Source organism: Rhea pennata, chromosome 2 (genome assembly GCF_028389875.1).
Source record: "Rhea pennata isolate bPtePen1 chromosome 2, bPtePen1.pri, whole genome shotgun sequence".
Taxonomy (NCBI): Eukaryota; Metazoa; Chordata; class Aves; order Rheiformes; family Rheidae; genus Rhea; species Rhea pennata.
Window position 1 is genome coordinate 23,590,400 of NC_084664.1, and position 144,179 is coordinate 23,734,578.

At 38.8% G+C, this 144,179-nt stretch overlaps 1 protein-coding gene across 1 annotated transcript; it reads left to right on the forward strand.

The window, feature by feature from the left end:
• The first annotated feature begins 4,070 nt into the window (after positions 1-4,070).
• On the forward strand, positions 4,071-112,733 carry ITGA8 (integrin subunit alpha 8). The gene is made up of 30 exons (XM_062567608.1): positions 4,071-4,267; positions 4,391-4,515; positions 16,320-16,420; positions 18,988-19,111; positions 21,418-21,479; positions 22,538-22,583; positions 23,552-23,677; positions 24,834-24,878; positions 27,325-27,368; positions 28,089-28,145; positions 28,321-28,373; positions 34,146-34,351; positions 36,018-36,209; positions 48,673-48,718; positions 50,703-50,810; positions 55,776-55,831; positions 56,363-56,517; positions 57,242-57,379; positions 57,811-57,878; positions 58,848-58,995; positions 65,033-65,125; positions 70,105-70,184; positions 73,318-73,398; positions 78,105-78,210; positions 80,088-80,246; positions 86,915-87,040; positions 90,128-90,241; positions 102,202-102,303; positions 110,165-110,287; positions 111,512-112,733. The coding sequence occupies exons 1-30, from the start codon at positions 4,071-4,073 to the stop codon at positions 111,596-111,598; spliced, it is 3,168 nt and encodes a 1,055-aa protein (XP_062423592.1). The 3' UTR covers positions 111,599-112,733.
• Positions 112,734-144,179: the final 31,446 nt, after the last annotated feature.

Here is a 144,179-nt window from a genome sequence, read left to right on the forward strand (position 1 = left end):
ACCATTTGCTGTCTCATGCACTAAGCAGCCAGTCTGTGTTTTCATAAAGATGGGAGATTGGCTCGTTAGGTTTTGTTTTACTTTGATTTTATGTGATTAAACTAGTTAATATTTTTAAACCAAGAAAAATAGAATTTGCATGAGATTTCCTCTTGAAAGGAAACATTTTTCTAGAGGCTATAAACTTAGGTTGCTAGATGACTTGGTCTGTCCCTTCTGAAATTAGCTTTAATACTTTTCATACATGGATTACTTCTGATAATATTTTTAACTTGGACAATGTTCACAGAGGTAAGACTCAAAACTGAATGCTGAATATAGTTTGTCAGCATGTCAGCTTGAATTTATATCCCAATAACTAGAGTCTGGGGGAAGAAAAAAGGTCTCGTAGTAAAATTACTAGACTAAAGGGAATCCAGCAAAGTTTGAGGTACAACTTAATGATTTTGTTCTTAACTGAACTGGCCAGAAGCAAAAATTTTCAGGCTTTTAATTCCCAGACAGAAGAGAGCCAGCAGGGGTGAAACATATGTAAATGAGCCCCCTAATTAACTTAGGCCACACTCAAATTCCTCATTGCTCTTTAACTTGTATACTGGCTAAAATTCATCCTTTTCAATTAGAAGGTACTAGCAGGGGCTCAGATTCAGAAGCTGGCAATACCATAGCTGGTAAGAAATTCGTGCTCCTGTTAGAGCATGGTCACATTGTCCTTTATCCCTCTTGCTTCACGGTCTTGTCCAGCTATTCAATACAAAATATTGTCTGTGCAATGGCTCCAATTACAATTCAAGAAAAGGCCTCCTTACCACAGAAACTTAACTAGGAAATAATTAAAGCAAATAGGTGAGCTTTCCTATGTGGATTGGACACCTGGGCTTCATTACTGGAGTGTTTTGAAAGGATTTATGGCCAGTAATTTTAACAAGATTTATGATGTAAAAATCCTATGTGATGCTTTGAAATATTTATTCTCTCTCTGTTAGCAGACAGATTACTTGATAATGGCATTAATAAGATTAAAGCTTCTGTAAATAGAGCCTTCTATGAGATATTAATCTTTATCTTTGGCAAAAATTTCGGTATAGGCTTTGATTCATTGATTTTTAAGGTTGAAAAGACCACGCTGATCTACTGCATATAATATAGGATGTATACATTCACAACAAGAATCTTGCATTTTGTCTATATAAATTATTTAGTTCTATATCTGACCTTCCAGTTATTCTGTAGAATAAATAGGTGTACAGTAACTTTTGGACTGCATGGCTAAATGTGCTTCTCTATGTTCTCTGTCTTGGCTCCATGTCAGTTTCCAGAGCTTATTATGACTTCTTGGTTCAATATTCAAAGCCAGTATTCAAAGTATCAGGAACAATGCCAATCACAAAGGCTGCTCCAAAGAGTTTTAAACTATGGGGAAACCAAGATGCTCCCACAGATCAGAACCGTCCAGGATATTTATGAAAACACTGTAAAACTTTCTCCAGAGTATCTTTTACCGTCAGAACAATGTCGACAACACTAGCATCCCTCTCTGGAAAAAAAAAAAAAAAAAAAAAAAATCAAGACTCTGCAGCCCAGAACACCTGGGGAAGGATCTAGTGAGCCAGCACCAAAGCATGATTTTTTGGGTTAGACTGTGGAAGAACTGCCAAGCTTGTGCTGAGATCTAATGGGGCTGGATGCTGGGAGAAAAAAAGGAAACACTATTATTGCTAGAATGAGACAAAACAGAAAGTAAGACAGAAACGTCATCATACTTCATTAAAAACGTTTTCTTCCTTGAAGAAAATAAAGGAAAAGGCAAAAGAACTGTAGTATGTTAATACATTGGGGGCAAGAGAAGCTTGAAAAGAATTCCTTCTTTTCATTCCTTCCTGCACATTATATAGGTTTTAGCACTGATAGCAATCTGCAGTAGTTCTTTCTTTTTTATGTTTAGTTCAGACAAACCAGGTTCAGTGATACTTACTCCAAACTGAAGATACAGTCAAGAAGAGCTTATTAGAACTGCCTGGGATACTGCCTCTTCTATCTTTCTATGCATGTGAACACTTACTAATCTGCAACTATGCTAATTACTGAATTTCTAACTCCGTTATGGATAGATCTGTGTGAGATGGATACAGCACCAGCATATGTTGCCTTTTATTTCCCTGTGTATCACAGGTCTGGTGTGTTATCTGAGCAGTTCTTTGAGCCTCAGTGACTGTACTTGTGAAATAGAGTATTGAATATGACTTCTATTGTGCTAAACCAGAGTCATTATTATTATGTAGCATAACTCAGTATTTACTATAGCTGAATTTCTATTCATACAGTGGAATGGTATACAACTTTCAAAAGCCTTCAGTTGCCTTGAAACTGCATCCCTTTTAAAAGCAGGAGTTAAGCTCAGAAGTCATTAAAGCACTTCTGAATTTATTATTGGCATTTATCTCTAAATGATACTTGTTCAATGTAAAATAACTAAAAAATGCCAGTGGCTATGTTTCATTCTAACAGGAAGCGTAAAGTGGATACTGTTATAAGGCTAGCAGAATTAAGGAGTATTGCAAGCCTGTGAGGACAGCTACAAGTCATACAGTTAATACAGTTAACTCTTCTGTTTTAGAGAACAGCAATGTCAGTCTTATGATAGTAAATCTTGCTGTGAATCACTTAAATTAAAACAAACACAAAAGTAAAGAAACCAGAACCTCACAACAAAAAATACTCTCAGCTGATTTTGCTGTTGTGCTCTACTATATTTATAATGGGCTGCATTCAAAATGTTCTCTAGTCTTCTGATTTTTTGCTGACGTTTTTTGGACATATCTGTATTGTAAATGCTGAAAAACAAATCTTTTTTTTCCTTTCCTAATTGAGTTGATTCAATAGAAATTAAATGTTTTTTTTCCCTTTTCTTCCTATCTTTGAGTTGGTCAGAAAAAACAACACTGTTCCCTCAAGATGTAGGTTTGCTGTCCCATTTAGGGAAGGGAGCATTTCAGGCAGATGCATTTTTAACATATTCATTAACAAAAACAACTACTACACTACTGTGGGGCTAGCAGTGGGGGTAGAACAACTGAAGAAAGGAGTCACACAGCTCTCTCTTCATTAATTTACAAAGAAATTGTAAGATGAGGTTTGTAAAGGCTCCATTCAATGTGTCCTGACGGAGCACAGCTCAGTTCTGTGGGAAAGGAGGCATGACACCTGCTCTTGCATAAGGACTTGCGGTAATGGCAGACAGCAGCGTTTTCCCCTGTGAGCGTGTAAGGTATTCCCCCAGCATAGCTGAAGTTTATGTAGTCAGGCAAGCACTGAGAGACGTTTACAGAGGAATGCATTTCCTAATGTGCTCTGAGCTGTGTGGTTCCAGTTACATCTTTCCTGTGGTTAAAGAGTTTCGTGGGGTTTTTTAATAAGCAAAGATCTTTTTGCATTTCTGCTGCCTCTGAATAATGGACATGCTGGCAGTCATATAACAATCTGATCGATGTCTAGTTTTCACAATTTTCTTTCCTAGGTACTATGCCTCCGGGCACCCTCCTGTGAAGAGGGCTCTGCAGACAGGGCTCTCAGGTAACTCCACCGGGCCATGTCACATCACGGGGTTTCCTAGCTCGCATGTGTTTCTCCTGGCTTGTTTGGTGGGTTTTCTTAGCAAGACCAGATACAGATTGTTCAGTGCACGCCCCGGGCCGTCCACGCCGCCACAGCCCGCACCCCGGGGCCCGCAGCGCCGCCGCAGCCCCGCGCCGCTCCTGTGGCACCGTCTCCGCCCGGGCAAAGCCCGCAGCCGTCGTGCGGGGCTCGGCCACGGCGCCGGCCGCTTCCCCCGCCCGCAGGGCCGCCGCCGAGCGCGACGCGCCGCCTCAGGCTCGCCGCCGGCCGCGGGGCGGCCTGCGCGGGACGCCAGGGGGCGCCCGAGCGCGCGGCTCGCCCGCGGCGGCGGCGGCGGCGGCGGTCGCGCGGGGCCGAGCCTCCCCGCCAGCCGCCCGCCCCGCCGCCAGGGCGCCGCGGCTCGGCACGGCGCCGCGGCAGCCGCGCCGCTCGCCTCCCTCCGCGCCGCGGCGAGGATGCTGCGCCTGTGTGGCGGGCGCGGGGCCGGCGGGCGGCGGCAGCGGCCGTGCGCGCTGCTCCTGCTGCCAGCGCTGCTCTGGCCGCCGGCGCTGGTGGCCTTCAACCTGGACGAGGAGAAGCTGACGGTGTACAGCGGGCCGCCGGGCAGCTACTTCGGCTACTCGGTGGATTTCTACGTCCCGGACCGCGGCACGTGAGTTTGGTGGCGGCCGCCGGGCGGGCGGCGCGGGCGCGGCGGCTGCGCCGGGCCGGGCCGGGCCGGGCCGGGCCGCGCCGAGCCGTGCCGTGCCGGGTGACTGCCCGCGGTGCGTTGCAGGGTGAGTGTCCTGGTGGGAGCCCCCAAAGCCAACACCACGCAGCCGGACATCGTGGAGGGAGGAGCGGTGTACCACTGCGCCTGGCCCGCCGCGCACTGCCGGCAGATCCCCTTCGACAGCACCAGTAAGTCGGGCGCCGCGCTGCGCGGAGCGGTGCGGAGCGGCGGGGCGCGGAGCGGGGCGGTGCGGAGCCGTGCGGAGCGGTGCGGGGCCGCTCCCGCCTCCGCGCTGCGAGCGGCTTCCACGCGCGCCGCCTGGATCACTGCTCTTGTTCTAACGCTTTAATGAAAATTAAGCAAGATTCCTCATTTTGAAAATACTTTCCGTCTTTTAATGTCCCGAAGGCAAAGCCCCAGACCCGCGCCTTCCTTGCCGCCCCCCGCAGCCCGCGGACTGTCAGTCCTGGGTGTGAACAAGGTAGATGTGGGCTCGTTACACACCGTGCGGACAGATTATATCCACTGACAAAATCCCAAGACAGATGTTTCTTATTTAATTAGAGAGAACGCACATTTTAAACAATACAGGCTGCTTATGTTTTTTCTTTCTTTATAGGTCTTAAAAATAATTTAAACTTAGTGTTTTGCAGGGACATTAGAACAGATTGGTTTAATTTGGGCAGATTTTGACATTTTAGTCATTGAACAAAATTATGATTCTAGGTTATATTTAATCTTAGTATTTATGGTTTATTTAAATGTGAACATAATACAATTCAGTCTTTTTCTAAGCACACAAGTTGAATTAGAAGAGCTTACTTAAATACAGCACGGAAGCAGTGCAGATCTTCACCCCCTCTAGCTCAAGGCACACACACATCCCATTACTATGCTGGCATCCAGCACCTCCACTCCGGATGACTCTCCCAGTATGCAGGGTCTTCTTAAAACAGTGTAAGAGACAGCTCCTGTTCTGAGCGCTTCTAATGCAGTATTGCCTGTGTGTCTGGCTACCTGGGCATGTCATACAGGGTATGGTTATATGTAAATGTAGATGTACAGGCATACACGGTAGTCAGACAATATTGTTATGTGTACGATATGTATATCTTTAAAACAGAGCTAACATTCATGCATTTCCATCTTAGAACCAAATAATTCATGTTGCAGGATTGGAACGTATTGTTTGTACAAATTAACTTCAAGTTTAAATAGTAAACTTTCAGACTAAATGAAAATTCCATTTTAAAGGGGAATTTTGAAAAGTAAATGAAAACCTGGTGATGAAACTCAGGCCAACATCTATCTTCCTGTGGCAAACTCCAGAAAAGGCCACTGAAGAGGCTCGGGACAGCTCCACACTCTTTTGGTAGAGATTTCCAATTACAAATAGTATGTTTGGTATACAGGCACACCAGCAGGCTGATGCCTACATCAGCAAGGCTTTAGACTGTATCACACCACTCTCTTGTTAGGATGGAGAGCTTGGCACCTCCAAAGTGTGGTTCGTTCTATCTACCTGAGACAGTTGTTTGTATCTTCTGGGAGTATTTATCCTTCAGTGGCTTTTGAGGGAGCCTAAGGACAGGTTTAGGACTGAAATTTAGATGCCTGACCTGTAGATGAGACGCAGCATTTGGAGTTGACTCTACTGCAGCTAAATTAAGAAGGAGAGAGCCCATTGCATAGGCATAGGTGTAAACACATGGTACTTGGAGGTGTGATTGCAGCACAGGCAAGTTTAGCAGTGTTACCATTAGTTGTCTAATTCAGGTACCAACAGTGGTGAAGGTGTCGTTTCACACAGTTCAGCACTGGCCAGCTGCCCCTGTATGCAGGAGCCCCAGGAAGGTTTGCATAGCTTGTACCAGAGCCCATACAGTTGTGTTCTTACGGCCAGCACGTGAAGGCCAACTCCCATAGACGTGCTTTAATCAAACTCTTTCTTTGATTAAAGTGTGCATATACATTTCATGTTAGCTCCTTTAGCTCCAAAATTGTTTACTAGCAGGAGCAAGGTTTCTGTTCCTTTCCACTACTCCCCCAAAGAGAGCAGTACACGTGGTAACTAGACTGGGTGATAATATTTAAAGTAGTTTGTTACACGCAATTCCTTTTGAAGCCTTTGGCTATTGTAGTGGGACAAAGCTAATCCTTAATCAATATTAGGGGTATTTTCAGATTGTGGTTCTTTCCTGTACTCACTGTTCCTTCTCCGTACAATATCCATGAGAAATGCTGTTATTCCTGTTTTATATTTATATTCACATTTTTGTATTTATTCTGAGAAACAAAAAAAAAAAAATCATTCTGGCTTGACCAGGATCATACAGGAAGTTGGTGATGACACTGGGGACTGACTCTGGATCTTTTTATCCTCCTCCAGTGCCTTAATCACAAGATGATCCTTTCTCCCAAAACAAAAACACTCAGTAATTATTACGAGACTGGATATTCAACTCTTAAAGCTTTAATTTTAAAGGGTAATGCTTCATGTCTCATAGGAGATTTGTAGAAATCTTGGAAAGGTTTTCTAAAACAGAACGGAAAGAATACATAGACTGCTTCAGGGCTGGAATATTTCATTTTGATGCGTTTTTGTACAAAGCTTGCTTTTTAAGTACTTTTGTCTAGAATCTAACCAAACATTATCAGTTCTTTCGGTTAGATTCAGAAAGCACAACAAAAGAAACAAAACTGGTGAATAGTTAACAACATTTTAGTTAAGATTGTAAGTTAAAATTGAATGGAATTAGACAGCAAGGGGGAATATTACGTAACACTTAAATGGCAGTGTGATCCAACAAATATGCATAGAATTTATTAAATCAGTGTTTTTCAGCGATGAGGGACCAATGGGGGGAATTCTAAAGGATTTGCAAGGGAAAGGTAGGTTCACACATACTATATCCCAAGCTATGAATGTGAAGTATCTGTACATCACAGAAACTGAAATTCCCCCTATAACATAAATACTGGAGAGCCAACATATCCAAGTGGGTGAAAGCTACTGGCTTAAATTAATGCATGAGTATGAGAGCCTTTGACATGTTTTCAGTTTCTGGGATCTGGGTACACAAAAATAACTCAGGTATCTGGTATTCGATGCAAGTTATGTTCTCCCATTGAGAAGGCAATATGTAGTGCACTTGGATGTTCTTCGAGCTTTTACCGTCAACAACAGGCAACAGACTTCAGAGGCAGAGAAATTTTGTTCAGTGAATGAGAACACTTTTACCAGAAGGTCATAACAGTCCTTTTGATTTCCACACGACTGGAATGACCTCACAGGCAGTGAGTCTGCACAGGTAGCGTAGTGTGTGGTTGCAAATGCGTGATTGCAAATCATTGCATAATCTCATAGTGCGTCTGTTTTGCTTTTGGAAAGAAGTGTGTAAGTGGGCACCTAATTGAACAAGTGAGGCTTATATGTACAGACTATTTCACTTTTTCCTTAGGGAAAATAGATATAATTTCAAGAAAGCTTGCTTCATCTGTAAGTGCTTTGATGCTATTTGTATTAACAGTATTACTGTCTTCAGTCCTACTGAATGAAAAAAATGTGAGCGGTCTGACAAGTATGCTGTGGTGGCTTCAGTTAAAAACCTGGAAGTTTTCTGATATTGTGGTGTGACAGATGTGGCATTGCTCTGTAGTGGTTTACAGTTACTCCGTGTTTTAGGGATAATTGGGATGTGAATGATACTGAATGATATGGGTAGATATGCCTTATTATAGGGCTATAAAGTTAAACAAAAAAGGAAAAAACCTATCTCCACAAGCATTTAAGCCTTTTTAAGAGGCAAAGATGAGCAACATACATGAGTCAGAGAAGAAAAAAAATGATAAAAACAAATGCGGTGAGTTTGCAAAGTATATATTGCCTCAGATGGGGGGGGGGACTTTTTCAGGAAGTGATCTGAAGGAATCAAATGAGTGATAGACACATTACAGAGCAACTCAGGCTATTTGGTTAAAATTTGGTGGTAAGCAATGAGATAATATAGTCTCGTGAATGGGCTGTTTTGTTGAAGAGTTCCTTTCTCTGTAAACAATATTCTTCTATTTTTAAAATAACTGAAGTTTTAGTTTTAAAAAAACTATTCTATATCTTATGTCATAGACTTCTGAAGGGAGAATACAGGTGCTGAGCCTGCCTGGACATGTTATCCTGAACCTGGTGCAAGAAAACTGTGGATATCTGCCCCAGCAGGTCAGAGATCTGACACCTCAGAGTAAAAAAACAAAGTGCAACTTACCTTCCTGCCACCACGCTGTGGCACTGAGGACTAAACTCTGCCCTTTGTCTCATGTAAGCTTTAAATGACAAAAGGCAAATCCATATCTATAGTGAAACTATCTTGCTCCTTTTCTCTTGGAAAATGAAATCATACAAGGAAGTGGACATTATGTTGGTTACTGATATAAGAACAACAAGAACACTCAGTATTCACCCAGTTCTCAGGGAAAGATATGAAGCCACCTTTAAAAATACATCATTACTTCTGAGTGCTACTGGAACAGGTTGGCCAGAGAGGTTGTGGAGTCTCCTTCTCTGGAGATCTTCAAGGCCCGCCTGGATGCAACCCTGTCTACCATGCTCTAGGTGACCCTGCTGAGCAGGGGGATTGGACTAGATGATCTCCAGAGGTCCCTTCCAACCTTACTGATTCTATGATTCTATTCTATGATTCTGTGTTCTAACTATCAAACACAGACTGGGTTCCTTACTGCAAATACTGACAGTCAAAATGAAGACTACATCTGAAATCCTGGGGTTTTCTCTCCGGCATAATGCAGCACTATGTTAGGATGCCCAAGGTGGTCTGAGTGCTACAAGCAACTGCATAACTTGTGTTAATGTGGAATCATGTGTGGGCTAACCTCCCCTGCTGAGAAGATCTTTTAGTTAGTTAGAACAAATGCAAGAATACCTGCAGCACATTCCTGAAATCAGTACCACTTAACTGAAATTGTTTTACAGAGAATTCTTCCAAGATGTCACTAATTTCTCAGATCACCTATCCTTGTTCTTCAGAGCAATCAGTCCATGATTTCCAGAGCACTGACGTGACTTAATTGCAAAATAACATCAGTAATTAGTCTTCTTGATGAAATAGACTGTTTCTGACAAGGAACAGGAGGCAGAGAAGGAAAGGGGGACAAAGTTTTGACATGCATAGGTGAGATAAGCCCCTTCAGCCACACGCAGGTCGTGTAACAGGGTATTCCCATATGGGCTGGCCAATGACATGACCTTCAGCCAAGAAGGGGCTTTAGCAGGAGCTCTCCCTGTTTCCTGCTCCCTTGATACAGCATGGGCTCTCTTTGTAGTCCCATTTGCAGTTCTCTAAAGCTCCCTAGATCTGGGAGATGGAGCAAAGACTCTAGGAAGAAGCTGAGAGCACTGTCCCTAAAGGCACAACTGGTTCTTTAACCCACTTCATTGCAGCAGAGAACTGGGATAAAGGATAGTGGAAGGCCTTTTAGTATCCCCTTACCTCAAGAGATATGGACTAAAGGGCAGAGGTTCTTCTCACTTGTCTCCCTTCTTTTCCTGCCCCATAATCCTGTCCTGCTGCATTGCGGCATAGGGCTGTAATACTTTGAAACTTAATAAGAGGACAGGGGAACAAGGATTGGCATTGTATCAGAGAGCTTTGATCCAGCTTTCTTGTCTTACCTACACAAAGCCAGATTCTTCATTTCAGTTTCTCCATTATGAAATGAAGCTTACAATGACTATCTCTGCTTTAGCAGAGGTAAAATTACGTAGCTGTTGTGTTTAGACTGGGTGCTCTTCTTTTCCGCTGCCAGAAGAGGTAGCAGGAGAGCAGCTTTTTCCCTTGCTTGGCTGACTGGGCAAGTTCAGAAGTGCTCAAACTATCTTGCAGCCAGGAGCAAACTTAAATGCCCCCTGAAGTAAACTGTTGCATTTGAGATCTGTTAAAAAGCCAATAGTTCATATTTCGGAAACTCATTTTACACTTTAAATTGTCATGCATAACACACTGCATCACATTCTTACCTTTTAAATTAAATTACCTGCCTCAAATGGGCAGAATTCTTAGATACTCTTTTGCTAAGCTTCCAGGATTCACTGGGGTGTTGTCTTTGCTCTCAGTGGATTTTAGTCGGTTTTTGGTCAAATAGATTATGTTTTCTAAACTAAATGGAGAAAATCTGAACAGCCTCTGAAGAGGAACAGGCAAATGGAATATAGGTCAGCTCTGACCAAGTGTGCAGCTGATAAAAAACATGAGCTAGTCTGGCTAGAAGTTGAGCTGATTGTAACAGAACCCAGGTACTGTATAAGGAAAGGATGTATTGTGGGACTCTAGAGATTTAGTTACATGAAAAAATCATTAACTGTAAAGATGGTAAGATTCAGGGAAATTCTGTAATAAAACAGAATTTGCGTCTCAAGAGAAGGCGCTGAGGGAGAAGTTCATCGTACTTTTGCACACTGACACATTTCAGTTAGCTATGCCAGTATGACCTTATCTGGAACCTCATAGTTCATATGTAGCATTCTGATTTGTAACAGACCTTCGTGGATCTCTTTGATAAGTCTCAATCTTATCTAAAGAAGGGAAAAAATACTCATAGCTGTGTTAGTTCAAACTCTGAGATCTTAATTAATTTTTGTTCAGATTGTACTTAGGCAAAAAACCCTGTTGGGTTTGATAATTCCTTTTTCCTGACTCATGGAATGAAAGTCCAAATAAGGATCCCTAGATTATGATCTATCACATTAAAAGAACTCCTATGAGTAGAATCTAGGCACAATTAAGAAGCATAAATTAATGTTTGCAGAAGCAGATCAGTTTAAAAATAGAAGCAACTCCTCTCATCATCCAAGGGATTTGGATGTCTTTACTGTCTCAAAACACTAGAAGCCACATTTTCTTCCCCAGTGTTAACACTGAAGGCAATTGCTTGGCTTGGTTCCCTAGACTGTATTTTGTGTCTCTGTGGAAGGGCTAAAATCAGTGATCCTGCAGCTGTTACTGACTTATCTTTGGTTAACAAAGTGTGGTACTATTTGAAACTTTTATGATACTAATACCAACAAATGGCACCCTGCCATGGTGATCTCTTTCTTCAATTCTAGAATATGGATCATGTATCTCAGTACAAACCTCTCCTACTCTTACTTCCCTCCTGTGAGCCATGACCCATCAGCAGGACTGATTTCAGAGTTAAATTAGGTTACTCAGAGCCTTGTTTAGTCTACTATCCAAGGATGGAGATGCCACAACCCCTGTGGTAATCAGTCCCAATGCTTAATCACCTTCACTGTGAGTGATTTTTCTTTTTTTGTACATATAATCAGAATTTATCCCTTGCTGCAAGTTATGTTTGTTATCTCGTGTCCTTTGGCTACATATCTCAAAGAAGAGTCTGTCTCTGTTTTCTCTCTACCTGTTCGGTATAGATGAAGTGCTATTAGGTCCTCCATACTTTCTCTTCTCAAGGTTAAACAGCTCCAACTCTTACCTGATGTCCCAAAACTGTATGTGGTGTTCTAGATGTCATCTCTCATGTACTAAGTACAGGGAGATAATCACTTTCCTTGAGATAGATATATGCCTATATCTAATTATATATGTATAATATATATATATTATATATATAAAAAAAATATATATTACATCTTGTATTCTATTTTTATATATATTTTTATATATGTACAGATACATGTATACATATGTACACATGCGTATGTCAAGAAGTGTGTTTGAAGGCATTTGCCATTTTGGATGTAGTCTAGGTAGGTACAGATTGCTGGGCTGGTTATAAGTGAGCCTACTGCAGGCGCCCAATTTATGGTCATCTAAGCTTATCTGTTCCAATATATACACACAAACACACATACACACAGAGCATATAAAGATAATGCTTTTTAAAATTTCTGAAGAGTGAGAATTGACTAGAAAGAATTGCAGATTATCATGTTGCTGGATTTGTTCTTTTGACTAGGAGTATTGTTTTCCTGTGTTAATTTTGAGAAAAAAATTCTGATTTGCTTTTGTTTATGTAAGTGTTTTCAAAATATAATAATGTTGCATTTTTAATTTTAGTTTTCAGGAACTGAATGAATCACAATGAACCATTATTAGTATTTATATATACACCTGTTTAGTATGCAGAACCTGATTAATACTCACAGAGAAATGCTTGTAAGGGCAATGTTTGTTTGGTGCTTGTTTAACAGTTCATAATATGCTCACTCAGTGTGTGAGATGAGACCAGTCTCCTTAGAAAGGGCCAAATTTGGTCTAATGTGTCTAAGTGATGAATTTCCACTTGTACTCACTCCAGTCTCAGACTTTACTTCCTAAAAATGAATCCATGCATTGTTGTTCTCATATGGGTTTGCATTTTATTACCTGGATTCAGATTTTTCTATTTGTCAAGCTGCTGCTTTGCCAGCTTGAGGGACCACTTTCCTCACTTAAACAAATCTTCCAGTGAAGAAAATGGACAGTCGTCATGTCATGCAAGTACCACAGGAATAGACATCAGGTGGAGTGTGGTCCACTGCAGCTTGGACTGTGTTTGTGAGTGGTAATAAAGCAGCAGAGACTTGACTGATCGTAGGATACATCTCTTTCTGAAACTGTCTTCCATGACTTCCAAAGTACTACTCTGAGCTAGTATGCATCTACACCTACCTATGCAAAATAGTATGTGCCCTTAGGTAGCTCGGGGCTAGGCAAGTGGACCTCACTGTCAAGATGGGTGAAGAAACACTGATTTTAAGAATCATGTTTCACTATCTCCAGAGCTTCTTCAAGGCTGGATTGTGGGATAGCACCACTGTATAGGAGACTTCAGGCTTTGGGAGAGTTTGGGCCACCAAAATGTGGTTTAAGGCTGTCTTTGCACCTAAATGGTCAACTTAGTATTTCTGTGCTCCTTAAATACTCTTGATTAGCTTGGCTTTAGCCTACTATACAGTTTTAGCCAGTATAATTAAGAGGGACTCCAGGGCTGGGTTTCTGGCCAAATTTGTGAATCATTCAGACTGTTGACCATCTGGAACAGCTCCTGGGCTGGCTCTGAAGCAGTCCAGCTGGTAGTCAGGCACTCCCTGCACTGCGCTGCGGACAGGCTCAGGCGTTGTGTGCCCAGCCCAGCTGCTGCCTTGAATCCTAGCTATCCTTGCACCAGTTTCACGTAGCATTATACAAGACAGTCTGGATTCCTTCTTGAAAGGGGCCAGGCGTTCTCCTCCAGAAGAGTAGATGACATACAGCCTGAATTCAAGCCAACTTTGAGCTGCTCACAGTGGTATAGCAGAGTGTACACATAGCCTGTGGCCCTCAGATCCCCATAAATAACATAGGAAGGATATTTCTCTGTCTTAAGGGTATTGTGAGGATACATGCATGGAATTTTTTTGAAACGCTGGGATAGCAGTTTTGAGGGTCTAACAAAAACAGAAATAACAAGTTTGTTGTTTTTAGAAACCTGGAGTAGGATTTATCTGAGTAAACAAACCATTTTTATCTGAGTCTAGTTTAAGCTGGCCGTCTTTGGCTATCTACAGTCAGTAAAGAAAAATTAGGTACTTGTATGCCATGATACTTCTGACCTTCTCAGATGTTTGCTTTAGGATGAGAACTGTGCCCTACATTATACCCTCAGTTGTAAATGGAGTTTGGATGACTAGCTCGGAAGTGGACATTTAGAGTGTCTTTAGTCAGAGGCATGTTGTCTAACTGAGTGCGGTCAGTGCACAGTAATGACAGTCCATGTGTACCCATACAAGTTCATGTGTGTATAGCCATACAAGTTCACTGTATATGTACGTCTCCATTTTGGTAAAGTTATAGGGGAAGCAGTTGCTGATTTAGAGTGATCTGAAATACTGATTGGGTGTTATATACAAAAGACTGAGCTATATTTTAAAGCACAACCTCGGATATAGAGCAGGTGAATCCAGAGCTCCAGCAAGGGTCCAGAAAAAGGGGGGTTAGAGAGTTTTTGTGAGAAGATTTTTCTAGGGAAAAACTGTTTTGATATATCAATTTGTGGTATTTTACTGTGGTATTTTACTGATTATTTTATGATGAAAATTGCATGCCACATGATGAAGGATTCATACTACACCATATACCACTAATGGGGAGGTGGTTCTTGCAGCTCTGCTGCTGAATTCAGCTATGGTTTTTATAAATCCTGCAGAAACTTTTGTCCTAACCATTATCTTATGTTTGATTCCAGAGGACCACTACATGCAGACAGTTATCCTAGTTTTAAAACCTAACTTCTCCTCACATTTGAGTATACTTTGCCAGTAGACAAGTATGCTGTTTTGATTGAAAATGTAAGCTCTTTTCAGTTTAGAAAACTGGTCATGAGGATCCTTGGAGCCAGGCTAGCATTGGCTGCCATAAGCCAACCATGGCTGATTTTCAAGCTTCAAAAGCTTCGTTTCTATCAAGATTTCATCTTTGGATTGATTGTGTTCAGATCTGCTGAAGCATTAAAAGAAGAAAAAAGAAGTGTTTAAAGTTTGAAAGGGTCTGGCTTCACTGTGAAAATTAATCAAAAGTGTTGTTGCCAGCAACGAGATAAAAGTTGGCAGTTCCTATAATGCGATGGGTGTCAAACTCACACTCTTAAAATTTAGGCCTAGCTTAAGTAAAATTCATTTTAAAAAGGAATAATTTTAGAGTGATTTTATATTATTTATCCTGGGGTTTAAAGACCTAAATATTTCTGAAATTTTGTGAGTGCTCTAAGCATGGATTTTCATGTGAGCTTCTGTAATTGGTGCACCACAGCAACACATATTTGTATGAAGGAAAATATTTTCCTAGATGCTTTTTAAACTTTCGCAGTTTCATTCTCATTCAATTTTCTTCCATACTTACTGGAAAAATACGGAGATAGAAACCCCTTGTTTTTGAAATATAAAGGATTTTTCTTTCTAATTCAATTTATATGTGTAACGTTTTTGAGGTTGTCACATGCTGAGGTAACTAGTGATACAACATCCTGGAAAAGAATGAAGATATCTCCTCTGTCCCCATCGGGCAAGTTCCAGGAAGTGTTGGCTTTTTAAAGGTGACAATAATAGCAATCACATTTTCCCCTAATTTTTACAAATGCATCTAAATTCATACAATATAATATGTTTTTTTTTTAACATTCTAAGGTAGATAGTGTGTGTTTTTATTTTCATTTAGTATGAATAAGAAGAATTGATTCTTGTTAAATCCCCTTTGATAGGAACCAGAAACAAACATAAGGGAATGCAGATACAAGGGGAAAGGAGTAATAGCCTGCTTATATATAAATTGAGAAGTTCATTAGGAACGACTGGTAAGGAAAAAGCATAGCAACATGAACATATGGGAAATCAGTTTACTTCAGAGAACTGAGGGCGAAAGGAAGGGATGTCTGTTTTTTATTAAAACCTGAAATGCATTATAATTGGCCTGAGTCTTTACCCAGATGGCTTCTCTTAACGCTGACATCTGCAAGAGTGTATATAAAGCAACGTTAAGAAGCTGTCTCTTGTGGCAGTGTGTACACATCTAATTCAGTTAAAAACTGAAGTCTTTTGCTATCTGTAATGCTGATCCTTGAATGGGCATGTTGAGAAATTTCATTTGTTTGACAAAAGCTAATTACGGTACATGCTTTTTTTCCACAAGAAAATTTTCTATCACTCATGAAAAAGGTTTTTAGATATTTTCACTCATTTTTGTAGAGATTCTTGTTCATTCTTCATCATAAATTTCAGGTAAACAAACTTTTTGTGTGGGAAAGGCAGATTAGATTACTTTGTTCTGGAGTTTAAATGTAATTATTTTGAATATTCACACATGGATTTCAATAAGGCATTGAATGACAGTAAAATGGCCATTCCATATTAATATATATATCCATTAGTCTGTTCACTTGTATCTGTAACTCACAGGGTAATACTTTTTAAAATAAGCTTTCAACATACTGCTTCTTTCTTTGTCAGACAACAGGAAAATCAAAGTCAATGGCACCAGGGAACCTATTGAGTTTAAGACAAATCAATGGTTTGGAGCAACAGTGAAAGCCCATAAAGAAAAAGTTGTGGTAAGTCTTATGCATTTGGTATTCATTTGGAGATAATGCTTATCTTTTTTTCCAATGCATATTTTTAACAGATCTCTATGTGTAGATTATAGAAGAACATTATGCTTTAGATTATGCATAAGTTATAAAACAGATGATATATATAACTCAGAAAATAAAACAGTCTATAAAATCAGGGTGAGCTGAACACTTGAAGATGGTCCTTCTGGCATGTCAGACTAGCAGAATGCCATTTTATTGGTTATAGAAGCAGATGATGATTTTTTTAACAGATAGTGGAAATATTTTTTGAAATAAAGAGTAACTGTGGTTGCGAGATGCTTTAAGCATTTTTTTATTATGAAATTTTATGAGTAACGTTAAATGCAGAATTACAGAAGACAAGAATCCATGCTGTAGATCAATTAATAAGACATCTTTCATCACATTTATGTTCTTTTGAACAGCTGTGTCATAGTCTGGATTAAAAAAAAGCTCTGAATCAGAGATTGCTGTAAAAGGATAGTATCTATATTCCAGTTTCACAGAACATTTCCCCTATACTACTAGACGACCCTAGCCCAAGTATTCATGCTGTTTGTTTTGGGTTCATTCTTAGGCCAAGTAGTTTTATTACTTAGTAAGGTAGTTGGGATGTTGCTTATATGCAGATATTTTATATTTACAATTTATGCACTAAAATTTACATTGAGAAGATTGCCAGAAGTGTTATGATATGAATCATTAGTTTGGTGATATTTTATTACTTTTACAATTCCAAAGCAATAACTTTTGTCTTGGGATTTGTTAAATTGTTTCAATTATTACTTAATGGAAACAAGTATCTAAAGAAAATGCTTTCTTTTAAGTAGTATGTCTTGTTAATCCTAGAGAAGGATTTTGACATGAAACAGGTAATGAATAGAACATCACTTTCTTCTGTTACAGGATTAGCATATACCGGTAATTCTCTGTTGCTTGTATAGATGTTATTACAGCCCCTAAATTTCATATTCAGTGCCTTCATATACCTCTCTTTGGCACATGCACTTTTCTATTTACAAGTTAATTTAATGAAGATATTTTTAAGAGTAAATGTCACTTTTTCTTGTCAATGTAAAAGTTCTAAAAATAGCTGAGTTTTTTCATTTTGTACACTCTACTAAACAACAGTTCACAAACCAAAATAGTGGTAAAGAACCACTGTTCACCAAATCTGGAACATGGATAGAGTAAACACTTTCCAGGCAAAAACTTGAACAATAAAGCTGGAAAACTTTAGGGTTTTTAGGCTGAAAGGAGAAAAGGAAAACATGTCATAAAGATGTTAGAGACATTTTTCATACTACAAATGTGATAGAAAACTGCATTAGTTCAATGTTTATGATTACATATAATTTCTATTTCAATTCTTTTTACTCAATGCACCTAAAATCACCCTCACAGGATGTGCATTCCTCTTTGCTGCACTCTGGTTTTGTACTTTGGTATGTTTTAGTCCGTAAGCTGATCTAGGCAGGGGCACGTCTCAGAGTCTTACGGGTCCTTAAAGCGGAGTTTCAGAAGCTCTGAGAGGCACAGTGGTTCATCCAGCCGGAACTAACTGCAGAATGAAGACTTATATTGTGCTGTGAATAACAACAGTGCCTTGCCACAGGTAGACAGGTTTCTGATTGGAAAAGTAAGACGAGGACATAAACAAATAATTTGTCTGTATCTTACAGAGGCCAAGTGGTAGAGAGAAGTAAGATCTTCTCCCTCCTTCCCCTCTCCCCCATCCCCTCCAAAAAAAGAAAGCAAATTAAAAGTTTTAGGGCACAGGAACCTTTGGAGAATGAGTTACACGCTTGAAAGCATACCTGTTTTATTTTTCCAGTTACTTGAGCTACTTTCAAAAAAGGTACTGCTTCTCCCTACACACATCCTTTGATTGTCGTATTTGTAACACCACTACCATAACACAGAAGATAAAATATTAGTTCACTGGCCAAACTGATTTAGCAAAAACCTGTTCACTGTCAGCCAAACCTTACATGTTAAGTATGGAAGACTGGAGAAGACTCACTCCCCAACTACTGAATGTATTTTAGCCATATCATCTCCCTAAAGATTCATTTACTGATAGACCATGATTGTGATAGAAATAGGACAACAAATGACCTTCTGCTCACTAAAGCAGAAATATAGCAGTTCTGCTGCAACAACTATTGTCTTATGAATCCCCAGGACAGAAGTAGGGACCTCTTTATCCAAATGTAAGTGATCAGTCCTGTGCTGTGAGCAGTAACAGAGCAACATGGAGCGGGCTAGGGGGAGAATGTGTAACATATGCTTAACTGTGAGTTGTACTCCCTGTTGAATTTCACCTGCTAAGGGCTAGAAGTGAAAGGTCTGACTGTGTTTCTCAAATTATGATTTCATTAATAGAAGTAATGGTCCTGCTTTTGCTTCTATCAATATGTTATCATCGTTTCTACAGGAATAACTGAATACCAGAGAGAGCCTGTGTAAACTGTTTAATAAAAAGTACATTGGCCAGATGCCTGAGTGTATGAAAGGTATATGTGACATGGTTCCTATTTTGATAGGCTTGTGCTCCCTTATATCACTGGAGGACCCTTAAAGATAGCCCTGAGAAGGACCCTGTTGGCACCTGCTATGTTGCAATTCAGAACTTCAGTGCCTATGCTGAATACTCACCTTGTCGCAACAGTAAGTATTAATAGCAACCATCTTGCATCGGAGGAATTGATATTGCATTCAGTGTCTTCATCTTTCCAATTTCGGTGCAGTTTTTGTTGAGTGAGAATTAATACATGACATTATTGCATTGAACAAAGGTTTAAAGGAAAAATAGCATTAAATTATATGTCTACAATTGAATGCTTTATCATATAATTGAAAGAGGAGGAATTAAGTAAATTAAGCTCATGCAGTTTTAGACATGTGATAAAATTGGTTCTGTTTAAATGGCTTTTAATGCAGCAAACAGTTCTGGATAAGAACCAGACAGCATTTTAAACCAATTACTCATGCTTATGCTGAGTGTAAATCTCTCATCACAGGATTACCATCTGAAGACCAGACCCTGCACAGAAACGTACAAGCCTGTATCACCACTCATGCCAATATCACCCACAGTAGCTCATCTGTATAGGACTTCCAGCATGGAAGAAAGCCACACACATAAACACTGATGTTCCACACTCCCCTCTGTGATATTCAGAGGATGTGTGTCTCCTTTCCACTTGTGGTAGCAGTCACTAAGCCTTACTTCCTGGGGAACAGGAGAAAAATAGTACATGTACTTAGACCCAGGCTTGGTTACCTAGAAGTCTGCAGAAAATGCTACACATCAGATCAGTTGTTCGTTCTGTTCAGCATTCTGTCTCTAAGCATTTATGATTATTATAATACTGCTACTCTCATTACCTCGCTGCTTCAGTGACTTTCCTGAGCTTTGGATTAGACTAGGCATACAGCAGATACTGCACTCACAGATCAGAGAATTGTTCTTTTAGTTACTTTCCTAAAGGTAATGTATGCAAGATAGCAGATATAATGAGCTTACCTATCGCTTCCGGGGGAAACCTCCACAGCAGAGCTATGATAGTGTTTAATTTAACTGAGAAGGGTAGCTGTTTCAAGTTGTATGTGCTAGGCAATAGTGTGAGAAGTCTGGGCATGACTGCTTGTCAAGATATCGATTTTACAGAGAACCTGCTGAGGCAGTTATCATTCTTGCCATACGCACATGAGCTAATTTCACAGTACACCTTCTGACTGTTGCTCTACTGCAAACTGTGCTCCAGACTTCAAGTTTCTCATGGATCATTACAAAGTAAGAGGCATTTTACAGAAAAATGTAGACATTTACTCCAGATAATTAGGAGATTTCTTTGCTGTGAAGACCTAGAGACAGCATCAGACCATGTTGCTGTATTTTCTGGACATCTGACAGATGTGTGATAATGTAACTCAGTGATGCTTTTCATGGTCTACCAGGAAATCTGCACGTCTAAAGCCACTGAGACATTTGCATATACATTCAATGTTACTCTGTGGCTTTCCTTTTCTTACATTGTAATATAGCTCTAAACTGAGTTGTACTATCAAGTCTTTCTTTCATAGCCTAATCCTTATAACTGGATGGACAGGTACGGAAAGAAGCTGAACTGTAAGAAATGATGCCTATAAAATCTGTTTCATTTACTGCTGATATCTCACTATGGCTTTTTGAAAGGCTAATGACATTTGAAAAGTTCCAGTGGCCATTCCTGCTCCCTGTTTCCTGATCTTACAGACTTCAGCACTCTAGTATTCATATGAAAGCCCTAAAATGGGTGCCAGAACAGTTTATACAATTATATAAGAATATTCTACTTTCTATGTATTTGGAGACTAGACATAAAAATGGCAGAAGCAGGAAGGATGGTTTTGCATATGTAAGTGTGCATCCAAAATATGATATTATTCTTCAGTCCTTATTTAGCCAATGTGTATCAACTAAAGGACTGGGCCTTATGAAGGACACATACCCTTCTCCCTCACCATGGTGCAGATAACCAGGATGTTGTTTGAGCATTGACCCATGCTGACACCATTCACCGTGTAAGCATTTTTTTTTTAAGATTGCTTTAGTAAACATTTATTTTTGGGTTTATGGCAGTGCAAGCTGTGGCAGCCATTCTAGGATTTCTTGTTCTTTTGTTTATTTTTGTTTCTGCAGTCAAATTCAAACTAAATCCTTGGTATTTGTTGGCAAGGGACTTTCTTGACAGTAAGAGGAGAATGTCTCAATTAGCTGATCCCATTTTTCAAAATCTTCATGGGGGAGCCACACAGTCAGAGTTCTATAAAAAACTTGAATTTGTTCTGCCTTTCCTTAAATGGAATACACATTCCTTTCACCTATTTTGATACTTTTGCATTTATAGCCTTATTGCTGTAGGAGTGTTTAAACTGTCTTGTGCAAGCATGGTGAAATCAATAAGACACTTTTACCTTCGTAATTGCAGGCAATGCAGATCCTGAAGGACAAGGCTTTTGTCAAGCAGGTTTCAGCTTAGATTTTTACAAGGTGAGATTCTGCTTCTGAAATTCTGTGACCAAACATGCTTCTGATGTATCCTGAATGTTCACACATTGCCCCAGTGATCCAGAGTTTATCCCTATGCTTGTGCATGTGAAAAGTTTCATGAAGTTGTTGCAAGTTCTTTCCTTCCTTGCAAACTTAAAAGTTTCTAGTTTTAAGTGTTAATGAAGGAAAGACTGTTATCAGCACCTGTTTATCTGCTAGCAGCACTCCAGTTTAGCTCTCCTCAGTCTGTCTTAGTTTGGGCAGTTGCATTCTGGCCCAGGTGGTTCAAGATTTATCTGTGGTTCTGTTTCAGTGCCCCACTGAATTTGCTTTCCAGAGACCTGAATTTCAGGAACTAATGGGCAGCAACCAGCTTCTTTTTTTTTTCTTTTTTTTTTAAGTGAAAATAGTTTATATAAGCATGCATTAGAGGCAAACTAATCATTGAGTACAACTGGTCTCTTGTGGAAGTGACAGAGGGAGGGCTTAAGGAAATACGTAGTTGTTCCTATATACCACCAAGATGCTCCAATAGCAGTATTATGTGTCAAAGAATAAACTTTGTTATAAACCTGTTATTATCTATGCCATTATTACACCACCAGGAGCCTACAAGTATTTGATTATTACGATTGTTTTTAGTGTTGTGGAGCTACATTCTTGTTTACATTATTAATTGCTGAGGAATAAAGGCCTCAATTTAATTTCATATTCTTCATATTTCTCTGCAGAGCATTACTTTTACTTCATTGAATGTGAATGACCTCTTTTATGCTGATTTTGTTTTGTTACAAATAATAAGCAATTTTTAGAAAGTTATGTAAGTTTGAAAAAATATGGCTTTAATTCAAATGAAGATGTCTAGAGTGATCTTAACTTTAATTTAACTATGGATTTTTTTGTTAAAATCCATACACGTACATCCTTTCCTGGATCAGGGCTATTCTCCTTTATCATAATCTTAATGAACTTTTGGTCATTTAAATTGTTTTTCCATGCATATTTAATTTTGTAGTGTTCATTTGTTGTGTAATTTTATTCAATTCTGCTTTTTGTAGAATGGAGACCTGATAATAGGTGGACCTGGCAGTTTTTATTGGCAAGGTATGTTCATCTGGCTGGTTAACTTGATCTAAGAAGTGAAGCAGAAAGTGTTGTGGAAGTGCTTTTCTAGATTTTTATTATTTTCTCAGTTTAACCAGTTTTCAGTCTATCTTAAGTGGGTATAGATCAGAAGAATTGTTTAACAAGCAACTGAGTAAATTGGTGAAATTCAGACTATGGATTCTATAGGAAATGAAACAAATAGAAATAACTATTTTCATGTTGGTATTTTGGCATATTAGTCATTTAATTAAAAAGATTACTTTTTTCTAGAAATACTGCTATTTTAAAAGTAATTCATACTTATACAGTGAATATAACATTTTCAAAGCTTTTGTCACTGTTTGTTAGTGACTACAACTTTTTACTGCTATCTATATGTATTTTTAGTTCATTTGTGAGAGCACTAGTTTCCCAGATGTAGTATTTCATATAAATGAAGCCTAGTAGAGGGATAGTAGGGTATTTTTGTTTTAACCTGTTTGGATATGCTGATTCCCATACTCTGCCTATGAGCCTGCCTGTTGTTAGCCCCACTGATACATGTTTTTGCACTGCCCTTAATGAAGCAAGATTCTAGTTGATTCTGATGGCAGGGCATGCCTAGCTTTGAATTCTCCATTGAGAAATCACTTCCGTTTGTCTACTGCATCTATACCGTACATCATCAAAAGGTAGCTGTTCTGGAGGAGCTGATCCTGAAAAAACTTGTCCTTGGTTTGAGTTAGCACCTTGAAATGGATCTGGACTTGTTCTGGTAACAGTTCAATAGAGTAACAGTGCCTTGTTGTATTAATTTATATGTACTCAAGAGACACACAGGGTAATAATATAGAAAGACTGAGTGAAGATATCTACTCTCTGCATCTGTGCCACCTTATCCCCTGCAGTTCTGTTCTGCTCTCCCTATTCTGTAGAAACTGGCTCTCCTTCGTGTACCTTTTATTTATGAAGTTGTTTGAATCTAGGTCAGGTAATCACTGCAAGTATTGCGGATATCATTGCAAATTACTCCTTCAAGGATATTCTAAGGAAACTGGCACGAGAGAAGCAAACAGGAGTGGCACAACCTACGTATGATGACAATTACATGGGTAAGCTAAGCTATATGTCAGTTAGCAGTCTATTGCTAACAGATTAATTAATCCTAAATCTTAGTGAGACTTATGTACATGAGAAAACAAACCCAAAATTACTAATGCCCTAATCCTGAGAGGATTTGAACTCATGTTTTGCCTTAAGCACAACTGCAAATTAGTGATCTGCTAATTACTGCAATGGGGTTATGAACATCCTTAAAATCATGCATAGTAACAAGATTTGAAGGATGATATCTTAAATGAATCATTAGGCTGTTATTTGTATTATTTGATCTTAAATTAAGTAAGCAAAAATACAGAATTTTCCTATTTGGGCCTTCTGTCATTCCATGGAAATTGTCCAAGTTTACAGTAATTAAAGATTATTTCAGTTTTTAATAAATAAAAGAGAATTTAGTTACACAGTATTTTGTAAGTACTGCATAAATAGACAAGACAATTCTCCCTAATGTTGCAAAATGCAATTGAAGTAAGTAATAGCAAAAGCTGGTTTGAAGATACAATGTAATAAATAGGAAAAGCCCTCCATATGTAGTTTTTGCAAGTACTGATATTTTCTAAGAATTCACATGATAGTCACATATCTCTGAGAGTAACACAGGTTTTTCTTCACATAATTAGAGAAAAGATGCAGTGAAATTTTAATGCAATGATACATCTTTTCATCCCTGCCCATAGAGTTGGAGTTACAGTCACTGATACAATCCAAAAGTCTTTACTCTGTCAATAGCAATTATTTCACTTACAGATTTACTAAAGCCCCAAGAGGTGCTTAAATACATTGTTGGAAATCTGTCTTCCTTACAGAGCTAAAACAGGACAATCACACATTACAGTACGGTAATGAAGACCTAAACAGCATCAGTAACTTTTAGGACAAATTACTGTAGTACCTGCAGGTTTTTCAAATTAATTTTTGAGTATTAATGCTTTAACAACTCATTTAGGGGGGAAAGTAGATTTACTGTCCATGGAGACATACAGTTAATTCAGTTAATTTTCTTTTCTCCACTCAGTTTTAGTATCCTAATTCAGAACTTTTTAATTCTGATGATCAGATGAGCAGACAAATCTGATTGTCCTTGCAGAAGTATCTTTTCTGGAAAGAAACAGTTTGTGAAGTTTTTTGTTTGTAATTATCTTTAAACAGGATACTCAGTGGCTGCTGGGGAATTTACTGGAGATTCTGAACAAGGTAAGAAGCCATATACGTGAGTGGAGACAATATGGCTCTGTATATATTAAATTCCTCAATCAAGGTCTCTATACAGACAAATACTTCCTTAGAAGGTGTAGCATGCCAGAGCAGAATTTCAGTAACCTGAAAGTGTGAATTGCCTAAAATAAAAAAATAAAAATTGTATCTTTCTGCCTGTGTGTCTGTTCTGCAGTCAGAGCTATGACCGCAGCACAGATGGACTCACCTGGGCTAACTTAATTTAGCCAGTTTGGTGACCAGTAGTAGTAACATGCAGAACTGTCTGTATAAACCTGTACAGTCTTTGGATCCACACTCAAGTTACTCACCTGCGCTGAAGTTCTGGGTCTTAACCTTTGATTGGTCAGATGTAACCCAGTTTGGAAATGTCTGTATATGCTGAAAGCACCTTTCACCCCAAAAGAACTGGACAACATCTCACAGGCTTAATAGCATTGCTTAAAGATGTAATCACTGTGAAACCTCCTGAAATATTTCATAATCCCAAAAGCACTGTATTCTAGGACTGGATACTTTCATAATTGATAAAGTAGGACAACATACACCAAGTGAGGAACAGATTTTAACCAAAATTGTAGAATGCCTTTTTTTTTTTTAATGGGCAGAATGTCACTGCATAACTTAGAATTTAGCTGAAACACTGGTTCATTTTGTTCCCTCTGGCAAAAGGTTACACAGGATCTTTATTAGTTTCACATGGTCAGGAAAGACTGCAGTGGAAGATTGCGGATGCAGCAACATAGTTCTGTAGTTCTTCTCTAAGGATAAAGTCAGAGCAATCCATCCTACTGGGTCTTGGATTAGCAGCAGCAGTTCCTGGAATGTCACTGTAATTTTAACTAAACACCAACAGGACTTGAATCACACTCAACTGGAATGCTGAACTTGTAGCCCAAGGTACCTGTCTCAGAAGAATTAAAAACAAGCTGAATGTTGTTAGATTTTTAAGCTATAAAATAGCTTTTGTGAGTGTATTAGAAATTAAACACTAGTTTTAGGATGTCTGCAAGTTGAATCCAGTGTAGAGCAGTTCTTGTTGCAGCTCTTTCAGAAGAGTATGTTAAAAATAATCACTTATAAACTCCTCCATGATTTATCTATTTTGAGAAATTGTTTTAAAATTGCGCAGGATTTCCAAGTATATAGCTCAGCTGAGAAAATACATGGTCCCTGATGTTTCATATCTTAAGAGCTGTTATGTCTTGTGTATGGCTGACAGTCTGTCATAAAGAAAGACAGCTTGCTTGAAAGAGTGAATAGCAGCGTGATCCAGACTCATGAAACTGATAGACAGTACGTTTCTGCAAATGGATTCAACTGCCCAGAACTGCTGCTGCTTAATCCTTTTAGAAAAAAAAGTTAAGAGTTTACTCTCCTATGCCACTATATGGTCAGAAAGAAATAGAGGACACAATTTTGAGCCCAACTCTGTAACCTGAAAAAAGAAGATGCATCCCTGGTAATGGAAGGCTGCAGCCACCTATTTTAATGCATACTCACAGTTTTGTAGTAGTCCTCATGTGAGTAAGTCAAGGGAGTGATTGGCATGAAGAGCTGCATTGTTGGCAGCAACAGTCCTGTGTTCAATCCTTCTTTACTACTTGCATCTCCCCTTGACATACCATTGTTCACCATAGAAAGATAGATAAACCAAACAGGAATAGATGCATATGAGGTCAGTAGAAGCAGATGTTTGAGCTGCTTTGATAGCTGAGACTCCTGGTGCTGTCTTATGAAGTGAGTATACTCTGGAGGGCAAATTTAAACAGTAATACTGCAGGCTGTAGCTTTGCTTTTTCCTTTTCTTTCTTTTTCTTTCAGTAGTTGATTAAAATCTGACCATTGGGCAAGAATCACACCCTGGGGAGCAGCTATGTTCAATATTTCATGTTCTTGTTCAATGAATTCCCCCAGTGCCACTCACAAAAATTTGTTTGCTGTACTCTTGGATAGGCTATGCCAAACCTGATACCATCAAAGTGTGAAACAAGCCAAGCGGTAGATGAGAAAAAATACTGTGCAGTCAGAAAAAAGGGGAATTTGCGGACAGTTGTGTTTAATTTCTGTACTATAGTGTGTCACAGTCAGTTCTGGTTCAGTCAATCCACTGTCATCAGGTAACAAGCTGAACTACTAAAAGTTTTATTATACTGTGCTATGCTAAGTAATGCTAAGCAGAAAGAGACCTCTGTCCAGTTAGGGGCCAGTATATTCAGCAGTTAGAGATATAATATTTCATGCACTTACATGCATCAAATGAATGTTAAAATCTTGTGAATGAGTCTCTTGAAGTGAATTAAAGATGTTTTACGTCAAGAGTAAAGAGTTATACGTCAAGGAAGATTTAAGTAGAATGGGATGCATGTTGCAAGCACCATTCAGGTAATATAACCTGTTCACTACTCATTATTTATCTTTTCAGAGTTGGTTGCTGGAGTCCCAAGGGGAGCACAGAACTTTGGCTATGTATGTACTGGACCTATATTTTATCCATAGTGATGATGCAGTTAGACTATACCGAGGGTTAAAAGCTATGTTGTATTTTATGTCTTTCTGAGCCTAAACTTTCCACTCAGGCCTAACTGACATTGACTTTTACCCTCAAGCTTATCTAGTTGGGTTGAAATGCTTTACTGGCTTGACCTTTGAATATTAGGCTTTCATTCCCTTCTAAAGACTATGTTTTCAATAGTCAATTACAAGCATGCTATGAATATTATTAATATACCTATATGCAGAAAGTTACTAGACTCTAGCCTGAAGTATTTTATGTGCAACCTTTTGTCCACAATGGAGAAAAGTTGAAGTTTGGATTATTCATATCCGATGTTTATTTTCCATGCTCTTTCTAGTTACACACACTGAATACCAGACACAAAGAGTCATGGAATACTGTTGGAAGTGGAGGGAGAAAACAATATGCATGTGTGGATACAGCTTCTGTCTCATAGAAGATTCAGGACCAATCTGATGGGCCAACTGAGTGATCTCGGTCACAGACACATTCTGTAGTTTTGCTGGACCCAAAACAAATGATATATAGCTTTGTTCTCAAAAATGGGATGAATATGTTTATATATATATCTCATGAGATGAGATACAAGGCATTTAAAATTGATTTGCAGTGATGTTGCAATGTAACATCTCTGTTAGTGCTTGAAACTTTTTGTATTTTTCTGTTACCAGGTCTCAATTATTAATTCTTCAGACCTGACCTTTATCCAGAACTTCACTGGTGAACAGGTAATGTCAAGGAACTACAAGAGGAAGTATTGTATCTGTAGAGGATATAATTTCATTAATGTAAAATATTTTTATCATTTAGAATTAAGATCCATAGAAACAAAGACGTTTATCAGTAAAACTTTTTTTAAATGATATATGATATGAATGCATATCTATTGTTTTTTATTTCCAGATGGCTTCTTATTTTGGGTACACTGTTGCAGTATCTGATGTTAACAATGACGGGTAGGTTATCAAATATATTAATCTCCTGCAGAACATACATAGAAGCAACGCCTGATACCACATGCCCCAATCTCTATAGGAAATTCCAGTTTTAGGAAATAGTGTTTAAAGTGACAGTGACAAAAACTATCAGTAAATAGTCCTGATTATTCCTCCCTAAATAGTAAAAGTTAATTTATTAATAAACATAGGTTTTCAGGTGCTTTAAACCTTAAAATTCTTCTCTTAACTTTTCTGCTTTTATAATTTTAATTGTTGGTATAGCCTTACCTTTGTGGAATCACAGTGGCCTAAATATTTGCCGTCCTAATTTAGATAACTTTATCTTCTTGAAGATCTTTTCAAAGCAGTGTGGCAGAGTGGGAATGTCCAAACTCAGAGAAAACAGAACTAGTTAGAGATAGAGTGAATAAACAGTGCTAGCTGCAGGTGGGAAGAGACAGGAAAAGGCAAAAGCAGAACAGTTCATTCTCCCCTTCTCAAAAGCAGATAAATCTTCCCATGTGCAGACCAGACACAGCCTCATTTCTCAGTTTTAAGAGCTTTTCAATATCATTAGCTCCTCACCCCAGCATCTGCTGGTTGGCCATCCATTTTCATCACCAGTACACCTTCCAGAAGACCAAAAAGTGTTGGTGACCCATAGCTGTTACGAAAAGCATTGTGCTTATCTGAGGGAAAATGCCTCTTAACTCGGAGTTAGGTCTGATGACGCTCTCTGGGATTTCAGGCCATATTCAACAAAACACTTAACTTTGAACTAATTAAAAGCTGTAGAAGATGAGGACTTAAGTAAATGAATATTGATTCCTGCTTTCTGTCAAAGAAATAAAGATCACTCAGAGCTTCGGAAGTGTGCACAGTATTGAGCTACGATTATATTAACAGCTGTGTATACTTTTGCTTATTGCAAAATATCTTAGATGTGTCTGCTTCATGTTTTTTGTTGCAATTATTTCATACAAGGTGCTTAAATATAGTGCATTAAATACTTTCTTTGGGCTAAATCATTACTTTCCATTAGTGGCCCTGGAAGAGTTAGGGATACAAGAAAAGGGAAAAGTAGGGAGGTGATAAAAATGTTATTGCAGTTCCAAAACAAAAAAGAAGCTTCAGCAGTTTCTACAATGGCTTCACAGTAATGAAACCTTTCCAAGCTTCTGAGGACAAAATTACTCATAGTACCATAGCTTTTGGTAAAAATTCCTGTGAACTGTCAGGATAATTTTAGTCTTACCATACGGCACATGAAAGTGTGGAGAAGCGTTGATGTAAGTTAAAACAGGCACTAATTAAACTTTCAGAGGACTTGCTAGTTAATTTCTCACTTTCTCACTAATCCAAACTATTTCCTGTGCAGGTTATTTCCTGTGAATCATAGAATTACTTGGCAGGTCTCATATTTTCTGAATACCTCTAAGACTGCAGTTTATGTCAATAATATAATGAAACTGCTGTTGAGGCCTGTGTGGTCTCCCAGTCTATATCTTAACGGAAGTCTAATGACTCTCTCTGAGATCCAAACATCCCACACAAAACAAAATACAAAAAAGCTCTGCTTGATAAACATGTCTGATTAACTATGCAGTCTGTAGTTGCTCAATTGCACATACAGTCAATAGAAATATTTATTTGAAAGGGAGAGTAAAACTGAAAAAAATTGCAAGAGGGAAATGACTACTTCAGATTCACTTGGAGTTTTTGTGCAGCTAAGGACAGAGGAGATGATAGCAATTACCTTATCAACACCAGAAACCTAATCAAGTTATATGCTGAAAAGATTAATAGGGATGATGCATTTCTGTTATAAGGTATAAAGCTTGACTCTAAAATTAGGGTCATACTAGGAAAACAGCTCTGTGGACATTCTGCTCCAGCAGTTCTGCCAAGTTTTCTGGGGTAACACTTGCTATTACATCCACACTATTTTAGAGTTGCAGGCATGACAAAGAAATTGTGGGTATTATTTGAGCTACTATATAGTTACACTCTACTAATAAAAAGAAATGCATAGTGAGTCCTAACTAATCAAGCTTTGTCATCAACTTATGGACTATGTTCTTAGTAAAGAGAAAAAGGAGAACATTTTCGATCCAGACTGAAACAGTTCAATTAAAATAGTGGAATAAATGTTTACTAGTCTTTTATTTGACCTATGTCAAAGCTCTCCGTAGTTATACTTCCACCTCTTGGCACTTCGCGTACTTTGGTTTTTATTACCCAGCAGGATACACAGGAAATGCATACAGTCCCAGCAGGTGGTTAACTTGTACTTTTTAACGTTTTTTTTCTTTTTTTTTTTTTATCAGAAGGGAAGCAATACTAGCTAGTTACCTTTATGTGCTGGAACAAACGTAAATGGACTGAATTATGTGAACTGTAACATCTTAGTGCAGTGATGAAATAACTCTAATGAAGCAGTTCAAAATACCACCGTAAGCTGAACTGCAGTTTATGGTTTAATGTTATTCTCTAGGGGCTTTTGCTTTGCTCTTACTGTCTTTTAAAGGGAATCACGTCAATCTGAATTTGGCTCAGTACTCCTAATTTTGCAAACATAAACTCATCCAGTTAAAAGCCGGTTGATGTACCCTTCTTCACAATTAAAAATAAGTAATTTCAAACATATAAATGCTTATAACCAAACAAGTGACTCATCTTGAGTGCTTCAGGTCTAAATACAGAATCTTTAGGACCTGGAAAGTAAAACTGACTGTAACGCAAGGCAAAGGGTAAGGGTCTGTGTTAGCAATATTTGCTTTCACAGAATCACAGAATGGTTGAGGTTGGAAGGGACCTCTGGAGATCATCTAATCCAGCCTCTCTGCTCAAGCAGGCTCCCCTAGAGCATATTAGACAGGATTGTGTCCAGGCGGGCCTTGAAGATCTCCAGAGAAGGACACTCTACAACCTCTCTGGGCAACCTGTTCCAGTGCTCCATCACCCTCACAGTAAAGAAGTTTTTCCTTTTCTTTTTACCCACTTGGAGAGAAACTGGGAAAAAGTAAATTAGGATCCGAGAAACAGAAGAAGCCTTCCTCGCTGACTATGATATATTAATATGACAGTAAAAATAAAAAGCCTTAGTGCATGAAGGAGAATTCTCTCTTGCAGAGGACTTGCAAAGCAGTTTGTGCTGACCTGCATTGCTCAGCACTGACGGAGAAGGGGCATAAGAGTACAAAGGCAGCAAGGCTTTGGTAGGGGTGGGATATGCCAAGGCCTGCAGGGAAGACAAGCTAAGTGCTTGGATGGATGTTCCAGGTAGCTCTGCTGCTCATAGCCAATCTGGCATAAGTTGGTGTAATACAGATGGCTGCCTTCCTTCTTCTCTTCCCTCAGCACATCAGAAAAAGAGCCATGTTAACTAGTGGGTTTTGCTCCCTGCTTCCTGGACTATTCATGCGTTTTATACAATCATAGTCATTTTTTTTTTAAACAAAAGTATAAATATTCCTAGAAGAGTAATCCAGGACTGCGCACTTTCAGCTGAGATGCCGTAATCCCTAGACGACAGACTCCAGCTCCTGACTGTTTGCTTTCCACCTCACCTTGTGAATCTTGCGTTCTGGGCTGATCAGTGACAGCAGTCTGAGAGATGGGTAGGCAGGGTAAGGAGGACCTATGTTTCATCCCCTTTTCTTTGGATATGCACCTTTTCTTTGGATATAGGCACATAAATCACCAAGGTAGACACTCCGAATCAATTCCATTGATGAACTGAGAGTTTCCTGGCTCTGAATCTTTTGGTTCTTTATGACCTCTGAAAGTCTGCCCTTAGTCTTGCGATATTTTATTTGTAAAGTATTCCATCATAGTCTGCCTTTTCTGTTTAGACTATACAATGAGCAAGGCTCATCTTTTACTTCATGGTTTATACAGCACACATAACACCATAGGGTCCCAATCTCAATGGGAACATCTGGACTTTGCTGTAATAAGCTAATAATTGATGATAGCACTAATGTGTAATGCTTTTTGTACATAACAAATGTAAAATATCTTGTAAAAAAGAGCATTTGTAATCTGTTTGCATTGTTGGTAATGTTTCATGGCAACAGTTTCTGCTAGCATTCTGTCCCAGTCTCTAACATCTTCCATTAGGAGAGGAGGACTTTTGACGTTTAGTATAGAAGGAAGGCTCCGCCTTTGGTGTTAAGTCAGCATCTGCTTCCTTTCTTTTTTTTTTAGTTATCCATGACATAGGGTACTATCTGACCTATAAAGAAAAGAACAACAGCACGAAAGTGACCTCACGTTTTGAATTATAGTTTCCTTTATGGAAACAAACTATAGAACTTAATACAAAAATATAATTTCTATAATTATTTTGTCATAATTTATAAAATGTAAAAGTTCTACAAAGTGATTAAAGGCTTTTAAGTGAGATATTCTGTATTAAATTCTGTGGTGTAAGTTAGAACTCTAGCATATATCTGTGGTAAAATACTAGCTGAGTTACTTCTACCTTCTCTAGATTTTTCTGTAAAGATTAAGGAAAACAGTGTAGTGTATTTTTTACTAATTGCTTTCTCAATGGACAAAGCCTTTGTGAAAGCATCCGTGTTGTGAATATGGTGAATTGAAAGATGAGCATTTTCTACAAGTTCTACCAAATTTAATGTTAGAACAAGAGAATATGTTTTCCAAATTAAAAATTCTAGGATCAAATAGTACTAGTTGTTTGCAGTAGCAGAGTTCCTTAATATGGATGATCAGTGTCCACTGAATATAATGGGAATTTTCCTATTAGTTTTTAAGGATTTTAGAGCAACCCTTAGATATTCATCTAATATTGGTTCATATCTCAGAATCAACTGTTAAGGTTATTTTTTCTTGTTACATCTATCTATCAATCTTCCTTGATTTTATTCTATATTCTCCAACAAAGGGTCTTTTATTCTGCCAAATAAATGTTGGTAACATACTTCAAAACACTCCCATGTTAGAACAAAATGCAAAATATTCTTTGATTGGTCTCTGTTCTTATTGGAGTAGCATAACAGACAGGAGGACTTCTTCTCCCAACCTCATTTTTCTGTGACTTTTTGATGTCTTTTCTCTTTAATACTTAATATAGCAAATTACTTACACCCTGCAGCTACTCATGTACCTCATACTCAACGGAATAGTTTTCAGCAGTGAAGCTGCTTCTTTTTCTCACATCTTCCATCTGCATTAGTGTTGAAGAATTCTCTACTCATTGATGCTGTACCTGTGTTTCATGGATACTACTGCAAAAAAATCTCCTGAAAGTGGCAATTTTTGTTCTATTGATCACACACTGATAAATAATTTTTAAAAAGATCTAGACTTTATACTAAAATTTGCACTGTTAGTAGGATAGATCTACAGAATTTGTTCCAGTAACAAGTCAACTCTGAGTTAAATTGCTGACCCCTGGATTGTTAACTGCAAAATGTAGCATTTCAGTGTCTTTTGTTGGCATTTTGAAATACAAGGAATTCTATCTAAGCATAATAAAAAACTTTTTCATTGTGATGGTGATCGAACAGTAGAAGGGATTGCCCAGAGTGGTTTTGGAGTCTCCCTCCTTGGAGATATTCAAAACCTGACTGGACATGGTCCTAGGCAGCCTGTTGCAGTTTTGAGCAGAGGGGTTAGCCTAGATGGTCTCCAGAGATGCCTTCCAGCCTCAACTGTGCTATGATTCTATGATCAATTCTCTGCTTCCTGTTTAACAAATAAACAAGCTATGTATTGATTACATTCATTTTCTTAATGACACTCTCTTTTGTTTGACTGTTCCAGTTTAGATGATATTTTAGTTGGGGCCCCTCTCTTCATGGAAAGAGAATTTGAGAGCAAACCTAAAGAAGTTGGGCAAGTTTATCTATACCTTCAAGAAAGTGCTTTCTTATTTCGAGATGCGCAAATTCTGACTGGCACTGAAGTGTTTGGGAGATTTGGCAGTGCAATCACACATCTTGGAGATCTCAATCAGGATGGATATAATGGTAATCTTTCCATGTGTAACATTAAAATTAAGAATAGCTGAATGGTGCATAATGGGATCTTTTTTCAAATGGCACCATGCAACGAAGCATTTATACCAGTAAACTGCAATTTAGGAAGAATTCAGGAGCCTAAGTCAAGAAAGCAGTCCAGCAAAACTGTCTAACTTGTATAATTGTCTGAGGTAGCCTGGATGCTCGAGGGAGCACCTAGAGTTAGGCTCCTGGGCATGGCCAGTAGCACCCCAGTCTTTTCTGAATGCATTTCTTGACTTCCTGTTTCCAAGATGCTAGAGGTCTGTAAATCAGGCATCTATGCATCTAAAATGCTAAAGAGTTTTTTTGTGGAAGAGTTATTTTGCACAGCAACCTTAAAGATACCTTGCTCACTGAGGAAAAATCAGTGGACGGAGCTCCTACTTAGCGTAAGGGCTCTTTTTCAAAGTGCTCTAGCCATTAGACTCAAGGGCAAAGTGGCCAGTTTATGACTCCTATGCTGGCATAAATCATCTGAGGAGCTATAGGACTGTACTGGGTCCAGGGTGCATAAAAATCTGAATCCTATCCTGTGGAAAGAACCTAGCAGGTTGAAGCTACTGCGAGTTCCCTCCCTGGGTTGTCCTGGAGCCCAACTGGACCTCACAGTGGAGAGTTCTCGTTTCCCACCTCTGAACAATGGCTGGTGCCCTCAGCTTCTGCAGGTAGGGAAGATTGGTCTTCCAGTTCTTTAGCATTCTGGTAAGGAAGGGAGGAGATATTCTTGCTTTTTACCTTCACTGCTATAGAGAAGGCTGAGAAGGATCTAGAGCCAAGGTCCCTTACTTCATGAATGATGAAGTCAGCAATAAAGCTTGAGTGCCTCAGTGAAGGCAAGAATTCCAGACTCTGAAGTCAAGTGTAGTAAAGATGTCCCACTTCAGCTGGATGAGAACCTAAAAACTAGAGGTGTAGATACATATCCTCCTTCAACGTTTCCTATTGGCTAGCTCTGCTATCATGGCTATTGAATCTCAATCTGAATACGTAATTCTCCCCACTTCCATATGTAGGCCCTGAAAAGAGCACTGTAAATTGCACTTCTTGGCACCATGTTTTTAAGTATTACAGTGTGCATTTGTATAATGCCTAAGGCCTCCTGTTGAATTCCCATTTCTCCTATTCTCCTTTCACAATGTTTACTTGATATAGATGAAAACGTTGCATTCCATTGTTCTCTTTTGCATACTAAAGTGTTGGATGTTTGAGAGTATTTTTCCTCTATGTTTTTTGTCTGGAAAAAGAGCAAAATGGTATTTTTTCTAACAGCTATTCTTTATTAATTAAGTGATAGAGGAAATTAGGGAAAATTTGTGCCTTTTTAAATAGTTAGAAGTAGGAGTAGCCATTCATTAAGTATCAATTTATTGAAGTTCATTAAATTCTCTGGAAATATGGCAGAAGAATCCAGTGTAGACTGGATATTTGTGAGCCTTTGTCATGCAAATTTGACATATAAAAGAGACTTAATATTTTTTGTGTATTTGGCTTAAGACTAGAGACGTTAAAGAAGTACAGAAAGTCATAGTTCTGGGATATGTATAGCAGAAGCCATTTATATCTGTTTTCCTGCAGGGACTTCTTACTTTATTTTAATTGTGTCCATTCCTTTTATTCTTTTATTATGCTACAGACATTGCTATCGGTGCACCATTTGCAGGAGAAGACAGAAGAGGTAAAGTGCTCATTTACAACGGATATAGTGATGGGTTAAATACTAACCCTTCCCAGGTTCTCAATGGGGCCTGGGCCTCACAGTCCATGCCTTCGGGATTTGGCTTCACTCTAAGAGGAGACTCAGATGTAGACAAGAATGATTACCCAGGTAAGATTTTTTCATAAGAAAGAGAATTCCATATTTCAGTTCTCTGGAAAATGCATCATGCCTAAGCTTCTCCTTTTGGGAGGCAGAGGTCAATTTAAAGAATAGACATATTTTTGGATAGTTGCAGCTTACTTCCCCAAGAGTTAAAATCAGACAAAACAAATACTCCCTTTCCTGTGAAAAGACATGATCAGAAGTGCAAGAAAGGTCTTAAATAGTTTCATTAACATAAAACATGTGAAGTTTGCAATAAAAAGCTTAACCCTTTCCCCCCTTTCAAAAATTGAATGCTCTCAGCTTATTGAACTTGTAACGTCTCCTTCATCCTGACATTCTTTCTTAATTAAAAACATGTTGTGTTATAGAAGAAGGGATTGACTTTGTTTTGTTGCTAAGTTGTTTTCTTAAAACTTTGCTTTTGGAAGAGACACTGGGCTATATATAGGTTCTTAATCGCTTTGATCTCATTACAAAAAAAACACAAAGAATACAAAGACATTGCTTAAAGTCAGAGATTTCATTCGGACCTTTCCATGTTTTTTTATTTTCATTCTGCTGTATGGACTCTTCCTTTTCAGGTTAGCTTTGATTCTTCCTTATTAGTGTACCTAAAATCTGTTCAAATTTATCAAGTTTGTAAAATTTCTTGTGAGTTTTGCAGTGGAGGAGGGTTTTGCAGATTTTTTTTGTTTGTTTGTTTAAGAGAAGAATACCCTGTCTGAATGTTTAAGATATTTTAAATGTGATTGTATTAACTCTCTGTGCTCTAGAAGCAAATCTGTTCTGTTTCTCTTTGTCAGAATTCAGAAGCCTGACAAGAGTGTGCAACAGAACATCGTGGCTTTTTATTGTGAGAGGTTGATCCACAGCAGAATCGTAGTAGTCTGTATTTCATAACTCACGATGAAATCGCTTTTGTTAGCTTGTTTTCTTTTGAGGCTGGTTGTTCTTGAACGTTTCAGTCTTCACTTCTTGTTTCAGAAGTGAAAGTAGTCATTTTCAAAGGAACAAGAAGTGGGATCCCTTTTGTCTTTGTGTTGGACTGTAAAAGCTTGAAAGAGGTTTCTTCTTTAAAAAAATAGTAAGAGAGTTTCTGGGGAGGTGTGTTTGCAGTAGAAATTAAGGTCATGCCAATCAGAAAAGCTGACTGCGCAGAAGTTAAGTGAGGTAGTCACAAGACTGAAGTGAGAGCATCTTTAGCATTTGAGAAAAGAAAGGACTTTCAGACACTGTTTTGACCTTTGTTTGCATTTTGTTGATGGTGCTATTAATAGTCTCTCATTGTCCATGACTGATGAGGTTCTTTTTGACAAAGGAGCTCTTTAATAAAGTTTTAAACATTCTCTAAAGTACCCCTGAGGCCCCCCAGCAAAACCAAAGAAAACAGGATATTACATTCCTGACATTTCCAAGATTGAAAGATAGAAAGAGGCAAAGGAGAGATCCTTTCAGGTTGTCTTTGAGCCAGATTGGTAAAGATGAAGAATAAAAGTCTAATTAATATATTAAAATACTTTTTATGGAATATCTTTTACACTTATTAATGAAGATTTTGAGTGACAGACCTGGGTGTCTCTATATGTGCACTGACTGCTATAGTCAGTTCAATTGAGAGATTTGCTGTATTTATCCTGCTTGTTTCTTGGCTCCATTTTGCATCCTAATTTAAGAATTTTGCACTGTGATATCAGCTTACTGTGTACTGAAAGGGGATTGATTTGATCTTAATTATTTTAAAGCAGTAACTGCATTTATCGTAATGAGTTTTTTTCTCAGTCCCTCAGTTGAATACCTGGAAGAGCAGTCTAGAGCACTAGTGTCTCTAGTCACTAGCATCTCACATTCTCTAGAGCCTGTCAGAAAATGGCAGAACAAAAAGTCTTAATCAGCCACCTCTTCGTTACTCCACAAAGATTTGAGGCACCAAAATAAAGTTGTAAAAATAGTGCAACCTTGGCACAATGTTAGCACAACAATGGAATACCTTCCTATGGGAAAAAGAAGGAAAGAAAGGAAAGAATACAGGGAAATGTCCAGGGCAAACACATGAGGCAGTCAAGTAATCCTTCTTGTGTCAAAAAGCTTTTCTTCTCCACCTCCTGACAGAAATCCTAAAGGACAGCCCTTGTACAAAGGAGAAAGGAGGGGTAGAACTAGGAAGGAACAGGAAGGAAGTTTTATTTTAGATGTTAGCTGGGAGGTATTTGCTGATTAGAAGGTCTAGGAAACTACTCTCTGTAATTCATTGCTTCCCAAACGGCTGGTCATGACTGTGGTTCAGGGAGGGTTGTGCAAGATTAGGAAAAAAATCTCAACATTTTTCAGTTAAGCTTTTTCACATGTGTATTATGAAAATTACAAAATTTTAAGAAGTAAATATAAATTTAAGAAAATGTATTATTAAATTTGTTGGTTTTAAACCCTTTTATAAACAGAAAAAAAATTATGTTGACTAATGACTCTCAGAATTTCAGTTTCCTGGAGACTGAGAAAAAAATGCCATCTGTAATGACTGACTGTAGGTGTAAACACACTTTGCCATAATCTGTCTTTGCTGAGCCCAGGAACCAGTGCTCTTAGTGCAGCAAGTGACTGAGTTACAAGTTAGGAAATTAAGTTCCTAAAAAGTGAGATTGAGCCACAGTCAAATTTTTTCCCGTGGGAGAAGGGTTAAAGCCCGTCTTGCTTAGAGGTTCAAGTCAGGCTGGAATTCACCTAATTGTCTCCTGGAGAAGAACAGCCCATCTCATTTGATACAGGAAGTGATATCTTTCTCTCTTCATCCAGTGCCAGTATAAGCTCAGGAACAGAGAGGGAAATAGGGAGCAGGCAAAGGCTGCCAAACACTCAGTGCTGTTGAAAACCCCCAGCTTTCCTGGGGGTAGAGTGGCTTTTCCTTCCCCCTCTGCCTGCAACTCCTGGCCAGTAGAGGGAAAAAGGCCAGCACCTGCTTCCTGGTCTTATTCCTAGAAAAGGCATAGAAAGACCTCCTTGTCCCTCCTGGGTAAAAAGAGCTGAGTGAGGGAAGCTGTATAACTAATACAGCAGAAAAAATTATCAGGGATGCATTTAACTGCAGCATGGTGGAGTGGGCAGGGAAGAACATAATACAACCATACTGATAAGATCGAAAATCTATCTAGCACCATAACCTGTCTCCAACCACAGCTGATGGACATCCAGAGAAAAGTACAGGTGTGGTAATTCCCAGAGTATTCACCTGTCTCTAACCTTCTGGAAGAGCAAGGTGTCCCTGAGTACAGGTGGCATTTAAAATTTAATATATCTTGGTAGACTTTTCTTCCATTAATTTGGCCAATCAGTTTTTGAACCCACCTAAAATTCTAGCACCCACAAAAACCTGTGGCAAAGGGCTTCATGGACCTAACTACATGTTTTGTGAAGAAGGAACTCCTTTCACTGCATTTTGTTCAAGTCTTGATCTTTTCACTTTATGTGGTTTCTTTGAATGTGCCCTCCTTCGTACACTGAAAGGACGTTAAACAATGGTTCCTAATACTCCTTCTCCAGTCCCCTTTTACTTTACAGATCTCTGACATATTCCCTCCCTCAGCTGTATGTCCTAGGAATCCTGTGGAAGGAATCCTAATTTACTTATTTGTTCCTTATGCAGAGGCAAATGGCATTCCAATCATGCTGCAGTGGAGCATGCATTTTTAAATAGCAAGCAGCTGGTGGCAGTGTTTAAAGTGTCACTTGTGTCTGGCTAAAGCATTGCCTTTCATAGATACTTTACCATTGAACCATGTTTCCACCTCATCAAAAAACCTGAATCTTCCTTACAGAAGAGAGAACTGAAAGTTGTACCTGACAAAATAATATTGCCAAATCTTTTTCATCAGTATCAGTGATTATGCTTTTACAAGAAAATAAGGTAAACCAGGAACTGTGGTCTGGCCTTGGGGCCATGTAGCACAGCATAGCTCACCATGACCTAGTGAAACCCTCCTGGTAGAGTACTAATTTGCACAGACGAAATTCAGATCAGAGTCTGTGCTAACAGTGTAATAATCTGGACAGTAACAACACAGTTCTCAAGCCCATACTCTGGCTCTATTTAGTTCACTCATGCAGCTTTTCACTGCACAAAGCACAGGATACAGACAGCTAAGTGGCCACTTAGTCAATGTATCTAAAAGTCAAACTTTCTCTAGTAGTTTCAGCATACAGATAGAGCTGCTTTTCTTGCTCATTAGCAATCCTATTAGTGTAATGACCATCTGTTCTCAGCTGCCCTGACCTAGATGTTATCTATGTATCAGTAACAGACCTCTACTCTCAGCATTGTGAAAATACAGGGATTTGTCTAATTTTTCAACAAGGAAGATGTTTTATTGTTAAGCACAACCACTGGTATACATCTCCACAGATTTCCAGGGAAGCACTTCTGTAAGTTCTGTGGTATTCCCAGACACTCCAGATAACATGGGCCAAGAACTACTCCTTTATCAACACACATCTAAGTGATAATACACTACTCTGTGCTTTGCAGGCTCTATCGCTTTGAAAGCAATGAGAAACTCTCAACACTGGAAAGCACCAGAGGCAGAATGCTACGCTGGTCATCCTGACAGCCATGTCACTAGAGATGTGCAACCTCTCTTCTTTTCATCTCCAGCCCCAACAAAGTGCTGTGCCTCACTTAGCAGAAGAACCGCAATGCCGGACAGTGGTGGTAGCGGCAACAAAGAGATAGGGTTAGTCCTTGCTTACTGGTCATGCAAGAGTAAGGCAGAAGCTGACCAAACTTTATAGTCAGATTATACCAGTGAGATGGAGGCAGTAAGAGGAAGGCAGATAAGCATGTCTGTCAGATAGATCTAATGCAGCAAATCCTACTCTTGCTTCTCAGTGTGATTATTCAGGAAGATAAACAGAATGTGCAGCTCTCCCAGTCTAAGCACAACATTGACAGGCTTTGTACCATATTTGTCTGAGATATCCAAGATCTCTCCAATATGCACCTAGGATTTGAAAGACAAGACCAGTTAATCCCTTTAAGCTCTATTTAAAACAGTAAATTAAATATGCCTATGACTGTTCTCTGATTCTGAACTGTCACAGAACTGTCCACTATTTAAACTCACTTTCTTGCCCAAACAAGGTGGCAACATGCATACTGCCTTTAGGAAAGGGTGCCTGTTTAATGCTAACTCCTGACTATTTTTCAGAGACTGCATTTTGGCAATAGCCAGCTGTGCGAGCGTCATTCTAGTGATACCAGCATAGACAGCGCAGATCTGGCACACAGGCATGTTACCTGGCATTATTGACTTCAGTAATATTGACATAACCATAACATCATTCAACAGATGACTCATTTCTAGTCTGCATTCAGGAGGGTGTTTGCTGGACAGATGCCAAGCAGCAGAGGGCACCTTTCATGAGCTGTACATTGCTCAGCTGTTATAGTAATTGATAGCTATTCTATTTTTCTCTCTATTTTTCTATTAATTTATTTGTGCAGACTTTCTTTGGTGACTGAGATGCCTTTATTCTTTTCCCACCTTGTGCTCTTGCATCTTATGAAACAAACCTGAAAAAGTAAATAAATCAAAAACATACAGAGAAAGTGGTATGAGGCTTAATGCTGTACTTCTAGGATAAGAGACCACAACATACATTCAGGAGGCATATTTTTTGACTGAAAGATCTTAATTTCACTTCTTTTCGGCAAATTGTGTTCTAGGAGGGAATATTAGAAGACGTTGCTTATGGTGCCATATATCAAGTAAATATTGACTTAGTGCAGTTACTCTGGATTGACAGCAATGTTAAAAAAAACATTTTTTAGTGAATGGGGTGAATGAGGATGAAAAAGAGGGAAACTTTTGCTTTTTCATTATTTTCTATGCAAATGCAGTGGCAATCCATAGAAATTGTGTGTGCTGCACTTTCTAGTGGTGGTATTAGGGTTAGGACATGGCAAAGCAGCACTGTGCTATGCTTGAGGCTGCACCAAAGAGGCCCATAACCCTGGGAGTTCATCTAGCCCTAGCAGTCTCTGCAACTGCAGTTTCTCAAGGTTTGCCTAGGAGCTTCTGCAGTGTCTGCCTCAGCTCAATCTCCCTGCCTGTCCTCTATGCTGGAACATATGAACAGCCTGATGATAGTTTTTGGCACAGCTTCCACTGCCCTCCAGATAAATCTGGGGCTTTAGGGTCTCTTTTCTCCAACCTGACTGACTCTTGTTTGTGTTGTCAAGAGACCTTGACGGGAGCAGGGAATAAGGTCTCATCTTAGGTTTGCATTTTGAAATGTAGTTTATTTTATTTATGATTTTATTTATCCTTTTTTAATAATGTAATTCAATTTTGACAGTAACAAAAGAAACCCATAAATGTGTTTAATAGGAAAGATTCTTTTTTTTTCGCTTCTAGGCATCTGTTCAAGGCTGGTCCCCACTGAGTGCTTGGGATCTGTGATTATGTAGGTGATGGTGCTATACTTCCAGCTGGTTCATCTATCCATGTGGGGCTCAGGCATTTGGAGGCTGTACCATTTCCACCCCCACATTTCACCATATGTTCAGTCACTTGATGGCTGATTATAGCTGAGCAAATAGTTTATAATGAATAACTTATTCAACTCATTAAGTTTGCTTTCTTCTTGTGGCATATCCTTTGGCAGACTGTTTTCTTCAAATACATTTGTCAGCCAGAATTATTTAACCAGTTTCTTTTAGCAACATACAACAACATTCTGAGCAATGCTGTGGTTGAATTTACTATTCAAAGGCAGTTGATTAGTTAGTTAGTTAATTGCTCAAATAAATAATGCAGTATTGTTTCTGTTTCTTGCCTGCTTAGACACTTGTGTAAGTCTTCCCTATTAACTTAGAGAATCCCCCTGGGGTCTGTGCTGCTGAAAGTTCATCTTAAATGTATCCCAGTTTTAATGGACCTAGCTCTGTTGGCCTATTCTTTTGGTTATTCTTTTAGTCAAGCCTTTGTCAGTGCAGGGAAATGGATAAAAACATCTTTGGGTCTCCTTATTCTGGGCTCAGTTATTATCTTAAGAATAACACATAGTTAATATAAACAAATGGCTCTAGATACATTTTAAAAAGGAAACGATTGTGACAAGTCCTCTGAACTTCAGTAATCCAGTCTAATCTTATTAAAATAGGAGTATTTAACAGCTCCATCTGCTAAGTACGTTAACTCAAACAGCAGGAAGAAAACCCTTAAGTTTCTTTCTGAGATGCAAGTGTTCTTAAGCATTCATAATTTTTTGGAGAGCAGTAGACAGTGTGCCAACAGTATCACAGAATTGTAATCTAATGATGATTAAATTATGAAGTTGGTCCAAGGGATTTGTGGAAGACAAAAAAGATCAAATCAATCTCTGATGCAAACTGTTGAGTGTGGGAGCCAAAACAAGGGTGAAGATTTTGCTAGCAAATGCGGCAAAGCTGAAGTGTTTCTACCAGTTCAGTATGTTTTCGCATGAATAGTCAATGAAAAATGAAGTGACAAGCCAAGAATCTCCTGCAAATATGTTCATTTTATGGCAAATTAGTGTTATCTATTTAATTTACAGATATGCTTTTCTAAAATTCTTTGAGATATTTAATACAATTCACAGTATTATACCATGTGGTGTATAAGAATAAAGCAGTTAATCCCAATAAATAGGGATTCACTGAAGTGATAGAACATTAACTGCCCCCTCTGGATTTGTTTGTAGTAAAATGGAGTGAATAGCAACATTGTGTTGGAAAAGGGGCTCATTCAGACAAAAGGAGAGTGTTGAAATGAATTAGCCTTAGTTGTATTAACAGACTTGCTGCCAGAATTGTTGAAAAATGGAGAAGAATCAAGGCTGTTGTGAATGGTAGGTTTAGAAAAAAGTAATTATGGTGTTTGTCTGTAGATATCAACTAAAATTTTTGAATGATGTTGGCTGAACGGGATAATCCTGTATTCTTTTCATTATGGTCAAGGCTGTAGTAATGGCCCCTTAAGGGAACTTTTGTTCCAGACCAGACCTTTCCAGCTGGGATTTGGGAATTTAGGGCTCTGTGAAATCAGCAGAAGACAGAAAGAGAAACCTAATCATGGACCTTCTTGGCACCAGATCAGCTGAGGGAAGCTAGGAAAGAGGCCCACAAAGATTTTTAACAGGGTTTCCAGTTATTCAATTTTCTCATTCTCTCCTTTATGAAGTTTCCATGAGCACCTGTACTCAGATAGGACTCTAATTGTTTTCCAGTTACTATTTATACTATGCCACTAAACTTACTGATAGTATAAAGCGGTGTTTAAAACTGTCGGCAAATCATTCTGAGCCCCTAACGCGAACATTTTCATGCCTGTATCCTGATAGATAGAGGTGTGGTGGTGAGGATGACTCAGATGTCTATTGTTTCATGTTTTGAGTTTCTTGCAAGTGAAGTTTGTGCCAAGTACGTAGTTCTCCACTGGGAGATTGAAATAATTTGTTGCTCGGATTAATAAATGAGTGTCTCTTGGTGAGACTGGAGATAGGCCTGAGTGATCCCAGTTGTCCTGACTTCTTCTAGAACTTTGTTCATCTACCTACTTCCTCCAGCTGGTTGGAAACTCAGGCCTTCAGCATCATAGTAAGTTTTTGTCCTTTAGCACACAACCTTTCAGGTCTGCCACAGCCACAGGGAAGAAGGGACAGGTAGAGAGACAAGCTTACAAAGCCCAATGTGCCTTTCAGTGCCATCCATTACTGCTCTTTCCTTAACTACTTATGTTTTTATCTCAGAAGATGGATTTTCTTCACCAGGTAGCATCTTTATCTGCAAGAAAAACAAGGCTTTCCTTTGGAGCAAAATAAAGATTGTTCAGGGAAATAAGTAGATTGTTTCACTTGCACAGTACCCCTTGACTCCACACATACCAAAGACACTTGTCTCATGATTAAGCTCTGTGAACTCCACCAGCAGGGATTTTAGTAATGTCCACGAGAAGTTTTTCCATGCACACAACCCTCAAGCTGTGTAGAGGTGAAAGTTGAAAATTCCTTCAGAGTTGTTTCATGCCTGTTTCCTTAGTTATTGCACAGTGTTGTTGTGAGCCCCACAGTTCACTTTTTCTATGACAGCAATGAGATAGAACCAACCTGCTGCTGCCACCCTGCTGCCACTGGCCCCTTTTGCAGCCCTGTGCTTCTCTGAAGGATAGCAGCTGGCAGAGGATGATCTCTATGAGATAGCGTAGCAGAGTGGTCATTTGCTCTAATCTGGGAAGAGGAGGTCCCTCATCCTCCTGAAAACATCTGTGAAGTGAAGTGAATAAGAAGTGAAGAAGATCTGTGATTTAGAAACTTCTCTCTTTTTCTCTCTGCCTTTATATATACACATTTTTAATCAAAACTTGAAAATAAACTCTGACAAATGCAATTGTGCAGTCAGAGGTTCTTGTATGCAAATGATTTTCTTCAGGCTCTGTTTGGAAGGGTTACGGATAGTTAGTCAAGCTGGCTTTTTTGCTATGGAATTCCAAGTTCCTTGTCAAACTGTTATTTTTCAGCTAGTGACCTTTGCATTAGTGATATTGCATGTTTAGAAAAAACAAGCAGTGAGTAAAGACAACTTCTCCCTATTTCAAGGAAAGGAAAAGTTGCCAAACCAGATAATTTAGACATCTCATGCATTTTTTCATGGAAATGATTAATAGCTTTTCCTCTGCAGAACACACTGTAAACTCAAAACTTCTGCTTATAGATGTCTCTGATTTGATGCAAATTCAGATATCATGGATTTCCATCTATGTCAAAAATAGATTTTTTCTAGTGACAGTACAGGATTTGGACCCCACAGGACAATGAAAGAAAGCACGAAAATACTGTTCTGTAGCAGAACAAGTAAAAGCAGAGCATAACCCTAATGGATCTTCCAGTGAATATTCTCTCTGAACATTTAATGCATTGGTCCTTATTTTAGAGTTTACGTATCACCACTGTATATAAGTATGTTTTATTGTTTGCATATTCATTGTTGAGCCTTCTTTTTCTACTTAATAATTTCACAAGCTCTTTAGCTCAGGAGTAAGCATAGTCTAGAGCAGAGAATAAAGGACATGTCATGGATCAAGACCAGAGCAGCATGAAAGCAGTTCCCACTGCCAGTATGTGCTCATGTGCTCACGTAGGCCTGTGTGATGTTGTCCTGATTGAATGTCCTCAGCCTTTTTACTGTGGCTCCAAGCCTGGCTGAGGTGACAGTGCAGAAAGAAAGACTGCTCATGCAAAAAGTGTTTCTGTGGCTAGAGTTTGTCATTGCTCCCCTAGACCCATTGCCCTCTGTTTTCAAACAGGCTGGATTCTGTCCCAAAGAAGCCATCATTTAACCCTTAAACAGAAGTATAGCAGTCTCTCCCCTTTAATATTAGAGTGGGGCTGCCAAAATAGTGGGAATGTGACTCCACAGAGCTCTAGGTATTCAAATTAAGGGTTCATTTACACTATAGAGACTAACTATCTCACAGAGTCTTTAGCTTCAAATTCAAACAGGCTACATATTATCAAGCTCCCTTGTGCTCATGAGGGGTTAGTGATTTAATTTTAGTGAAAGATTGGGTTATAAAATCATCACAAATCAGGGTCTGGATTAAGTCCTGGACATATGCCTGTTTTGTGTCAGCCATAACCTAGCCCAGTACTGAATCCTTTCAGGTTATCTAGTCCCAGTATGAAACAGAACATATCCTAAGCTGGTCTGTTGTAGAGCTTATAATGAACATCCAGCCAGGAAGAACAGATCTAGTGGAAATCCTTCCATCTTGTCTTTCATTGTGTGTTTATAACACAATGCTTCTCTTTCCATTTTATTTTTGAGAAAGAGAATATTATATCTTTTGGGGTTATAGTGCGTGCTGCTATCTGGGAGCTGCCAGGGAAAGTTTTGTCATGTGCATTACATAGCCTTTATGGTGAGGATTTTGTCTCACCACCCTTGCTTATTTCAAGAGGAAAATATCTGTGGGTTTTGGTACTGTGTGTAATTTGTCTACAAAAGCCATTAATGAAAAGGACTTAAAAATGTCCCAAAAAGGAGATAGAAAAAACAGTCATTTTCTTCTGCCATTTAAACTGTTCCTGACCCTGAAGCCTATTTCTGTAATGCTAGTGGAAATAGAGAAATGTGAATGTTGTACAAAAAGAGGATCAGACTCATAAACTGTCCATACCCTCTCCTAGGGCATTATTCAATGGAATTCATTGTAGGACAGGCTGTTACTCATGTGGAGCATCAAAAATTTAAACATGCTTACTCAAACTTTTTAAATCCTAACCATCTGGAAGGCAGACAGAACAGTGGAAAACATACTACCAGACCTGGCCCAAGTCCACCAAGCTAGTTACCACTAAAACATTATGCTGATGACTTCAGTACCTCTTAAGCAAACCATTGCTATAACTATGGAAGCACCAAATAAGGATTTGTTTAAAACCCTGAGTTCTGGTTTAATGAACTCATTTAGATCAATTTGGCTTGCTGATCTGTGTCACTGTAATGTCTGTTTTCAGACTCAGTCTACTGAATTCCTCGTTTATAAACCAAACCATATGATAAGAACAGTGGAGTGGAAGGGTTGCCCAGCTGGACCTTTCGTTAGGAGTATCAAACAAGAACAAATAAGACATTTCCCTTTCTCGGAAAGAAGGCAGAAGGAAAGCTGATCCTTTTTTCCCACTGCCTGGCTCCAGCAGGCCTGAGTGGCCCAGTAAGCTGTTTTAGATCTTTCCAGGGAGTCCTGTGTGGGGACTACCGATAAAAAGAAAAAAATGGGGCCTGTGGAGTCCAACAAATAACAAAGATGTGCCCAAGGCCCAGGATAGTGCTCATATTGATGACCCCGTTTGTTCCAGATGTTGACTTGTGGGGAAGAATATGCCCTTAGATTGATACCATTTATAAACCGCAACACATCCTACTACAAAGCTGATGTTAGAAACTATTAAATTACCATCTTTAGAGCTATACATTGTATTTATATACAGACAGAGGTAATGCTTAAATTAGTGAAAAATGACTTAAAATATGAAGCTGGATTTATATTGTCAAGCAGCTGTCCATCAACTTTCAATGTGAGCTGCATGAGAGTGCCTACAAAGTGGGATTGCATCAGTTTTTGCAATGGGCAGATAATGGTGTGGAACAAAATACATGGAGGTTAATGACATGCTTGTTTCCTTCAAATCCAAGCTGGAGAGAAGCGAGATTGTGGCATGGGTGACTCTGTGTTAAATAGATTAGCACTGACTAGATATAACCAAGACATCTGTGAGCCAGTCTCTGACAATGTGAAGTATTTTCTTTCAGATACACTGTTAAATAATCACTTGGAAAGTATGGATTATCACATTTGTTTTATGTTGCTATATTTTGAGTATGATGTAATTTAAACTGGAAAAATGTTTGCAAGAGGATACTTACAGTTTTTCTGAAGCTATTTTGTTTTTCCAGATTTAATCGTAGGTGCATTTGGAGCTGGAAAAGCTGTTGTTTACAGGTATGTGGTAATATAATGGAATTTGTATTTTACAGCTTCAGTGGAACATCTGCAAAGAAAACTAATTCCACATTTTTGTATTACACTGGTGGAATGTGTAAAAGATGATAATTATGAATGATAATTAAGCATATTTATACAACAAATGCTGTTGCTTTGTTAGCTTGTTTTCCCACGTGCTCAGAACTTTCCATTTTTAATTAAACTTTCCTTGTTTATTCTTAGTTCAAGAAACGTTTTTGGATAGTGTGACTCTCAGCGCATTTTAAATTAGTCAAGAAAGGAAAAAAGCATCTTTTGTACCTATAAAGCAAGCCTCCCAGTCCTATATAATTAAAAAGATCTCACTACGGCACATAAGAGAAAAATTCAAAAAGCACAACATTGAAAATTCATTTCTTTCCAGAGGGAATGGTCCTAGTAAGAATTTTAGATTTTCAAGTGACAGTTTTTTGGAGGGCATGTACACTGGGATGGGAACTATTAGAAACAAAGACTGCAAAGACAGTTTAGAAAAGATATATGAGAGCCTGTTAGGTAAATCTCCATAGTTGTTGCTGACTACTACAGTTTTCACCAAATGCACAGTTTGGTTAGCGATATAAATTATAACTAACAAATGCATAAACTAAAATTTGCTGCTGCTGTTCTGTTAGTCCAGCCATGCTGACAATTCTTGATGGGTAAGTATTCAACTAAATACTCACCATTGCTGCAGCAATGTAGTCATATTTTCTGATTGCTATCTTCTTATTGTCTGTATTCCCAGCAGTACCTGTCTGAAAGAAGGCATATTCTACTTCCCAACTGAATATTTGTCAAAGTATAAGAATTAGACTTGATTTTCCTACTGCTCTATGTAAGAAGCATGCAAATACTTTGCAATGCATCACTTTGCAGTGACATAAATGACTGCACATGATGTGAAACATTGAAGAGCTAGTTCCTGTGTATTTTAGATAGCAATAAAAGATGTGCTTTATTTAATTTCAATAAATGAATAGTGAGAGGCCCTCAACCCTTCCTTTGCTGGCCAAAGTATATCAAATGTGCAACATGTCATCCTGGAGAAACAGTTCTATTAACTGAAATTTGCTAGAAAAAAATGTTTTCCTTGTTGAACAACAATAAAGAAAGTTATTTTATTTTTTGAGTCTTGTTGAAGTGATATATAAAAATAATCATACCAGATCAAATATATAGGGCAAATAACTTTGTGATAAGCTATTTTTGGCAGAATTATGTAAGATGCTGTAAAATAGTATCACTGTCTTAGAAAACAAAATTTAGACCCTTTCTTGTTTTCCTTTCTCCTTTAAACTGCTCTCAATTATAGCTCATTACTTAATAACATGTTGTTATTAGTAGGGATGTTTGACATCACTACAACCATATATTCACATACCCAGTGACATTTTACATGATTGCTCCTAGTTTACAAAGTCAGTTGGCTCAAGAGTGGTCAGATAGGGTTTTACCCTATTGCTGGCTCAAGATATTCCAGACCAAATTCTATTTTAAGCAAATTAAGTTCACTTTTTGAAGAATCTTGAATGGAGGTGGCAAATCTGAAAATGTCATTGTTCATGGAGAAAACAACAGTTTGTAAAATAATTGCTAAAGAACTGCTGTAATTCCCAAAAGGCAGGTTCTGGTGCTTTGTGAAAACCCAGTGTAATGGGATGTGTCTGATGTATCTGAGCCCAGAACATACTTACTAGAAGTGCAGGATACTGCTTTGCTGATACTGTCTGCTCTTACCTGTGACTTCTGTGAAGAAATTCCAAAATATCATAGTAGGAGTGATCATAATTTCTGACAAAAAATATCCTTTTGGGTAGGAGCAGCACTTAAAGTGTTTTCTCCCAAGTAATCCCACATTTCCAGCTTCTCTGCAGCCATCTCATTTGTATGTTTTCTCTGCTGCAATTTACCTACTAATGTGATCCTGCTATATGTAGTGAACCCTATTTCTGTCCCTCAGAGCCAGGCCTGTTGTGACAGTGAATGCTCTACTCATTCTGAACCCCATGATTGTGAATCCGGACAATAAAACTTGTCAGCTCCCTGGCTCTCAGCTTTTGGTGGCCTGGTAAGTTCATAATTAGACAAAAACCACTGTCATCTTCCTCTTCTTTCTCGAATAACTTTCTACTCATAACTTGTCTGGCAGCTTTTTGTTCAACCTGTAAGTGTTCAAACATGCTTTGAGTCCAACAAAAATTTATATAGGACAGAATTCTTTTTCGTACCCTTCACTACCTCACAGCTTCTCAAAATGAAGTAGTGGAAAGTTCAATCTTGTGTTCAGTCTGAGTACCATTATCTCCTCCATATGAAGATGCTCAGCATCAGCGTTTACGTGAAGATTTCAGATGCCTAAAATATAAAACAACTAAGACAGACAAAATGCAGAAACATAGGTCTGCCAAAACACACATCTTTTTGAGAAAATGTCACTGAAAGTAGTACGAGAAGTGGGTGGTTCCACCATTCTCTGTTGAGGAAAGAGATCTCAGTCCTTTATGGAAGAGGTAAGATGTATCGCCTTGTCCTGCTGCTCATGCAGAGAGCAGTTCACAGGATGTTGTACCAGGCTGTCATTGTTCAGAGGAAAGTTGTTTTAGCATATCATATAGGACAATGTCAAATACTTCCTTAGAGAAACCCTCCACCACAGTAACATTTAACTTTGAAAAGGAAAAGGACATTCAAAAAGTGGAAGACAATTAAAACAATTTAAAATCACCTCAAAAGGATGAAAACGAGTGTAGGACAGTTGGAGGCTATTTAAAAACATGTTACAATTAAAAAAATCATTATGACCAGAAGAAGTTCATCTAAGAGTCATAGAGGAACTCGACTCTGATATCATTAAACCACTAAATACATAGGCTATTAAATGCAATTGATGCAGCTTGTGACTCATTAAGTTCCTACACTTGCTGATTTCCAAAATCTGGGAGAAGGTTCCAGGAGACTTTCAGTCTTGCCCTATTACTTTAATCTTTACCTGACTGCTCATATATATCATTTCATTTCTCATTTTACATCCTGTGTAGATAATTGTCCATCTACAGAGCAACAGAGAATGCTTTTGGTAGAAATGCAGGGTCCCAGAACATTTCTCTATAATTGAAATGGTTTTAGTGAATATTTTTTCAAAATTCATCCTGAATTAATCTGTGTATATTGAGAGTCCTGTGAGCTAGTCAAGGCAATGGAATAAACAGCTTTGTACCAGAAAGTGGAGACAGGAAAATGGAGCTGGTTGGCTGAAATTTTTCTGATGATTTGTTTCTATGGAAAAACACCAATTTTCTAAAAAGCAAAACCTTTAACAGAAACATGTCATCTGCAAAAATGATTTTATAAAGAAGAACTTCTAAAAGGTCTTTAAAAAGCTTTGACATTTCTTGGATAGACCATCCTGATTTTTCGATTTGTGCAACTTCTGTTTTAATATTTTATGTAATACCAATTTTAAAATACCCAGATTGGGCTGAAGCAGTTTCATCATCCAAATGGTGCTTTTTTCAGGACATCAATCTTTTAGAATTTTTAAGAATATTTTATTCTATAATGGAATTCAAAATCATAATGCTTGCCATCAGTTTAGGGGAAGAAAAAGGGAGTTTTTCTACACTAGAGAAATACATAAACATACCTCTGTTAAAAAAGATTCCTGATTGTTTAAAAAGTGGAGAAAAAGTGAAGCATACTATTTAACATGTGTTTTTTCATTATTTTTCATTTTTGTGTTAGAATAAGCTAGAAAATGTTTGTTTTTTATCTACAAGAGTTTTAGTAGGAGCCTAATTTATTTTCTTTCTGCTTTATTCTAAAATATTCTTCCCTAAAGATTTAGATCATAGTATGAAATATTTATCTTAGACTTCTAAAATGACGGAGGAGCAGCTGCTATTTTCCATGCTATAATTTTTCTCTTTAGTTGATATAAGCTTGTATCGTACATATGAAAACAATTAGCAGGGAAACTCCAACAGACAAAGAATTCCTTGGTCCCCTGGGATAGATTTCTGTATCTCTTAGCCAGCTGTGCAACTTGTGTAAAATGTCTACTGATTGACATTGCAAAATCAGAATGAAAGGAAAGCTCCTACCAGAAGAGTTTCAGGAAGTGTAAAGTATGAATAATGTTGATTGTTGTACATTTTCAAGTATTAGGAAAACATTATTTTAACTATAATATAAATTGAAAAATGAAGCACAGAGGAAACATGCATGTGAAGTCATTTTTATACTGACTCTGTAAAGAAATGTCCTGAACTCCTAGAAGTATATATGTTTCTTTCTCTGTTAATTTAAAATGTGGCTATTCCTTGAGTTCCCCAAACCAGCAAATTTAGAACAAATTCTGTAATTTTGTAATCCAAAAAATAGGAAATAACATTTTAAATGAAATTGTGTGAAAGATGGAGGTTAATTTCTTTCTTGTGTGTTAATAGTTCCTACAAGTAAGCTTCAACCATTATATTTTTTAATGTGCCTATAGATAAATCTCGTACATCTTTTAGGCTTACATACTTTTTTGTGGTCTTTGTTTTCCTCAGCTTTTCTTTTTATGTAAAGCTAAATCATCCCTCAAAATCTCCGCAGCATCTCCTTATCAAAATGATGAGCATTTCTAGTTTGTCTGTGTTTCTGGTCAAACTTTGTGATCTCATTAGAACTATTTCTGCATCAAATATCCTAAAAATCACAACTGTGTGGCCAAATTCTGCCTAACCTGTAAATTTACCTCTCAGACAATCAGAGGCCAAGAGACTAATAAACTGCAAAATTTTGCTCTTTCTCATTGCTATTTCCTTCTTGCCTGCTGTGGGAGGATTAAATCTTTGCTCTTACAGTAATAGTTAAGACTGCAGTTATCAAATGTGTGTGAGAAATTATTGTATTCATTACAGCATTAGTGTTTCCAACCAATGCAACTCGTAGCAGATTGAGCATACACTAAAATTATGCTGTTTAACACGTAGTACCTTTCTGATTGCAACAGATCGGTGTATTTCAAGCTGAATTTTAATGTGAACCATGTTTTAAATATGAGTACAAAAATTATGTTAGCTCTCAAAAGAGCGATTACTGAGTATGATATATGATGGCAGTACATGAGTTTACATTTGAGGAAATAGACTTGTGTTATAACATGTCAGAATGGCATTTGAAGCCTGATATCTAAACTGTATTTTTGCAGCTACATAAGCTTTTCTCGTTCCTGCTGTTCTTGTCCTTGTGTATTGGCAAATGATCAGTTCTTTGTCTGTTAACTTAAAATTCTAAAGAAGTGGAAATATGACTGAATTTGCAGTTTCTCCATGGAATGTGTGTCAAGATTCCTAATACATTTGGCAGCTATGGTTAAGTATAGTTTAATAGCATACAGCAAACTGTTTGCCCAAGAGGAAGATGTTGAATAAGGTCATGAGAGTTAAATGAATCCCAGATGTGGCACATTTTCATTACATTTGTCAGAGGAAGCAAATACTCAATTACAATATGATTATAGCTTATTTTAGAGGTGATAGTACTGGTTTTGAATCCACAGCATGGGTAAGTTAGCACACTGGTTAGCAGCAGTGAGGAGATTTAAGAGCAATAGCTATTTCAGAAATGTTTTTATTTAACCCAAGCTGTTGTTATAAGATGTACATATTTCTCATCTCCCAGTGTGGACCTACTATTCCTGTTTAGCTAAGTCTTCCATATTAAAAACAAAACATTTTCTGAACCCATGAAAATACGCTGTAAGAATGCCTGGTAACCAGGGACTCCTACGAGTTGTAGGGTGTCTCAAATCTTTATTCACCCAAACAGTTTTGTTACTATGCACGGGACATCTTTGGGAATAATGGTATGGAGAACGAAGCCCTTTTTGTATGTGACAACAGATATCACACATAAGAGCATGTTTTCAATCATGGATTTCTTGTGTTGTCAGTTAGCAAGGAAACATGCCTGCTAATAACATCAATATCATTATAACAGTTTCTGTGGCCAAAAGTATTTCTTGAAAGCTTTTTAAAAATACAATTCAGTTAAATATTTTTATAACTTGCATGAGCTCTTCACAAAGTGAAACCTTTCTGTAAGCATTTACAATTTTTATATTTTATAAATAGCTATTCTAGTAAGCCTTGTTAGAAAGTATCAATCAATAAAACTAGAGAAGGTTTCTTCTCACAGTTGCTGAGTATAACTGACAATATGTATTGCTTGGCTTATAGAAAACTAGAAATAGAGTTTATTATGAGAAATAACTTATTATGGTTGAGGTAGAGTTTTTATCCTGCTGTTATCTTTTTGATGTGAATATTGCCCAAGAAAGCCTGCTAAAGACACTGAACAGACAAATGAAAGGTGAACTTATTAGCTAAAAATGTATTGCATCAATATATTGAATAACAAGCATGAGTAACTAGTTTCTCTGCCTTTTGGTTTAGTTCATGTAACTGCCAACTTCTTCAAAGCTTGACAAATTAAAATACATTTTCATCAGTCTTGTGCAACAAAAATTCAATTGATATGTTTACAATAATATCTACCCTCTTGAAATCATGAGTCTTATGTTAATGTCAAAGGAGATCACCCTCTGTGTTTTGGTTCACTAGCAGACAGCTTAGGTGGTGGCTACATGCTCAGAGATTTTTCTTTTTTGGCCATGATGAACCAGAGAGGACTTATGCAGATGGCCTCATACAAAGATGATTTGCTGAAGCTCAACTTCAGGAATCCAACTTTACCAATGATATTCGCAGAGTGGTCTGTGCAGGCTGCCTCTTGAATCGGAGGGAAAAGACAGTCTTCTCTATATCTTCCCTGACAAGATGGTCAGAGCTTTTCTTCCTTTGATTATTAGTGGAGCCTAGAAGACTTGCTAGCTTGGTTAGGAGGTACCTTAGGTGCCTAGGTACACATTACTGTGAACATCTTTTTTAAAAAATGAAAGGAAAATTAAATGTCATGATTTGGGGGAATTGCTGCTTCCCAGGTCAGCTCTCCTTCTGTTAGTAATTACTTTTCTCTTTTTATATAGTTTTACTGTAAGAGTCTGTGCAGCTTTTGAAGGTCAAACTATTTCAGATGAGATAGGTAAGAAATTTTTTATATTTATGTAAATTTACCCAGACCCACTTAATTTCAGCTGTATTTTTTTCTTGTGCATTCAAAGATGATAGAAGTGAGATCTTTCTAAGGTAAGAAATACTGTTTAAAATAAATATAAGCATGGTTTAAAAATATATATAAGCACGAAGCTTGTATTTTCACTTGAAGGATTTTTTATTCAGTTTAAGCCAAACACAAACAAGAATGTAGCTACTGGGGGGATGTTCTCTTTTGGAAAAAAAAAAACAAAAAAACAAAAAACATAATAACTAGAAGTCCTGTACAGTGCAGATATGCTCTGTAAATAAAGTTACAAAACGTAACTGAAATTACCCATATTCCATCTCTGAATCAAAAAGCTAGTGTGCTTTCAAACAGACAAGCACTTGTAGGTGTGGATTACTTTTACTTGAAAGACTTTGTTAGAATAATTAACTGTAATACATAACAATTTTTTTACTAGCTTTTCTTTCCACTGCTAAATAAATGAATATTCAATTTACTTATATCCTCTAGTGCTGAAAGGTGAATTGCAATTAGATTCATTGAAACAGAAAGGAGCTGTTAAGAGGACCCTCTTCTTTGATTACCATCAGTCACATTATTACTTCTCCCTTGTGATGGAAAGACAGAAACAGCTCCATTGTCAGGACTTTCTTGTATATCTCAGAGTAAGTTGTTTAAAATATTTTGGACTGTCATTTCATCATTTGAGTAGTACCAGGGATTTGAAAAGAATAATAAAAAAAAGGCATGTTTCTTATGGCAGTCATCTGAAAAATAAGAACAATTTACTGGGGAACCCACGATTACAGAAATGCAATTAACTCACATTTATATACTTAATGTAAGGCCTGATCTGAGTGTCCAGTCTATTCTTCTGTCAGTGTAAGATTTCCCATGTAAATCTTTGGCTCGTGTTTTGTCAAAATAAGTATAAAAGAAAGGCTTCCTTTGCAGAAGGATGTACATGCCATTTCAGTTCCAACAGATATTTTGAAGGACTGTCCCTAGAAATACTGACCTAGAATTCAGATTTTTTTTAATGTGTAGAATTAGAACTATGAAACTGAACTTGTGAAGAAGAAATGGTCATTGACTATTCACCTTGAATTACCGTATACAGTTGAAGAAGATTTTAAGGCTGGTCCTAGAAAAACAATGACAGGTGAAATAGAGGAATCTCAAACAGTTTGTAAGGGAGTGTCTAGGCAATAAAGATAGTGGAGTTTTGCCATCACTAATACTTGGTTGTGAAACAAACCAACAGTATTACCTCCACAAATCCACACAGGCCCTCCCTCCATTCCAAATTCTCAATCTGATGCCATTCCATACTCAACTAGAATAATTATATTAATGTTTTGGGGTTTATTATGTGATTGTCACCCACAGGATGAAACAGAATTCAGAGACAAATTATCTCCCATCAACATAAACTTGAATTATAGCTTGGATGAATCCGATTTTGAAGATAACTTAGTTGTAAAGCCAATACTCAACTATTACCAGAAAAGCACAGTTACAGAACAGGTATGAATTTTGCATGCAGCATTCTCTGTATATAAATATGAAAGTATTTAGGAATACTGTTTGTGTCATCTTTCATAAAACAGCATATTATTCCCAAAATTACGCAAGAATTTAATTAATTCAAGATGTAAATTTAATATAAATATTGAACCAGGCAGGTCTTTAAAGCGTTTCCAAAACTTTGTTGTGTTCATAGTTTTGATTGCATTCTGGAATGTGTTAGCCAAGTTACTGTGGGAAAGGGCCTAAGAGATTACAGTATTCTGCTAAGGATATAATTTATAATTTCAAATAGTCTCCAACATTACTCATGTTGGGAGGAGCTTACAACTACTTCACCAGAGCAGTGCTAGTGATATTTAAGCCAATGAAGTGATTTGGACTTTGAAACATGTACTAACTGTATTGTAATTTTCTTTACAACAATATAGGCTTACATTCTGGTAGACTGTGGAGAGGACAACTTGTGCATTCCTGACTTGCAGCTTTCTGCTATGCCGTAAGTTTAATCAAATAAATGATACTATATATAACAAAATTCAAACATTTGTAACTGCTTTAACAGAATGAAACATGCAGAGCTCAGTTCAATTTTTGGCAATATCTACACATTCCTACCTGATTTCCAGATTTTAATTAGTGCATCCATTTCATTTAGAAAAACAATATATGTGGAAATATACACTTAGGAAAGGTATCTGTCAGACATTCACAATGTTTAACAATAATTACAGAAAATATAGTTTACAAATGTTTGTAAGAAATGTTTCTAGTTCTCTGAATGCCAAGAGGTAATATAAGTTGTTGTTGCAAGAGCTTTTTACTTTATTTCAATGTGCCAGTGAGTTTAAACTTGGAACACAATTCTCTCAAGTTCATTTTATAGTGAAATAAAAGAATCTCAAAACAAGATTTTTCAAAACAAAAGGATTTCAAAATGTGGCAACAGTTCTTCCTGTGAAGGGAGGAATATGCCAGGCTGTCCTAGTGGGGAACCCCTGGCAATTATCTGGCTCTGTGATAGCTGTGAGAGAAAAGGAGACATTGCCACTGCAGATCGCAAGAACTCTTGTGTCATTGCTCATTGTACAACAGGCATGAGAGGAAAGCTGAAATCCTGCCACCATCATGCCCTCCAGAAAGCAATGCTGTGGGCGCCGGTGGCAATTAATTTCCTCCATTAGATACTTCTCTCTAGGAAGTAGTCAGGCTCTGAAATTTTGTACAACTAACTATGAAGTTCTGTGGTAGTCTATTTCCATTGCCCATTTTGTGTATTTTCTCTGACCTCTTTCCTTCCCAGGACTTCTCCATGGAGTCGTTTTTTGTGAAAAAGTTTAACTTTACAATGTTCACAAAATATTTTTCAGAACAGATGCTACGCGAGTAAATTGCCTTCCTGCTTTATTCATGCTTATAACTTAACTGTGCATTTTTTAACTCCTGACAAGTCGTATGTTCTATACAGAGATAAAGATCAGCTCATAATCGGAGAAGAAAACTGTATCATGCTCATAATAAATCCAAGGAATGATGGGGAAGGAGCCTATGAAGCTGAGCTGCATATAAAGATTCCACCTGAGGCAGATTACACTGGAGTTGAACGCAACAACAAGGTAAATCAAAATGTTAGTGATAATAAATCAGAAGCAAGAGCAGGGTTAACCTGCGTAGGATATGTCAGCTGAAAGCAGCTAGTGGATAGCTGGCTCTTAGGAGGGGAGATCCCATTAACTATCAACTATCCTCCTTCGCATAACGCAGGCTTTGTCATCAGAGACTGGGAAAGTCAGGCTCATCCTATTCAGAGCCAGCTCAGATTCAACTACTCATTATTAAGTACAATGCCACGCAAATACTGCTTTTAGGAGTAAAACTATTCACATAATTCAGGCTTTGAACCCCTCTAGTACCAGAGAACGGCAGAACAGAATCACTTGAGTGCTTCCAACCTTGTATCTCCTGCTGCTAGCTCTTAGCCACAGCTAATAAGACCTGCTGAATCCCATACACTCGGATATCTCTGTTTTGTACTCCCTGCAAGCCGGTGTTTTCCCATTATTAAGAGTGTTCTGGTCTCTGGTATCCTGCGTAATTGATCATTAAATGCAGTATAAAACTTAACAGATGATTTCCTTTCTAGTCAATTATTTTATCTTATGGTTAGGCCAAAAAAGCAATTATAATGTAAAATGCACCAATATTCACAGGACTAAGGTAGACTTAAGCCCAGCTGAGCTGTACTGAATTTGCAGTGTTTCCCTTTTGAGTTTGCTTGGTTTTTTAAGAGCAAAGATGAAACATTATCCTGCAAACAAGTAGAGTGTTAAGTATTCTCTGTTGGACAGCAAGTCCAACACCTCATCTGCACATAAATCTCCCAATCTGTTGCAACATGAACTTTCTTTTTTTCTGTCCATGCCTGGAATTTTCAGAAGGGCCTCAAGGGTGAGAGTGGGAGAAAGCAAGTTAATTTCCTTTCTAAAGTCAAATGTTTTTAATGAAGTTGGAAGTAACTTACAAAGTATTTTCTTATTCTCCTTCTGTAATTGTATTTATTAATGGACTTTTAACCCAATCTGAAAAAAAAAAGAATGACAAGAATTAATGAAGTTATTGAAGATGAGAATACAGAAATAATCTGGAGCCTCTCTTCTCAGAAGCACATCTGTTTACACAAAACAAATAAGTAAAAACACCCATCCCTTCCTAGCCTCTGTATTTTTTTTTTGTTCTTTTAGCATAGTCTATAGTTTTTCAGATTGTGATCTGAGATAAGAGAACTTAAATTCTCTTGAGAATACTACAACTAGTTACAGTTATTGCTTTGTTGCTCTTTAGAAATCTTTGGCTGTTCTTTTGGCTCTTACCAAGTATGTCAGGGGAGGCACTTAATCCAAAGCCCACAGCCTGTATTTGCACTTCTCTATCAATTGGACTAGACAGATATCACTCAGGACTTTTCAATAGTCTAGGCAAAATTGAATTTTTTAGAGGCAGCAGGATGTACTCAGGGAGAAAGAAAGGAAGGAAGAGCTAGAAAAGTCTCTGGTGTTTTGGGTGAATGAGGATAAGCTAGAATGGGTTGGGGGGGATGTTAGTTATCTTTTTGTTTTTCAAAGAAAAAAAAGTTCAGGAAACATATATTGCAACTTTTTCATTTTCTTCAGCTTTTGTGACAGGTAAAATACGTTTTGGATGAGTCCAGTTCTGAATCCTCATGGATTTATAGTCCATTTTAGTCTAAATTTTTATCATTTTCCCACACGTAGTTGGTTCGCTACAGCAGTCTTTATTTCGTATTTTCTTAATTTCCCTCCTTATTTCATCCAAAGAGTTGTCATTAGGTTCTGTTCAAGAAATATCAGAATGTTAGTCTTACTATCTATATCATTCTTATAGTCTTTCTTTCTGCACTGAAGATAAAATTTTCACAAGGATTTCACATGATGTTCAAAACAAGTTGATTCTTTCCATAGATTTTTAAATTGTAAAAGACCAGCAGTGATCTTCATGAAGTTATGGTTGCATTAAATAAACTTAAAAATTCAATGTTCATTTGAAAGAGAAATTGATATTGTACTTTTCTTTAAAAAGACAAAGCCAAAACTGCTGTCATTTAACTGCTGGTGAAAGTTGACTCTTGTCTGTATTCAGTCACATTTTTTGCTTCTGTATGCCACCTAAAAGTGCTGTGAACATGACAAAGAAGAATATATGATCCTTATAAAGGAAAAAGAAAGTTAAAATAAAAAAGTACATCTATTTTTATAACTCAAACATTCTTTTATATCCTTCTTAATCAGTTTTCTCATTTAATTTGTCCTGTATGCAAATACACAGATTAAGTAATTTGGTCACTCACGAATTTGCAGGCATTTTCAATTGTTTCCCCAGAGCAAACACCCAGCTTGCTTAGGTGTTTGAGATTCGTGTATTACAAGGATGACCAAATTTTTTATACCGAAGGTATAATTGAGTATAAATCAAAGAGGAACTCAATTAACTCAAATATAAGGTTTGAAAAAAGATTATAAAAAGTTAACTATAACTATATACTGTAACTGTAAGGTTAAAAAAAGTTATGGCAATCGGAACCAGAAGAACTTATCACACTGGTATGCAAGAAACACTGAAGTATACAAGAAGAAAGTCTCTTGATTTGTAAGCACTTTGAGGCATGGCCCATAGATGAAAATTAGGAGAGTCAAGATTTGACTTCTTATTTTTGTGTTTACACAATTCCCTGCCAGTGGGGCATGTCTGAATGCCCCTGAAATGTACTTTATTTAATACAGAGTAATTTCAGTGAGCAGATGGGTTGTGATAGGTACAGTTGTCATCATGCTCTTAAAACTCCATAACCAGGGATTTCACTGACTTTCACTGTATCAGTGTTTACAGTCCTCTCTGTAGTTATAACTGAGGTTTTCTCCACATTACAGACTTCTTGCATTAAGACAGAGGTAATATTCCTCTCAGAGCCAGCAGTGCTAAAAGAGGTAGACTGAAGACAGAACAAATGAAATGTAATGAGCCAAAGAAATCACTTGTTATACTTCTGATGCAACCAAAAAAGCTTTAGAAACAAATCATTCCATTATGCTGCCATAATTTCAAAGTAATTATACAGGATATTATGCTACTTTATTATGAGGCTACTCTGGATTTAGTCCAGCCAATAGAGAAACAAATTTATTCCTTAAATTCTTCCTGTCCAACATAAGTTTTTGTGTTCATATGTGTGTCCATATGCAGGAGGTGTGGGGTGACTGGAATTAGCTGCAATAAAAAAAGAATAATCACATTACATTACCTCACATTTTGATGGCCAGCAATAGATGCAGACACAGTATATACTCATTGTAGGTACCTTCTTGTACTGCAGAAGCATGATGGTGTATTTTAACCCCAAACCATTGACTGAATACTCTACACTAATCTTTAGCCCAATGAAAGAGCGTCCCATATTGAACCTATCAATTCTGCCTTTGTAGCAATAGCTGGAACTTAAACTTACATGGAGTAATTAGTGAAAGTAAATCAGGCAAATATTTAAGCCTTAATAGGTATTTGTTCCATACCAAGAACATGTATTTTGGCATGACTGTCGCTGCTAGCGTGGGAACTGCTGAGCTGTGGCTGTCTGACTTTGCAGTGGATAATCTCTGAGCCCTACCTCCACGCTCTTCTGAACTATAGTGTGATACTCTGTTAGAATAGGAGAAAGACTTGCAACCTTCTCATCTTACCTGAAAATTCATGTTATAAGGAAAAGTTTGCTTGCTAGATGAGGCATGATTTGAGCCTCTTAAGGACAAATGCTATTTCTTTCATGAGATAGATGAGAAACTCAGTTCTGCCACCTTATAATCAAGATACCTAATCTATCCATTTTACTCAGAAAAATAAGATTGGAAGGTACTGATCAGGAAAAGGAGGTACATTAAGAGATGCTTAACTCTTCTGGCATCAATTAGTAAGAAAGAGTTTTAAGTTTGTAGGCTGCCTGGATTACTTAGAGCATCCAATCATTTTCCAGTTAAAATGCACCGCTAAAATGCACATGTTAATTGTTGGGGTTTTGCTGCTGCTCAAGACTGCCAAGAAGGCCATGTGTTGCTGTAAAAATATAAGTTGCTACCAGTGGCAGGTAGAAGGATTTTGTGGCAAAACCCTCCGTCTGGCTGAGTTAGTATGAAGTCAATGATACTGACAGCACTGGGTGTGTAAGTCTCTTTCCTCTTGTTTGCTTCCTGCCTGCTTTTAAGTTTCCTGTTTTGTATTTAACTACCTCAAAAAGGTGATCAGAGAAAAAAAGGCAATAAATCTCGGCCTTGAGGGAATTCTGTCACAGCTGACCGTTTGCCGCATCTTTATGCTGCACAAATCAGTTTTTGTGACGCTCATCATATAAATTCTGTGTCATTAACCATTTTCAGTCTAAGAACATAGCCTCTGAGTTGTCTAAAACTGTGCTGTAAATTTCATCTATTTGTTCAGCCTTTGAGGGACAAAAATGTGTGATAAAGGCTGATTAATCTGCACTGGTGAGAGATACTGCATTTATAAAGAAGTTGCAAAATATCAAATATAGATGAGTGTCTATTTTGTAACTTTGTAGATAGCAGTTTCAAAAAAAAGACTCAAGAACAAAACAATAAACGCGCAAACGACTCTAAAATGAACAGTTTTTCTGAAAAGTTGGATTTTAACTGTGTTAACAACCTTTCTCCTGCCATAAATTGCTTGCCACCGCAATCAACCAGCTGAAAAGAGTGTAAAAATCCCCCACTCACTGCTGGAGAGGAGCTGGGAATGGCTGTTAATTCCCTGGACACGCTGTGTAACAAATTTTGTTTCCTTATAGCAGTTTGTTAAAGTGTCACTATAAAATGAGGGCTGCACTGAGAGCGTGCTTCACATAGGCTTTTAGGACATGCTCTATCTTTTCTTTTAATCTCAGGAAAAGATAAGATCAGCGTGTCTACAGTGGCTTTGGCAGTTTGAGGAATGGATTGGTAGTCAGTGGTCTGGAAGTTTCACAGGTCTTTCATATAAAGACCATGTATTTATTAATCTGTGAGAATCACAAATGAAAGATGATGGGAGAACCTTACAGCAACTGCTCTAGATGCATGCTGCTTTTACCAAGCTAGCTTACTTCCATGCATTTATGCAAGTATTTTCTCATATTGAGTATACCAGAGGGAAAAACAACAGAACATCTTGTTGATTTATCTTGTGTCTCCTGACTGCATCTCCCATTATGTTAGAGCTCTTCCTCCCTCAATACAGTGTATTTTGTTTACAGATCACACAACTAGCAATAAGGACTAAAAGGCTGAAAGGAAAAAGAACCCACAAAACACATTTTACATTAAGAGCTTTAGAGGGATATTATGTGAGTGTATCCCCAAAGTTACCCACCAAAACTGCATGGGAAATGTCCAGCAAGGCCACGTGATTTAGTTCAGATTTGGGCCTGGTACCTAGATCTTTTTCTCAGCCCTACCAGAAACTTCTCTTTGAATGTGGACAAGTCACTAAACCACTCTAATATGCTATGCCTCAGTCTGGAGGCATACTGGAAAAAGCTATGTAACACATTAAGAACAAACTGGACTCTGAAAGATTATTGTTGTAAACAATGAAAACCTTAACTTCTAAAAATTCTAAACACAACTAACAGTTTTTATGATTACAGAAGTGTCTGGTGTTCTGAGCACTTTACCATAGGTCAGAAAATAAAATTCTAGGCTTATTCTGTAACAAGCTTCTGCTAATGCCAGATAATACAGTTATTGTGATCACTGTGATGCCTGTTCTCTTCATCCAGCTTTACCTACTCTGTTTTACTTCATTGTGTCATTGTGGCTATAGGAATCATTCACTACAACAAAGCAGTGTGTTAAAACTAGAAATAGAGAGATTTCAACCTGGCTGTTTAAGTACCAGGACATTTTCCCATTTGTTTTTCCATGGCGTCAGTTTTCCCCCACTGTCTGATGATAACTAATTAAATGTTTGGAGAGTGCACTGCGCAGGTGTCTAAAATCAAAAGAAATGTCACAGTCCAAAAGGCATCGCTTTCCCAGTAGGATACATTTCCCTGTGATCTCTAACCTTAGTGTTGGTGTCCTTTTGTTACAGGCACTGCGTGTATTGAGCTGTGATTACAAGATGGAAAATGAAACTAGAATGGTGGTTTGTGATCTTGGGAACCCCATGGTGGCCGGAGCAAACGTAAGGGAAAACCAGATGCTTTTGCTGATTTTTATCTAATTGAATTTTAGAGGGGAGCAAATAGAGAACAATCAGCCGAATGTATCTCTATAAGCAGTACCTAAAACAAATTATTTACTTGGACCAGAAATTGTTGTTGTAATAAGAGACAGCAGTATGCTTTTGAAAAACTAATAACCTGGTATTTAAAAAAATTAATGATGTTACAGTCTATTTATTATTTCACTATTCCTTTAAAGAAAATGATGTTGCAGGATTTGCACTAGTATAATGAGGAGGGAATCCCAATCCATAATATGTGTTTTAATTTCTTCTTTTTAGTATTCTTTCTTTTTAAGATATGTATAGTAAATGACAGCTTCTTTAGCCCAGTTCTCATGTTGCATGTATCAGTATTCCCTTAGAATTTTAAATCATGATGTAAATCAGAGAAAATGAGGTGGGAGTCAAATTTTACTTCATGTTATTAAAAACATTTTAAAATTTTTTGGAACAGTTATTTGTAAATTGTTCTGCACATTTATGTGGAACATTGGTAGCGCAGACAGAAGTGGAGCTGAATACTGACTGAAGATGGGCTGCAGATAAGGATTAAACATATATTTAGAGATAAGAATAAAGTGCTAGCCATTTCACAGATGTCATTACTTGTCCCTATTTCTTGGCAAAACAGTTCAGGGGAAACCCCAGTAGTATTCAACCCAGGACTGTTCTTCCAAGGCTCTTCCTGCAGAAGAATTCCAGTACTGCTCATAAACCCAGGGGCATATTGCTATGAATATTTAACTAGAAACAGGATTTTTAACCCAGGCTTTTAAACCTGCATAAATAGCCGCCCTAATAAAAAATAAACAGTCAATTGCATGAACATATATGGACAATAAACAGTAGCTTTTAATTGAAAATCATCGCTGTTCACATTTCATATTGGAGCTACTATAGAACTGCAGTGGACTGTAAGTTTGAAGATGGGATTATAAACTTCTTTGCTGGGACAGACATTGCGCTAAGATGGCAAACTTGGTAGATATGGGAGTCAATGAGTGTAGAAAAGTGGGTTAAAATTTTTTGTTTTGTTCTACTAAATGAAACTCCTAAGAAGGAAGAGTAATTGCAAACATGTCTGTAGAGTGAAATTTCATAATGGAATAGTGGGAGGCGCCAACGGCCAAGGTACTAGGAAAACCGCAGATCAAGACAGATAATTCCTCTTACCAGAAAACTAGCAAATTCAGGTATTTGGTGACTTATTTATTGCTTGATGTCATGCCAGAAGCAAATTGTTAAAATACAGATAAAAGTGGACAAGTATTGTAAATGATTGGGAGAGGTTGGTAGGGAGGACATAAAACCCCGTGTGTTTGGAAAAGAAGAAAAAAAAAGAGAAAGGCTAACCACCAGATGCACTGGCGTCATATGTCAAACTAAGAGCAAATTTGCTTTGTGGTGTGCATGTTGTCATAAACAGAGGCAATGGAAAGGTCTGCTCATGGAGGTATGAGACTACAGTCCCACACGCTCCTCCCTGTGAATCCAAAGGAGTACTCTCCGCTCTGTCGCCATTTCATCATTGATCCAAACTGGCAGCAGTACGAGGACCTGGGGAGTGCCACAAGGTGGCCAGTAGAGTGGTACTGTTCTCACCTGTCTCCTGTTAAGTTCTCATATCATAACTAATCCTGTTTTTCTTCAGAATCAGGTCTAGGACTTCCATAAATGCATGATTGGCAAGTATGCCTAAGAGGTATGAAGATAGACTTGGAAGTAGCAGTATATAACAAAGGAGTTCATAATACGCTCAAGAATATTCTAGTTTATAACAGAAGAATCCAGTGTTTGAATATAAAGGCATATGAAGATAGAGCATTACAAAGTCAGATGGCAAAAATATCTGATTACAGTGAGTGAAAGCTTAAAGCATAATTTCATCTTTGAAACCAGTTCTCCTGGAAGCTTAGTAAAGGTGAAAGGACTTTAGCTTTTTCAGTCCAAACTTATTTATGATGGCAAACATATTTCCAACAGCAAAATACCAGTCTTTTCTACAAATTGCATAAATCATGAAAGGCTGCTCTGATCCATTTCCAATTTTGCAAAACAATTCTCCTCTGGCAGGAGATCAGTTATTCTCAAAATATTCAGTCAGAGACTCTGTGGAAGTTGTGAGGGATTGGAGAGAGAAGGTTAAGTCAAAATCAAACATTGCTAAAATTCTTAAGTACCAAGTCATAGTAATGTCTTTTCAGCACTCTGAATCCCTAGAGTTCAAGGTTTTAAGACCAGTTTCTGAATATGAGGCTTATGTCAGGATTTAGTGATGTACCCCATGGGATATTACTGCTTCAGTGGACTACAGTGTTATCTGTCACTTTACATCTTCAAAATGCATTATTGTCAGCAAAATTGCTAGATCCCTGCCTTTTTGAAAATCCTTGACCATGAAATCATTGCCCACAAACAGTACTTAACCTTTTCAGTAATTATATGTGTTGCAGAAAAGAAAAGTGAAAGGAAGTGGAAAAGAAAATCACAACACCATATGGCCCAGAATGCAAACTAGATCTTTGTAATACCATTTCACACGCAAACAGGGAAGACACTCAAAGTACTTATTCCTGACACTGAAATGGATCAGACTGACAAGCTTCCCAAGTCCTTACTGTTACTGATGGTGTCTGTTGAGTGACCTTAGCAAGTGAGATGTAGGTTTGATTAGAAATTCTGGTATTAGAAATTCAATAATGAGATTGCCCTTCTTGCAGTCTCATTATTGGCAACAAGGGAGGGCAAGGATTGAATGAACTTCCGAAATGACTAGAAATAAAATTAAATGACTGGAAGGCTTGGAAGATCTTGCATATTTCTTGATATGTACCGAACTCATTCTTCAGGACCACTGAGGCTATATCTTTCATATACATTGTAAGACACTGCAAAAAAAAAAAAAAAAAAAAAAAAAACTTAGCCATCTGTCTTCCAGCATACTCCTAGGTGCTGTTGAACATAATAACAGGTTAAGAAACTATCAGTAGTAAATGTCACCTGTTTCAAAAATAAATGTTTCCAACGTGGCAAATAATGTAATTTCAACAAAACTAGCTTTACCTGGAAAATTTAACTAAAATTAAACTAGTACGATAAGATGAACCTCTTGCTAAAATAAGAAGAGTCAGTGATCACTAGACCAAACTCACTGTAGGTTGAAGCAAATTCAAATCTTTTGGCCTTGTGGGTTTTCAGCAAGTACGGATGAGCATCTTTGGCCCTTTATTAGCAACAATGTCAAGGGCTACTTGATATTAACAAAGTCATATGACTACACAAAAGCATCATCTGCAGCCCATTAGACTCCTACAGTAGGAGTGTTTTGGTATTAAATAAGAGATTAATCAGATCTAAAATGCAGTTCATGTCTACTCTGTTAGATCTAATGAAAAGTATCTTTGGTTTACTGAATCTTTTTAAGTGAAGATTTTTTAAAATTAACAATGACTTGAAAATGAAAAATTGCTCAAACAACTGATATGACTCCCCTCTGTGAGTAGTGTAAGTACAGAGGAAAATCTTTCTTCTTCAGTGATGTTGAATCATGGTCCCTAAAAAGAGAGTGTACATTATTGTATCCTGCTGTGCTGCTGATGACACTACCCCAAGCATGCCAAGAAAAGCAGGCTAAGCAGACAACTCTTTTTTTTTTCCGAACAAGCACATTAAAATGAAAAAAGAACCTTTTAGGTGTAATATACTGAAATATCGACAGAACTGAAGCCCTAATGTCCTCAGTTCCTAATGCCATTTGATGAATTTCTCAGGATGATTGTTTCTACATATGTATGTAACCGTCTTTTTAAAAAAAGAAAGCACAGTGTGCAAGTTATCTGGCAGGAATTTCTACCATCAAGCAATACAGTGGGGAGTGAGAAGTCATGCAAGATTAGAGGCTGTATGCTTTGCTGTCAGTCTCAATATAAAATTCTGAATTCAGAAATCACCAAATTCAAAACACATGCAGTTGAAAGCAGGCAATTAAGAGGATTAATTTAAACATCAGGGTGCAATTTTTTAATTTAATGTGGAGGACAGATGACATCTGCCCCTTTTCCCCTACCCCTTGCATACCAAGGCTGTATCTGTGTCCAGCAAGGGAGTTACAGAGACTCCACCATACGTTGCTATATATCCCTTCTTTAACTAGCCCTGGAATTCCATTCTGTTTTCTGAATTACCTTGTTCTGCTTTATTCCACGTCCTTCTTGCGAAGCAAGTGGAAGTTATCAGAGGAGAGAAGCTCAGACTCTGAAGACCTGACTGCTTCCCCTCTTCCTTAAACACAAAGTACACTGGTAGAAGACCTCGTCTCTTTTAGTTTGGGGGGTTACCGGCTTACTCTTTACCTTCACTGGTCAGAAGCTGCACACTGTTGCAAATTGAACTTACAATTTTGAGGTCATAGTCTTCTTAACTGAGCTATGTCTCTCAGAAACTGCAGTGAAAAAATGCAAACTAAATCAAATTAAAACATCAAGCTTCTACTAATTTAACTTCTAAAAAAAAACAGGTGATCAATCAGTCTCACAGCACTTAAAACATGCAGCTTTTATGTCATAGTTATAGACAGGGAGGCTAGGACAACCAAAGGAGCAGGAAGCCTTGGAGACAGGCATGGATGGGGGCAGGAAAGAGCAGTGCCAGAGAGCTTTCTGTTTGCCAGTATAAAGCAATGAAAAAGGGCCACCATTTTGTTCTCAGGCATATGCTTCTCTCTTGCTCTAGATTTTTCCTCTGCCCAATCAAGTTTACCATCTGGTGAGATATGTAGGTGATATTTTCTCCTGAAACTGACTGAACGATGTTGAATAGTGATTAAAAAAAGACAATATCCTATACAAGTCTATGAAGTGCAACATTAAACGATACTACTTGCTTAATAGGGAGGGACCTACCATTTTTGGTAACTGGTTGTTTTGTTTCTTTCCCAGTTCTCTGCAGGCCTCCGATTTTCTGTTCAGCATTTTGAAAATGACAATTTCAACATCAGTTTTGAGCTGCAAATAAAAAGGTTAGATGTTTTATCAAGAATATGGTTATTTGAATACTGATTTTTTGTCAATATCTGAATTTAATTTATAAGAAGTTCCCTGTTACTCTTTAATGACAGAAGATATTTCATGGACTTTTCTATGGTAGCTTTCTTTAGGAGGATTGTGGGGTGTAGCTCTGTTAGCAATTAGCTAAATCAGCTTAGGGTTATTCTGAGGATTTAACTTCATTAAAATTCAGGTTAACTGATTTGGTCAGTGTTCTGAGGTTCTTCCACAGATTTGCCAAATTTGCACTTGGTTCTGCACTTCAGGATTAAAGAACAATGATCCCTTTGTAAAAGAGTGCTGTATTTAAAAATACATTATACTCTGAAGAAAAAAATCATGCCACTTCTTTACAGTAATTTAGAAAATAAAAGAGCAGTTAAAGTTACTCAACAGTTCTCCATTTTTTCTAAAAAAAAAAAAACTCAAAAAATGTTGTCAATAGTTTTTCTGTCTATATTTCTAGAAAGATTTACTCTTGATTTATTTGTAATTGAAATTACTGGATTTTTGCTTTTTGAATATTTCGAAATGTTTCTTGAAAGTCAAATGTGAAAATTTCATAGAGGAGCTATTTAAAGATACCAAGATAAAGAGAAAACTGATTCAGGTGAATCTTTGTCATTTTTCCATAAGTTTCCTCCACATTTACAGGGATGAAATACTACTGCTGGGGAATCTTCTTCTATTTTATGTTGGGCAATACTTCTTCCCCAGGGACAAAAAGGTGCAGAATGGCTGGGTTAGAATAATGGCTAGAACTAACCTGAGACTTTTCAGTAGGTGACAGGGCTTCTGCTACGTCTGTCCTCATCAAATATACACTGCTGTTCCTCATGAAGCTGTTTTTGCCCCACACACAGAGACTTAATTGCTCGTGTCTGGCTTTTAATGAGGGCCTTGATCCTGCTCGCTGTAGTAAATAACTGAGACATTTAAAATGTTTAAGTCATGTTTTCAGAATGTAACTGTGGAAGGAGAGGATATGCAGAAAGGCTCATAAACTAGGGAAGGACAGTAGACACACACAGCACTTGGCACACCACAGAAGTCAAAGAGGTGTCTGGGCAGGTGTTAAGCCTGTATAACCTGTGTTATAGGTCCACGGTCCATACCACCATCCACTGTCAGGTCAACCAATACTGTTGTAAGGTTGAAATGGGTATCAGAAGCTCTCCTGACCACCTTTTTCCTGTTGTGACCTGTTGTGAGATTGAGGAGGTTCAGAGCTTTGTGAGTAGGTCTTTCTTCCTAAGAAAAGTTGAGGGTAGGTCACTGGTGGAAAAAGTGTCAAGGCTTTACTGAAAAATAAATATGAACTGCAAGAGATAGCAACATCCCATACTGCCTCCATGAGTGTGACTCAATAAATTGAAGTGAATAAAATCTATTGGACTATCAAGAAGGCAGGGCACTTTTCACAAACTGCCATCAAAATGCTGAAAAGCACCCAAAAAGAGGGGTGCTTTTCCAAACCAAAAAGCACTCTTGCATAGGGAATGTATTTTATCATTAAAAGCACACTGCCTTGTACATTGCTTCTCAAGCAGTAATTTTACCTCCGTAGCAAACAGAGAAAACAATCTTTAAAAAAATAAGGAAACACAAAACAATAGAGCAGAAAGAGGAAATGACCAAAAATGGAAAGAAAGAGAAGCAGAAATTTGTGTCTTGGCCTGAGTTATTTTACAGAGAGACCTTTAAGTTACTCAAAGACATCAAGTGAAAAATCAATATTTTGATTTGCAAAACTGAGGATCATTACTTACAGGAATTAGGCAAGGGGCTATGTAGTATCTTCAAATCTGATTCCTTTTCTAATGTGGATTTTGCTATGCATGCATAGACTCTTCAGAGAGGGAGATGTTCTGAAATTTTTATTTGAACTATTAGATTCTCTACAAAATACCATAATGCACAGACAAGATTTGAATACCAAATATATACGATCAAAATTTGTGTTTTAACTCTATGGAAAGTACGGCCATAATACAAATTGGAGAGCAGCTTTTTCTGACAAATTACCATCATAGTCATTTTTGTACTTAAAAGCAAATTTTAAGTGACTGCAGCTCAAAGTAACGGCAGTAGAGGGTTACATCAAAAGTTTGGCTAATGTTTGAGGAGAATCTGCATTAGTTTACAAACAAATTAGAGCTGCCTCTAATTTTAGCAATCTGTAACCAGAAGGCCTGGATCAAAGCAGTATTGCCCTTCACTCCTCAGGAGTCAGTCACTGGGAATGCTGCCTTGCTCTGAATGTTTTCATTTGACTGATGCTACCCAGATGTGATAACAGTAAACTGTGACAGGAATAGACATTTAGTCTCCATGGGGCAAGGAGGCCCTTCCAGACTTGCTTGAAAAAAACCTTCCAAACTTACTATCATTAATCCCATAATTAAATAAATTCTGAATAGTTATTTTGACTATCTCTGTGAATTTGTAGCTACAAACCTTTCTTTGCATGAATGGGCTATGGTCAGAAAAATAGGCCTGCTGAAGTGAAAGAAGCTTTGACTGCTAAAGATTTGGAGTAAGAAAAGACAATGAAGTGAATGAAAACACCAGACTTTAAAAGTAGGGATCTATTTCATTGCTAAGTGGGATTTAAAGTGTAAAGACTCTGGGTGGAGGAGGGGAGAAAAAGAGAAGGGGGAAGAAACAGTTTACTTCAGTTATTTTTCTTTAGAGACTTTGTCATGCAGAAGTCAGAAGCTTGGAGAGTCATAAAAGCAATCTTGTTCATTAATACTACCTTCTAATACGTGAAAAAACTTTGGATTCAATTCAGATAATCAGATACAGCTAAACTGAACAAGGGAATTTCCATGATATGCTAAGCTAAATAAATTTATATCATCATATCCAGGCATTGGATTCTTTAGTGGAAGTTTGATGTGATCATGTGATGAGCTCAAATAATATCAAACTTAAATACCAATGTCTTAAAGACTGAACAGTTGCAACAACAAGCCCCATGTTCTACAATGTCCAATAGCACCGCTTCCTAATTTCAGACACATGTGTTCTCAGTGCTGTATCTATAACAGTGTAGAATTCTACCCAATAACTGTTTTTAACCCATGTGCACATCTCTTCCAGTTCTAACAAGATTAATCCCACCAGCAATTTAGTTAACCTCCATATCAACATCAGTGCTGTGGCTCAAGTACAGGTCAGAGGGTAAGTACTCCACCATTTCGATTCCTAACAGTAACTATTTTTTTGTAGTGAAGTTTTCTACGTATTATAATCTCGAGGGCCTTATCCACCAAGTATACCTAAGACTCTAAGAGAGTCTCACCCCTGCAAGCCTTGCAGGATGCTGGTACCTGAGTACCTATCCAATCATGTAGAGCAGGACTGCCCACATGGACTCCATTACACTTACGAATGTCTGTGCAAATGCAGCACTAGAATCCTACACTGTAAAAACAACAATTGGAGCGAGTGTTTTATCTGGGCATTCAGATTGTGTCCATGGATGCTGCTAATGCAGTGTGAATGTGTGGGTCTGCTTGTGAAGCCATCTATGCCCCTAATTCTGAACACCAAAGCAGAATCTGAGGGTTTTATTGCTGTAATGATGAAACATGTGTTTTATGGCAAGGCAAATGCTAATAGGGAGCAGAGGGAGATCTTGGGAGAGAGGATGAATTAGGAATGACCTATGATTACGACTGGAGTACAATCAGCTAATACTGTAGAGTTCTTACATTTCTGTCAGAAGCAGATGTCTGTCCACTGGACATATCAAAATAAATGAGCACTCATTTTGATTGAGAGTTATTGTTGTTGCTTTCTGTATTCTCACATACAGTTTGGTTTAGGTAACTATAAAATGCAATTAGTCGATAAGAATCTCAGAAAGCCCTGTAAAGTCTTTGAACTAGACTTCTATCCTGGCATCCTGGAGAGAGTCGGCAGGATGTTCTTTCAAAGCAAGTAATTGTCCCAAATGCTTTTTTCTGTGATCTCAGATTTCCTCCATCTTCCCTTCTGAAACTGCAGCCGTGGACCTCACCCATGCTCACTACTGCAGGGGGGGGAGCAGGAGGGACATGCCCCAGCTTCACTCCTGTAGTCAAGCTGTGAGGCCTGGCCGATGCGGGAAGGGTTGAGGTCTCCCATATGATGGACCTCTAGGGTCCACCTGCCTCCTTAACTTAGAGGTATGCAAATAAGAATGCATTTATTTATGCTTTTATGGATTTATAAAAATACATTTGTTATAATTACTTATAAGACAATACCTTGATTACCTATGCTGGAAAATAATTCAACAATTTTTCGGATCACAGATACCATTTTTTGGTTTATATATTTGGTCTGGATATGGTCTGGATATATTTTCTGGTCTAATATTCACCTAAGAGTAGTGGGGATTTTTCTGAAGTATTTTTCATCACAGTTTATTAGTACTTTCCAGATTAAGAAGGCTAGGAATAAGGTTGGGGATAAATGGAAAGCAGAGGACAGGCACACAACAGAATGTGTAGGCATAGGTTAATTTTCTGAATTTCTGAGTTCACATTTCTGAAAAAGAGCTATAGAAAGGCAACCTATTTGACAAGACCAGAAATTAGATTAAGGTTTCATTTTCTAGTTGTTAGTTGTGGTCACAGGAAATGAGCAAGGGAGAAAGTGTCATACTAACAAGGTGAAAAATACAAAATGAGGGGGAAGATAACAGAAATAGAAGTAGAGGCTGAGAAAATGAGAATCAAAGGGGTTAGTTGGTGGGCTGCAGATGTGAGAGAAAATGTTGAGAGAGAACAACTGCCAAGTGTTACCATGGATGGGCACCCACGTTAGGGAATGGCTAGAGTTTCAGTGCACAAGTTAAATGGTTATGGACACATGAGATTTTTCAGTAAGGGCTGCTTTCTGGGTTGCAGATTCTGATTTTTTCATTGAGGTTGCTCATCCCTTTCATAGAAGAATCTTAAAAACTCTCTGGCCTCTTTACCATCATGTTCTTTTTATGCCATCATATGTTCTTTTCAGTTGAAAGCTCTGTAATAAATAGGCACAGGAAATTGCAAAAACCACCTAAATTGTTAACGAGAGCATGCCCACAAGAAAGAACAGGGGGGTTGAATTTCTGTCTGTAGTGCTAAAAAACAGACAATTACATACAGAGAAATTATTTGATTGAATGACTTCCAGTTCCTCTCCTATTAAGTCCTTTGGTTTTCATATACACTATAGCATGCATGTACGAAGGAAAATTCCCAAATGCTTTTTGATCCTGCTAATTACTTCAGATATGCTGAAACATACCCAGCTCCAAGGGAACTATTTACTCAGTATTTCCTAAAGAAAAATAAAAGAGAGACTGTATCCACATCTGGGCAGGGAAACATCCTGCATTGATTTCCCTATTCTGTGCATAATGTTGGGCTTAATGATGAAGTGGAATTGGAATCATTATACATTTTACTGAGAAAAGCTAAGCACATGTGGATGCACACATACATATATACATATACAGTGAGTGCATGCAAATGCCGCCTCTCTGAGAAAGGAAACAAAATATGAGATAGTTTATGTAATTGGAATTGTTCTGCTAACTTTTGAGATTACCTTTTTTTGTCTATAAGAAGTTTTAGTGTTTTATAGTTGCAGTTGTCATTTCCACTACTGAATGAGCACTGGAGAAGTAAGGGATTTAGGAACAAAGTAATTTGTGTCGGGAGGTCTTGAAGCAGGCAGAATACTTATTGTATATCCCATGAATATTTTTTTGTAGAACTTACTCCTTTATTTTATTTTTCAGCACTCTTGTTTCACTGACTATCTAAAAATCTAGGAAAAATCTCAGCTAATAAATGTTAAATCAAATGTTAAAAATACAAAATAAAGTAACCAAACCTGAAAGTATTTCTTTTGATCTCATTCTAATTCTTTCACATCAATATCAAAGTCCTCAAAATAACTCCATAAATTCTACCAAAATAAATGTGCATATTCTTATAAACTTTATGATCATTTTAATTAAATTCCTACATTTAACTTTGTAATTCTGTAGATGAGAAAAACACTGCACAGGGAATATAATAGAAAACATACAAAAAAAAAAAAAAAAAACTTTGCCTGCTTCTTTTTGTTTATGTACGCTTTGTGTCTTGCAATATTTTTATGTTAGCTTATGGATCCCTATGTCTGGCTTTTCTAACAACACAGGAAAGTTCATATTCTCCAAAGATGATTTATAATCAAAATACTTCTTGCAAGCAAGACCATTTGTGAAATACAACAAGTTAGACAAAGTAGCTCGTTTAAAATGACCTTTTTATGAATATATTTCATTTTCTTTATTATTTGTTTTAGCTTGTAAATTTGTCTTCTGGCATACTTGTTAGTAGGAACTGCTGGCCTTTTGAATACTGGGGAAGTATTTTAAGTTAGCTGGATACCCCAGGACGTCTTACATTTCATGAAGGTTTGTACTTTCAGCCAGATGATATTAAGTCATTCTCCTCCAGAATCCTATGTTACTTTGAGAAGCTGTATTCTGTGGACAAGTTTTTCTCAAACATTTCATTCATTTACATGACATTACAGCTGGATACAAGAACTCTTTTTTTTTCAAAAAATATTTTGAAAATGACAGCATTTGCAACAAAAACACCCAGTCTCATCTGCTGTCGGTGGGCAGACTGCACTTGGAGTGGTGTATTATGTGTTTAGATTCAATGGAAAGAGAATTAACATCAGTGGATAGAGGCCCATCACTATTATCTTCTACTTTTTGTCAAACATTATATTCTGCAAAAAAATCATTAGCAATTTTAATTTGTTTTAAATTTGTTCTGACAGCAAACTTCCAGCTTTGGCAGAACAATTATTGAAATTGTGTGCCTTTACTGTACACTAAAGAATCTGGAAACCAGCAGAACTGAGTGAGAGCTGACCCTTGTAAAGAAGGGGTAATACTTACTGGGTTAATACCAAGAGCTACCTCTAGTACAAACAGATGACAGATAACTGAGCCAGAACTCACCTGTGATGCCAGAAGAGATTCTTGGGATCTGATTTCCAAAGATCTCAACAGCTAAACAAGGTTAAAATTAATACCCGAACGAGACCCATTCAGGGGGCCTCCAAGTTTTAAAGAACATAATGCTTGTGATTCAGATAGAAATGTTAGAAGAAGGCTGCTTGGTGCTTTCTTGACCTTTCTTTTCTCAAGAAGAGAAAAAATGCTAACGTAGCAGAATAGCAGACAGATGTCAAAGTCTAAGTCATTGACTTTTCAATTAAATTTGATTTAGATTTTGAATGTTGCAACACTGTTTTCAGGCAATCACCCTGAGTGCCACTTCGTTTGCAGAGCAGATGGGGAGGCACCCTGCAGTATTTCAGGCTCTAGCCTTGAATTTAGTCTCTTGGTGCATCTGTTGTGACTGTATGAATATAATTTGCCCCAACTGTACCTCGGTTTCTCATCTGTAAAATGAGGTAAATGACTGCTTTGTCAGTTTTTTTAATGATTCATAACAGAAGTTTTGAGGAATTTACACTAAGAGCATTTAAATAAATATCTCTGTTACTAAAAACTGTATTGCAGGGTATAAAGATGCACAACATTAAACACCTATGGGGTCTGAATGAGAGTGAGAAAATACGTTTATTTACCTACTGTTACCCTAGTTCTATGGATAAAATGCTGTCCCTCGATGGTCTATAAGGATTCAGAAGGACTTTGTGGAACCATCATATTGTTCACCTCACTTAATTCCAATGGAGCTGCCTTAAATGAAGTATTTTTTCCAATGAAATGTGCTTAAGAGTTCCACTTTCTATTGTGATCTTAATTTTGCCTAAAGGTAATAGAGCTGATAACTGGCAACAGTTACCGTTTTAATTCTTCTTATATATTACAGTGTGTCTCACCCTCCACAAATTGTTTTGCCACTTCAGAACTGGGAACCCAAAGATGAACCTACAAAAGAAGAAGAAATTGGTCCTTTAGTAGAACACATCTATGAGGTAAAAATTATATAAGTTTCCATAAGACTTGATGCTGTTCGTCTTGAAATCCTGATGAACTTGGGTCATTGTCTGAATTGCAACTAGATAAAGTCCAGAATATGTAAATATTCTGACTTTAGCACATAGTTCAGATTTAATCTGGGAATTCACAGCTGCAATACTTTTCATGTAACTATTCATGTTAGTGGCAGAGACACCAGTTTATGAGAGGAGTCTATCTTTGACATTTGGATGTTTGAAAGAATTAGAAATAGTGCATAGAAGCTCATTAGAGTCCACATCAAACAATTCAGCGAGTTCACTGAATTTTCATTAAAAACTGTGAGTGTTATGAACAGGAAAAAATATATTTAGCCAACTGAAATAATGTAGAGTCATAAATGTAACATTATCTCATTGCCCAGAAAATATTCTACTGAAAATATTCTGCTGAAAATAACTTTAACTCTTTTGAAGGATACATATTTGTGTCCTGTGTTGTTGTTTTTTCTATTGATCATTCACAAATGAAAAAAGGAAAGGAGATCAGGTTAGAAACAAGTGCTTTGAGTGAACTGTATGGAATACAGACAATCTTTGGAATTCAATGGATGACCTTTATTCAAGAGAGTGAAAGTGCTTCACATACTGTTATAATTCACAAACCAGCACTCAAGGAAATATATACTACTGAACTTAATCAATAGTAAAAGCTTAAAATTTTACAAAACTAATACTGAACTACAATGAATCAGACTATAAAATAAAAAATATTATTTGTAAATTCCACATCTAAATATATTTCTCTATGTTGCAAAATCTATAACAAGTCTTCCTATCTCACCCATTTGTACTGTTGGTAGAGCAATATATGTGATTTAAAGCATACTGGAATAGTTACAATGATTAAAGAAGCCTTTTTAGTCATTTATTGATAGCAGTAATGCATAAAAAAAGTAAGCCATGCACCCCAAAACCTTTCACTGAAGAAGATGTAAGATTGAAAGTGGATTTTATTTGGTTCTAAATAAAGCCCATGAATCACAAAAATTCTATACAGTTAAAAAAGGAGGCTCTTTTGCATCTCTAGAAACTTTGAGTAAAGGTGTCAACACTGTTCCTTTTCTGCTGTGACATTCTGCTTCTTTAGCTCTCATACCCACTGTTAGTACATATCCAAAGTCAACACATATCCATATGCAGTCAACAGATATTTTCCAAGTTGTAAACTGATATAAGAAAACTATTCTAATAGCCCTTTTTTATTATTATTTCTATTATTTCTATTTTTACTCGTTTTCCCAGGGGAAAAAAAAAGGATCTCCTAGGAGGTTACGCTAGGAATACTACTTTCTTTTTTTCTTTTCAGGAAACTTGAACTGAGAAGGTTTGAAAATAGAGTTGTTAACCACAAAAACTAGTTGACGAGTCTGCTAAAAACTTTCTGTTGCTGCAGTCTGAAATGCACTTCTTTTCTGTCCTAAAATTTCAGTTACTATTTTCCAGTATTTTCTGTTAAGGATTGTTGTACATATTTATATAGTGTGTTTTGCTGGTGGGCTTTGGTTTAGGGGTTGGGATTTGTTATTTTTGTTTCTAGGTAATTTCAGATCTTTCATATGCAGAAAAAAAATGAGAAAGATTATGAGTTTCTTAAATATAGACTCAAACAAAACACGTTGGCCAGATGCGCTACTGACTTTCTGAATAGTAAGGAAGATCCTGTCACAGGTTTATCCATCAGTAAAGTGGGAATAATAATTTGTATCTCTTTCCCAAAACACTTTAGGGCTGTGGACAGTAAGAATTTGAAAATGTCTAAGTGATGATGGCTAGGGTTTTTGTCATTATTTGCTGCCTTGGGAAGCTGTACACTGATGATATTTGTTTGACAGCTGCACAATATAGGACCAAGTGCTATCAACAGTACAGTTCTCGAAGTCGGCTGGCCTGTGTCCAGCAGAGAAGAATTTCTTCTTTACATTCTTCATATTCAGACACATGGACCATTGCACTGTCAAACAAGCTCTCCCATTAATACTATGCAAATAAAGGTAAGTCATTACTGGTCATTTCCATCCCTCCCAGTACTTTACTTGATTTTTTCTGCCTACCACTTCACAGTGAGTTGGAGCTTTTAGAAAATTGTTCACAATGATCCTCAGATGATTTTCCTGGTAAGAAACAAGTTATATAGAGTCTAAAACGTATCCAGTATTGATAGTTGTGTTGTGTGGTATGTGTTCAGCTTCTATGCTCTTATGAGAAGAAACTTGTTTTTTGATGCAGTATTGCAAAATTAAATACAGGATAATTTTTAAAAGAGAATTTGCGGGGGGGGGGTTGCTGTTTTATTTTTTGAAGTCATTTTTAACAGGGCTTTCACTAGGTGACACAAAATTTTACGGTTCTCATGGGACCCTTAAAATTCTTGTGTCCAATGCAGTACATTCATTTGGAAAGTCACCTGCATACCCTTGCTCAGAAGGTGAACTCCAAAGGTGGCATTTGCCATTGTTATGCCAAGGGATGCACATTGGCATGTTGCCAATGTTCAGTGTACCACAGCTCTCCAGTTTAGCCTGATACAACATAGTGCTGATTTGTTTACCAAAAATCTTACATCCAGATCTATTAGCAATAGGGAAAATCCTGTATAGCACTTTAGTACTGTATCAATGAACTACATGACGTTCTCAGAGTTAATAGATAGCCAGAATGCAAGGCGTTGTGGCATCATGCATCTTTAAGGGATGTAACACAATTTTAGTTTTTTTTATTCTAATACAAATAATTTATAGCTAGTTTGTATGGTGATACCTTTATAGCTAGTTTGTATGGTGGTTTGTATGGTCTTTTTAGGTAAATTTAGGATTTATTTAGGATAATTCAGTTTGAAAGAGACCTCAGGAGGTCTCTAGTCCAACCTCCTGCTTAAGTAGGGTCAACTGTGAGGTCAGACCAGGTTGTTCAGGGCTTTATCTAGTCTGACCTTGAAACCTCAACGGACAGGGACTGCACAGCTTCTCTGGGCAACCTGTGCCTTCACATGCCTCAAGTAAAAAGTTTGACCTTCTAGGCAGTTGGAACCTCTCTTGTTTCGATTCATACCTGTTGCCTCTCATCCTCCCACCATACGCCTCTGTGAGAAGCCTGACTACATTTTCTTGTTAACCTCCCCATAGGTACTGGGGGACTTTAGTCCCCCACAAGCCCCAGCCCCTCAGCCTCTCCTGACAGGGTAAGTGCTCCAGCCTTGACCAGCTCACTGATTTATCAGTGCCTTTCTCCTGCTGACGTCCCCAAAATGGGCACCATGTTCTAGACATGACCGAACAAGTGCTGAGCTGAGTTGTAGAGTCACTTCCCTCGATGTGAGCCCTGGACACTGTTGGCCCTTGCTGCTGCCGGTGCTTGCTGCTGGCTCTTCTGCAGCTTAACTCAGGTGCTATTCTGCAGAGGGCTTCGCAGCCAGTTGGTACCCAGAATGTATTGTTGCCAAGGGGGTTTCCTTGCACAATGTACATGATAAGTTATATATTTTTAATATCATACTATATATTTTATAGTATGTTTAAGTTCAGTACCATGTGAGAAAATATACTCTGTAAAAGTGGAGTCAGTTCAGAAGTGAGTTTATAAGCTTGTATTTTTTTAGTTGTCTTAAAGAGCTCATGATTTTAATTTTCAATGCATATGCCTTAAATAGCCTGTAAAGTGAAACTACCAGAGAGAATTCTGGATGGAATGTACTCAAAAAATAGGTTTTCATGAACTGCCACCTAATAAAAGGATTCATATAGTCTACAATTATTTCATGGCTTAATCAATATTAACTCATAAGAGTTATTTGTCAGCAACATGACAGGTTATTTTGCTTTTCTACTTGGAAGGGATTCTGTAATTATTTTAATCACACCACCAAAAAAAAAAAAAGGCACTGATTCCCCTCAATGGTTTTCAAAAGTGTCACTTCTACATACTGTTTACTGTCCATGTTGTTTTCCCTTCCATGGGCATGTTTCTTCTTTTATAGCAGAGCTACAGATCTCTTGAGTTTGGAGGAAACATAAACAAGGAGAAGCCTAGCAGCAGCCTCTCTGGTGAAGTATTGATACACCATTGTCTAAAAGCTGTTCTGAGATCTGTGTTTGTGATGGCAGATCCCCCAGAAAAGCTGGGTTTGGCTCAAAGTCAGAAGATTTAGCAAAACACAGCTCTACATATTATCCCATCAAAAACAAGGTATCCAATCTATTAAATATAACTGATTCCAGACACTTCTGGAGTAACCAATGCTTCTTGAGTTTAACCAGTAGTCTGTTAAACATCTTGTGGGGAAAGCTGTGTTCCAAATGCTAAAACTACTATATATCTTTTGCATACCAGGAGGGATATGCAAAATTTAGTGTAGTGGATAAACATAGAGACATCCTGCTAGCAAAGGGGATTTCTCATGACTGCAGGAGCTACAGCACAAGGCTTTATCTTAAACTTGTACTATAGTATGGACTTGAAAGAATATAGAAAAACTGGATTATAGCATACTCATTATGGCTAAATTTTTGTCTTTCACCCAGGAAGCCAAGAGGGATGAGGATTCAGTCCTTTCATTTAGTTTCCACTGAGGAAATGAGTGATAAGGAACTGAAAATAGAAAACATTTCTATTTTTAACCCAAAACAGCAAGTTTTAAATTAGGTAATTTTTTATTGTTTTTTCTACCCCATTTCCATTTATTTTTCAAAAGTGGTGAGGAGCAAGAAGCTGCACTGCTACATTTGTATTTGCAAGCCTAGCATCTCAGCCACCGGCCAGATCACGTTGCAAGTACATGAAAAGGAGTTCAGCATCCCTCTCTCCCTAGCCACTGCATTCTATTTTATATTTAACTTTAGCTGAGACAGGAGCATTATTGTCAGAAGGGAAGAGGTAGGTGGAAAAGATACATTCTTAATACATTCGGGCAATATATTTTGTGATGATTTTTTAGCCTTCTGAGTTCACTCTTCCTCTCCTACTGCATTTTGATAATGATTACATCTGTTAAAAAAACAAGACTAAATTCTAATGAGGCTTATGTGAAATCTGCCTGTAATAATGAAATAATGGTCCATCTGTCTTAGCAGAACATGACTTTAGATGCTCAGTCATTATTGCAAGAATTTAAACATCCTTTCCTATTTTAGCTTTTCAAAGCACTGAACAGCATGAATATACAAATTAGGTGTCAAATATAACATGTTATCTATTGCTTCAGATGGGAGCAGGATACAGAGGCAACTTCCTTCAGATTTTTGTCTAAGCAGCAGGATGTCTGGCTGAGATTTCCAAAGCCAGCTAAGGACATTATATGCCTGGCTCCTCTTAGAGGATATATCCTCTAAGATATCTCTATATCAGGGATAGCCTCAGTAGGGACTGATGCCTCTCTGCGCCAGAGTGCAGCACGTTCACTACACGTGAACTAGAGCATCAAATCAAGCTTATAGAGCCAGATTCAAAACAAGCAAAAAGAAGTGGTGTTTCATATAGTAGGTATTAGATGTCTGGAACTTGCTGCCAAAGGAAGCAGTCAGCGTTAAAAGACTTTAAGAGGAAACTGGACAAATTCACCAAAGAGAAATTCAATGCAAGCTAATAAATGAATAAAAAATTCATCTAGATCAGGAAGTCCCTGAGCTGAAAATATTTGGAAGCTGAAAGTTATTAGGAGATGCTTGTCCTGTTCTTACTTCCTTACACATCTGCTTAATGGCAGTGTTGATGAGATTAGATGGACTTTTGGTTTGACCTAGTATTTTTTATGATTTTTTTTCACAGACAAATACTGAAAAGTGGTTTTATGGGGCCTATGCCTCTAAACATTAGCATAAACATAAATGTGCCCATAAGCATAAATAGAGAGACAGGCACTGGTTCCCAACTGTGATAGCTAATACAGGGTGACACACAGCAAATTCTGAAAAGCAGAGAACTGCTGCACCGCAAGTGAGACATCTGTCAGAGGAAGTGGCCAAACAGCAACTAAAAGCCATCATATGGGCAAGGTACATCCAGTACGGTGATACGCAGTACCTAACCTCTTCCAGAGGCGGTATCTCCCTATGCATTGTCATCAGCATCCGTGAGTTCTGATCTGGACACAAAATAATGCCATCGGATGCATTGCTCTTGAATGATCACTGACTCCTCTTATACAACAGCTTTTATATGAGTCCTTTTCCAGAATATTTGTGGTGGAATTATACATTGTAGCAGAGGGTATTGTCTGGCTAGGAAAAGAGGAAGGCTAAAGCGGGTTTTGGAATGAGAGGTAAAAAGCTGAGGAGATTTGGAATTTGTTCCAGGTGACAAGGCTGAGGAGAGCAAAGGACAGTAACAGTGTGGAGAAACCAAGAAGGTTCATTCTTCTTAAAAGAGGGGAGTAAGAATCCACTTAAAGTCAGGTGCGGGGTTGTAAGACAGGTTATATAGACAGAATTTTCCAATTCCATGCCATTGGCTTGAGAGGAGTAAAATAATACCTTTAACTTGAACATCTAGGCCACTGAAGAAAATCTGCATGTAAATTGTAGCAGGAACCATTTCCCCTTCTCCCTCCCCACTGAGTTTTGCCTGTGGCACAACTTTAGTCTCTAGTGGAATCACTAGCAGAGGCTGCACTACGAATGCTCTGGATGGATTTGGGGCTTGCGTTGCTCCCCGTAGCTTTCACCATAAACAAGTAGGTTTCGTTTACCTGCAGTAATTCAACAGAAACTTGCTGTATCAGGGTACTTTCATGCTTCCTTTCATCAAGAGGAAACTGCTCTTTAGGGACGAGCTGAGAATGGTAGCGATGTGGACACGTTTCTTCTTGTGTATGAAAATATGGGTAACAATGTCAAATGGGTTCTGTCTTCAGGAATCACATTTCCTTATCTATTTAAGGGATTTGCAATCCAGTGCTCTTTGTGAATTATTTGGCATTTGCAAATATATGCAGAACATTGTGAATTAATATTCTGTGGCTTTTTCATCGTATGTCTTCCACTGAGATCCTTTGAGTATGATTTCAGCTACAAAACAAAATATTTCAGATTTCTGCTGTACATGTTACGACAGCAAGTATGTATATACATGAATAAGGATGCTTCATGTTAATCAATGAAGGCTGTTTTTGAACCTTTGCTGTAATAATTCACTCCTGAAGAGTGAATGTTTGTATGTTCTAGAATATACCAAAAAAAAGTATGTATAAAATCTGTCTAATATTCAAAGAATCGATATATGTGTCAGTTGTCATCATTTATTGAGGGCTTTTTAAAAGATGCATCATTATTACGTGATTCTTTTAATTTGTCATCATTAAAGAACACGATGTACATTAGTGAAAGAATTCTGGAAAGAGCATTTCCATATGTTATCACATTGAGAAGGAGAGATTTACTAGCTAACTGTTTCCTGATTGCAGAAAGACAATGTTAACATAATTAAGCAGAAGAAAGGAAAAAAAGAATTTCCTTTCTGTCTAAAGAGTTTTTCATCAGTTAATAAATTGTAGTATCCTTCACTTTGCAGAAGGCTTTTGACTGAAGATTGCAGACAGTGTCAAAAAAGTTCCTTCTTTAGCCTCATAATTTAAATTAGATGAATGGTACACATTTCCCAGTCCAGTACTGCTACACAGTATTAGTGTGTGGAAGGTTTTGTGTTGTTATAGGTATTATCTTTCCTTTGGTGCTACAACATTTCTTACAATTACAAACATTTTCTCTAGGATTTTGGTTAAAATTTTTGTTTTCAGATAGTAAAGGAACTAACAAGATAGATCTGTTGCAGTTTTTTTTAATCAGAGGTCCTTAATGGATAGTGTTGTCAGTGTTTAGGTGAGTTTCTGTTGAGATCTCATCACAAACTTCCACATACATTTTACTGTGGTTTGACATGTTATGATTGTCATAAATTAGAATTTATCTTTTCTTCCACAGAAACTGGGATCCTAAGCATTTCTCTGAGGCTTCTTGAAAGAAGAAGCTTTAAATGCTTTGTGTATGAATTACAGACAAACTGACAACAAAATAAAATAGGTTTGGGTCTCAGATTTCCACCACTTTATCTTCACAGATAATCATTCCAACATTAAAAATGAGCAAACTGTTGTTTTATATAAGTTGAGTAAAGTTTGTTACCAAAAATAATCTTTAACAATGAATAAATGCTGTGTTACTAGAATTCAGACTTCCTTTTCTTTCCAATATTGGTAAAATATTGGAACCTTACCCTGTCTAACATGCTCTAGGTGACCCTGCTTGAGCAGGGGGGGGGTTGGACTAGATGATCTCCAGAGGTTCCTTCCAACCTTGTAGATTCTATGATTCTATGAAAATCACGGGCATATTCTGATATGAACTAGTGACCATATTTTATTGCAGCAACTTTGAATTTATGCTGCTATAGAGATCAGGATCCTGCCCCAAGAATCTAACAAAAACAAGCACAACAATGAAATCAACTCCTGTAAAAAATGGAGAGTGCAAAAAAGTTATCTGCTGCAATTCCTACAACTTGGCAATACCTTGCTGTACTATTACTAATCATGCTGCTAGCTGAAGACAGTAACTATGCTGTTACATTGAAAAAAATATTAATCCAAAGTTCAAGATTTCTGACTAGGCAACAAACCTGTTAAATTTATTGTATGGATATATGATTACCAATCACTTCTTTCTCTTTGCAGTTTGCTATTCCACAAGACACTCCTGAACTAGCTGCGTTTTTGCATAATTCCACAATTCCTCATTACATCAGGAGAAGGGAGGTCACAGTGGCAGAACCTCAAAGGAAAAGCTCTGCAAAAATACTGGTGAGCTAACTAAAATCTATAAACTGGGACTATGCATCGAGCATAATCAAAATAGATGTTGGTTTTACTGCAGTTGATTTACATACTTTTTAATGTTGTTCTAACTGCTTTTTAACTTCTCATTTTTAAATATTATTTATTACGTGTCACGGTGCCACAGGATAGAGGTTCATTTGACAGATTTTTGCATTAAAGATCTGAGAGGCTAAACTCCTATCTGTCTTGCTCCTGGCTGCATGCAGACAGACCCTTGCAGTCATGCAGTGACACGCACACTGCAGGGGATTTCAGTGCAGATTTGGGTAATGGGCCCCTGCTCCGCACATAGCGCATCCCATGTCTCCATACCATGGTCTGTACTGATGAAATTGCATACTCTGATTTTCGAAATGTAGGGCTCTTCTTGTTAAGCTGACTGCTGGGGATCTGGCTCATTGATTAAGAGTAGCTCACGCTTTAAATTAACGTGTTCTTATGGAGTAACAGCTCTGACATACAAATACTTTGGAGTGTATTTGTTTCCCCCAGTATATTCTTATCATATAGTCAAGGAAAGCTAAACATCTTTGTCTTAAATATACCACGGTGACAGGGATGGTTCACCTCATTTTTCGCATTTCAACCAATGCTTCAAAGCAGTTGAGATGTTTAAAATGATGAACAAGAGCAAAGATTTCTCTCCCAGCTAGTCCAGGAAAATATTTCTGATTAGTCAATCTGGTACCTGAGTATTTGAATTTGGCTGTTTATTTTGAAAGATTTTCTTCACCGTTCAATTTATAATGCCCTTAAGCATAATGGTTATCAGCTCCGCTTGCCTAAACACTGTGTTATGACTTGACAACCGTGTGGTCCATTGTGGGATTCATGCAGTCAGTGCGGTCCATTTATTTTTATGAACTGCAGGCAGAGCTTCATTTATGGTATCCAATCTCCTATTAAGCTGTTTAGTGCAAGCTCATGTTTGAATTCCTTGAAATCACTAGAATCTGGTAGGAAAAATGAACCTCACAGACCTAGGTATTCTGGAGTAATAGAATAAGTATTTTAATGTTGCTTCTGAAGGTTCATTTGGCAATTTTCATAAAAGGAAAAAGAATCTGAAAGTAATTACTACCACAATGTTGTAGTGAATAGAATCACAAATGAACCCATTTCAAACAGTAATCACTGCTGATTGCTATGTAATTCTCTCACCAACCTAATATCCTGGGAAGAATCTGATTCCACTGCTACTAAAGGAAAAATGCCTAGGCTTTCAAAGAAATACCACTCAGTACTGTAGCACACTTAACCCATTCTTCAGTAATATTTAATTCTCATTTATCTTTCTCGGTGATACAGCTCATATGCTGCCAACATAGAAATTACAGCAGCAATTGCAAGTGGTTTACCAAGTTCATAAGCATGTGTCTACATCTGTGTCTACATCTTATTACTTTAAAATATGAAGCAGAGATTTTTTGGCTGCTTGATCTAGACAGACAGTAGTCAACTGAGTACACAAATATAAAATTGGTATATGTGATGAGCAGACTTCTAGGATAATATGGTTTTGATAAGCACAAATTGGGATAAAATTAGGTGCAGTGCCTATCACTGCACATATAGCAGAGCCTTTTGTTCAGGATGGTCACAGAAAAGCAAACCAATATATTATTTGTTCAGTGAAGTAGCTGACCCAATTCCATACACCTTCAGCATTATGTGCTACAGATCAAAAAATGTTAAATTTTTTTGACTTGCTGAAGGTATTCATTTAAAGTAATGTTGTCCCAGAAAATGACTGGTCCGAGAATTATTTTCATCAAAATTTTTCATTTTTTGGTCAGAAGTTTTAAGTTATATTAATTTTCGTCAAAGGATTTTCACAGAGATGAAAAATGTCCTTAAAACCTCTTATTCTACTTAATACTGTTTATTAAACATTCGGTTTCTGTACCATTAATTCTAATGTTGCAACGTTCTGGAAATCACTAAGGGCTAAATCCATTACTAAGAAAAATAGAAGTACATGCTTAGGTCCTAAAATGTCAGCCAAAAATAGGCTTTTTTGCATACTAATGATTTATTTTGTTAATACGACATTTTGTCCGCGATGATTAACGAAAACAGCCCTCTTCATTCTTACAAGATAAGTATGTCTGGCTGGAGGAAGTTTAAATATGAAAGCCAAATGAAAAAATCATCTGAAATACTGATTTTAAGCAAGGTTAGTAGTTGTAAGTTTCAAGGTTTACAGTTCCACTTTCAGGAGAAAAGAGTGATTAAGCTTGTGGCTTCCACATTGACTTGTGGGGAATGCTGTCTGTACAGACGCAGGATTCCTTAAAGATGTTGTCAGTTCTCTTATGTCCATCATCATATCAGTTTCTGAAGTGTGGTCCTTGGTAGTACAGCCATTCTTACTCCTTTACCCCATGAGACTCTCTTCATTTCATTCAGTGGCTTCCAGTCAGCTTTTAACCTTCCTGATGACACTCTTCTGGCGGACTTCAACGGAATATATAGTTTTGACTTGCACTGCTTGGCTTTTGCCTTCAATCCTGTGTATGAGCCAGAATCACTGTTCATCAGGAATGTTTCATGGACCACAAGCTTCAAATAGAGCAACTGATGAATCTCAGCAAATGTTCTGGCTGCTATAATGTAAATATCAGTAAGGAGACTGGGAGAGTCAGAAGAGGGGAAAGATTTAAGAACATAAATAGAGACTTTGAGGTTAGAGAACAGAAGAAAACCTGTTGAAATGAAAAAATAGTTGGAGAAAATGCATATGCTTCAAAGATTGATAAGTACCTGGACATTTTAAGAGTTCTTCAACCCAGATTGTTGAAAGTTGTTATTTTTATTTTCATTACTATAGGTAATTAATTGTCTTCATTGATGGCTCAGAAAGAATCTCCCTCTGGTTTATTATTCTCACAAAGACCCATGTGATAGCTCTGATAATTTTATTAGATGAAATTATTGATTTCCGGCGACTTTACTCTTTAAGGGGAAGTTGATTGGTTTTGCTAATATAAAGCATTTTTAAGTGATTTCAGAGATTTTTAAGACATAGCCTTCTCTTTATTTTGTACACAGAACTGTACAAATGTGAAGTGTATCCTAATTTCCTGCACTGTGGGACAACTGGAGAGAGGGAAGAGTGCAGCGTTAAAAATCAGGTCCCGGCTATGGGCCCAAACTTTCCTGCAGGTAATACATACAAAAATCTCTTTCTGTATGTACAGACCCCTGTCTTTTTTATTTAACCAGATATTTAGGGGTTTAAATGACAAACTTGAAAGGCCCAAATGCAACTCCTTTTTGTCATAACTTTGAAAATAACATCTCACTGGTTCCTCTTCACATCATATGCATGCTGCTTACTTCTCTCACTATCACTCTCTCTCAAATTCATGTCCTGAATCTTGCCTGAAAATTCAAATATGTTTTTTTAAACACCTTTCCCATTTTTGTCTATACTTTCTTGGGCCCAGCTCAATGTTCTGTTAAGTCTCCATAATATTCTCTGTACCCACATCTTTCCTGGTGAAAGATTTGTCTTTTGTATCAGGCTTATATGACATGTAACATTCACGTGGAGTCAACCTGTGACTTACCACTAAAAAAAAGGGACAGTGCAGACCATAAAAGGAATGAGCTTCTCATTGCAAATAGTCACAGTTCCAGCTTCCCTGCTGTCAGGATTATTTACACTGCATCAGGCAGTAGGATTGTGCTGTGAGTTGTTACCTCTGCGACTGGCTATGTGCCTGTAGTACTTTATGATTGTCATGGACCTGTCTCTTTTTACAGTAGTGGTATGTAGATTTGCCAGTGTTTTCTGAGATGTCCTGTTGAAGAAATCCTCTCTATGAATTATATACAAGCTACTGAAAAGATAAATATATTACATGACGTACATTGAGATCTAATATGTACAGTTTCCCAGACATACATTGCTGCAGTGCTTCTCTGAAATAAAGGTTTTTCTTGGAACATTTTTAAGAACTATGCATGAGAGATGGATGACTGAGTATGAGCACTCTGGGCTTGGATGAATGTTTTTAACACTGAGCAGTACATTGAGAAATTTATAATTCAGTTTGCTGTAACTGCAGATCCTTTCTTGATCAAACTGATTGATTGCCTCCTTCCTTTCTCAAGGAATGCAGAATCCCCCAGTCTTCCTGCCTGGAATGCAAAAGTCTTCCTGAGTTCCCGGTAGCTATGGGAAAAGGGTGATTTACCCCTATAGTGCTTCTGACCCTAGCAAGAGAAGAATGGAGAATGCTCAGCTTACTTACAGGAGTTTTAAATTTAGCTCCTCACACCTTTTCAGTTAATCTCTCCATGTCCTCAAATGTGAAAGTAGCTGAAAGAAATTCTGCTTCTCTTAACTATTTTCCCTGGAGAAATGAGAAAGTGGATGGAAGGGTGTTTTGCCTACATGTCAGGTGAACAGCTAACAGTCATGGGTCCAAATCCACAACAGGCACCTACTTAGGGGAGTCTCTCCTAGTGTACTTAACTAGGCCAGTGAGTGCTGAAAGGATGACTTGAATAGTTCTTTCTGTCTCTCAAGATTTAAGGTCACATTCTCTGTTTCTTCTGCAACAGCTAGTAGCACCACCAAGACCTGGAAGAGAGTGTACAACTGTATGCTTGAGAGATTGCTGTGATTGCTGTGATTCCTACTTAGTGCAGTAACAAAGGACCTACTTTTGATAATAAGTGAATTAATTTTTGATTTGTCAGTACGTTTTTTTTTTCTATTAACAGTTAGAATCATAACCAACTTTCACATCTACTATTCCGTTCCCTAATAGAAATATGATGCTTTTAAGAGAAGTCATATTTAGTAACTACCACAGACGTGTTTTAGAGGCAAGCCTGGGTGTACCGCATTTGGGCTTGTTCAGTGTGTCATCTGTTACTGGGAAAAGAAGCCAGACTTTTTCAAATTTAAGCCAAAAAGCTTGATGGCTTGGATGTCTCTCTGTCCTTCTTAGGTCTGGGGAACAGGGATGGAGATTTTTAGCATAAGCTTTTGCAGAGGTCTTACAAAAAGCTTGCACAGAAAATTCAGTATATGAGCATCTCTGTATTCACTGAGGAAACATACTTTTAGGTAGTATATTAGGAAAATATAATGGCGAATTTCATGCCAATTTTTTTCAAATTCCAGGAAGAAACTGTTTGACCTTTGACCTCTGGACTCTGGCTATTCCTTGCTAAGTTCGGTTGAGAACTGAGCTCAATCAGTTCACTATTCCTAACCCACGGAGGCAGCCAGAGAGGCAGAGGGCCAGAGAGTCCTTGTCCTTGGCTGGAACAGTTAGCCATGAGTTCGACCACTGCAGTGTCCATACAGTGTCACAAGGGAAACTTCCCTATCTTCTCCACCAAGCAAAAGCTAAAGCTTTGCTAGCTACTTTATTGGAAACTGGACCTGTGACATTCGGGATCCAACCGATTTTTTCTCTTCATCATTCTGCTGATGAACTGCAATTATTTCTGTAAAGGACTGAAGCTGTGTCTTATGAAAAAAAAAAAAAAACACATAAAACCCTTTGCCTAGATCCTAGACACCAAGTTGTTAGGCTTTTTACAGCTATTTCAGTGGCAGTTAGTCTTACTAGTCTGGAAGTTTTGTAAGTCCAGTTTAGAATGTAACAAAAAATATCAATTAGAGATTAAAGTTAAACAAATTAAATAAGAAATAGAGTGGTGGTTATAGAGTAGTTCTCTGAGTTTTGTGTTTGTAGCAGAGGGTTTAGAGCAGTTGGACCAAACTAGCTGCAGAAGAAGTGAAGCTTCCTTTTCTTAGTGTCTCCTAATCAAGATAGAATCTTTTTCTAAAATACAAGCATTCGTCAATCTGACTTATGGAGGCTCAGGATAAGGATAATAGTATGAAATTTGGTGGCATGTTTAATGCCAGAGCAGTGGATCTCATCTTACTTAGTTTTAGTCATCTAAAGTCAGGTGCCAGAGCTGGTTGTCCAACTTTCTGCAGTCCATAGCAAGACAGAGCTGTGTCCTAGATGGATGTTTTATCTATCTGATTTGACTCTCCCTTCTCTGCCCTCCTCCTGATCTAGATTGTGGCCTAGGATTACAGCTGCACCTGGCAACACAGTGAGTGCAAGGGCTCCTGGCAGTGCCAGGGAGGATGCTGCAGTCCCTTTGGCTCCTCCTTCTGCCTTAATAAATCCTGTTTACTGTACTTCACTCCTCCTACGGAGCTCAAGGCAGAGGTGGGACCTTGAATCAAGGATAAGCGATCCTGTAGGCTCCCTGAGTCAGAAACTCCATGGTAAATGCTCCTAAAAACACATTTTTTGTTTACTCCACTGTCCCTACATACCCTTGCTATCAAACTAGCATTTTTATGGGCTGTGATAATTTTATCTGTTTTAGCATTTCTACTTCCTTCAGATATCCTCAAAGTAACTTGCAGGCTATGTAAATGTTCAGAAAACTCCTCTTAAAACAGCAGGATTTTTTTTTTAAGTAGTGCTCAGAGAACTGTTATATCCTCCCTCTTACATCTAAGAAGCTCCTGGAAGAAATAACCCCATTGCATTGCTTCACATGCAAACTTATCTATTGGGAAGAGAGATAAAGGGAACAGTGTGATATAGTATCTGGTTGTCTTCCTCCCACTCACCTAAAACAGTTCCCTTTTTCAGAGCCCCTTTTAAAATTAACAGTTATTCAGCCATTGCCATAAAAGACTGCAGAACATAATTAATTTCCTAAAAAGGGCATCATCTGCTCTTAGTAAGCCTGTAAATTTCTAGTTCCTAAGATTATTCCAGGAATAAAGCAAAATGCAACCAAAAAAACTACCACTGTTAGCTGGGTTGAACGCTGCAGATTCAAGCTGAAGATTAAAATACAGTCAAAATAATCAGGTTGTGGTGATTCTGAACCAGCAAGCAGTCCTCAGGGGCCAGATTGAACCCCACAGTTGTGGTTCTGCATGGAAACTGAGAGGAAATGCAGCTCTCTCTACAAAAACAATATCCCAAGCTTTTTTGTCCATGTAGTTAATGAACAGAATTTTTATATGCCAAAAAAGCAGGATAATAGTAACGTGCGGCGCTCCTCAGTTGTGTTACAATCTAAATGAAGATACAATAATCTGCAGAAGAAATTGTTTGCGCTTGTTAACAGCTAAGTGCAAATTGTCAGCGTGTACAATATTTTCTCCTCCTAGCTATTCTAATGCAAACCTGATAAGAATTTGATATGATGTGATTAATATTAAAATGAAATGATTTATGTTTCTTGTCGTGGTTATATGGCTCAGACTATACATTTTGTTGCCACAAAAGGTCACTCATGTATTGAATGACTCTTTCCTCTTCCACTCAGTTTAGCTGACAACAGCTGACTCGTTTGCCTGTTGACAGTTTTAATCTATCACCTTGAAATCCGAACTCTCATAACAAATAGCAGTTTGTTTTTGCAGTAATATGCAGTGATTAGACATGTTGGAGTAAACAAAGCAGCCCAAATTTTCCAACCAGCCAGTGAAGATAGAGACAAGCATTATGCAAAGGCCAAGAAGAATCACAGACTTTTTTGGATTAGCTTCAAAGCCAGGCTGTAAATATGAACCCTCTGCTAAAGCTGACTTTTGGATTCAGACTTGCTGATGTAGCAAATGATAGCCTGATTCATACAAAGAAGCCATCTTACACGCTTATGCTACATTATGTTCTCTTAGGGTTCCTTTATGCCTCCATTTGTCTAATCATGGTACCTCTGATCATCCGCGGGAGATCTTGCCCGATATTCTTTGAACTCAGATGGGTACTTTTTAATGGAAGACTAAGGAGTTTGGTCGTAAAACATCTGTTTTAAAAATGCATTTCTAAATGATGAATTTGTACCATCTGTCTCACTTGTGACCTTCTTCCAGACTCCAAGCTCTTTGGACACTTGCAGCATGGTGGGAAGTGGAACTCGGCTCATTCTTGACTATTGTTTCAGCCTGTATTGAAAGTTCCTCACAGTGCTAATAAATCTCCTTCTGGGAGTGCGTGGGGAGGCAGTAATGCAGAAAAACCATGGAGGGTGTGCAAGGCTCCCAGTAGGTTTGAAGTTTATTTCATTTTATGTTAACACTACTGAATATAATTTTATTATTTCTCCCTTGGCTTTTACATAGATCTAGATATGTGGATTTTGCACCATTGACTGCATGAATTTGAATAGCTAGAAAGCAGAAAACTCTATTTTTAATATGAGGATGCTGAAAAGCAACTGAAACATGGCAGCCACTTTGTAAGTGGCTTTAGAATACAAAGCCATATTTTGGCTTCTCTGTTAAGTATTTGGCTTCTCAATGCTTCTGAACAGTTACTGTTGCTGTTTCTTCTTAGATACCTAAATATGGTATTAGGTGCTTGATATAATAAAGGTAATGAGTGCTGCAACACTCACGTCTTAGAGGCCTGTCCCCTAGGCCTGGAGACTAGAATCCAGATCCTGAAATTAAGTACCTAGACTCCTTATGCAGAGAGAATGAGATACCTCAGAAAGACAAACCGACTTGCACGAAACATCAGGGTTGTATGTGAAAGCTCTCCCATATGAGGATGATGGGCACCCAAGTCAGAGTTAACCAGGGATATAATCATAAATGCATTTTTTAACAAATTAATAGAAGAACAAATAGTTATATAGCCTCTACTCTCTGCTTTTATGTAAGCTACTTTATTTGTTGGCAGTTGTTCAGGTTTTTGGAGGTGTGAGTCAAAGAAAGCAAGCTAATGAATTCCCAAGACACTTATTTAAAACGTAACACCATATTGCTTACCTTCTCTCTGAAGTGTGACAGACAGCAAAGGAAATGAAGGAAAATAGGTTTTAATCAAGCAGGGCAAGTATTGTTACAAATGCACTAAACTGTATGCCGCAGACAGTGCTCTGGGGACAATTCCACTGCAGCACACAACTTACAGCAGAAAAAGTACATGCTCTTCAGTTAGAACACATTCACTGGGCTACATCTAACAAGAAAAAGGTCTTTTGGAAAAATTAAACAGTGTTCCATAGAAACAGTGGAACTAAGTCATTCTGAGGAGTCTTCCAATAGTTAAATTTTCAAACATGCAAAAAAAAATGATAACCTGTCACACTTTTTGTAGCTACTAAAACCATTTTATTCCTCCTATCTTCAAACTAGCTACACATGGGCAAGATTTCCCATGCATTTTAGTCTTCCCTTTGAATAAGATGACTCAAAATGCCTTGAAAATGTTTTGATGAGGCTTCAAGTCTCTGCCTGAGCTTCCCTCAAAAATCATCAGCATTTTATTGGAGCCTGGGGATCTCCTAGATTTTCCAAGAGTTCTCTGCACTTTCCACATTATTTCTAAGTTTTTCTCAACAGTACTTAGGGAAATACTGCATTGAATATTTATTGGAAATGCCTGGTTTTGTTTCTGGATGCTCCTGTATCTCACAACTGTTAAAGAAAACAGAGGCTTCAGTTGAAAATTCTGTTGGTGAAACACGAGTGTATACACTTAGAGAAGCCTTAATAAATACACCAGCAGGGATCTACCACCCAAGCAACAGAGAGGATGGCCACGTTTTGCCTACTTGCTCGGATATTGGCAAACAGCTGTCTCAGCAATGTGTGCAAGAGCAGGCTCTGCTTGCTCTACTGCTGTGGGAACTTCAAAAGATCAATGTAGCTTGGACTGGGCTCCCTACTGTTGGTCATTAGGCACAGGCCAAATTCCTCCTTCCCCTTACTCTGAGCCGTAACTGCATCTTCAGCTTGAATTGCAAACCACAGGCCCTGCTGCTTCCAGTAAACAGTGAATATTTAAACAGAAGCAATTTAAAAAATGACGTGGTAAAGAAATGCTTTTTCTCAAGAGTGACTTGAGAACTGTAAACATGGCTGTAGGAGAGACAGCTGCCTGTATCTGAGATGTTGGTACAAGTAAAAATCCTTTCTCCAACTGATGCTGACCACAATCGCTGTATGAGAGCCCTTTGCCAAAACATATAATTCTGTGAATGCAGGAAAATACTTTCTAGTCTTCTATATTCTCCATTCCTGTAAAGCAATGGAGATACACAGCATTTTCAGGCTCTTAATGATGGGCTGAAGAGAGCTGACAGCTCTGGGCAGAACCCAAGGCTACTAACCCAGGGCAAGATTAATCCACAGGAAGTGCCCTCCTCTGATGTGCTTGTTGCTGATATAAGCTGAAAATGAAATAAACCATACACAAGTAGGTGAAAGGATTTGGTTTTCCATGGGTGTTGTGCTTTCTTCGCAGGATGTTTCAAGAGGGTTAATGCCTCTTACTGTACTTTATCAGTTGAACTATGTGAATTACCTTTCTATTGTCTACTCCTTTAGTAATGTAACATACTCTGCCCTCTTCCTTACAGATTAATTTTATATATCATATTCAGAATCATGCTTAATGCAAATTGCTTAGAATTGAAATCAAAAACCTTATTCAGGAAGAGGGAGTCTAAATTTCTGAGTGCAAATCCTTCTACAACTACAGAAGCATGCCAGGGCTTCATTGAAATTTCTATTGATGTGGAATAAAAGATAAAGAATAGCTTGAGTTTGAAAATGGAAAACAATTAGTGTGATAAAAAAGATTATTTTTTGGACAACCATCTCATAGATATTAAGTACCATAGAAGTGTATAAAAATTATTTTTTTTTGCCAAGTCTGTATTAAATCTGTCTATTTTTTTATTTCAAGCACTACTGATGGTAGAAAATATAGTCCCATTTTATCAGAAGCCATCCATATGAAGGAGCTGATTTAACTATCCTTGTGTAGTCACTTAAGGCAGTTTTCTTGATATTACTCATTCCCAACATTGGCCCAAAGGAGAGGTTAAATGTTTTGATATTAAGCATTCGACTGTTCTCGGTATTTTAAAAGAACAAAGTTATGGCATAGCCAAATGAATTCCAGAAGGCAATAAATATACTGACTTCATATCACCAATAAACATTCTCACATACTCAAAAAGAAAGCTCTTTTTTAAAAAAGAAGATAGAAGGGATGAGGCAAATAGGAAGATCACAACGTGAGACTTAGGAGAGCAGACTTTGACCTGTTCAGGGATCTCCTTGGAAGAATCCCGTGGGAGACAGATGTGGAGAGAAAGCTCTAGCAGAGCTGGCTGATTTTCAAGAATCACCTTCTCCAAGCTCAGGAACGGCCTATCCTGACAACAGGAAAAAGCACAGAGGTGGCAGGTGGCCCATTTACCCTCAGTAGAGGAGAATCAGGTTAAGGAACACATAACAAATGGGTTATGCACAAGTCCATGGGACCTGATAGGATGCACCCCCACTACAGCTGGCCAATGTCATTGTGAGACTGCTCTTGATAATGTTTGAAAGGTCATGGCGATCAAGGAAGGTTCCTAAGGCCTAGAAGAAAGCAAATATCTTGGCATATCTTCAAGATGGGCAAGAAAGGATCCAGGGAACGTGCCAGTCAACCTTACTTCCGACCCTCGGAGGACAATGGGGAAGATAATCCTGGAAGCTGTTTCCAAACGTATTAAGGACAAGAAGGTGACTGGGAGTAGTCAGCATGGAGTTAGCTGAGAAGGGAAAATCATGCCTGACCAACTTAATAGCATTCTATGATGAAATGAGTGGCTCAGCAGATGATAGGAGAGAAGTGGATTTTGTATATCATCATTTTAGCAAGACTTTTGACACTGTCTCCCATAATATCATTTTACACAAACCGATGAAGTGTGGACTAGATATGTGGACAATTAGGTGAACTGAAAATTGGCTGAACTCCCAGGTTCAGAGGGTTGTGGTTGTGATCAGTGGCACAAAGTCCAGCTGGAGACCAGTCACCAGTGGTGTCCCCCAGGGGTTGATACTAGGGCCAAAATTGTTTAACATGTTCATTAATGACCTGGATGATGAGGCAGAGTGCTGCCTTAGCAAGTTTGCAGATGACACAAAACTGGGAGGAGTGGTTGATACACCAGATGGTTGTGCTGCCATTTGGACCTTGACAGGCTGGAGAAATGGGCAGACAAAAACCTCATGAAGTTCAACAGAGGGAAATACCAAGTCCACCACCTTGGGAAGAAAAACGCCATGCAGCAGTACAGGCTCGGACTTGACTGGCTGAAGAGCAGTTTTGCAGAAAAGGCCCTGGGGGTCTTGGTGGACAACAAGTTGACCATGAGCCAGCAATGCACCCTTGTTAAAGAAAGCCAGCAGCATCCCAGGCTGCATTAGAAAGGGCATCACAAGCAAGTCGAAGGAGGTGAATCTTCCCCTCTGCTAGGCACTGATGAGACCACATCTGGAATGCTGCATTCAGTTCTGGGCTCCCCAGTACAAGAGAGACATGGACGTACTGGAATGAGAGCAGTGAAGAGCCACAAAGATGATTAAGGGACTGGAGCATCTGTCATACAAGAAGAGGCCAAGAGAGCTGAAACTGTTTAGCATGAAGAAGAGAAACCTCAGGGAAATTTATCCATGTGTATAAATAGGCAGGGAGTAAAGAAGACAGACTCAAACTCTTCTCAGTGGTATCCAGTGACAGGACAAGAAACTATGGGTACAAATTGGAATACAGGAAATTCCATTTGAATATAAGAAAAAAAAATTTACTATGAGGATGGTCAAACACTGGAACAGGTTGCCCAAGAATGTCATGGAGTCTAGATCCCTGGAGATACTCTAAACTCAACTGGATGTGGTTCTGGGCAACCTGCTCTAGTTTACGCGTGTCTGAGCAGGGGAGTTGGACTAGACAATCTCCAGAGGTTGCTGCCAATCTCAGCAGTTCTGCAATTCTGTGAAAACTAAGTGTGTGCATGGTCATCCAACTACGTACAAGCTGGCTCCCACATTTAGCTTATATTTATTGTGCGTTATGTTCACAAACAAGCCTTTCTCACTCAGTGAGAGGAACAGCTGAAAGAGGCAAAACCTTTTTCAGACAGAGAGGTAAAGTATTTGATGCAACAGGAAATCCCAGAGAGAGAGAGAACACCTGCCAGGGAGCAAAAGTTTTTGGGTAGTCACGCAGAAACTGAATCTTGTCAAAGAAGCAAAACTATTAAATGTGTCAGAAATAGACAGAAGGAGGAGTTTTTCAGAAGGCGATTTAGGAAGTGACAGTGATGTTTCAAATACACTGGACACAAATACAGTCAATATAATAAACTAAAAGGTGTATCTGGGGTAGAAAGACAAATAATTAATGAAGTGCTATGTAGTGCAACATAGAAAACAAGTTCCTAGGAAATTTTATGAAAATGGGAAGTTATGGTGTTTCTTTTAAGAATTGAGAAGATCAGAAATGGCTTTCTGTACTTCCACATTAGTCAGCCTTGAAAATAGGGGAAAGTTCATAAGCACTTGGAGATTTCTTATTTTTAAGTAATTAAACTTCACAACATGGATACGGTAGACTTTACACTTGGCTCAGGTTACTGGGGTAATTTAAACCTCGTGCCAGTTCATTTCTTGGCCATTTAAAGTAATCTGCAAGCAGCTGGTGCCAGATTGAAGGACTGCTTTAGTTACAAGGCTCTGTCTTGTGCAACACTACGTTGGATTCTACCCATCACATTACAGAAAGGATTGAGACAGGTAGCAAGAATGATTAAGGGCTTCAAAAATCCTCTCATATAAAAGATTAATATTGTTTACCTCAGAGAGTCTAATGCAAGGGGATGTAATGATAGAGTTCCTAGTCCTTATGTAATGCTTTTCAGACCATACCAAAGCACTTCTAAAGGAGATCCCTATCATTACGCCTGTTTTACATGGGATGGGATATAGAAGATAAGTCACATGTAGTGTCACCCTCCAGAAAAGTTGAAGAGATGGAATTAGAAACAGGTTTCTTGAGTTCCAAAAGAGTGTGGCAACCACGCAGCCATCCATCCTTGAGATAAAAACAAGGAAAACAACACACACAGTGCAGGATCTTCTCTATGTAATAAAATACTATTCAATGAAACTGAAAGTTGTCAAATTCAGAGTGAACTGGAAGATTCACTTGATACCTGATGTACCTAGCCTTCAGAACTAATTCCATTAAGATACTGTTGGTTTCAGAGCTCAGGCTTCAAAACACATATGTGAAAAATATTTGTATCCATTGTAGTAAATATTACAACCATTAAGATTCTTTTAAGTGACATGGACTTTCACATGTGAGGGCTTTAGCCAATTCATGATGGATTTAGGCAGATATTTTCCAGTGAACATATTAGTTCATAGCTAGCATCTCTGAGCAATTTGCACAATACAGGACATCATTGTCAAGATATTAGGACATACTGGTCAGATGTAGTGTGTCAGTTCCTATCTGGCTTCCAAAGGATCTGAAAGCACTGAAGTAAAAACACAGAATGAACTACATGATGTAACAGTTTTCAGTCATTCTAAATCAGAGAAGGTAATACCTAATCTGATCATTGTTGATAAATATAGTCAGGTTCAAATGAAAGACAGAGAGATACACACTGTACTTGCACATCTTTGGTTTGTTAAAGTGTTTAATGAGAGCTATGTAAATATTTTACCAGGCAAACAGTTAAGCAGTGGCTACTATACATTCCTATTGCAGTTGCACTATGTAGTAAAAAAAAAAAAAAAAAAAAGTGAAAAAGTGAGTTGTTCTGGTTGTTTTGAACTCTACTACAATAGCAAATCCATCACACTCTCTGATGGGAATGCATAGCCTTTCCTTTGATAGCAACAAGAATTTCTACCAGGCTGGTGTCAGCATTCTCAAGAGACCTGTGTTGGGCTTGGTAAGCAGAGGCAAGGTTTTAAAACAGACACTCCATAAATCTCTCTACTTCAAACCCACCAGACTCCTATTGCAAAGACAAATACGAGGAACAACTGAATATGCCTTTCTACAGATCGAACCCTTGTTCCTTGCTTTTAACATGCAATATTTTATTTCAGCCTTATGCTGTAATACATGTTTGTCTTGCAGAAGCCATAGTATGTGTTTGTCTTGCAGTCCCAGGACTGTTCTACCCTTTAGCAAAAGAAACCATTTTGCCTTAGAAAATCAGTTCTCTGTATGCCGCTTATTTCTCATAATGCTTTTATGTATGCATGTATTTTTTTAATACTTTCTTCTTTTATGTAATTTCAGAGAAAAAATGATCACTATACTCTTTTTTCCAATGTGTCGTTTGAAGTTAAGAAGATGCCATATAAAGTGCAGCCAGCAAAGCTCCCTGAGGGAAGCATAGCAGTAAGTAACATGAAAATGGTATCTTTGCGTGGAGCGCATGTCATTCTAATCATTCGGATTATTTGGTCATTCTGGTCACAGCTGTTAAAGTGTTTATAGATGAAAATACTGAGATCAGTCTTTCTTATGTTTCTAGTATAAGTTCCTGAAATAATATCTGAAGGAAATATCTTTATTGCTTTCTGTGGGAGTTAGTGGTATATGATACTGGTTCCATTTTTAAGTAATTGCTTAGTCATCAACATGCATCAGCATGCAGTTCCTTTTTCATCTGGAGAAAAAGAAAAAAAGCTATGAAAACAAATTTCTAATTAGCTTGTTTGGGGCAAAGAATCTGGAGAAAATATTTGTGCAATATTTAAAATCTTGCTTCTCTCAGATTCAGTGATCTCACTCTTCTCCCAGTCAGTAGTTACCTCTTACCAGTTTATGGGTTGTTTATGGCATCCTCTCTCTTATCTATAGTAAGCATAGGGCATTTTTGCTACTTTAATTTTCAGAAAAGTCTAGACTCCTCTCTGGTGTTTCTACCTCACAGAGCATCAGGTACATGATCTGAAAGGATTTGGTAATCCCTACAGAAGTGATAGTTGGATACCAAAGTCCATCCCTTATTTGTAGACAGAGATTTGATTTGTTTGCTAGTGTCAAAACATTGAGTTTGGAGAGTAATTTAAAAGAATTTGCCGCTTGTGTTTAATATAGTAGTTTAAATTCACTCTATTTTGTCATTAATGGTGGAAATAAGTAAAATACAAGTGAAAATTTGATTATAGTATATGAGTCAGCTAAAATATGTAGGCATAGTGTTCTCATCTTTACTGAGGTTTATCATTCTCAGTCCTTTTAAAAGGTAAGCTCAGTCCAAGTGTTTCCAAATTAAATCCTGGGGCAAATACCTCATGTCAGTTTGGCAAGGGATAGTAGTGGGGAACAGAATATTTTCTTATCTGTAATACCAACATAATAGTACAGTTTACATTGAATATATTTTAGAGGATGCAGGCTATAAAATTTTGTTTTGCACAAGCACAGACTGAATTGTTGATTCATGCTTTTCTTGGAAAGACACAAAGTGAAAAATCTTGGTCCCATAGGCTCAGTGATAGAACCTCTAACATCAGGAGAGCTGTGATTTCATCCAGAGAGATTTGATGGTTAATGCAGTGTTCATCCCAAAAGGTTCAAAGGCTCCAAGCAGACAGATATGTTCGGGCTCTTTCTATTTTCTTGCAGCATATGTTCCATAACAGAAACACATGTTATGCAGAACTATATTGATAGTGCTGCCTTCATCTGGACTGAAGTGCTTTACCCCAGGTGATAGCCTGCTGTTCTTACAAGTGTCAGATGATCTACCAAATGATCAGATAAGCATTTTGTTCTCTTACTGTAGCCAGTATAATGCTTGTTATTTGGTGCAGATGATTTACAGCAAAATGCCTGTAATGGCAACTGTAAAATATTGAAAAATGATAGTGCTTTTATGTCGTTTCATATCTGGACATGGCAGTAGGTGTTTGCCAGCTCTACAGTTTGATGTGTTATATGCACAAGCTCTTTTGATGTTCCACTTGCAAGAAGAAAGTATTTGCTTGAAGTTGGGCGGTGCTTAATGTTTTTGCTTCTTCTGAAAAAGATCAGTTTATGGTTTTCTCTGAGACAGTGCAAGGAGGAAAGAGGAACAAATATTTTAATATTTTAAGATCAATTGTCAACAGCATATACTTCATAATTAACTAGCACCTTGCAGTTTACATAGTTAATATAAAATATTCTAAAAGAATAGAGCATATGTCCTTCATTTAACTCATGCAGGACTGGATTCCAATTATTCAGGCTTATACATATATTTAATGTTAACAGTATAAACAATTCTGTTCACTTCAATAACATATAGAGTCAAGTATGTGCTTATGTATTTTCAGCATTGAGGTCTTGAACACAGATAGATGATACATAGATGTGGGAAAGGCCACTATAAATGTAAGGAAATGCTCATTCTTGTAAGTAAAACATTAAAGTGAACATGGCCCTGATCAGAAAATTAGTTTGGAACTTAATGGAGCTTAATCCAAAATCCACTGGAGTCAACAGAAGTCTTTCCACTGATTTTAATAGAATTGGAATTATAACTGTATAGTGTATGAATGGTTGGACTTCCTTACTAACAGCTTTAACATTCAAAAGAAAATTCTAATTTTTCATAGAGATGTTATTATGGTAAATAATACTTGATGTATTATTTCACTTTGCACATGAAATTCCTTTTAGTATAAAAGGTATAGAGCTAGAATAAACAGAAATGTGTTGTTCTGTAATTATGTGATTATTGAACAGTTTGAGAATTTAGTAAAATATGATCTCATTTCTTAAATGTTTGATGGGATCTTCAGAGGGGATGTCTTTAACGTAAATTGTTTGACCAATGTCCAATGACTTGGAATCAAAGACAATTTTGAAAACATACTGAGTAGCACCAAAATTGGGAGCAAAATCCAAACTGTCCTGAAAGCAGTGGCAAAAAAGCTGTTTTTTTTTAATTTACTTACAATGCACTTAACTGTGTCACCCTAAAAAAAAGAAGAGACATCCCTCATTGAAATACTTTAATGAGCAGCAAGTGATTTTCATGGGATCACAATAATGACTATAAAGTCAAGACTACTAGACAACATCCATTCTAAGAACAAATTGAAGTGTTTTTCTCCTTGCAGACAAAGGCTCTGCCTGTAACTTTCTAGTTGGCTTCACTCTCATTTCTTGCTTGAGCCAGACGGCATTTCTTATCACCCCTTTGCTTACCAAAGGTGTGACTGGTCCAGCAGTTTTTTCAGCAGTGCAAAAAGTTAAAAGTCAGACAGCTGCTCTCTTTAGCCTGTGAGGTGTATTTTTCACCAGCCTGATGGAGAAGCCTGCACTATTTTCAGCATTCAGTGTAAGTCTTCTAGCCCTGAAAAGAGAGGAAAGCCAAAATGCATCTGAAGTATAATGCCAAACATGCAAAGCTTGTGTAAAAATCCCACTTCTTCATATTGACCACCGTAGATGAAAACAGATAAATCCCCTCAAAACATTCCCTGGCTCTGATCTCATAGTACTAAACCTACCACATGGAGAAAAACAGAAATCCAAGCTGAATAATACAAACTTGTCTTAAATCAAAATCATATGTAAAACTATTGTGGACAGCATGGGGTGGGGTTCGGGGGGCTGACAGTCTTCTGTGGAAATGGTGAAATGAGGCAGGCAAAGCTAAGGGGATGCTTGGTTTCTTTCTTCCCCTCCAGCTTTTGCCTCAGCTGTGTGGGTGTTCAGGACTTGCAGTGTCAGACTGTACACCAGGAATTGCCTGAGCAGCCCTGCGGGTCTTTGTAAGGAGTAGGGAAGGCGGCAGCCCGGGGCGTTATGTTCTACTGCTAATGCACGCACACAGAAGTGAGACTGACCACTAGGTATAATCCTCTACTCAGAGAGGAAATAAATCTCAAGCACATCTTAGCACTGAGCCCAACCCTTCCCTTGCTTTCAAAAATATAAGACAAAGAAGGATTCATTGGAAAAGGCCATGGGTAGGACAAAATGATTTTAAGATGCAAATAATTCCCTTAGCTATTGATGCCTTTCTCTGGCCTCGTTCCTGCTACAAGAGAAATTTGGCAGCATTCTGCTTGATACAAGATAGAATTCACTTTTGCTGTCTGTTTTACTCATCACTGGTAGTCTAAGGATCATAATCATGATGCTCTGCATTGCTGTAAGATTAAGGTTTCTTGTTTATATTTCAACATTTGTTAGGTTCCAGATGAGCTATTGAAATGACTCTGCAAATTGCACACTAATTTCTGTAAAGACGGAATGGTATAAGAAAAATAGGAGAGAGGATTACAGACCCACGTAGTACAGGCAAGGCAGGGGCTGCTACACCATTCATTACTGGTGACAGTATGCCCTCAGGAAGACCCAATCTGGATTTGCACAGAGTAATAGATTCTCTGTAAGTATTGCAACAAGAGCTGGATTGCCTTACAGCTTGCACAGTCTAAGACAAAAGAAAACACAACTGGTAAATGCAGCAAACATCTAAGAAGTGGTACGTAAAAAGGGATATGGTGTGACTACATAGGTGTTTCAGGTTGCATAAATTAGCTACCAGCCTTATGCAAAGCCTAATGAAATCCACTAGTCCTAATGAAATGTGCTGATTTCAGCAGGATCTTAAACATGTTTTGAAGTCTGAATTGACTCCACCTAATTCTGAGCAGTTAACAGAGGCGTGTTAGTTAGGAGCCTAGTTGTTACATTCTTTTGCAATCAGTAGGTGGCCCTTTGGACAGTTCAGATGCTAGACAACAACTTAGTCTACCCATGTCCATCTGCTTAGTAGGGAGAACTGAGAGCACTGGTGTTGATAAATTGGATAAATGTGGGCTTGGTACCCAAGGAGACAACTGTGGTTCAGTCAAATACTATCTTAAAAAAATCTGTAAGCAGAGAATCCTTCCTACAAAGCTACTCAGCTGCTCTGATCATTTCCATATGCAGAATGTACCGTTTCAGTAGACTGTCACTCTACCAACCCATTCAGAAGTGGCCGGTATCTTGCCAGAGCCTTTTGTTCTGGTTTGCTTACGTTGTACATTCCTGTCCAGAGCAACTCTGCTGACTCCCATTTCCTGCTGTATTTATTTCAGCAACCTTATACCACTTAGGAATTTGACTCAAGGTATCAATACTAGAAATAGCTAAATCACATTTTTGCAAGTAAATGAGTTTCATTTGTGGTTTAATCTTACTGTAAAATGGAGTCAGACATTTCATCAGATCTAAGAGGACAGAAAGCCCTGCTTGCATTCATTTTTTGCTATTGTTTTCAAATATTTTTTAAGATGTTTGTAGTAACTATTCTACATCACAGCAACATGCTCTGATAAGTGACAGTTTTAGTGTTAGGACAGAAGTTCTTGTGAAGCTCAAACCTGACATCAGTATCTAAGGTACACAGCATAGGCTGTATGCTCATAGTTTCTGATCTTTTTCAGATAAAAAATAACTGCTTTCTGTGATACCACAGACTTTGCCAGCAGAGAAAGCATAGAACATGCATGAGGTTTTTTTTTTATCAGTCTCAGTTTTCTCTGTCTTGAGGCCCTTTTAATTTTTGTCAGCACTTCTCAACTCTTGTGCATTATATGATCAGGTCTTCAAGGTGTGCCACGGGGCATTCATGAGGATTTTCCAGCAGCAGAAAGGAGATGCTCTTTGTTAGACAGCTGAGCTCATTGCCTGCTACAGACTTCATGCAGCCAGTGATGCCTGTGTCCCTTCTGATTTTCTTAGCCATATGAGCCTTTTACTTGAATTCTTTTTTCCCTTAAATGACTTTTCTGTAGGAAGAATCACTGCAGGCAGTTCAGCCTTTCTCTCATTCTCTTTGCCCTTATATTTTAATGCTAGATACAGTACCAGTCTGAGACACAAGGAGAGCCTTTCAGGAATACTTTGTCCTTATTAAATGAACGCTGCTATTGCTGAATCCAGTGATACGGAGAGCTTAAGAAGCATCCTGAAGAGCAGGCTGAGAGAAGGAATGGTGTCATTGTAGTGGCATGGTTGCTTACACTGGCAAGATGTCTGCTGGGACCCAAGGATGGGGTTCCATGTTTTCTGACTAATTTTGTTTGTGTTGTAATAAAACTGTCTCTTGCTTTAAATGGTCAACTAATATTTGTCCTTTGCATATGCTGAATTTTTATCCTGTCTAAAAATGAATGCAGTCTTGTAGAGTAATAACTGCTTACAGCTGCTCTAGAGAAGTGTATTAGCTGAATGTGTTTGTTAGATCAATGATGATATGACCTACACTGCAAGCACTTAATCTTTGTTCTAGGGTATTGGCCAATGTTAAAGCGTTAACACCAAAGAACTGGGCAATCTCCCAGGATTTATTGTGGAATCTCTAGTGTAAGCTTTGATAGACGAAAAGTGTCATCCATATAGAAATGTTGTTCTTAATTGCAATGATAATCTTGGTTCTGTGACCCATAAGAGTGAGGGATATTATAAGAATATGGAAGTATTTGAGCCTCAGTAGGCCTTACCCAGGCTTGCCCCTTTGCAAGTGCTGTTTCAGAGTAGGGGACAGAAGGTTGCACAGACGAAGTGCGGATGAAGACTTCATAGGCAGGCTTCACTTTACAGGCCTCATAGATGAAGTCCTTTGGAAAGGACTCTTCCAGAGTGTCTTCCAGTTAACTGTGACAGTAGCTAGAAGAAAAGTCAACTAATGCTTACAGAAGGAGAAGTCTGGGAAAATGTTAACCATGAAAAAGAGTTGCAGCAGACAGGGCTAGACGTTACAGGAAGGCAGAAATTTGCCATTTTCAAAATTGTCTAGCAGAAAAGGGACAGAGAGACAGAAATGGAATTTAACTTGAATGGGACTACAGAGCTATGTCCAGTCTTCAATTCGGCATGCAGATCCATGAATAAACAAATTAGAATTACACTATATTTCAGGTATATCAACCAGTGAGTTAATAGCAAACCCTGAGTAAAAATGGAATTTGCAGTGAGAGCAGATCAGAGGCTGAGTAATGGCCAGTAAACTTATTAAGAAAAGCAGATTTCCTAGCTGTACCTCAGGCAGTAAAAAGGAAGATAATTTGAGCGCTTATGTAATCAGTTTGCTTTACAAACTGATTTTATCCTGTCATGAAGAACAAAATAGCTTCCATCTGCCACATACTTACCCTTTTTAAAGGAGAACAAGAGTAAAGGAGAGCAATCCAACAGAAAACCCAGTAAAGAAATAACTTCCCAGTCTAACAGAGAAGAAGAAAGTTTAGCAAAAATAAATAAATAAATAAATAAAGGAAGGAAGGAAGGACATAATTGAGAATGTTGAGACTGAGGAGATAAAGAAAGCTCAACCTTATTCCTTCTCCCTTGGGAAGAGTGGGGAGATACCAAGTACAAATGAGTTTGATGAGGAGCCTTCCAAGCAGAGTCTGCAAGCATAGAATGAATTTGGAACAAGATGTGGAAGGGAGAGGAAGAGGGAGGTTACTTGTTTGGATGACCCCCCAAAAGAGAAAGCCAGAAGGGTTATTAATACTCTTTGTTAGGATGAAGATCTAAAGAGATTAACTTTGCTAAGTCAGTTAGAACCTTTCATAACTTGGTGTTATCCACCCCTGTTGCTTTCTAGACCCTCAGACAATGAGAAATATGTTTTATGCTTTCTTCCCATTTACATGGCAATCAGTATGTTTGGCTTCCTTTAAGAAGTGTAATGTCGTATTGTGCATTATGCTTCTACCAGAAGGACAATGCATTCTGCTTGAGGAGTTTCATTTTTGGACTGCTTAGTTGAAACACAAGTCATAGAAAAAATATATACTGATCTGTCAACAGAAGTTAAAATAAGAGTGATGTAGATGGTACCTATTGTGGTTTGAATTAAGAGTTTGGGATGAAATCCACCATTGTTTCAGAGCAATTCTATTTAAGTAAATTATACTATTCTAGGTTGTACCACTGTGCATGAGAAGAATTTTGCTCCTTGAATCTTACTGATGTGTTTGTACAAATGTTCTCTTCTTGCTATGCTGTATTAAGTGAAAATGATTCTTATGTCTGATATGGCAGTACTTTTGTATATGTGCAAATCTCATTTCTAGTAATTATCATGAACAAGAGGAAAGGAACTTGCAGTAAGTGAAGCCAACATGGGAGAAGTCCAAGCAATCTGTGTTTCTGATCTGCAAACTCTATTGAAGTGAATGCTTATAACCACTGTATTCTACTTCAGATTTACTTGTTTATTTTTCGTTCATTTAATGTATTCTTTTCATTTCAGATCAGAACATCTGTCATTTGGTCCACTCCAAATGTCTCCTTTGTAATCCCTTTATGGGTTATAATACTAGCAATACTTCTTGGATTGCTGGTACTAGCTATGTTGACCTTAGCTTTATGGAAGGTAAGTTGTATTATTCCTATTATTGTTACCTTAATAAAGCTGAAAAGATACTAACAGAGTTTCTGATGAGAAAAGGAAAGGTTGGAACTTTGTGGTCTTTAATAGCTTGGAGCAAAAGCAACTATACACATGTGTCTTCTTTGTTTTGGCATCTCTGACATGCTTGTGTCGCTGACCTTTATGCAGGGAACTTGTTTTCAAAGTCCTCCTTTATTACTGAAATCTGGCTAAAAATGGGCATACAGAGTTTGGCCTTATTTCCCAAGACCTATGATCCTCTTTTTCAGGATGTTTAGGTTCATAAAGAAGTGACTCTAACTTTGTTTTCTCTGAATACTTCAGGAATTTCCAGTTTTTGTCAGCGTGTAATTACACTCCCAGCTTTGAGAATTCGTTTTTAGATTTCCTTTATGTCTATATGTCTTTTGGTTTTTAAAGTTTTTAGTTCTGTGTTGGTTGTTACACTCCCTTTATAAGTTTTAAGAAAAGTTGTTGGAAACTGCTATAACATAGCGAGCTGACTTAGCTTTATGCCATCCATTCAGTCCTCATAAAAAAAAAATAAGAATTCTGAAATTAGGCTGTGGCTCATCTGCCTTTAGCTGCTAAATGTTAAGGGTTAGGTATCCAGCTGATGCTAACTGTCCAGGTTCCCTTTGTAGTCAGTTAACAAAAAGAGGGATCTTTAAAATATGGGAGAATGGGGAGGAATTACCCTTTGGCAGTACCCTCCTTTGACCTCTGGTGAAGCATACACAACTAGTTTCAGCCAGAAGGCTAACTTTCAGGCAGTTAAAGTTAGGTGAGATGAATCCCCTCTTTAGTGACTTTTCTGAATAAGTGTCTGGCTGAACTGAAATGAACAGATTCCTCATCTGAGTCAGTCAGTATCAGCATTCATTCCAGCCTTTATATCGCCTGCAAAGACAGCTGTCATACAAACTGATTTCTTTTCTCTTTTTTTTTTTTTTTTTTTTTTTTTACTATTCTTTGGAACTCAATCTCACATTCCTTGCACCTGTAACTTTAATTTTCATAGGGAACAATTTTATAGGAAAAAAGGGTTCACGGTCTGTCAGTCTGCCATAGACTGTACCAGACCTTTTAGGTTGAGTGAGTAAAGAATCAAATTGCAGCTGAGTTTTCATGTGGTTGTGATGCCTCTGCTTTTTTTTTGTTTTGTTTTGTTTTGTTTTGTTTTGTTTTGTCATTTGCTTTCTGCAGTGTGGCTTCTTCGACAGAGCTAGACCGCCTCAAGATGACATGGCTGATAGGGAACAACTGACAAATAATAAGACTACTGATGCATAAAGGAAGAATGACAGTTCAAGTCCGAGTCTTACCTGAGACTAGAAACACGATAAAGATGAAATGAAGGTTTTCTTCTACCAGTCTTCCTTTATACTTGCAAGTGACATGGTGTTGTAATCTGATCTATGCAACGTTCTGTGAATATGCCACATGATGGCCATCCTTGCCAAAGAAAGCAGCTTTATCACTGCCTTAAGAACATACTGAGCAGAATGTTTTTACCATATTCGAGACATTCTACATTTTAACAGATGCTTTTGAACATATGTGGTATACTGAGGTGCTTCCAGAACAAGCCCAAGCCTTACCAGGAGAGAATGGCTGTGTTGTCTAGAAGATGGACTAGGACAAAACTTTTGAACACTACTGTATCATGCAGAATACCTTTGACACCTCCCTAAAGATAAGAACTTTTATGAAATTATGGCTCAGGGAGACAAACAATATGTCAGTACTGTGAAAGTACTTCTGAAAAACAAAGGTAGTCTATAAAAAACTTTATAAATGGGGCACAATTATTTATTTTTCCACCTTTTCAGGATAAATATCTGATGTAATCAACTTAGACTTTGAGAGAAGGAAGTCATAAAATAGAAATCATGCACTTACCTTGCATGTAAATACAAAAGTAAACCCATTATTCACACTGAGCACATTTTTCTTGGCCACAAGGTGTTTTGCTAAGCAGAGGATTTATACAACATTTTAAAAGGCAAAGCATATTATAAACAAGTATGTAGTGTATCTCACCCCAGAGCTGGCAGCCACACACTCAGTTAAATAAACCCATACTCAGTATAAAACAGTGGATAAGTCACCCTCTCATGCCATTGCTGGTGGCTGCTGCCTGGACAGTTGAGACAGGATACAGTCACTTGTGAAACCCTGATGTAACTATCACAGGCCTATTGGTGACATTCAGAAGACCTGGGGGTCCAGAGCTAGGGTGAATTTCCTTCTCTCTTGTCCAGCTTTTTACTCTGTTGAAACATCTTCTTAAAACGGCTACTGCATCTTGTGTTGAATTTGCATCATCAGTCCTAACACTTTGTTGATCTAAAGAAATCTCTATCTTGTTTTCTTTTTATAGACTACAGACTGCCAGTATCTAAGGTATTAAAGAGACTTCAGCAAAGTTTAGGGCTGAATGTAATTATTTCTCATGGCGAAGTGTTGTAGGGAAAGTGTGCACGATTTGTATTTATGCCGAAAGTGGAATGCCAGCCAAGCATTAACCCACAGAAGGAAACATATTTTGTGTTAAAGAGTAAAAGTTTATAGGTTTGCTTTTTTTCTCTTCTTTTTCTGAATTAAGGATTCTGAAAAAGAAAGGCTTCATTCTTTCTTTCCTGTCAGCAAATGGTTTGTAGGTAAGCTGGGGCTCTGTGCAGACTGTCTGCCTGAAAGTTTGAGTCTTCCAGTGCAAAATGTGCTATATTGTGTAAACTTCAGCAGAGCGTGTTCCTTTTCTGAAATATACACCACATTTTCCTCTTCTGGGCTGCTTTTCTTTCCAGTACATCTCAGCTTCTTAATTAGTAAGTGGCCTCATCCATTCTGCTACCTCTTGGCTCTTTTTAGACAACGGGCTTTCTGCTTCCTGAGACTTCAGGACAGGAGTAGCCATGTGACATGGTTGCTCCTGTCAGTCTGACAGGACATTTTGCATTCTCACCATTGCTCACTCCCATGCTGACCTGTGAAGTGTGAGAGCTGAGAGACCTGAGCAAGTGCTTTCCACCGTCACGCCTAAGGCAAATTGGCAAGAAGACCATTACAGAGCCCTTAGCCTATTGGCTGCAGTGTGCCTGTGAGATTTAATGAGAGGAGGAGATACGTCCCTCCGAAAACAGAAGTACAGCACCTCTGTTTTCTGAGGGTAGGGAGGCCTCACCACTTGCTGGTCCCCCAGAAAACTATAGAAAACTATTGGTCCCCTTTGCTCAAATGGGTCTGAGCTGACCCCTTGTTGGTTAGAGAGATCAGCTGACAGACACCAGCATGAAGCAAGCCCCTGCCACGTTTGCACACCTCTGTATCCCATACTTTACAGGCAAAAATCATCCTCCCTTAAAAGACAATGAGCTTTTAGCTTTTGTAAATACTGAATTGTTGTGTGTAGCAGTTTCTGAAGTAAGATCAGTTAGCTCAAAAAATTCACATTAACTACACAATTTTTATTCTGATGAAATAGCAACTTAAGGAGATACTGAACATATGACTTTTGTATGTGCAATATTTTATATTACCTATATATCTGAAGCATGTTTACACTGGCATTTGTGGTTGTTTTTTAAACTTTTGAATATACTGATTGATGATTACAATAAAGAAAAATGAATAGGAAAAAAACAAACACATCTCTGTTTAGCATGTGTTCCAATGTGTTTTCAATCCTGCAGTGCCCTGAGGATGGGACAAGGTGACCTAATAAGTTCTTTGCAGTTATAATGTCTTTGGTTCAGTTTTGAGCAATTATTCTCCATTTTAATGATGGGCAAAACATGTTCAGATACTAAATTTAAACCAAAAAGAACCGCAGTCACTGCTGGGCCTGGCTGGGATCCATTGGCTGCAGCTGCATAATGTCACTGGAAACCAAATTAGAGGCACATGAGCTGACAAACAGTTACTCTGAGCAAAACTTTGTTTTATATTTCTACATCCTTGTAGATTAAACTTCCCCTATGGAAATGTCCAGAGCCGTGTGTTTTCAAGGGCTCTAGTCTAGTGTCCCAACTTTTGTGGATAACTTTTGCTGCAAATTGCAAACAGCTTTGCAGAGGAGATTTCTGGGTTTAAGTGCTTGCAAAGAGTGTTTATGCCCTGGGGAAATTGCATCCTGGATGTGGACACTAGCAGGCAGTTGATATAATCTTTCTCCCCAGGATATTATTAGTAATGTGCTATATGATAACCTCTACCACATCCTTACATGACTGAACTTTTGGTTCAATGACGTCAACCTTGTCATGAGTTACTAAATGTGGCCTGTTTTCTGTAAAAGTAATTTAACCTCACACTGCCAAATGTATGCGGTGAGTTGCTAATTGCTGAGAATAGAGGAGTGGTTTGGGGAGCATGAAGAAACAGGAGGTTACTTTATAAATGAAAATCCTTTAAAATCATTTATTGCTATGACCACCACAATGGTCTAATAAACAAAGACGGCATTCAGCTTGTATTTCACATGTTTCTTGCAGATTTTAAGAAAGGCTGTCCAATTATTTCAGCCATGCAGCAGACTTTTTGTAAGAGTATCCAGTTTTTAAGAGTATCAAATGACATTTTCTGTTTCATGAAAATTTCATAATTTACATAGTAGTGAACAGTACATTTGGATATGTTGTCATTTATGGATTAAATCTTTATAGATATCTAGCAAATACAATTTTTATGTAGTCACCAGGTTGTTAACAAGAACTTTCTCTTGTCACCATTCTCTAATCCACAGTTTTTTCTGTCCTCTCCAACTTTTGCACTGGCAGCCTTGACAGTTTTCCTGTGACAACCATTTCTTGAAAATGGTGCCATTTTTCCCACCCCTTAACCATGATTTTTTTCAGTCATTAGCAAGAAGGACCTTCAAGTAGGAGAGCATTTGTTAGCTAAAAGGCCATTTGGGAACTGACAAAACATCTAGAGAGATGCAGGAGAGAGGTAAGTCCCAACTGGCCATTGAGCAGGGTACTCCACTACTTTGTAGTAAGCTTTTCTTCCAGTGAAATACCATCTGTCTGACACACTGCCTTTAGGAATTGTTTATGAGTGAGTGTTTTATTTATGATTGTTGGCAAAGATCCATATTAAAATGTAGCGTAATGGTAGAGCCTCTTGAAAGTCAGAAGTCTTGAGTTTAGCTTATGCAGGCGCCATGGTGTGACACAGCAGGAATGCTTTTAATATTGAAGGATTGTTCTTATTTTGACTGTACATTGTACTTAAGGGGAATTTAACTATTCAAGATGCTACCCTCCCATACACAAGTCTGGTTTTTAGACAGGGAGAATGGAAATAATTGTTCGACTCACTTTTCAGATGGTTTCATTTGTTTTCATGTTGTGTCAACTTAACTGAAGCACCACGTCTCGTTTTGTTGTGTACTGTTGCTTTGTTTTGGTAACAGTTCATAAAGTGTCCTCAGCAACTCTTTCCAACACCGGACTGTGTCAGGCAATATGACTTTTCCAGAAGCAGCGTGCAGGACTTTTACAGGATAGCAACAGCAAAGTAGAATTCAAGATGCTATGAGAAATAGTCGGTGCGTTGCAGGGGCTAACTTACTTTTCAGAAGTTTTACACAAATTAGATCAGAGTCAATTTAACAAATCGTCTGCCTTTGATTTCCCATTTCTCCTTTTAAGGAGCGCTAGGATAGAGTTTTTTTTTTTTTTTTAATTATCACTGTTAATTCAAAGTCTGTATACCAAGCAATCCTTGTGGTGGAGTCAGGGGTGGGAGGCCTAATTAGTGACATTTTAGAGATGGGTAAGGGAAATAAAAGACCATCAAATGAAGCTTATGGTAAAGATATAAACAACATCTGTCTTCTGATGCTCATGAAGGTTTACATAAAACTTTTCCTAACAAAAGGAATCTGCTTATCTATCACATGAAAGCAGCAGGAACAGAAAATAATCTCTAAAGTTGCAGAGTTGCATGAATTTTGTATCCTTTGTAGAATTTTTACATTTTGATAGCTCTTGACTCTTCAAGTAATCTTATTCTTGGTTTTGTTTGTTTGTTTTTAATAGTACTTAGGAAAAGTTAGATCAGCATATTAAAAGCTGAAAAAAGAAAATATATTTAAACTGAAAGGGAAGTCTCACAAGAGACCCAAGCTTAGATCTTAGGGACTTATCTTTTCCCTTTTTAGACACAGAAACATCAGCAGATATCTGAGATGTCTGCTGAGACTTCCAAGGGTGTTACAGCTTTGTTATAACACTCCAGTACCAATTAGCATGCAAAAGACAAAATTCTATTTTTAAAGACCTAACAGAGTAGCGTCCCGTACCATATGCCCCTACCGTATTCGAAGCAGCAACGCATAGGTAAAGGGAACCATTAAACTTCACGGTGGAATGGGAGTCACAGTTTGACTCAATACACAAGAAAGATTTTTTCCTATGTGAAAGAACAAAGATTGAATTTTCTGAGTGCCTAAAAGTAAGAAAGATTTGTTTCTCTACAGGACACGGAACCACTGACTCACTGTCCTACAAGCATAAGTGGTGCAAGTATAAATGCATGATGACTGGGCACAAGGGACTTACTATTTAAGCAGTTATGGAGCTGCAAGGTATTATGTTAACTATAAAGGAGTTATAAAAAGAAATAGAGAGCAGGGCTAGGAGGCTCCAGAAAAGAAATTAAACCCTTAAGCATAGAGATGTTACCACAGAATTGATCAGGGACCAAAAAAAAAAAAAAAAAAAAAAAAAAAAAAAAAGTTGCTTAGCAAGATGGATTGGGGAAAAAAAAAAAGCTCAGATACAGCATGTGAGCAGTTGTGACTCCAGAAGATAACAAGACTAATGATCTACTACAGTGATTTTTTTTTTTTGACAATGACCAATTGATTCATTGCTCTTACAAGACTTGAGGAAGACCGTTCCCCTAGTAATTAGATAACCGAAGGAAAAAATATCTCTGCAGCTGTGACAGGACTATTGAGTTAATCTGTGAATCCCTCTTATTCTTAAATGAAGGGCTATATTCACTTCACTGATTTTGAGAGTAGGAAGGAGGTGGTGAAGACACAAGACTTGAATTTGTTCCAGTATCTGCTAAAAGCTGCTGGCTCAACTGTTTCAAAGTGACTTAGTATTTTGCTAAGGCTGTACAACATCTTTCACTGGAGTAGTAAGACTGTGGTGTCCAAAGGTAATAGAAAGATGTATTTTCAAGCTAGTAAAACCAAAAGTTTTGGGGAAAACTCCTATCTGTGCTTGGTTCACATCACTGGGAGACTTGGATACAAAGCAGTGGCCTTTTTTCTTCTTTTTTTTTATTTATCAAATGTTCTCTAAGATGCTTTTCTATATTCAGTGTTCACTAGTTATACCAGTAAGTAGCATCTAGCCAGGAGGCATTCTCCTGACTGTATGCCCAGTGCCTTCCAGAGTCTTAGAACAAGCAAGTTTTAAAAGACTCTTCTTTTCTCCTGTCTTCATGTCATCTTTTCCTTCTTATAGAAGTATCAAAAGTATGAGACTATGGATATTCATATGACTGCAGCTTCCTTTTTCTTTTGATTTCTTTTCCTGACATTACTGGCTTCTGCAGATCTTCCTGTAGGTGCTAAATATACAGCTTCTGTAATTTAGAAGCATCTCTGGCATGACTTGCAGTCCTTCATAACAATAGAAAATATTTATTTGAATTTTGCAGTGGAAAATATTTTTGTATGTCGTCTTTGTTTTCATCATTTTGCTTCTGTATTCCTCTAGCTGATCTGAAATGTGCTCCTTTAAAGCTTAAGGAATACTTCTTGCAATGAGGTAAAAATGAATGAAATAATTACTGCAGCTTATGCAGCAAAAAAATTTACAGCTCTATATTATCTCTGATACTGATAGTGGTATCCACCTATCTCAAGATAAATTCGGGGTGTGTTGCTCACTCATCTAGGTATCCAATACAGTCCAAAAAATGTCCTTGGGGCACAGGGTCCCATGAGATGTCCTCCTGGGCCTGACTTACTCGCTTGCCCTGTGTGCAGGGCTGCTAGAGCCAGGGAAAAGAGGAAGGGAACATCCCTAGTGCCTAAGGATGGCTCCAGACTGGAGCTATCTGACAAATGTCTAGATAGTCTATTTTCTGCTTGATTTTTGGGGGGGGAGGGGGGTTGAGTGGGAGTGTTTAGTCTTGGCCTATGGTATCTCAGTCCTGTGGTATCTCATATACTTTACTTCACTAAGTGACCATCTGGGTCTTTGTCCTGTTATTTGGTGAAACAAAGTAAGAGCCTGAACGTGACCCTGTGCACTAGAGGGGCGCCCAGGATGCTTTCGGGTTCTGCAGTTAGCTGCACTGAACTTGAGAGCTCATCATTTGCAAAGTGTTAGAATTTATTCGAGCCAAACCACTATAACAAAGCTAAAAGTATAGCAAAACTAGAAATATAGCAGAACTGAAAATATGTATACATATCAGAGCTCTGCAGTTCAATCACGGGTGCATGGTACAGTGACTGTTCTCGCCCCTTACAGGCCACCCTTCCGGTATAGTTTTCCCTGGCTTCTTCTCACCATCAACTCACCGTTGACAGCAGGGGCATCCCCACCAATGGGTGGGCCCTCGGGTCCTCTGAATCCACACCAAGGTGTGTGACTTACTCCCTTTGGTAGCCAGTCAGAACAGTGCAAGCCCACAGTTACACAAAAGCCGCAGGGCTCTAGTTGGTGGCAGGGAGCACATCAGCGGGTGACCTGGTCCTCAGCCCCCAGCATTGCTGGGTCGTTCTGAGGGGAATGGCTCCATAGCACCGAGACGTTTATGGTGTGGGTCTCTGGCGTCACTTACTTGTCTGGACTAGTCAGTCATGGGTGGAGGGTGCACCCCCAGGCTGCAGCAACCGCACAGTTTGGTGGCTCCAGCTGTGGGGCACACAGGCCCCATTAACTCTTGGGGAGCACCCAGAGCAAAGCTGTCTTCTAGTGGCCATAAAAGAGGCCCACGCTCACCTGTGTGGTGTCTGTCACCCTCCAGCTGTTCTGAGCTTCCAACATTTGTGTGAAACCATTGGGTCTCTGATACATAGACTCACTGCAATGTCTTTAAAAGCAAAACATTTAAATTCACAGCAGTCAGGCTGGCGTCTCTTAAACATCATCGCTGTAGTTGTTACACTTCTCTTGCAGCTACAGATTTATGTAGATTATGTTTAGCTGTTGTACATGAGTTGTCTTTTGCAAGCATGTGTGAAAAAACACAGAGAACTTCTAACACCCCTCCACCGGCCCCTTGAAGGGAGTTTCTGAGCACGTCCAACCTCCGCGGGGATGGATGGCAGCAGGGAGGGCTGCAGACGCCTCCCACGAGTGGGGCTAGGAGAGCAGAGGGGCTGCGCCAGCACCTGGCATTGCCGCGGAGCCAGCATGGAGGGGCTCCCTGGGGCCCAGCTGGGAGGCTCCCTGCTCTGCCTCCGCTTCCTTCCCATGCTCTCCTCCTTTCCTCCTCCTTCTTCTCGGCCGGTTTATCCTTCTTGCCTGGGGACCCTGGGCTGCCGCCTGGGCGGGCAGGCAGGGAGCGCGGTGCCATCCGTGAGCAGGCTGAGGCCATCCCCGTAAGCCTCTGAGCCGCCTGTCGAGGCGCAGTGAGCTACGGCCGGGACCAGGGCACTTTGTTCTGCTCAAAGGCCCATCAGTAATACAGAGTCAGCCATCACCCGAAGACCTCCAGCTGCTCCCCCCCACCGACACCTTATCGCGGATGAAACCATCGCTCTGGTCTCTTGTTGCTCCATATCAAGCCTCTCACTTCTTGGAGCGTTTCTCTTTCTGAGCTTGTCCACTGCATCCCCTGGCTCACGCCTTGCAAAACTGAGCTGCACGCGTGCTACATACGCCAGGTTGTTCTAACGGCTTCCGTCCTCCAGCCATCCCCACCACTCCTCTGTGGATGGCCGCCATTCCCAGCAGGAGTCACGGGAGAGAACGGATGGTGTTTTGGGGCACTGGGCTAAGCTCAGGTAACCGCTGTCCATCCACTGGCTTGGCCCCAAACTTCCCATGCAACTCTGAGGCAAAGTGCTTCATCCCACGCTTCCTCATCTGCAGTAGAGCCCAGGAGAACAGAGCAAGATAACTCTCATAGGTCAGAAAATCTCGGGGCAGAAGAGTCTCTCTGACTTCTTTAAGGCTGAGGCAAACTTACAACACTCTATCAATACTGAATAAAACACTCATCTCTTGGGGGCTGTTATTGCAAACTCAAGTGTCTGTATCACAGAAGAATCTGGCTGCTCCCACCTCTCGACTCACAAAACCGTATAGAGTTAATTTTTTAGCTGCTTATTTCTACTCCATTATGAGCACCAGTTGTAGCTAGTGAAATAAACTAAAACCAGAATGTAGAGAAGAATGTAGTCATGGGTACTATGATTTCAGCTATTTATTCATCTTAGGGCTGCCAAAAGAATCTGCTTATTCCATTACCATCAATCCAGTCACATATAATTCCAACTCTAAAGTTACTGAAATGCCATAGAAATAACAGTTTCCCAAGCTGTCGTGTAAAGTAATTCAGGTGGGAAGAACCATTAATATTAAATACTTCTTCAATTTCAGATCCATAGATACCAAAGGGATCAGGCTTATTTTTTTTTCTTTTGAACATATAATTATTTAGGAAATATGCATATTTTTTATAACTTCTCAACAAAATACTCTGGAGCTCTTCAGCAACAAATTAAAAATATGTAGCATTGCCTTTACTATATTGTACACCAAAGTATTCTCTTTTTTTGCCTCTGTAATTGAAGCAGAGCCCAGAATGGGAGTACAGACACACAAACAGTCTGGAATCAGTTCACCACAGAGGATTTTGGTGAAGGAAAGCATGAGTGCTCAAGCAGCATCCAGGCTGGGACATCAGATAAATAGGTGGATTCAGTGGTTGAAAGTGATGTGATTGGGACATTGAATTCCTGGGCACCCTCTGAGAAGAACTGCCTTAAGCTGAGCAGTCAAAAACATTAATAACACTCATAAATCTTGGGCTAGCCATGGCATTTTGTTAAACCCAGCAAGAATATTTTATAATATCACCCAAAATTTCTTTGAACCTACAATGTATGAGTAGCAGAGCATGACAGTGGAGCATTTGCAGTAACATCATATTTCTTTGTTTTATCTAGTTTGTGGCACAGATCTAAAGATGACCTGTAAAACTTTTGGGAAAACTCTCTTTCCTTCTCAGCACATTAGCAATGTGTGTACAGTTTAAAAAGACAGATAGGAAAATCAGTCCTTCAGTTTGCCCTCTAAGTCCTGAATTTTTGCACCTATAGTTGGTTAGCATGTACTATCAGGCAAAAAAGCTCAAATGCTTGCACTCCAAGTAGAAATGAAGCATTTTTCTGAGCTATCATCTACTGTCTTAACTGCTTCATTTAACTATTGAGTGCTGTGGGCAAATGCAGTGCTCTGATGTTGGCATGCCTGTATTCGGTGCTAAGCACAGAATAAGTCTGTGGCATAGCTTTCTTCCCAAAAAGCTGGCACTTCAGATATAAAATATGGAGCAGCAGACGGATGTAATAAAACAGGAAGCATACAGGAACAATGACATGATTATGAACAGTATAATAACCAGTGGTCATAGCATGCCAGGGCCATAAGAAGACTTCCTATTATGGGTGCCTAAATTAGGCATCTTAATACCTAAATAACAGTCATCTGGCCCAGCAAGGCAATGCAGAGCATCTCTCCTAGTTACTTTGGCTCCTTATGCATCCAGCAGGAGTGAAATTTGTGGGCCTGCTGCCTCACACTCCTTGGCATAGCATTTATGTTCAGAGCCAAAGAGGAACCAGGGGCACCGGCTGCAACGGGGTTTTCTCTGCTGCTTGCCTTAGAGCTGAGGCAATATCTCTGCCATTCACTGGGACACACTGTGCAGAGACTACATCTTTGAAAAAGCACCACGCACAAAGGAAACACACAAGTAGCCCCACAGAGCAGGAGCTCCATCCTCCCCAGGTGGTGGGGTGTCTCCGAGAGCAAGGAGGACGCCTGCCTTTTGGGCATCCCACGTGTCCAGCCTTCTCCTCCACGTTGGCAGCCCAGTGCAGAGAGAAGAATGAAGTACACCTCGTCCCAGGCAGGCCCACTACCTTGCTATGCCACAAATGGGTGTTCAGGTCTTGTCAGGCTGAATGAAGGCTGCTTTCTCTGTTTCATGGCTCAACACTGTACCCAAGAGGCTGCTCCACATGCGGTGCCCTAGTCTCCTGCGGTGTTTCTTGAGCTGTGCTCAGTGTTGTCATCAGTGTGAGGCACAGCCCAAGCAGGCTTGGTGGCCTGGGACCTCAACTGCCTTTCAGCTGCCTGTGACTGTGCCAGTGGCAGTGGATGCACCTCTGAGCACATGCTGTAAAGCATAGGTATCTAGAGAAGCTGCAGACCAAAAGGTATTGCTGAGGAGCTCTGGATACCCCAGGGTCTGGCAGCCACAGCTACCACAGTACAAATTGCTCTCTTGAGCTAAGGTTCCTAAGTTTCTGTTATATCTCTTAGGTGTGCTAACAGTTGGCCTAAATATGGTCCCTTGCCAATAACAAATGAAATTAAATGAGCCTGGAATTTCAACTATTTTGTTTGAGATTCCTGATGAATGTGTGTTGGAAAGTTTACAGACTTGTCATCCTCTGCTAATCATTTAGGAATCTGGTTTGTCAGATGCTCTGAAACTCACCACTTTAATATTTCTTGTCTGAATGTAGTGGCCAAAGGTTTTCCCATTTGACTGATGAAATTAAGCACCTGAAACTGTCTGTAGGCAATACCTTGCTTGCTACAGTCTGAGCACTACATCTCTGAAAATCAGCCACTTATTTAGGTACTTATCTGTGGTTTTAAAGACCTAACTTCTGGCAGACAAATTCAAACATATTTGTGATACTTTCACATGGTTTTAATAAGAATCTAAACATAAATCAGATGAAAGAAAAAGAGAAGGGGACAGGAGAAAGAACAACAACACTCTGTAGGATATCTATGTGTTGACATAAAATATGGAACAATTCCTGTCTATTGCATCTGTGTTTGTAGGGTTTTTTTTTTTCAAATGTAAAATACTGAATCAGTAGTCCAGAACACCCTTGGTGGTGAACTACTGTATCTGACACCTAGCAGCGCCACAGGCTCCACACTGGGCTGTTTCACTAGGCCACTTCCGGTGCCGTCACACTTGGGCACAAAGTGTTTGCTTGCCCCCATGTCCCCAAGAGTCCATCACAAGACCTTCTCAAAAATGAAGTTTAGTATCACTGATGGGTGAAGATGTTCATGTTTTCTCTTCATATGCTCGTTTAGTGGTGACTCTCACTGGACATGAGATTTTGTGTGTCCACACCGCTAAAGCTTCCCATCAGGGCTGGTTTTCCCTGGGCAGAAGGAGGGTGGATGGACGCTGCCCAGCACGGGCATCAGGCCCTCTCCACAAACGCACAGCCTCGGGAGAGCTGCGGGGTGAAGACAGGAGTCACAGGCATGATGCCAGGTAGTGACATCTCAAAGAGTTACCCTCTGCCCATTGCTGAGCGTAGCAAAAAGGACCTGATTCAGCTATTTAAGGTCTCATTTTTAAATTTACAAATATGACAGCCTCATTGACTTACCTAGCACCTCAGGAAAAGTTAAATATCTTCCTGAAGCTGCCTCAGTGAGCACTGCTTTACCTCGGTGTTCAGAAAAAACAAACCCCCAATTTTTCTTTCATTAATGTGGGGAAACAGAGCAACACTGCACCAGCACAGTCAGACAGCGGAGTAGAAAAGCACTGTCTGAGACAGTGTAAAAATTTTGAGACAGTTGCCATGGCTTCTCCATCTGGTGGAGGAAAGCACAAAAAAATAGAAGTCCCTGTGGGGATTTGCTTCCTTCTTGCAGTCCTTTTCTGCTGGGGGACCAGTCAGTCACTGGTGTCAGTTTGCTGTGAAACAGCAGCACTGTGGGAGCATCTTGGGGTGCTGGTGATCTCGGTTAAAAGCAAGTATCCCTCAGTCAGCACTTCAGCTTTCACCACGATGCTGCTGTTCACCATGAGGCCGAAACACACCTGGCTGGTGTCCCTGTGCTGCCATGTCAGACTGAGGGTCCCGAGTGCGAGGACTGTGGGTGGTTTTCTGTTATGGTGGGCCCAGGCCCCAGCAGAGGTTTTGCTACAGTGACTTCCAGCCAAAGAAAGTGGGAAATGTTGTTTTTCTGCAAGCAGAGACTGTAAGAGATGTGCCTACGCCCAAAACTTAAATTGCACTTTTATTCAAAATGACCATCACACTCCCACTGGGAGAATATGTAAGAAATGTGAACATGGGGCACATTCCCTGTATATTTTCTGACTCCAGTATCAGCTGCCAAACATGCATATTTGTGTGATCAAAATCTCCCAGACAGGATGCATGCAGCACCTTCAGACTCTGATCTGGCACGGGTTTGCAGTGGGAGCCGCAGAGCTCCTCAAACCAGAAACCGAGGCTAAGACCTTTTCCTGTGTACAGATGAACACACACATACCCCTCTCCCACGTAACATCAGGCAAGATGAATTTCACCTAGCCAGAGGCATCCGATAGGGGTTTAGCACTTCCACAGCTTCGTGCCTGTGACTCAGTTCACTAGCTGTATCGGATGCTGTATCTTTCTTCGTTCTTTACATTCAGTACTTACCAGCTTGGTCTCCACCCACTAAAGATCTTTTCCATGTTTTTCTTCCTTACAAGGAAAATAAACTTGCAAAGAGGGCAAAGTGAAGGGTTACATCTGGAGGGAGTTACGGCTGTGGCTCAAAGGACCAGCTGGAATGTCTGCAATGCGGAAGTTTCTGCATTTCTGCAGCCATTTTGCTCCTCTTTTGGGGAAATACAGATACATGTTGCTTGCTCTCAGGGAATGTGGGCAAGTCTGGTGTGGAGGCAGCAGCATCTCTGCAGAGAGCGTAGCCGCATGTGTGTTTTTGTGCCTACGTTTTCACAGGCCACTAGGAGCGTTTCACTGCAGAAACCACCCAGCTTGAAGCTAATCATAAGTAGCCACAGCAGTATATAAAAGGAGCAAATGCTATAGTTGTCTGGTCTGGAAGCTCTTTGGGGCTGTTCTGACAAGCTGCGCGCCAGCAGGTCCTGCTACAACAGCAGGGTAGGTGTTCGGTGCAAGCGGCAGCATCACCAGGAGGGGGAAATCAAAATCAGCCAGCATCAAGCTTGGCTTGGATGGGAATTTTGGAGAGCCTATAGGAGGGAGAGGATGAGAAGGAAAATACTTCTCTGTAGTGTAAGTTAATGATGTGAAGATCGAGGAAATCTAGGTACCAAAGGATTCAGCTTGCATCCCGCTCATGTCTAGGTTATCTGCCTGACCACACTTCCCAAGGGTGATGGCTTTCCTTTTTCAGTTTCATAAAGGTAAATGATATGTAGTTCACAACCGCTCTCTGACACATTCTCAAACTAACATTGGTTTGAAATTAAACAATCTCTAAACAGAAGCTTGATTTCTGATCCTGAAATTCAGACGTTTATCTACATTGCTTCTATTTTTAAATCCCTCTTTAGAAAGGATAAAACTTGCCAAAATACTCAAAAGCTTAACAACAACTCTCTCATTTCTGAAAACAAAGGTCAGTGCTTGAAGCCCCTGATATTTATTTAAGTAGAAGTCACAAAGTTATTTTAAATTGATGTGGTATATATAAAATCATTATCTTGAAGCTTTGAAATTTTACACACAGCCTTACAATTTTGAAATGTTTATAAACAAACTAATTTTGTAATAATGAAATATGGACAGATGTAAGGATCCAGAGAAGAGAAAAAACAATTTATGAGGCAGTAACTTCTACAGCATTAGGTATTTTTTTCCATTGATAACGTCTGGAGTATTTTAAATACAAAGTATCCTACATACTGTTCTTGTTTTGTTTTTCCCACCAGCATGTCAGACTCAGGAAAAAGATCTGCAAAGAAATATTGACCTCTACTTGTTTGTTTAAAGTGGCATTTAGTGGAGAATTGAAACTGCTCTTCCCTATTGAGGACGTATTTTGTCTGAGATATTCTAGCTTGTCTTTGCAGTGAGTTCCTCCTTCCTTTCTAAATTGTCTAACATAACAAAACTATTTTAAAGTGAAAGTATTGATTGGCAAAGAATTTTTTGTTCACTCCAATGTTATTTTGTATATTTTTGGAAATAACTTTGAGCAGAACAGTTACCAGAACTCAAAATGAACAACACACATCTGTGGTGCATCTAGCAACCAGCTTGCCAGACATTCCCATATGTGCCTGAGGACCCTATGCACTGGCTCCAGTAGGCTCATGCTACTAGGATGGATGTGGATGAGCACTGGTGTCCATATGTAGGGAAAAACACCATGGAAAAGTTAGGAGAGATGCAAGAAGAAATTTCTTTGCTCACTCTTGTAGTGATCCCACCACGACAGGTATGAAGGCACTAACCCGACAGAGTGTAGGAGGGCCTGGTCCCTCACTATGAAGCTGCAGACTGCACTGTCTCATGAGCTGCTGCTTCAGAGGCAGCCTCAGCCTTGGCACATCTTCAGGTCTGAGCACTTAGCTGAAGAGATCTTCAGCATCCAGTTATGCAGGAATTAGTTACACCCTATCTGTCAGAAATTCATCTGACAGATACTCCAATTAGGTGAGTAACCCACTAGCTAGCTATCCTTACTGCCAAAAGTCCATGTCTCATTTGCAGTCCAAACTTGTTAAACTTCAGCATGCTAGATAATCTTACACCTTAGTCCTATGGACAGGAGAGTTTGCCATCAATATTTTAAGTTAATATCAATTCTTCATATATAAACTTTATTATAAACTTTTCTAATATGATAGCAGTGTTTAGGTTTCCTATCAGATTATTGACAAAAACATCAAATAACATGTGAGCAAAACCAGATTCTTGTTGGAAATATACCTGCTCAGTAATGAGTCTCCATTGCCAGCTGTTTCCAAATTACATTTTGACAAATATTATCTATTTACTTTGCAATTCACTTAGTGTAGGTGATGCTTATCCTAACTGAAGCTACTTCATAATCAAAGTATCCTACAATAGCAAATGTTTTGAAGAAGCCTGCTTTCCATCAATGTTGCAACTTTTATGAAATAAATTTATGATTGCATTTTAAGGTATAGGTAGACAAGAATAGATTTCCTATCAATGCATGTTGATTGTGAAGGGGGAAAAAAAAAATGTCCCATTGTCCTATTGCAACAGTAATGAGCCCTTTCACAGTGACTTGGAAGTCAGCCACGAGCTATGCAGAACGCAGGGTTACTGGGGAAACCACAGGACTTAGGACACACAGAAGTTTTTCATGGCAATTTGAGGGACAAATTTAACCCTAACAATTAATGCAGGATCTACTGTTGCCTATTTAGCTGACTTTCAGTCAGGAAGGGACAAACTGTTACAGTTTTACCCATGCTATGGAAAGAGCACTGCTGCCTGTGACAGTTTTATGCAGCCCAAATGGCAGAGAAAACACCCTGGTTGTTTCTCTGGTGCAGGACAAGTTTCTGTGCCCAAGACACCATCCTCTCTGGGCCCCGAGTTTGTAGGTGTCTTTTCTGTTCAAGGAACTGCACTGTAGCTGTGAGAAGTGTCCTTCTGAAACCAGAATGTGTTACAGGCAACATAACCCGGGGAAGCGCCGTGCTGTGCAGAAAGATCTGGATACGCACATGGACATCTGTGCCACAAAAAGTTAGCTTTAGACTTGTTAGTCAATTGTAGAAGAGAATTCCTGCTTGTAGGACTAATTTCAATAGTAATTCTCAGCTACAAAAGGCTCAGAAGCACCAAAGCTGAAATTGTACCCGTTTGCCAACCGCAGTCTGAGCCATGAGAGCTAGGTGGGGGGAAGGCACCTTTACTCATGTCTCAGTCAGAGTGGAAAAGTAGCAGCTTTGGCTCTTTAGCTCTTAATGACTTTTCAAAGATCTTGGCTTTTTGCTGTTTTTTTAATGAAAGAGGAAAGGGAAATTCAAAGCTGGAAGTTGATGAGTAGCCTAGCTTACTGCACTTGGGGTTCCTCCTGTGAGAAATACACAAAACATAGTAGGAGATGTAATGTCTCTGTGTGACATTTCTGTTGTAAATGTGTTAAGAGTTATAATTATGCATGCAGCTACACTGAAACTTAAAATGGGTGTAGATAACTGCTTAAAAAAGTTTTTTACTCCTTTACTCCTACGAGGCAAAACAGCCACAGAATTATTTGTCATATCAAGAATAAAATAAATCTTTCATGCAGCATAAGTTTGAGGGGAAAGGAAGAAGGGCTTTTTATATAGCCTTGCATGAAGAATCCTGATTTGGCAGGGCTCCCATATTTCTTTCTTTGGGAAAATGTTTCTTATCAAAATAGCTATTTGAGGTCCTATTATTCTTTTCTATTTCTTAATTGTTGGGTTTTCTAAAAATAAAATGTTTAAATATCCTAGATATAAGCCCAGTCTAGTCTCTACTCCCTACTTTTCCAGACTCAGAGTTGCCCACAGATTCCTCGCTCCCTCGCCCAGAGGGTGAGGTGGCTGGAGGGAAAGCTGCTTATTTTTAAAGTACTTGTTTCACCCCTTCTTCACTCCCTTATCCAGCCATCTACATTCTCCCTGGATGGAAAACATAATTTAGAGTATTTATTGCTCTTCTGCAGACTAAAATACATTTTTAAAAGGAAAATAAAGGCTTCGTTTAAATAAGAGAGCTGTAAAAGCTGAAATGCTGTGAGCCTTTCGCTCTGAAATGGCCTGCAAATTGTCATGTTGTGGAAAGACCCTTATTGCAGCATGAAGCCAGGACATCACTTGAGATGTTTTATTCAGGTAATGTTGGTGTGATATTTTTCTTAGGTATGATATACCAACATGCCAGCTTGGCTCCTTACTAATCTCAGGCATACGCAGATACATGCTACTATATGTCTTGATATACCATAGCCCTACACTGCAGAGGACAGCTTGCACCAAAGGAGCACAGATCCAAGTTCACCAGCACATGTAGGGATGTGCTGGTGGCCTATCCCTCCTTGGAAGACTGAAAGGAGAGTGCAACACGGCCATGCTCACAGCCACTGGCCGCAGAGCCCCGCTGGGAGTCAGGCCTTTAGCTTCACTCTTACCAACAAACACCGCACTGGCATAAATGACAAATGTGTTGAAGGGAATGGGATTAGATAAGGAATAAGAAAGAGGGAGGAAGCAAAAGAGAAATACACTCCTTGTGCTGACATGTCATCACAGGAACATCTGCATTATGTCTGGGTATGCTAACGATCTCTTCTCTGAAACCCTGATGTGAGACAATTAGGATTGATAAAGCATAAGGGTTTTTTGGTGATTTTAAAGATCCCAGATGCTATGGGAGAGAAAAGAGAAAGAAAGAATGGACATTTTATCTCACCTTGAATCTGCTAAGTGCTGACACAAAAAAAAACATAACTTTAAAAAGATTGTGGAGTACCATAAAACACAAATAGGCTGGCAGGTTTTTCTACTTTTTCTGGATTCAAATTCACACTCAAGACAGTCTTCTTGATGCTCTTTTTTTTGGGGGTGGGGGAGTAAAGAAATTAAAAATATGAAGCTTGGTCTTTAGGTGTTGTGTATATAGATTCTTGACTGGTGAACTCTTTCATGCATGCATGAACTTCTTTATCCAAGAAAAACATCATTTTAAAAAAATTGAATCATAAATTACAGGATGACTTCATAGAAAAGGTTAAGGAAAATCAGATTTGTTTGCTAATGTTTATTCTTTCCGCCTCTAAAGAATACTCAAAAGACAGCATATATCAGGGGCTTTTCCAGTTGTGTTTGTACACATTCTCTTCCACACCCTCAAGCAGAGGTAGGAAGCACAGTATATATTGTTTATAAAGCTAAAGCTGGACAAACAATTTGCAAAGGATAGTGTGATTAGCATGAGTCTTCACCCTGTTTACAAATTCTCTGGTAGCTGATCATCGTATTTCTAATTCGTTCATTACTGGGGTTTGCCCAAGCAAGTGACAGACTGGAGGAGCTGGGCATGCAGCATACGGAGCTTGAGCACCGCCCTCAGACACCTACAGCAGACCTTGGAGACTGCTCCTTGGAGACCTAGGAGGACCTGATTGCACATCACAAGCAAGGCTCTAATATTAATTGAAAGCTTAGCCTTTCCAAGAGTAGTTAGCATGGTCTGGAGTCAGTGGTTTCTTAGAACAGAACTCCTTCTCCAAAGTGTTTAGAAAAAAAATTTCCAAAGCATCAAGACCTGTTGTTTAAATCAAAACAGGGACAGACTTCTGTGCTAAAGCACCACTACTGATCTGTTGACCTTCAATGGCCAACCATTCCCTGGATTTCTGTCATTAAGAAAGTCATCCATGATACCTGATCATCCGATGATAGTCCTGATGCTAGTATAACTATAGAAAATTCCTGGGGATGGTTTCAATAACTGCAGGTTGCATTCATTAATAGCACATAGGAGTGCTGACGTTAACCACTGTAACACATGTGATTTCACCAAGGTACGTTGGAGCTACCATAGCCCATACACCACTAGGGGCATTGCTTGCCCAGAAGGAACTCCCAGCATGCAGGGTTTGCTTTGCATATTTTCATACCTCAGTGAATTTCAAACAGTCTGGGAGCAGTACTTGTACTCGGGTTGTTTGGGCTATTAAGAGCCTTTGATTCAATATGCTTTAAATGGACTACGATTGCCTGCTTTGGCTGATGCTAATGGAGATGAGAAGGAACAAACACTTTCTTTACTACTGTTGAATCTGGTTTACTACATATGTGCAGACTGAGACAATTTCCCTTGTAGAAGTACCTTGGCCTTTGTGTGAAAATAAAACACCAGAAAAACTGAAGAAAAGCTACTGTGATTTTCCTAGAATCCAGGAATGCTGTCTGAGCAGAACAGATTTGAAAGAAATGACGTGTGACGTTCCAGTGGAAAAGCTTTTAGCATATGGTTCTGCTCACGCAAATCATTTACTACCACAGTCTTTCCCCTTGGCAGCCACTATGAACTCTTGGAGGCTATAACACCCTGATCACAGCATAGGGTTGGGATGGAGGAAAAAGGGTCTTTGACCCTTTGACCCAGAAGATAGCATTGCCTAAAAGAGTTTGGCGAAGGGTTCTCTGACCAACTATTGCTCCTGAAAATGGATTCACAAATGCTTCCTCTCAGGGGCTGGGTACTACCTGCAAGTGAGAGGGTTGCCCAGGAGAAAAGGAAAATAGAAGGTGAAAAGTAGCTCTGGAAAAGATGTCTTTTCAACTATCCTACAGCTGCTTGTTTTGTTCAACAGTTACAGAATGGTTGCAAATAAAAAAATACATAAAAAACAGTACAGATAACCAGGAATAAAGGAATAAAAATGTGCTTAAGACTGTGAGTGGCAAGTGGACAGTTACAAAGCACTTTATCACCACCTCTGTGGTTGTGGTCATTCTCAGAAAGCAACTAGCTTACATGTGCCCCAAAATGAGGCAAGTACCAGACAAGCAACAGATATGTGTTATAATCTGCGATGTTTGTGATTTATTAACAGAGAGTCATCTCTAATGCAGTACTTCTGCCAGTTTGTGTGTCCTCACTCAGACAGAAAAGACTGCCGGTAGAGGCGAGGGGCACCCCACTGGGCCGTCTAGACCCAGCATCACTAGTTCTCAGTTGGGTTCCCATATACATCTGTCAAGTACCAGGCAGCACTCCATGTCTTCTGCAAGAATCAAGTCCAAGATTTTGGTATCCAATGCCAAAATCCTGTCCAACTCAACTTAATACAGACCATAGTGGGAGGAACCACCAGAAATCTGTGTTTAACATCTTAATAACCTTTGATTTAACTCAACACTGCATGGCATCCCTCTGACTGGCTGGCCATTTCCTTAGCAATTCCTTCATTGCTATTGGTATTTCCTCATTCTTTTTTCACACAGAGCTGGGACAGTCCAGTTCAAATGGCATACATGAACTAGCTCAGTACAGGGCTAGAACAAACTACTGGAGTATGACCTACAAATACAAACTGGATTCATGCCAGCATGTAAACAGGGTGGCTTCTATGTGAGGTGACCACGGATCAGTACAGCCAAATATCATGGTTAGTCTCAGCAAAGTACACAGCAATAAGGGAAAGCAGCTGGAAAAACAGTAAAAAAACTCACAGCCTAGATACCACCAGGCAAATGATACTGTGATTTGGAACATAAGAGGAGAAAAGATGCACCTCTAGTCACTGCCAATATTTTAAAGATATGATTTGATGAAATTCAGAGCTGTAATTTTATTATTCTAAAATAACAAAGAGCTGTAATTTTTTAATTCTAAAATCACAAAGAGGTTGCAGAAAAGCATATTCTTCATAGCTGGGACAAGTCTGCTGAGGCAGGCCATTAACATGATATCCTAAATACATCCTACTGAGGCCCTGCTATCTTCATAAAGAGTCAAAGAAGCATGAGATAGACAAGACCTGCAAGGTCATGTAGTCCATCTTCTTGTCAGTGTTTGTTGTTTTTTTCTCCCTGATTTCCCATGTCTTAATTTAAATTTGTTCTCATTTCCTTCCTCCTTATCAGCCATATGAATCTCCTCTAACCCTTTAAAATAACTGCCCTCCTCCTCAGTATCAGATCAGATAATAGAATACACATTTCATGTCTTTCTCTTGTAGTACCTGAAATTAATCTGCCTCTATTAAGAGCTCAATTGCAGTTAATCACTATTGTCCCCATCTCTTCATTTTCACTTGCTTTGTGTACTTTGCTTTTTGCCAGTTGTAGCCAATAGTTTTCCCTTCCTCCTCATTTGTGTGAAATTTCTCTTGCATTTACTCACAGAACTTTTTTTTTAATCCTCTCTTTAAAGATTACTGGATATTAAGAGCTGCATCTGATTTTATTTTCAAGAAAGGCAAGAGTGATGGACTTTTGGGGCTAAAATAATGTCTGTTTTCACTCTATCATAATCCTAATCCTACTCTTCCTTCCTTGCAGGCTCATTGCTTGCTTCCTTTATAACTGCCTTTAGACCAGCCTAATGTTTTCTTTCGTTCCTTCTTTCCTTGTCCTACTGGTAAACATTTCAGTTATTTGCAATGTCTCCATCGTTATTCTTTGCAACACTTTTATTACTGCCTCAGAGCCTGGGTTGTTGTCCAGAATGGCTGCTTAATGTTTTCTAAAGAGCCTTCAAGAAAGTTGACCCCAGGGTAACAACTAATTACAACCAACTAATAACTAAATACCAGTCACAAATAACTGCCTAGCTACTGACAATTCTTTTCTTTGACCTTTTTCTTAATTACACTCATTTAAAGTCTTGATGAAAATTACAGCAGTTTTACGCCAATAGATTTCATAATATTGGGGCACAAAAATAAAATATGTCATTATCAGCTCCATGAATATTCTAATGAGTGTGTGTTATTGATTAACAAGGTAACCTTCTAAGTGCTCTGGTTGCTGAAGCAGGAGAAAACATAGTAAAGATGAGTGGTTTTCTCATCTTTTTGAACTGGTTATTAAAACAGCCATGTAAAAATATGAACCTGAGTCATTACTGTATGCAGAAGCTAAGGGGCCCTCAGCATTTTACAGTGCCTTTACTGCATTTTCAGCTTCCCAAGCACATAAGAAAATCTGAGTAGATAGGTATCTAGACTTATCGTTTTCTAATCACTGACCCTCAGAAGAAAGATGAATTTCAGTATCTGCACAGATTCTGAGGATTTTCCGTCTGCAGCCATTCTAAAATTCACTCGTATGAGAATGCTTTAGTGGCTTTCAATAAGATGGCCATCATTGCAGAGCTAGACTGAAATGAACTTCTGCTCCAGCTTGCCTGCGAAGAGAGTAAGAGATTTTCATGAGACAACATATTCTTTCCAGAAAACAGGCCTCGAACATTTTATGGGTCAAAGAGTTTCCAAAACAAAAGTTGAAACAAACCCCTTAAACTTTGTCAAGAGAAAATGCTCTAACTTCACTAAAATGAAACATTCTGATAAGGCCATTTTGATATTCCCAAAATTCAACTTTGGGGAATACTTGGTTTATGGTAGATTATGAATTTTTGACTTTTCATTCCAACTGGAGATGAAAGGCAATGTCAGATGGATAAAATTTTCTCCAGAAAACTTCAGCATTTCAATCAGCTCACAGCAGATTCCCATTTACAGTGCTGATTTCCTGTCTGCTCTACACCCTTCTCTAGGAGTTTGAGGCTAAAATTTTCTGCTCCCTTCCTCAGTAGATCAACTGATTAAAACAGTATCTGATCTTTAGTAACCAAAGGCTATAGCTTAAAAAAACATTTTTTCCTTCTGTCCTTTATTTTTAATTCCCCGAGGGAGAGTAGAAAAAGCAAATATTATCTACAGACATTTTTTGATTTTCAGAGGCCACACGCACAAAGTTCTCCCCCGCCCTTGGAACTGTAACCCCTTCCCCTATAGCTTGCGGTGATATCTTGTATATCCTTCCTCTTGTTATTTGTTATGGATCTTCCAAAACAAATACAACTGCATAACCACAGGATAGCCTTGGATGGCAAGGCTTAGAATCACAAGCTGTTATTGGCTTTAGGGCAGAGGCAATGCTTCTGCACTTGGGTATTATTTGAATTAAATCTCTTTAAAGGGCTGCTATTTTCTCCATTCCCCTGTAAATACTAAAGCAATGTTCACAACAAACCTCATCATGCTTTTCAAGAGGCAGTCACTTGGTTTCATGTTTTAATGAACAGAGACAGTTCCTGCAGTAATTTTTTGCTGGAAAACTTGATTTCATAAATGCATTATTCAAGATTTTTCTAGAGGATGTGGGATTGCTGCTGCTGTAGTCAGGAGGACAAATGCCAGTGCTCTTGGGCTTCACTGTGCTCTTGGGCTTCATTTGTGTTTCACAGATGGAAGTGTGGGAAACTGAAATTCCAGTTCAGAGTTGTTTCTGTGCAAATTAATCTGTGGTTTTGCACTTCACAAAATAGTATAATTTATATGCCTCGTTGCCCAAGCTCCCAGCACGACAGAACCAAATGGCTTCACAGCCTCATAACACTGTTGCCCAGTTCCTAAGTAACCTCTTCAAATCAGCTTAAGTATCAGTTCTCCAGACTCAACAGAAGCAGGGAAATTGTATGTGAATTCTAGCATGTCAGTAGCAAAACAGGTTATTTTAGAAGCTTAGCTTTAACCAATAAGCTCTGAAGATTTGTTATTTTAAAGATGAATCAGGAATACAGGAAAACCAGTACCATTTGCAAAAATGTGAACAACGACTCACAGGGAAATCTGTATGTTCTGTGTGATAATGCATTTTCTTACCTTCAAGGAAAAGTGGAGGGACTTTGGGCAGACATACAGATGGATGCAGACAGACATATGCTCTTTCTGTCTGCTCTCTGAGCTGGTAGGACATGAGCCAACCCCCATCTGGAAACCGTATCATTGCATCAGTATGGCACTGTGCCGAACCTAACATACACTACCTCTCAGCACTTGGTCCTTATTATAGGCCTGTTATTCAACATATTATTCATTATAAGGCCCCATGACTCCAGTTAAATGTGGGAAATGAACACAACTTCTTTGGAAGGGCATCAAATAAGTGATCATCATCCACAGAGGGGTTAATTGTATGCTTTCTTCACATCCTCTTCTTGACAAAACCTCAGCTGGCAGCCTGAAAGCTTGCCCTAGCTATAATACCCTTTACTATATAGTGGGGGTCTATAACACATGTCACTATGACTCCAAGTAGGCATCTTCTCTTTTCCTTTATTTTTTTTCTCCTCTTCTCCCTCTTTTAAAAAGTAAAATCCAAAGAAAACTGATACAGGTACCAAAATCTCAAATGAAAGCCATGCAGAGGGTGCAGCTGCAGGTTTGCAATGGACATGAACTTACTCTTCTTAAATGTCATGTGAAGAATGAAATGAAAATAAGTTGGAACGCTTACATATAGATATGATCAGCATGTAAAGAACCGAGTTAGAACAAAGACAGAGGGAGGGCGATGTGGTTCAGGTGCCCTTGTGAGGCCACAGCAAATAGACATGAACACATCCAGCTCCCACTGCCACCCAGGTGTACAGCTGGAGATCCTCAGCAGCTGGAAGAAACAGGAGAAGAAGGAAGCATCAAAATGGTTTGCAATGGCCCCAGTACAAAAGATCAGAAAAGCTTCCTTTACCCTTACATCAGCTTTCTTAGCAATATCAATTTCTGTTTGTTTTTAGGGAAGTCTTCATAGACGGAGCCTGGGAGCTCTCTCAGCCTTTAGCTATATAAAGAAATATTCTGTTAATACTATTTGGTAGTAAAAAAGCTTTTACTTTCCTCAACTAAGTTTAATATTAGCTAAGGAAAATAAAAAGGGTCTCAATATTTTTAATAAAAAAGTATCTTCCCTGAAGAAAGAAGTGATTCCTTTGACTCACCTTCTCTTGACTTGCCTCTCTCAGCTTAGTCCAACTAACTCCCAGTTTCCCATACAGTCTTTCAGTAAAAAGAGAACAAATATAGCTCAGTGTTTTAATGTGAAATACAAGTAGAAAAGAAAGCTTTGTGTGGAGGTAGGGCATGTTAGATTTATTTCAAGGGACAGCTCTCAGTATCCGCTATTTGTCAAAATGATTGCAGGGGAAGAACACAAAAGAAAACAGAACTGAACCACAGAATCTGATATTGTTACATTTTCTGTGATTTAATACATCCTCATTTGTCATCTTAATTCAAATCACATAGATAATAAGAAAGGTATTTTATTCCAAAAACCATCTCAATTGCATAATGTTTACAGATCTTCATGTCAGGCCATGCTGTCTTCACCTAAGGTTAGCACGATTGCAGACAGTATTTGCCAATCAGGGCTTTCTTAGTGCAGCTGAAACTAAAAAGTCAGTGGAACTATGCAAAGATCAGAATATACATTCCCATTTCTACCTGCTCATGGCGTTTCAAGAAATCTCCGGAAAAAATAATGAAATAGTAATCTATATGTGACTTTACTTTTTAAATAGAAAGCTACACACCACCTTTGTCCAAAGGCCAGGTGATAGCTGTGGCCAGCTCTCAGGAGCAGGCCCCTCAGATACTCTCAGAGGTGTGAGCTTCACTTTCAAGAGCATACTTTATTCGTAACCAAAAATAAAATGGTAGCTACAAATATTGATGTTTATTATGTTTATGTGCTATGGGAGAGTCACAGGGGACCTTGCAATGGCACAATTTATACTAAATTCCTCTCCCGCAGCTGTCTGCAGAGCTAGTATGGGACAAAAGGGTCTTTATACTTTTATAGTGCCCGTAACACCAGAATTCCCAAATTCTGGACCGAATATCGCTTGATAAGGATGAATCAAGGTGTGGCGCCATGAAGGATCTCAACCTCCGGTTTACACTGCCATCGGTTTAATCGGCTGTGGTGACAGAGCGGGAACAGTCCTGGCCGTGGGCTCTACGCCATGGCCCTCTCCAGGGCGCTCCCGGGCAGGGCTGGGTAACCACGTTCAAGAAGAAAAACTGTGAAGAGGCGCTGTAATGTTGAGATACTTGTTTCTACTATGCATAAGACACATATGAAATATGCCTAAGTTAAAAAAAAAAAAAGTTTTTAAATAACTTGTTCATGCTTACATGCAAATCAAAAAGAAAGCACCTTTCTCTGCCTGTAAGACTAGAAATAACAACGCAAAGGCTTGAAGTGAGATGTAAAAATGCAGAGAAGACAAACGTGAGAAAGATTTTTAAAGGCGCTAGGTGAGGCTGAAGGATTTATTCTTCCATTACACGGGAGCGGCGGACAAAAGGAACACCAGCCCCCGAGCGCAGCCCCGGCCTCCTCCGTCGCGCCCCGGCCTCCCGCCTTGTCCCTTAGCCGCCAGCACCCCGGGCCGCCCGGCGCGGCCCTCACGCAGCTGCCGCAGCCGCTCCGCTTCCGCGGCGGCGGCGCCATCGCCTGTGCCTCAGCGCCCCCTGGCGGCCGCCGCGGGCGGCCCCGGCTCCGCGTCCGCGCCCGCGCCCGCAGGAAGAGCCGCGCAGGCCCCGTGGGCGGCCCGCGGGCGCCACCTCGGCGCGTCGCAGGCTCCGCGGCCCGCGCTCACTTGCGGCGGAGGCGGTCGGTGCCTCAGAAGCGCGCACGATCCCTCCAAAGCTCGCGTGGGGCAGCGGCCTGCGGTGGTCGCTCGCGCGTGGGATCTGGAAGTTGAAATAACTGCTTTAAATTGCACATTTGATACTGCGCGGAAACCACTGTGTAAATAACTTAGTAAGGCTGTCAGCGGGTGAAAACCTGGCACGCTGTTAATGAAACTGCAGTTCTCTGAGGCCGTGGAAGGGGCCACAGAGGAGCGGGAGGCCCAGCACGCCCGGCCCGAACCATCGCCACCGCCTGTGCCAACCTTCGCCACCGCCTGTCCCAACCTTCGCCACTGCCTGTCCCAGCCTTCGCCACTGCCTGTCCCAACCTTCACCAGCGCCTGTGCCTAAACCTTCACCACCACCTGTCCCAACCTTCACCACCGCCTGTCCCAGCCTTTGCCACCGCCTGTGCCAACCTTCGCCACTGCCTGTGCCTAAACCTTCGCTGCCTGTCCCAGACCGCTGCTGCCGCCTGGCCTGGGTAACATCAGCATGAGCTCAGCGCAGAGGGTTTCACGCTCTCTGGAGGAGGCGGTAGAAAACCCACTGAAAACCTCCGAACCTCTCTCCTTCTGCTGGACGCTGGAACTGACCTGGCAGGTTTAGTGCCCTGCGAGGGCCTGTGTGCAGAGCCGCTGCCGAACCGGCCGTCATGTTGCCCGGCTGGGGCCGTGTCCAGTGCTGCGGTTTTCCTGCACGGAGCAGGAGGCGGCTCACCAGTAAGAGGCCGATCACTGCGACCATCTCCGCTGCTGCTAAGCATCTCCATGATTTAAATGATGAACATAATAGTGCACTGACCCTGTGGTACAACTAATGGGAGTTCAGTTTACCCAAGAAAGTAACTGCAAATGTCCCTACTCAGTATCTAATATTTTCTATTAAACATAGTCCATATCTGTCATTATAAGTAAAATGGTTTATGAAAGATTGAAAAATTAACATGACATTTGTCAGGGAAAAATAGCCATTCTGAAGCTAACTGTTGTATGTTTTCATTGGAAAATATATTAATCTGATATCCTAATATGACCAGTCTCTATTTTATTATGGAAAGTCTTATGGCTTATATAAATGCATATAAAATTCAACAAGCTGCAGAAAATCAAATAGAAATCAGGGACAACTTCTTGTAAAATCTGTTGACTACATTTTAATCTCAATAAAAATATTTTTTTTTGGTCTATAAACAAAGTCATTTAGCAGATGGGGACAATTCCACAATTATTATGCAAATCCAGTATTACAGCATTTCATAAGAGAAGTATACAGAAACATTTGGAAACTGAAAAAGAAGTTTTGACATGCCATCTCACACCTATTGAAAATTTAAAACCTAAATTCTCCTTATGATTGTTGATAATTTCAGCAGAATAGCCTTACTGATGTGATTTACACAGTGTATAGTCTGTTGCACATTCAATAAATCAAGTGGTCCATTTTATACTGCCACTCTCTACTCTGTTACTGAACAAATTAACATATATTGTGGAAAGTATAATAATAAATGCATATTTACTACATTCATTAAAATCAAAGGAGGTGGCTTTCAGTATTTATTCCTGCCTTAAAATAATGCATTGTACTTCTACTGGAGGGGATTTTTTGCACTGGTTGTTGATTACAAAGAAGGATGTCAGAATGAGCTGTAACGATTATGCTTGATGGTCATCATTTTAGTTTATAGTCATCTATAGTGTCTACTGAATGTGTTTACTAGGTATCAAGGTGCCTTTAAAAAAAAGACAATTTTAGGAGCTTTCAGCATATGTGAACTGTTAAGCAACATATGGAATACCTCGAGTGGTAGTTTGCATAGTGACCATTCTTTGCATTCTGTGTCCTCATTGTAAATAGCAGGTTATAGTAGTAATGCAATAGTTCTGTAGGCAAAATGTAGAGCAGTTGTCACTGGATGTGCAAGAAAAGCTGCTAGAAGATACACAACACCTTGTATTCTGTTTGTAGAAACCCAGGCTGGATTCTAGGACGGTATGGAGGAAAGTGAAGTATGTGAAGCCTTTTAAAAGTGAAGAAACCATAATTCACAGACATCATTGGAGTCATTTATTGAGCAATTAGGACATTGTCAGCTCTTCTAAAGTGCCCGAACAGTTTTATGGAAAACCAAAATGTGATGGCAGATGAGTCACCAATGAAAACTTCTCAACCCGACCACGTATGTCTGGGTATAGTCACCCAAGAATAAAATTACTTCTTTAGTTTTTCCCAGACAAATTGAAAATAGATGTTTCTCTTTACATCACCAACAGATCCTTTTGCCCACCTCTCATAACTTGATTACTGTAGTACTCTAGGAGCTAAGGCAATATTAAATTCAGAGTGACTCCAATACTGACTTCAAACAGTGGCCCTTCTCCAGTATGCCACAGGAGACTATTGGTCACCCTAACCACTCCTACTACTACATTAGAAAGGAGCTCAGAGATCACATCTGTAAGTTATTCACATGAGTGACTTCGGTTCCACATTAAAAATTTCCTGCAGCTGTCTAGTTTGGAATTTATATGTGGTTAGTGTAATAAATGTTAAATGATCGTATGTATATATATATACAAAACAGACAAAGGACAATCATAGGGTCAGTGAAAAATGATGGTGAAGAATAGATATTAGGTGATAGGAAATAGCACATTTGTTACACAGCTCATTTGTAGTTGTCTGCAGAAGGGAAAGGGAGGATAAAAGTCTGCCTACGTGCTAGAGATAACAGCAGTATCATCTATAAAAATACTAGATGCACTAAAAGCAGACAGCTCCTAGGGCCCGGATAATGTATGTCCATGAGATTTTAGGAGAGACACATCTGCAGTTCTTTCACTGACATTTTCTAGAAGTTCACAAGGGTCAAGAAGAGATTCCTGAAGATTAAGAAGTAGCAGATTTGAGTCCCACGTTTTAAAGAGGGCAAAGGACAGGAAACTATAAACTAGCAAATGGAACATTGTTTGTAGAGAAACCTGGACACTGTTTAAGTGATTTGGCTAAAGAACACCTGGAAAGGTTCATTCTGATTAAGGAAAGCTAGAACAGTTTATAATCCATTACCTTGTTTGAGGTCTTTAGAGATATTAGTGCCATTCAGTTCTTTGTAGGTATTTTGATGGCTGTGAGTCAGATACATTCATTTGTATTGTGATCATGAGAGTATGGTTAGTGTGAAGCTACAGGACATAATACAGATTTTTTATGCTCCAGCTGAAGTTTCCATGGAACTGCAGGGAAGGTTAGATGCTAGACAGATTGCTCTGTTTTCAGTAGTAGCAAAGAGGCTAAAAAAGAATATTAGAATACATTTTTTCATCTTTTTTAATTCAATTTTCCTGAGCTTTTGGGGAATTTTTCTTAAATTATATTTTAAGTGATTAATATTAAAAAATATATTCTTCCCTTGGTATTTTTTACAGCAACACAACAAATGCTAGTATCTTGCAGTCTGAGTAAAATTAATTTCAGTGTTAAAATCAGTGGAAGATCTACATGGCAACATATCCCCTTTCAACTTGAATTGAAGAATGTGGGGGATGGAGGCAAATACATGGTGAAGACAGACCTCTGTGCCCTGCACAAACTTTCTACAAAGCTAATTCTGCATTCAGTTTTGCTGTCAAGAGTGCTGGGTAAGATGGAGCTGCACAAGGCGTTGCTGCAAAGAGAAGAAAGAGAAGCTAAGGCAGGACCTCAGCCCTGAGCTCCTCTACTGACCTGCCCACTGTGCAGACAGGGTGATGCAGAGTTTTCTGTCCCTCACACTGTGTTCCTGGACACCCTGCGCCCCCTTGGCAGTGAGCAGGATCCTTCAGTTTGAATAGGAATTTGATATAAGTTGTCATCAGCTGTAAATTACATGTCTGAAACAAGGAACTTCTAAGAGACCTTCTTGGACTTTCACCCTCCTTTTGTTTGCCTTCTTGAGATCTTGCAACATCAGTTCCCTCTCCTGCGAGAGATTTTCTGTGCCATTGCGGCTCCCATGCAGAGGCGATGTTTCATGGGTCTCTCTTCAAAATTTTTCCTTTCTCTCCGGAGGGTTGTTCTCCAGTGATTCTCATTCAAGTAATACTTATTCCATTAGGCAACTATCTTTTCTACTTTTAGTCAGGACATCAGTTTTATTTCTCCACCACCTCCACCTTGGACACGGCAGAGGCAGGAGCTGAGTGCTGCTGTGCAGAGGAAAAACCTCAGGGGAGGAGGCTCTTCTGCTGCCTCACAGGTGTACACACAGCACGGTTTTCTGGCCCAAAAAGGCACTGTATTTGAGGAGCAAAGAACAAGTAGGGTTTCTGGACACTTCCCACGTTCTAGCAGTCTGATTAAACAGGGCTATCTGCCAATAAAGAAGGAAAACAATTTCCTCATTGAAATTTATTACCACTGTGTATTGGAACGTACTGGAAAATTAAGTACTACTCAGCATTATCATTAACCCAGCAATAGATTTTCATAAGGTTTCCATTTTCACAGGCTAAGGGCCAAATGCATCCCAGATGTAGTTTCATTAATGCCACTATGGCTATACTGTGGATAGATTTGGCCCCATGGTTTTTGAACCTCTGTGCGCAAGGACACTGCTGTCATTTATGCCATTATTTGCATCAAACCACGAAAAGGACGATATGTTGGAGTCACCAAAGTATTCTCAAGTAGAGATTGTATTTAAAACAAAACAGCTGAAGTTGAGGTTCCTCTGCACTGGCACCTAGCTGCTTGGTGGAGAGTGCTTTTCCCGGCAAGGGGGAGCCGAGGCATGCGGCTGCGGGTTCAGCAGCCCCAGAGCTGTGCATCACTGAGTGACCTGAGTGTGCACAGGACCCTCCCGGACTAATGCAGGGCTAAAGCCCACCTGAATTGCATGATAAATCTGCTGTAGCATTTCTCAACTTCATATGTGATCACCATAGCAACCTAAACTGTGTAGAGGGGAAAAAAAAAAAAGAAAGAAAGAAAAGTGATCCTAATAGTGGGAGGAGGGAAAGGATTAAGATGTAGGAAGGGATTTTGAAGCAGAATTATCATGAGGGCAGTCAAGAATGTGGAGCACTGTAAGGAAATGTATTTTCCTTACTGAAATTTTACTATGTTAAATTTGAACGGGCTATCTTTCAGTCACTGTATAAATAGAGGAAAACCTAATTTGTGTGTCCAGACTAGTATGGGTTTTTTAAACATGCACTGATGTCTCTAAAACTGCAAGCTGTCTGAGTATCCTTGGGATACCTAGGGTTTCATTCAGGTAATTTCCAGTGAAAAGAGTGTTACTAACTTTTTATTAAGAGGTAAATTTCTGGAGCCAGAAACATTGTACTGGTCTTGGTACATTTAATACCCTGCATTCCTGCTAATGAGAGCTTGAACAGCTTGTGTAAAAATCTGTATCTCTGATCAGGCCTTTCTGTCTGTAGCCCAGACATCTTTTTGCACAGCATATTGCACCTTGGTTTTACCGCTGGCAAGGATAATACTAGATTATTTATTTAGTTAATGCTTGCACCTAGAAGCATGGCCAGAAAGCACTTGCTCAATTTCGTCTACAGAAGTCAAATGATCTCCACATAGTCTTTTAATTTCAATGTTACATTCATATTAATGACATTTGTTTACTTCATTGGAGTTTTATCTGGGTATCTGAACACAAAATCTAGTTCAGATGTGGATTT

Bases quoted from the DNA above. Each gene is read 5' to 3' on its own strand.
- ITGA8 (XM_062567608.1), top strand. From the start codon at position 4,071: ATGCTGCGCCTGTGTGGCGGGCGCGGGGCCGGCGGGCGGCGGCAGCGG. The intron at 50,811-55,775 runs GTAAGTTCATAA...CTTTTTATATAG, and splicing joins TCTCAGCTTTTGGTGGCCTG to TTTTACTGTAAGAGTCTGTG. The intron at 65,126-70,104 runs GTAAGGGAAAAC...TTTCTTTCCCAG, and splicing joins CCATGGTGGCCGGAGCAAAC to TTCTCTGCAGGCCTCCGATT.